Below are 144,179 nucleotides of genomic sequence, written 5' to 3' on the forward strand. Positions count from 1 at the left end.
TACTTGTCTGCATGATTTTAAATATATTTGAATAGTATAATATAATTTTATATGCGATGGAGTCAATCTCTTGGTAGTTTCGTTAACAAACTTCCATTCAAACTGTATGCCGATGCCTACGCACAGTATATGCAAGGACATAGTTACGTGACCGACGCTGTTTACATGTACATGCAGCATTATATCGTGTTACATAGTATTCTTACAAATTAAACACGATCGAGATTAGTTCATCTAAAGAAAAATGATTAAATCATGGTATTTTTATCAACTATAACGAACGTTTGAGCAGAAAAAGTGGTGTTTAATATTCAGCGATAAGAGAAATTATTGATTCACTCTCTTTTAAAATATGCTAGTCAGCTTTTGTTTGTACCTACCGCGCGTGTTCAAATATCGGAAAAACCCAGACTGGAGAGTTCCGTATAACAACTATTAACAGACAAATGTTATTTTGTGAAAAAACATTCATAGAAAATAGTTCTTTTAAATCAATATCGATGTTTACGAAGTGACTGGCACTTAAGCGATAACTAAATCTTCATACATTTACTCTTTTATTAAATATTTCGGCCAAAGGCCTTCTTCAGTAAACGATTATTAAGACAACTTTACATAGCGTTTTCTTCTGTCGATCATAACGGAAGTAAATACAAAAATATAAATAAATGACGTAACGTTACCCGACGTGAACGTGACGTTACGCGCCAATACTCGGAAGTCGCTACATATTATGAATTGTATGCTGTGTATATATTATTATATAGATATTATACGAATATACCCACATATACATACATATATACACATACACATACATACATATACACATACATAGATATATATATATATACACATATACATATATACACATATGTACATAAACACATACATACATATACACACATACATATACACATACACACATATATACATATACACATACACATGTTCATAATATACATATACAAAATATATATAATGTTTATAAAATAAACATAAATATTATTATTTATTATAAGCCTTATATGCTGTCTATTAATGTTGCCGACTGGAACACACTGTCTTTTACATTACATCCGAACGGTTTCATAGTTTTTAGTCTCTTTATCCACAACGCTTCTCTAATTACACGTTCTTGGCGTCCTGCGATATTTAGCGTCTCCAGGACCGAGAAGTACATATTGTCATCGCAGTGGCTCGAATCGAAGTGGGTAGTGATGGGCTTTTCTTTATGTAGTGTGTTGTTTATGTTGGGGAGACGGAGAGGCAAATCCGAGAACGGATGAGTGAACACTTGCGAGACGTTCGCCTACATAAAGAAAAGCCCATCACTACCCACTTCGATTCGAGCCACTGCGATGACAATATGTACTTCTCGGTCCTGGAGACGCTAAATATCGCAGGACGCCAAGAACGTGTAATTAGAGAAGCGTTGTGGATAAAGAGACTAAAAACTATGAAACCGTTCGGATGTAATGTAAAAGACAGTGTGTTCCAGTCGGCAACATTAATAGACAGCATATAAGGCTTATAATAAATAATAATATTTATGTTTATTTTATAAACATTATATATATTTTGTATATGTATATTATGAACATGTATATGTGTATGTGTATATGTATATATGTGTGTATGTGTATATGTATGTGTGTATATGTATGTATGTGTTTATGTACATATGTGTATATATGTATATGTGTATATATATATCTATGTGTGTGTATATGTATGTATGTGTATGTGTATATATGTATGTATATGTGGGTATATATGTATAATATCTATATAATAATATATACACAGCATACAATTCATAATATGTAGCGACTTCCGAGTATTGGCGCGTAACGTCACGTTCACGTCGGGTAACGTTACGTCATTTATTTATATTTTTGTATTTACTTCCGTTATGATCGACAGAAGAAAACGCTATGTAAAGTTGTCTTAATAATCGTTTACTGAAGAAGGCCTTTGGCCGAAATATTTAATAAAAGAGTAAATGTATGAAGTTTTAATAATTTCCTCCCTCTGGAGATCCAATACATAGAGTATTGATAACTAAATCATTTTTTAATCTGTATTGGTCAGTTTTGCTTCTTCTGATTTGTATACGAAGATGATCACCTAAAAGTTGTATGTAAATGCATTTTAAATGAATTAACTTATCAAAATTTAACAATCCAGCAAAAGCCATAGTAATCATACACACATCTCTATGAATATACACATCTTAACTTCCTACGTATCTTTCACTAAACTTGATTAACGAATCAGTAGAAAAAGGCTCTTTTGTCTGTACTGGTTCTGACAATATTCTATTAGAAGACTCTAATATATTACTTAAATAAGCATTAATAGCAGGACCACACATGATGTGAAGAGAATAAGTCCATTTAATACTATACACAGTTGCGCTAATAAAAGAATGGGAAGTGTGTCTGTCCATTAAATCTGCAAGATACAAAGCAGCGTGAATCGGCGAAGCCGGTAACGCAGACCCACCATGAGCGTGATACAATGAGTCCACTTATTAAAATAGTTAAACTAGTTCATGTTTGTGTTATCAATGTTTGGCTGTACGATGAATCCCGCCATCTTTGACTTTAGATGTCCAAAGCTGACTTCACCCAAGCCGCTTTCGCATGTTTTGTCGTGGACGCCTCTCTCCAAATCTAATCCTGAACAAACAAACATACCACCTAAAACACGAATCGCACTGCAATTAAACCGAAAGATAATGTCCTGCCATCAAAAATACCATTCTATCTTTGACCAGGTTTATTAAGAATATCTGGATTAATAATAACGTACTCTTTAATGTACTCTGCTTGTGTTTATGTTGAAATAACAATGGCCACAAGGAGCCGACTTCCACAGTGGTATTACACAGAGGTAGCTTGACATTTTAAAAATGTAATTGTCCTTATACATTTTCAAACAAGCCGCGGTGGCGGAACTACCCAATAGTGTTTATCTGACTACTTAACGCTAAATGAATCAATACCCGACGTACGAGGGTACCAATATTTAGAATACATTACGTCACATTTCGTATTATAGTCACAGGCAAATCTGTCACATGTTTACGGGCCGAAAAATTCTTCTAGCCGATTATCTATGTCTACAAAAACAGTCGTCACCTTTAGAAGATCCACTTAGAAAATCAGCTTGAACATAGTTTTCTGTAGGTATCCATTTCGGTTCTAAGTGTAAACTATGTTATATACAAACACTGTTTGCCCTAAAAGCAACTTTGTGCAAATAAGACTTTCTGCTACCAACAGCTAGTATGCTTACTACATTCCTGTTATCTGTATTAACTGTAATCTCTAGCCTTTCCAGGCTTTTCATTGAACTTTGTAAAATTCTATCAAAAGCCTCAATTTCTCTCCACGTGAAACTCATCCCACCATCTGATTCTGACCAGCAACCCACTATGTCAGTGCCATCGACGTTAGCGATATAATCCCCAAAGCCAGCTCCACTTGCGACACAGTACACAACAATGGGCTCGTTATCACTAGAGCTAGTTTTTTCTAATTGTGTATATAAATTCCCTTTATTAAACATTGTTTTTTAAATACACCATTTCTTCCAAAGCACCAGAAGTTATTAAAACAGGCAAATTTTACCTTGTTAACAACACTATTTACACGTTTACTGCTATAAATAAATTTATATTCTGAAAGATAAATGTCTTGGCTGTTGTTATACAGTATATTTGGTGCAATTATTGCTTTTGGAAGAGAATATTTTGCTTGTGTTCAGACCATGGTGTTGGGCAGGAAATTTTATAATATTTACATACATATATATTCTTCATTTCCTCCGATATCGAAGATTCGAACAACATAGTTATACAATAATCACAAAGCATGTTTAACATAGAAAGAGTGGCATGATTTACAAAATATGTAATAATGAATAAATATACAAACACAATTTCTTAAAGCCATCATTTCAGCTGTTGTTAAATTTACAATATCACATACCAAAGTCCGAAGCGAAAGTTGGTGTATTATGTGTTAACTTATGAAGCTGTTCTCATTTGAAGTTTGTTATCTAAATAGTAGGTTAATATACAACACGTATTCGATTACAACACTATTTCACTATTATCTATAACTAAATATACTTTACCTTATACGAAAACGAAAATTTGAGCTTAAGTTATGCTATCTATAATATATTGACAATATCATCCTGTAAGTTTCATACCATTAAAAATAAATATTATAGTCGATTTTAAGCGAATGTATCATAATCAAGTTAAAACAAATCACATATGAGTTTGAGTAAAACGAAATTGCTTAAAAGGTCATCTTCAGTTACTGGTAATGCAAAATGTCTACTCATTGGCATTACTGGAAGAATCATAAATTGCATAAATTTGCAGTGCCCAGTCGCTATGTACAATTCCAAAATAAGCTTATTCATTTTGGATTCTGTTTTTTTTACACAAAACCAGATAGTATGGATCGCAATACTGTCGGTGAACTTGTTACAGATTGCACATTTACTTGCAAATTGCCTCGCGATCGCCATACTTAGGATCTTCGTTGACTTATTGTTTATCACAGAGAGTGACGATGGCGGTAAGCGGTCTATCAGCTTCAAATAGCTATGAGTCCTCGAGACATGTAATTTCATTTGCATTTTCTGAGCGTCTTTGTCTGTCTGTCATTCTAACACTGTTTTCGATTGTCCGTTTCCATGCCATCTTTCCGGGGAATACACCACTTTCCAGATACGTTTCAAGGGTAGGCATCAAACTCTACTTATGTAAAAGTCTGTAGATGTCAGGAATCAGCCCTTGCATATTCACGGACTCTAAGCAATATCGTACTAGTCTATGGATGAACACTTTCTTGGCCAAAAATCTAACTGGAAGCCGGCACAGTTGCCACAAAAAATCTCAAGTTTCTCAAAGTCTATCAGTTTTTTCGCGGATTCAATGTTTAAACATGACAATGGAACATCGGTGTTTGTGTTCCTACCGACGTTAAGAATTTGATGAACACATCTTCAAGGGATACTTCAAGTTGATTTATGTCACCATTTAGAATAGTTGCACCATAGCGGCGAGCCGTATTAAGCTTTGGGCAAGACCACATGATCATAAATGTTTCGAAATGTTATAGGATTAATTTCAGCAGGATTTAATCCGCAATGAAGAATAGAATTGAGAGTACCACTCATCTTCGACGAAGCTTCACACATAAGTGCACCGCTCGACATGCTACGGTCACATTTCAGTCCAAGATGTGTGTACGATTCTGCATCCTGTATAGTTTCACGTCCGAGTGTCCAAATACGTTCAGGACGACTGCATCGCTGAATACTATAACTGCACATTTTGATGGATTATATTCAAAGCGCCATTTACACGAATAGTCATAAAATATTTTCACCATGCCATCAAGTACGTGCTTTAAAAATGCAACACGAATCGTCTGCTACTGTAGGACTATTCATATGCATTCCGTACATACAGAAACCTAGACCAGAATGTTCAAGAGCATTGATTAACCCATTTATATACACTAGATAGCAGTTCGTTGAACTTTTCCCGCCTTGATGGGTTCCCTGACGAACAGGGAACCATTTCGATGTATGGCCACGCTTTTTCTCATAACTAGTCATGTTCGAGTATAATTCCATGAATGCGAGCAGTGAAGTGTCGTTTATATTTGTTTGGAGCTTGTAGAAGAAGCCGTCATGCCACACTTTATCGAACGCTTGTCTCCCATCCAAGTAGCACACGTATAGCTTTGATCCACGTTCACGTGCAAAATAAACACTTTCACGTCACGTGAATGACGCTCTCAGACAGCCAAGGCCCTCCTGGAAACCACACTGTTGAATGTTAAGGTCGGCCATCATATTTGTACTACATCGTTTTAACAGCACAGATTCAAAGAGCTTTAATACAATGGAGGTAAGATTTGTAGCTCTGTAGCTATTCGTATTGTCCTTTGGTTTCGATCCTCCTTAGTGTAGGGTTATTATTACACCACGCTTGAGAACGTCAGGAATGTACACTGTACGAAGAATTGCAGTGAAGAGATAAGCTAATGATGGCGAAACACTGGCTTGAGAAGCTCGTTTATCATACCATCATATCCAGGAGCCTTTCCCTTCGGACAAGAACGTATACACCTCTCAATGTCTTCGGGCGTTACAGTGGCGTTGCTGTCGGGTATCAATGTCTCACGCAATTACCCGACGTTCTGTGACACATGATCACGCCATTTGCCATCAAAATATTCAGAGTTAGATGGCGAATAAAGTCTTTCTGCGTCTAGTTCTATTTTATTATACATACTTTGCCCATCCTCCTTTTACATCGTGGACAATAAACAGTTACGTTGTAACATACTGGTGATTCGCAAAAAAACAATCCACCACACGGTTTACCATCGTTCTGCAGCGTGTTCAAACACACAGCCCTCCGTATTCTTTCATTGCACATGATGCACGTAGCGTTTTCAGGTATCTGTGCATTTTCTTCTTGCAAATCTGCAATGATTTTTAATCGAGCATAACGATCAGTAAACAGTCATAACAGAAACAACTACTGATAATCTATACTTGAAGCAGTAAGAGGTTGGTTATATCATCCTGTTCTGTGTATGAAGGAACATAAGTAGATAAGAGCAGTACTATTTCAGTTTAATTGTTTCTTAGTCAAGCTCACCAATATTGAAATTAGTACTGACCTTAATGCATAAATATAATAAAATTAAGTTACAGTCCAACCAAATTGATAATTGACCTCAATGAGCATAAATTATACGCTTGGATTGTTTCCCATATTGCATTCGGTTTTGTTCGTGCACGTTTCGCACGTGTTAAGAGTATAATTAGTAAGGAACGGTTCGATCGATTTAAATCGCATCTTGGACCCGTATTCATCAACCCATTCTTTATTTCAAGAATAAAGAATATAATGAGAACCAAGGAACCTATGTCCAGCGTTTTAATATATACAGGCCAACACTAGTGATTATTTATAAAATGTTCTAAATGAAGAATGATGAAGGTAGAGGAGGTTAATGCCAAGAGTGACTTACTTCATCAATTGTGCAGCGATCTCCACGAACTCGGTCGTATTAAACGCAAAAATGAATTTGCTTTCTGGAAATGTACATATCTTGCAATTTTGTAACAATTGTTGGATCAATGTTAAGAAATAACACGATACACAACTCGCGTGACCTACTCGTCGACGATCTGACCCGAACAAAGACTGAAATCTTCACGGAGTAAATGGTATTTTACCTGCAAAATTCACGGACCTTGGTACCATAATTCATGAAAAAACATTCTGACCGTTCTTGCCGATAAATTATGCATCAAAACTGTCCAGCACCTTTTGAAACCTTTGTTTACATACATTTCAATTGGCCGACATTTTAAACACACGAGCGATTTGATTGGTCCAACGCGAAGGTGTGTCTTTACTCTTTAATATTATTAGTTGGATCGGATCAGATCGTCGACGACTAGGTCACGCGTTTTGTGTATCGTGTATCGTGTTATTTCTTAAAATTGGACCCAGCAATTGTCAATTGTCAAAATATGACAAGATATGTACATTTCCAGAACGGAAATTCATTTCTGAGTCTAATAAGACCAAGTTCATGGAAATCGCTGCACAAGTGATGAAGTAATGGCTGTTCAAAGCGATGCATAATATTTTCGGTATATTTTGATTTGAATACCTTGTATATAGGTCAGGATGCCGAGGGGTGGATGTGGGATCACTAGCGGCGTTGGTAAGCTCGTGGACGGTGTCTGGTGAGCGGGCCGGTCGGTGTTGGCTTGGCCGGTGAAGGTTGCGCTTGTGGGGGCACAGCGGGTACTAGGCGCTGCAGACTGAAACAAGACGGAATTGACTTACACGACGGCCTACTCACTCCATTTCCGCTCCAGACAAACACACAAAGACATATACAATACATAAAAAATAACCCATACAGCACACCCTCATAGCAATCCCACGTTTAGCTTCTAAATTACCACACATCATCCAACAGGCTTTATATATATATATATATATATATATATATATATATATATACCAATACATAGTGCCAGTTACGCGGTCTCTGTAGTTTTCAGACTGTACTTACGAGGTCAATATAAAAAACGGGGTCTATATACAACCCCGCAATCTAGGCTCCTTTAATTACTATGAGGGGGGTGTAGGGGAGGTAATGCAATCAAATCTCACAATAAGGTCTTAAATCGAAAACCACAATCAGGTCTGAAATTGAAATTGTATATACCTCGCAAATAAGTTCGCTATATATTTCCTTGTATAAGACGTTAAATAAATGACGTATTTATATACAATAATAATAGTAGGTACCCCTATATACCTTAATTCGTGTTTATATCGGATAAAAAAGGGTATGGAGATACATGTATTTAAAGTGGGAACCCCATAACCTATTTCTAAATCAGAGACCCCGTAACTGGCCATATGTGTGAATATATATATATATATATATATATATATATATATATATATATATATATATATATATATATAATATTATAGTTCATGGCTCCTTTATCTTTCGGCATCAAAATTACTCATCTGAGGAGCCACAGATGTACATGCATGGCTACCAGTGCACATTAAGGGTTCAGTGGCAATCGCGCTCTGGTCTTCTACTCAAAATTAATTCTTTGGCAAATACTCGGGCTGCCGGGTGTTAAAATTGACCTACTTTGGCTCAAAATTTAAACTTCTGCTGCCCTGAAAGATCCCCAGGGTAAGTCAGTACATTAAGTAGTCGCAAAGACTCGACGATGATATGTAAATAAACTCTGACTTACACACACATCGAGAAGGACATCTGCCTCTGTTTCTAGTTCCGGGAAGGAGTATGTGTTTTTTTTATATCATCAATGAATACCGAAATCAACCGAAAACATATCAAAATGTGACATTTGTGCATTGTGTGTTTTATAAGTGTATTTGTTATTGTACGCTTCCTTCAAAAAGTACAACATTTTACCATATTATATGACTTGTAAGTGCACACTTTAATTAAATCAAATATATTTGAAGATATACAGCATTTTTTTACGGTAATTTTACTATTTATATTTAAAGCTTTCAATATTGACAGCATAATTCTTTTAAACAAAACAAACGCGATAAAAGTAATTATTAAAACATACGGCTTTGGGATTTGGTTGATCACAGGACGAGTACAGCGGGAGACCAAACACAGTTGAAGTTGTCTGATATACATGTATTTCTTCGCCTTCGTCAGACGAATCCAAATCGTTAATCTGGAGATCCTGCGCAGTTGAACTTGTCTGAGTTGTCGGGTCGCCTAGATTATCGTCGTCGCACGAATCCAAATCATTCAGCAAATTCTCTAAAACCAATCAGCGTCCTCAATTACAACAAATGTGATATAGCGTTTAAAATTCGCATGTGTTCGTGTTGTTGTTATGGTGGTTTCGTTTTACCGTTTAGTGTTTAAGTTTTAAACTAAAGCTAGAAAAATGATTTTCTTTCCGTATCATTTTATGAATTGAATCATATACATTGTTTACTTCATGTTTACTACATATATTAAACAATATATATCATATTACAACATGGCCGAATAAATTATTTAATAAGTTTTCATCTATATCATGGAAAATACCATTGTTAGCCATGCTGCTTGCTTTTTCTCAAAATCAGAGTGAAGAGCTGTCTTGGCAGATCAATCTATTTCCGGATTTTTTGCCTGCAATACAAATAATTCTATATCATCACTTGTTTTATCGAATAAGAGTTTGAAACATACCGGTACATAACATACAACATGCAAATATAAACATCATATATGGCTATACATCGTTATTCTTTCTAAAATGACTATCAATATTTCTAATCCAACTTGCAAAAATAACCGTTGTAGTACAGTATATTTAAAAAATATTCAGCACTTCTCACCTGGTCTTAAAGGGAAATGTGTAGAGATTAAATCCTCAATCGTGTTGACAATAATTTGGCAATGGCGCATTAGAAGTGTACAATACATTTAAATGACATGCGGAATGAAAATATTAGATTTTACAATTCCTCAGTCAATTCAAGAAATACTGCATCTCTTCATTCGAGAGACCCATGCTCAATACTAGAAACCAAAAATGTATATGACGTGTGGGTAGCTATCTTACTTCTTATATCTGTTCATGCAAGGAGAGAACATTCATAGTTGAGGCCCTCGCTGATTGCAGTAACAACGATGTCATATTAAATACACAGGACTCAACACAGTGCGTATTTTTCAAATAATACTACTGATTGTATGCTTTTCTGTGCAAACAACTCATCTTACTTGTTGGATAAACCATCTTCATAAACAAAACAAAAATAAAATTCATTAAACTTAATGGTAAATTATGTTTTTTTTATTTTTGTTTTAGTAATTTAAGCTTAAATGGCAACTTTATATGAAAGAATTTTCGTAGTGGCCATCCTTATTGTCTTTAACCATTACTTGTACACAGTAAGAATGTGTTAAAGCACTTGAACACTTTATGTGAGTTGTAAATAACTATAACGTCTGCCATAATTTATTGTTTATGAAATAAGATCCGAGTGCATTTTTACATTGCTAACCGAATTCGCACACTTACCACACAAGTAATGTTGACAAACAAATCGCAATACAAGTATAACGTTAAGCCTTAATTTCTTGCGTGAAACGGTTCACGATGTGCAAACACGTGAACTATTAACCATGAATGTACAATCAGCAAGGAACAAACAAAAAATAATGAATAGAACCACAGGTGGTTAGCGTGTTGCTATGATATTAATTACTGAAAACATCATTTTGAATGATAAATAATCATATTATAACGAAAAATTAACTTTTCTGAAAAAAATCACTATCAAATATATATATATCAAGGTATGCAACTCAAAATCACCCCAAAACGGGGTGCATCGCTTTGAACAGCCATTTCTTCATCAATTGTGCAGCGATTTTCACGATCTCGGTCTTATTCAACGCAGAAATAAATTTCCTTTCTGGAAATGTATATGTCTTGCAATATTTTTATAAATGCTGGGTCAACTTTTAAGAAATAACACGATACACAACTCACATGTCCCAGTTGACAATGATCATGCAGTCTTTATGAATGAAATCTCCAGTTGTAAAGACACGCCTCCGCATTGGACCAATGAAATCACTCGTGTGTTTAAAATATCAGTTAGTTGAAATGTATGTAAACAAAGGTTTCAAACGGCGCTGGACAGTTAGTCTTGATGCATAATGTAACGACAAGAACGGTAATAATGTTTTTTCATACGTTTTATTGAATTATGGTATCGAGGTTCATCAACTTTGTAGGGAAGATGCCCTTTACTCCGTGAAGATTTCAGTCGTAAAGACTGCATGATCATTGTCAACATATCAAAACAACTTTTAAAAAGATTTGCCTCAGAAGCTATAGCATTGTATTTGGTATAAAATTGCAAATCTATCATCTAAAAGGGTGTTTTAATAACATGCCGCTGCGTTCAAAACTTAAGTAATTTATAATTCAACTTGCTTTATATTTCGACAAGCGGCTTTTGGGGTATTCTTTTTTAATAATATGACAAACTCTACTTATAAATAGTAATAACTAGGGTCCGCGAAAGTTCCATACCGATCAATGTGGTTCATTTCTTATGTATTATTAAGACTACCATATGAATATTAATTTATAACCCTATTAAAATATTTCTTGTTTGTCCTTATTTTGTTTATTGAAATGAACATATTTATAATTCATAATAACATTGTATAGGATCCGTGTGAATGGGGGTTGGGGTGTAGTTACCACGAAAACAATATGTTTTTAGTACGCGCCACATTTGAAATGCTGTCATCACACACGGAATGTATTATCGTTTTTCACTACACCCTGTAGACAGAGTGCTCTACTCATAGGCAAAGTATGAGCCATTACTGCATAATTGAACGGATTTAACCACTTATCAATACGTAGGAGGTAATACATTTTATTACCATATGTGCATGTTTACATTGTATATGATTTAACTCAATATTCATTCATACCATTAATTTCAGTGCTGTTTTAATCATGGTCATTCTTTTAACCTACCGAAATCAAAGAAAATTCGATCAAATGTAGTGATACATTAAATAATTTAATGTATACTACTTTAAAATTCTGTCAATGTATTACTGAATTATATATGTAACGTTTTGCGTGAATTGGCGTTAATAGTATTACAACCTATCCGTTTTTATATACCGACAAGAACATGTCTGGTTCAAACATCTTGGATATTACACTTTTTAACGCATACATACTTCAACGGTTCAAGTCGCATTACGTAATAATCGGCGCGATCTTGAGGCAGTGGTATCGATGTATTTTTGCTTTATTATTATATCATTTGTGAAATATTGTGACGTGTGGCATATTTCCTTCACTGCCGCTGATATATACAAAAAATGTTGTTTTGTTTTGCTTTGTTTGTCTTAAACCCTACAATAACGCTTGACGTGTTTTAATTTGTGATACAATTAAACAGTTAAGTACATCATGACCGTCCACATACTGAATATGGCTACTGGGGCATGGTTTTGGAAACAATATGAAGTGTAACTTAAGTTATTTGCACTCATTTGTCATACAATTATTGCAACGTCTGGGTTTTTGGGTTCAACATACTTATTCTGTCTTTTCGTAATTAAGAAGTTGTCTCCCATTCGGGAAGGTATCACGAGTATCCCGGGTAAAAAGCGGTCCGTCTAAAATGCGTATATGACACATATCCACGGATATGACCGAAAAGTGTGTATATGGACGAATATAAGCAATATCGACACGTTTTCTGCAATGTTCATTTCAATTCTGGATTTTCGTAATTCCGTGTAAACAGAGTTGTCGTTCGTGCGGGAAGGTATACCCACTTCCGGTGTCAATATAAACAATGGGGAAAGACTAGATCTCTATCTTTGCGTGCCATAATTTCAGCGGCAGAGTGGGTACATTTTCAAAGAAAGTGGTTTTACATAAAATGCCGAAGGACCCATGTACAAGAAAAGCTTGGGTAATGGCAATAAGCCGGAAGAATTGGTTCCCAACGTTGTACACACGGGTATGTTCAGACCACTTTGCAGACGGCATCGGACCTAACTCTGTCAATCGTAAAAAAGTTCCGCCTGAGAATTTACCTCAGCGCAGAGTTCTTCCAAAACATGAGAGAAAGGAGCCTACATGTACCATATTACATCCCATTCCAGAAAATATTTCATTACCTCTGCCCTACATTTGCATTCGCTTATGGAATTTATCATGATTTTGTGGATAAATCCTTCTTTATAAAAATTGAGACCCCTGATGTATTGTCTGTAGCACTGCATTTTTTCGGCATCTTCTGTGCGGTGGCTACTGTGCAGTAAGTAGCTCTCGATGTCGCTAATCTTCACTGTAGGGAAATGACATGAAGTCCTAGTCCATCCTGCTCGGAGCTCAGCTATTCCGGGAGTTTCAACACCAGAAGATGACGACTGTGGTGCACAATCCGACACAATGTCACACCGCGATCCGATCGTATCTACTACCCGTTGGGCAAGTGTCAACTTTCTTCCACTAATTTTAACATTATTTGCGCGTAAAAACGCTTGAATTTCTACTTTGGACTAGTTCAACACATCCTCGACAGTTGTTTTATTATTTATTGGAATTAAATTCGCCGATGTTATTATAGAATCCATTCTAACTTTGTTGAAATTTACGCGCTTATAACTTTTGCCAACCGGAAGTAAACAATACCTTCCCGCACGAACGACAACGTTTGCTCGACGTTAATTACGAAAAGACCGAATGTTCAATGAAAAATACACAATATGTATTAAATATGCATAGTAAAATATCTTATATTTGATTGTTACTATATAATATACTATATTTTATTGGTACGTAAAAATATGCACGTTATTTTATTTATTCAAATCAACAAAGGATATCGTAGTGCTACATTTAAATGTTTCAAGAATGATTATAACCATTATAGTTGCGCTGTTATTGAAAAGCAATGCATGTACCGCAAAAGTTTTAGATTTTTCGTTAATATTTCAACAGTTCATATTCAATATCCCGAAAAGTTAAAATACGAAGCCTATATTTTAAAGATCAATATTACAGCTGTTACATTTACTTATTAAACATAATATTAACGAAAAATCTAAAATTTTAGCGGTTGTTACATTAACTGATAGAGTAATCATTTAAATATGTTTTGTCTAATGATTATAAACAGAACTTGAATTCCAAAACTTACTGTCAATGTCCGAACTTCAAGGAGGCAAGTCCAACCGTCATCTTGCAATGATTCTTTTGATTATATCCATTTCCAAGTGACTTAACATTGTATAATTATAATAATACAACTACAAGTTACTTTAAGATACTATTCCATTGTCGTTAAATGTTCAATCGTGTTGTTTATTGTGTAAAATTCGCCATTCCTAAAAAGCACTTTTCAGCAGTTTCAATATTTCGGATATATTGTACCGTAATATTTCTTTTCTGTCATAACTGCATTTTTGTTTAGGTCAGAGAGAAGTATATTTGTTTATTGTTAGATGTAGAATCTTTTGCTTATCTATATTTGCTCCTAAAATGTTCTTTTGTTAGTTAAAATATATATTATTGTTGAATGTTTTGCCGCTAGAGAACTTTGTTTAGGATTTAGGATTCCTAAATGCATTTGATTGGTTGTCGCAATCCTAAGTTGTTTTGATTGGCTTAGCCAAATTCCTAAGACATAAGTGCGAAGAATCACGCAGAATCCAAAATCCTAAGTTGCTGAGCGGCAGGTATAAATAGCGCAGATAAACAATATTTGGTATCTTTCATGATTCCAAAAACTTCCGTTCATTACGGCATAAAAATCAGATCTTTAGTAATTATTTAGATCTTATTGTCAGATCTTCTCCATTCTGAGAATGGTAAGCTATTTTACAAGTTAAAACTAACTTTACATCTTTGGTTACAGTATTTAGTACATTAAAATGATTCATTCTATGTCTTATGAACTCCAGAGAGCTCAAGAATTTATCTGCGCTATACGAAAATACTTGTTATAAGATCTGTGTTTAAAGTCTACATTAAAGTGCCCTTTTGAAACATGTCGACTTTATAATGCGATAATATTAGTAACTTTTAGTATCAGCAAATAAAAGATGTTGACAACATGAACCGCAGTTGTTTTGAAGCCATCCTGACAAGAGCGGCTAAATTATAGGCTGGGTACAACTAAATGGTAGCGGTACATTACAATACTAACATATTTAACACATATTGTGTTTTTTTATTATTAAACATTGCAGAAGAATTGTCGATATTGCCTGTATTCGTCCATATCCGCACTTTTCGGTCAATCCGCGGATAGGAGTCATATTCTCATTTTAGACGGATCGCTTTTTACCCGGGATACTCGTGATACCTTCCCGAAATGGAGACAACTTCTTAATTACGAAAAGACAGAATAGTTGGCGAAACAGATATGGATTTGTTTATCAAATAACAACACATATTTTTCAGTATACATGTACATGTATAAAGGAATGTGTTTTAGTGTGAAATTATATATTCAAAAGAACAAAGATACACTATACATGTGAATACCATATTAAGGTTCGTACACAAACGTTTCTGTCAGTAATTATTTTAAATAGATTTTGATAGATTTAAGTAAATTTGTGAAGTTTGGGTAAATGTAGTAATTTCTGCTACCCTATAATGGTTTTATTTGTGATCCATGGTGATAGCATGGCTGTCCTGGTCAACAACAAATGAATCATGTATCAACATAACTTATATCACGTCAACCATTGTAGTGAACTAATTACTTACGCATGCATATAGTGTGTTAGTTTTTACAGAATTTATACAGAATTTATGATGAACACTTTTATAAAAAAAGGTTCTTGTGTACTTGAATTTATTTGTTACCTGCTTTTTTAGTTGACTGATAATGTATCATTTCTAAGTCATATTTTTAATGAGATGCATAATGATCCCACTTTATTTTATGATCCCATTTTATTTAATGATCCCGCTTTATCTATTGTTAATGTGAGAAAATAAATGTATTTGTTAATATTCAAACCAAAGCTTTGTCATCAACATTTATTTTGTACCTACTGCTACGCTTGCATATTCCAGTTGATAATCGCGTATTATCAGTAAAATTTACCAAGTAAAGAAATTGGAAAAACCCATACATAGCACTTTCTTTTACAGCATTTTACATTTTTGAATTAATAAACTCATTATATGTTAAGATACTGCTTTAAAAATATGTATTATAATTAAAATAATGTTATATAAACAATTACGTAATGTACCTGCCTGATTGCATCACACACTGTAATCCTCAGAGGCCTGTTACGTGTTTCGTCAGTTTTAAAATAAGCCTCACGGGTGTATGACGCATCAGATACACCTAGGTACTTTTCTTTTTACAGATTCTTTGATTATTGAATTTATTAACTCATTATATGTAAAATACTTATTTAATGTATATTTGTTATAATTAAAATAATATTATATAAACAATTGCGTAGTGTTTCTGCCTGATTGCATCACGCACTGTGATCCTCATTGGCCTGTTACGTGTTTCGTCAGTTTTAAAAATAAGCCTCACGAGTGTATCACGCATCAGACATGACCTTGGTACTGTACTGTTGTGTACTTAAAAGATATAAATAGATTCGGTCACAAACAAAACACAGCATATCCTACCAATTACCAAGACGGTCCTAGAGCATCTTCTAAATTCAGTTCGAGACTAAATAATGTTCTGAATGACGTCTAGTTGAACCATTAGGTGTGGCCAGTTCAGACGAGATGTTGCATTACTGGAACAAACCTTTTAGAGATCAGGACCATATAGTCAGGTTACATAGTAATGGTGGTCCTAATGACATTGTTATTTAACCGACAAAACATTTGTAGAATTATTTTGCTGAATACGTTTTGAAAGGGACACCTAAACACGAAAGGTAGCTGTTACTTGTTACTTTCAAATACTTCTTACTGTCAAAATCAGGACGTTTCATTACGATCGCCTCGATATTTAACCTTTACTTTTTACTTCGCTTCACGCACAATAAATACAACTAACTTACGTTTAACATACCAAATGTGGCAAATATTAACGAATAATGCGTTTAATAAGTTTATTGACACAAACATTCGCCGTTTTTCAGAACTAAATTTGCTCGTGACGCCATGAAGTGAAATGTGTTGTTTCATTTAGTTTCCAGCTTTTGATATCTGCACTCACTGTGTATATGAGGTAGAATAATTAACCAGCATTAGAGAATTTAATCCAATTGAAACACACAATAAACTGAATCGGACACTGCTCTTAAAAGTCTTTTAATTAAAATGACTGATCGAGGTAAATTTAAGTTTAATAGACTATCTAAATTTAGACTATTTTCTGAAAATCAGTGAAAGCGAAAGTGGTTTTCGAAGAAAGCCATTTTGCTATTGAGTGCATTTACATGATTTATTTGTTTACTGCGATAGGTTATCGTTGTTTTGACAGATGATACGTGACTAGCTCAACCTCAGACGGTATACAACAAAGGTTAATAATACCTTTGGGTTTAATTGAGCCATAAAACACAAAACGTAGTTTGCTTTTATTCACAGATTTGGTCTGCAAAGTTTTCAAATTTTGATCCCATTTATATAGAGACGATGCTCCGAATACCGAACACCTAAGCCGATTTTCATGTTGTTCGGTATTATGATCACTTATAGTCAAAGAGAGATAACTCTCCACTAAATGTATACTACTGCGAACATTTTCTCCGATATTAAACAATTTCGTTGTATTCTGAAAGAAGTTATGGGTTGAACAAATATGCCACCAACTACCCCTAATTCCGAACAATGCTCCTAATGCCGAACATGACTGATCCCAATTCCGAACGTTTTTTTTTAAAACAACGTCAACACAAACAAATGCATGTAATCAGTACTCATATTCAATCATAGACTATTGTAAGGTACTATTTTACAAGGGCAATATGGTCATGAACACAACACATAAAAACACAAGTTCTAAAGAACACACATGATAAACATCTTCTAAGAGCAGTCATTATGCCTACTGTACTTAAAGACGTATATGCACCACCGTGTCTACTCGTAATGGACACACTTATTAAGATGTTTTCAAAAAGTAAATTGTTGTTATTCGACACTGGTTTAGCAGTATTTACATTCGAATGGGAGTTCATCTGAGCTTTCAATGAGCTCATCTGCAACACAGGCAAAATGAAAGCGCCTGGAGCAATAAGTGCACTCAACAAATTCATTATATGGTTTCTCACACCGGAAACAATCAGTTAATTTGATGGCTATTGTCATCTGAGTCCGAGGCTGCTATATCTCGCTCTTGTCCTTGTACTTTTCGTTTTTTCTGCGCAATCCTCTTTTTATTTGCATCTTCTCTGTCCTTTCGTTTCTGTTCAAGTCTGGTCTTTTTTCTCTCATGTCTTCGTCTTTCTTAAGTTTCTTCTGCAATCTTTCTGCCTGACGTTGCTGTTTTTCTTTTAGTTCTGCTTCTTTCTTTGCTTCTTTTTCTTTCACCTATTCTATGTAACGATCACCAGCTATGCATTTGGGCATTATTGCCTTATGTGTCTTTGCTTTCGTTTGATCAGTTCTTGGCAGTACCAAATATTTGTTGAAAGGTGAAATGGCATCAACACAAGCAGTTGGAAGGCTTTTCGAGATTCAGTGGATGAGGCTAAACCTGTTACGACAGGGGCTGCAACTGAAGGGGCTGCCACAGACACCGCAACTGTAGTGGCTACCACAGGGGTTGCAACTGCAAGGGCTGCCACATGGGTTGTAACTTCAGGGGCTGCCACATGGGTTGCAAGTGCAGGGGCTGTCCCAGGGGCTGCAACTGCAGGGGCTGCCACATGGGTTGAAACTTCAGGTGCGTCCACAGGAGCTGCAAGTGCCGGGGCAGCCCAAGGTGCTGCAACTGCAGGGGCAACCACATGGGTTGTAACTGCAGGGGCGTCCAAAGGGGCTGCAATTGCAGGTGCTACCACAGGGGTTACGACTACAGGGGCTGTCACAGGGGTTGCGACAGCAACTGCTGTATCAGTAGCTGATGTCATAACAGATGATGATTGCGTAGCCATTACAGCAGTAACGTCTTTGAAAACGGTGCTTGGTATAAGCTTTACGGATGACATCACTTTTTGCGGGTTCCATGGACAAATCCCAGCTTCTTGAAAGCCTTTGACGGCTACATCCACCGTTGCAGATTTATCCCATGCCAGTTAAAATACTCTCGCAAATGTCTGCTTCGTCACAAATTCTCCTATGTGCATTGATTAAAAGCTACGCACAGCTTCACGCCACGCAACTTTTAAGACTCCAAATAGACGCAAGTCTAAGGGTTGAATTAAGTGCGATGCGTGCTCTAACAAGCAGTATAGTTCAATCCCGTTTTCTTTACATGTTTTGGATGCGTCCATTGTGACGTGAGTGGAATGTCCATCTATGAGTAATAGCACAGGTTTTCTAATGTGCCTTGCTTCCACACCTGGGATGAAAACTTCCTTCAACCACGACGAGAACATTTGAGAATCCATCCAACCATTGTCGGATCTACCCATGGCAGCTTCCTCAAATCCCTCTAAAGGATTGTATGAAAAGCATATGGCTGCCAGGGGGGGGGGGGGGGCGCATTTTCCTTATATTTATATAGTAAACAAAGCTAGCTAGTGAACACTCTAGAAGTCACATTTTTTGCTTAATCATCATGAAACTTGGTGAAAACATTCGTTTCATTTATATCTAAGACGAGTTTGAAAATGGTCCCGATCGGTCCAAAAACATGGCCGACAGGGGGGGGGGCAGTTTCCTTATATGACTATAAAGAAACCTTGTGAGCACTCAAGAAGTCACATTTTTGCCTAATCATCGTGAAACTTAGTCAAAACATTGGTTTTATTGATATCTCATACAAGTTGGAAAATGACTCAGATCAGTGAAAAAACACACACTTTTTAGCTCACCTGATTGCTCAGGTGAGGTTTCAGGATCTGTCTTTGTCCATCGTCCGTCCGTCCACAATTGGTTTGTAAACACTCTAGCATTCACATTTCACAAGCATTCTTTATCAAAGTTGCTGAGAAGCTATATGGCCCCTAGATCTCAGTCAAGTTTGATAATGAGCAAAATTGCATAATAAATGCTAGAATTATTGCCCTTAGATTGTCAAAATTTTCATGATATTATACGAAATCCTTGTAAACACTCTAGAGGTCACAATTTTGTTTTAGATTTTATGAACCTTGGTCATAATATTTATTTTTGTGAGCAAAGTTTGATGTTTGGTCACGAGGGGTCAACACTCCATACGCCAGAGTTTTGGTTCAATAATGATGAAACTGGACCAGGATGTTTGTCTGGACAATATCTAGGTCAAGTTTGACTTTTGGCAATGTGGAATCAAACTCTAGGTCATGGAATCTAATCTTACAAAAACCTTGTAAAGACACTAGAGGCCATAGTTTTGGTCCAATAATGATGATACTTGACCAGGGTGTTTTTCTTGATGATATCTAGGCAAAGTTTGACATTGGGTCATGTGTGGTCAAAATCTTGGTCAGGAGGTCCAAATCTTACAAAAACTTTAGAAACACTTGTAGAATTAGCATTACTTGCAAATGTTTGCATTTCAAATAACCCATGCAAATGGACAGTACTCAATTAGAATTAATCATATGCTCACACTGCAAAAGTAAACAGAAGAGAACTAATCTAATATGCTATAGAGTACTGAATTTTTAACTAAGCACTGAGTGTTAACAAGGTTTTACTATAGCCATATATAGCCATATAAGGAAAAATGCCCCGCCCCTGGTGGCCATGTTTTTAAAGGAACCAAAACCATTTTCAAACTCATCCAAGATATCATTGGGACTAATCTTCTGAGCAAGTTTCATGATGATCGGAAAATAAATAAGACCTCTTGAGTGTTAACAAGGTTTTACTATAGCCATATAAGGAAAATAGCCCCGCCCCCGTGGTTGCCATGTTTTTCAACCCACCGGCATCATTTTTGAACTCGTCCAAGATATTACTGGGATGAATCTTCTGACCGAGTTTCATGAAGATCGGACTATAAATGTGGCCTCTAGAGTGCTAACAAGATTTTACTATTATAGCCATATAAGGAAAAATGCAACGCCCCTTGGCGGCCATGTTTTTCAAGCAAACGTAACCATTTTCGAACTCATCCAAAATATAATTAAGACAAATTTTCTGACCATATTTCATCAAGATTGGACAATAAATGTGGCCTCTACAGTGTTTACAAGGTTTTACTATAGCCATATAAGGAAAAATGCCCCGCCCCCTGGCGGCCATGTTTTTCAACCAACCGGCATCATTTTCGAACTCGTCCAAGATATTATTGGGGTGAATCTTGTGACCAAGTTTCATGGAGATTAGACAATAAATGTGGCCTCTAGTGTGTTAACAAGATTTTACTATAGCCATATATAGCCATATAAGGAAAAATTGAACCGCCCCTTGGCAGCCATGTTTTTCAAGCAAAGGTTACCATTTTTGAACTCATCCAAGATATCAGTGGGACAAATCTTCTGAGCAAGTTTCATGAAGATCGGAAAATAAATGTGACCTCTACAGTGTTATTAAGGTTTTACTATAGCCATTTAAGGAAAAATGACCCGCCCCCTGGCGGCCATGTTTTTCCACCAACCGGCATCATTTTCGAACTCGTCCAAGATATTATTGGGATAAATCTTTTGACCAAGTTTTATGAAGATCAGACAATATATGTGGCCACTAGCGTGTTAACAAGATTTTACTATAGCCATATATAACCATATAAGGAAAAATGCCCCGCCCCTTGGCAGCCATGTTTTTCAACTAAACGTAACCATTTTCGAACTCATCCAAGATATCATTGAGACCAATCTTCTGATCAAATTTCATGAACATTGGACAATATATGTGGCCTCTAGAGAGTTAACAAGTCAAATGTTGACGCCGCACGACGCACAACGCACGACGGACGACGGACAAAAGGCGCTCATAAAAGCTCACCATGAGCACGTTGTGCTCAGGTGAGCTAAAAATATCTGTATACGCTTTATCGAAGAATTAACGTAAAATAAAATAACAGTGACAATGACTTGCGTCGTACCATTCAAGAGTCGCTCAACTCCAATCCAAGTAAAAAAATATACTTAAGTTTCCTATCATGATATTATAACAAAAAGTTCACATTTACTTTCAAAATTAAAAGGTTGTATGCTTCTGCTAGACAACTATGAACGCGTATATACACAATACAGTTAATTTGTTAAAACATTATAATAATATTAAAGCATCCAATGTTGAAACTGTAGGATTAAATTGAATTACCCAATTTAATTGTATCTTTGCTTAAACCAATATTGGTCACCGGCAATGTTCCCGAAATGTTGGGCTTTAATATAATTAATGTAGTATATAAGACAAGGCGCAAACATCAGACAAGTTAGGAGATCGTCTCATTTCAAAGATTTCGATTGGAAATGTGTAAGCGCGATTTAATGATAACACGCACTTTTTTGACATTTGCTATTTAACAATTCTAACGGGCATTCATGTTTGTATATTATGCAGTGTTAACTCATGCTTAAGATCAAACAGAAAAATGTTCGAGTCCAAGTTCAGAAAGTAAAGAGATCCATCGGCCCGCTGATATCATGGTGGGCGAGGCCTTGCATGATACTTATTTGTAATTTCTTAATAAAAACACAAAATGATCGAACCTCGAATGCATATATATATAAATTTGCGTGTGGACAAACTTTCTTTAAAGAAGAGGAGTGCCTTTAAGCGATAAAGCCGAATATTGAAGAACAATTCAATGTGTTTTATTAAACAGTCACATACCTCATTTATTCAACGTTTTTTTCACCGAATGCCCATTTGGCGATCACGGCATATGCGCCGTTGTTTCTAGTTGTTTCTACAATGTATATCAAAGCGCTGAAGGCACTGAAGATGTTCGCTATTGCATAATTTAACACGCAATTCATTTTTGAAAATCAATCGCAAGTTTGAAATGAACACACGCCATTCAACTTTATAAAGTGTGTGTCATAGCGCACGGGTCGAGTTTTGTGTGCACTTTTTATCATCCTTATTATTCCATAGAAATAACGAAGACAAAATAAAAACAACATGCTTTTTGGAAGTTCTGAAAGCATAGAAAGTATGATGAAAATGGTAATGATAACTTAATATAAAGAAAATTTGCAGTCACCATCATATTAAAGGAATATTTTTTTCTGATATCAAATGACTATCTCACCAAGAATATAAATTCATAATGAAAGTTCCGTGTACAAAACTTTTGATTTTTGACACCATATACAAATTCAAAATATACAATAATCTTCGTATCTTGTATATGGAGGAATAAAAGTATATAAACATTGCTGTTTATGCTTTACTTGTTACCCGAGCATTTCACACGGTGTCAACAACGCTAACATAAACATAGGTATAGAGCACTAATGCGCTTTTAGGCGTAGCTGTTTCAGTTTTCATCTTAGTGACTTTTACATAACGCCAACAGACACGCATGAATATTTTCGAATATTGAATAAGCTGATTCGAGATACAACCTCTGAATTTTTGCTACATCACTGCGTATGTGCTCAATTCAAAGGATGTAGCACTGTTCAGTGTAAGAAATTCCGGACTACTCTCTGTATGCTCAAACGACACAAATTGTGGCCCTGTTACAATTACGCGTTACAATCCATCTCGCAGAATTATACTTTCGCCTCCAAGATGAGAAAACAATCATTAGCGAAATAGTATAGTGTCACGATAAAAGAAAATCGTTTAATTATCATACCACAATGTTTGCCGTACTTGGTCAGCACGTCTGGAAATCATTCCTTAATGTGTGGATAGGCTGCCATTATTAACAAGTTTGCTATTTTCAATTCAATTTTGTATCAAAAAGCATTGTTCTTAAATGTGGCATTTTCAATTCGCAATGAGATTTGTAATGACCCTCGTCATGCGAAAATGGGTCTTATTCCATATGCGCCCATCATATAAATAGCCCACTCAGCTCTCCCTCCTTCTGGTAAGGAGAAACATAACATATTGAGTGATTTTAAAGCGAACAGCATCGCATATGGCCTGACTGCGCAAAAGCACATGTTGGGTTTAACAATCGCTTGCCGAAACGCATAAGACCCATTTTCGCATGACGGCGCTATTGACGTGTGATTTAAATGTGTCGAAAGAAAACTGCGTTTAAATCAAATATAAACATGCGATATATTTCGATAGTGAAGAAAGATACTCATAACAAGGCATATGAGGACACATGAAGTGCTCTCCCGTAGTATATTTTTTATTTACTCGCACTAATGTGTGGTTTGAAAATGCTAACACACATTTCATGCGGTGAATATGCAGCTTACAAGTGAAAAACACAACACAATAGTTTTACTTTTGTTTAATTGTATTTAATTATTTAGAAAAGTAAATTGCTAACTTTATTTTTAAGTCAGCGTATACGCCGACTACATTTTTAAAAGACATTTATTGTTATAAATATATTTAATATAATATATTAAGTTGTTTTAGGTTTTAGCGATTAAAAAGCATTTTCGAGGTTGCCTATAGTATGCCTGTAGTAAAAAACACTATAATTAAACTTATACTTTTGTTTTGAATTAAGAAAACAAAATTTCAAATCTTATTTCAAAACAGCAAGACTACATTTTTTAGCGAATATTATTGTTATATTTAAATGTTTTTTAACAGTTTCAGCGATAATGAAACATTTTTTTTATGTTGTCTATCGTATCCCTGTAATAATTGTTGAACTCGTGGTCAACGTATTATTATTTGAGACCTGTGAATATAAACAAGCGTCACCTTATACTATTGCGTTATTCTCACACGAACGCCCCTTTGTTTATCGCCAGCCTCAGATTTATGAATGAGCTGAGCGAAAATACTACGTCACGCACACGCAGCAGAAAGTGGACTATTTTAATCATTCATAAACAATCTCCTCCGCGACATGTACAATACGATCATTGTTTATTGATTCTTTTCTATAAAACACCGTTCGAAAATATTGAATGTAACACGATATTAATATAATGTTTCCATTTGTGAATACACATAATTGGAGAACTCAAACCTCTTGCATAAATTATACAACTCTTTCTTGCGCGGATACGCAAGCGGGTATTGGGTTAATCATACCTAGGCCGTATCGACCTGAATTTCACATCAAGCACTTTAGACGGTCGCTAAAGCGACCATCTAATAAAAACGCCATGACCGAAAAGTCCTTCAACACAATTGACACAATTATACCCTTACTTGTTTAATGACAAATAACTGAAATAGATGAGGCAAATTATTGTTTTCCATATAATCTTATATAAATGGATACCGTCAATAAATGTAAACGGTTGTATAATAAGCAATATGAAATAATTATGTTTACCGTAATATTAATAAAATTGACAAAGTCTGAGGTCAGTGCATCAATATAGTTTCCCATGCAGCTAAAATTTAACACTAGCAGCAGATAACGCTATTATTCGTATGCCATAATCACATCAAATAAGATTGAGTTTGATTTAGAACAATCTAAAAACTATATAGAAACAGATGAACAAAAAACGTAATTTGTCAATACAGACTTGTCGAGATGTATTAAAACTATTTTTTGAAAATAAATAACTTTTCCATAGGAGATTACGATGATGCTAGACCGTCAATTTCTACTTAGACAAGTAAAGCTCGGGTACCAGAATAACGAATACTTTACCAACGGGCAAACTTAACTTAAATTTAAAGGATAAATTAAAGATTAAAATATCACCACAGTGGGTTATTGTAATCACATTACCGCACAACATAAAATGAAAACATTTTAGCGCTGTACAAATATCAATGTATGGATAATCTATTGGAAATAACGATGAAAAAGAAATCATGCACTTGTGGGATGGAGTTTCCAATTTCCAATTTTAATTATATTTTGCAGGTCTTGTCTTATGTCCACAATATACAAATATCGTCAACATAATAGACAATACGACAATACAGGCATAAATATCGGTAAACTTATCTTTCCTCGGTAAACACACACACACGCACGCACGCACGCACACAGGCACGCACACACACGCACACACACGCACGCACGCACGCACGCACGCACGCACGCACGCACGCACGCACGCACGCACGCACGCACGCACACACACACACACACGCACACACACACACACACACACACACACACACACACACACACACACACACACACACACACACACACACACACACACACACACACACACACACACACACACACACACACACACACACACACACACACACACACACACACACACACACACAAACACACACACACACATCCTTTGGACAAATAATCAGACCAAGTGTCATGATGATTGAGCAATAAATAATTTGTTTTGTGAAAATATCTAAGTTTGATAACTGTCAATATAGCTTATACGTAAAATTTCAAGGCGTAAACAGCCTTTAATTATGACAAATTTCAAAGTAGAGTTAATATGGGGAATAAATGCTATACGCTTAAATGATATCATAAAGGCCATTCCTTACAAACTAGCATACCGAAAAACCTAAACCTGTCTTTTTAAATACAAATGTATATACAAATTTTAAGTATAACAAGGCCATTAATTTTGACAAATTTCAAACAAGAGTTTCAGAACTTGGCACATGTTGTCATTTCAATTTAGGACATAAATGTGTGAAAATGTAATTAAAACATAAAAGCCGATACTGGAACACTAGCTAACCGAACAGATAAACATGCTCATATAGTGTATATGAAAATGCCCATGTTTCAAATGGTCCATTTTTTGACAAAACTTCAAAGAAAAGTTAACAAGCTTGTTAATATGGAGATAACATATTTAAAGTGTGTGTTAAACTCCTCAGACCATATATGCGAAACTAGCTTACCGAAAACTATAACCTGAATATGAAGAGCATATGTTAATTCATACGTTTAAGAAGGCCCCTAATTTTGGAAAATTCAATACTCGAGTCAGCCACCTTGGCTAATGGTGTGCTTTTTAATTTTGGAAAACTATATTTCTTAATGAAAATGAAATCCATGAGGCCATTGCTGAAAAACTAGATTACTCATTAAACGTTAACCTACATCGGACGGCAACGCAATAGCTTGTCCTTTCTTTGTAAAGTCGAGCTTAGAAAATGATGCGTGTTGGTTTTTTGATGTCATGCAATCTTAAACATAATTGTCACTGTGTCTTAAACAATAAAACGAGTATATCTAGCAATTGCATTCTAAGGCGTTCAAGTATCCTAAACAAGTTTTGTCGATTGTTGTTTTAAATGTTTAAAAAACTTCACAAAACTCTAGGACTCGTTACCAAAACTGCTATTGTTAGTTTGTTTTGTACTTACTATCAAAACTACGCTGTAAACAAAATTTAAATACAAATGTATTTAACTGCTGATTTTTGAACATTTACAACGCATATTGTGTAAATGATACGACACAATTTGTCATAGCATGCTTTATAAAACGAGCTCATGAATGTTGTTAGTATGCGAGCTTTTGGCCAGCGTACTTAAGACCCTTGTCTTGTTATAAGATATTATTCTTAATCATTCCTTTCACGATACAAACATGTTATTTGTCCATGATTTAAGTTCCATGCAAAACGTTGGAATAACAAACGGGCAAGAAGTGTTTATCACTGTGTGACTTAATTACCTGTTCTTGAAGATAACCTTATGTGGGGTCCCAAAATAAAGTTATACCCAAGAATAACTATACCAGTATCCCATCACATTTCCAACTTGGATTGAAAAGTATCGCAGATTAGAGCTCGAAAAGTACAAATATGCAATTTTATGTAAAAAATATAAACTGCATATATATGGTAAAGCAAACGTATACTTGCAAATGAAAATAGTTCTTGAACAAATAGATGCTTGTGTTGGACTTATTTCTTTATGGATATTAAGGGATTCCAAAATGTCGCTTGCACCGACTATGGAGCTCGCTTAAATATCAAGGTCACAATTAGGAAATTAGTCATATTTTAAGTGTTGAGATACGATAAGTATTCTAACATGATATTCGATGATTTATGTTTAAGGCAAGAATTTTATAATCGTGAATAAACTCCCAACTAAGCAAGGTAAAAAGAAGTCGAAGTTTCGGGACAAAAAAGATCATGATCGGAAAAGTTTTCATATTAAAGTTGTTTATCAGCAAATCAACATTTTATGCTTCTGATTTTTGGGTATGCAAATAACAACCTGATTACCAATCAAACTCATACTATAAATCAGTCTTTTTACTTAACGACGAAGATCTAACATTATTACATCCAATTTAAACAAATTTCTTTCAAACATAGAAAAGTATATCTAAAATAATACAAATGACCTGGACAAACATGTGCGCTATCATTTATTTTTTCCCCATAATTTTACATTCATAAATAAAACGAAACTTCATTCAAATATCGAAAATAGTTTTTAACCAATCAAACAGGTTGAATTGAGTTACACATCACGCACACCTTATACTATACCAATTTTAAGCATAAATATATGTAGCGTGTTTTTCAGCAATTACAACCCGTCACACAACTCCTTTATTTGCTGTGATGCTCTGATGTGTTTATGTTCAATGAAGACCTGGCTATTAGTTACAGTGTCCCCCAGAAAGTATCTATAGTTAACCAGAAGTCCACATGAGCTACCCAAGCCTCGAGCACTATTATCCACAGCCCGGTTAAGACTCCATAGAACCGCCCCGTTTTCTAAATAATAGTTTGCTGCAAACAACAAGACAAGTTATATAAAAAGTACACTCACCTCTGAAGGCCTTATTTTGGCCTCGCTGCGCACTTTGACAAACTCTTTCTGTGCGGTATTAAACGTCGCTCGTTAAATTACTAGGTATGTCCATTCACAGATACATTAATTAACAGTTCAGTGGCTAAAATTGTACAAAGAATTTTCAATTTTTTCGATTTTTTTCCACTTGTCTTGCGGACGAGTCTGGTTTAAAATGAAAAGCGGCGTATAGCAATATTTAGTATATTGCATGTTGCTATATAAAACGCATCTTGGGTTCCCGTGATTTAAACTCCTGATTTTCAATCAAATTGACAATGTATATGTTGTTATCTGTAGCTATAAAAACGCCCCAGTGGATTCCCATGATATAACTAAAGATTTTCAATCGAAAAGACTCACCAATTACAACGAGCGGGTTATTTTTTTATATTATTTTACTGCAAGGTAAGAACGACTTTGTTGTTGTTTCTGTTCGTGTGTATACTAGGTACGCCAAAGTTTCGACGAAACATGGTGTATTCGAAAATCTATACACAGGAATACACTGGAAATAAGCAATATGGCAAGATCAAACACGATTGATAGTCTTTTCTCATGATTTGCAAACAAACTATTTTATTGTGTTCCTTACAAAAGATCACATGTATACCTTACAAAAGATTACATGTATATCCACAAAATGAATCAAACGGGTTAAGCATATTAACCCACTGAATTCAAAGCAAAACCTCTGCTCTTTCCATTGTACAAGTATCAGGCACGCAATACAGATACAGTGTTTTGGTCACGTGTGACATTTATCACGTAATCTTTCAAGTATTGCACTGCCGTTAAGGCTTCTTGCTCGTCCATATAAACATACTCCAAGAGCCTTTAAAGGGGCCTTTTCACAGATTTTGGCATATATTGAAGTGTGTAATTAAATGCTTTATATTGAAAAATGTAAACATTGGATCTAAAAAACTCAAGTAAAAACAAGAATACAATTTAAAAAAGAACAAAAAGTAACCCTCAACTGGGCTCGAACAACTGGCCCATGGAGTCCTGGAGTAAAAGTCTACCGCTTAGACCACTCGGCCATCCTAGCTCATACAATGAAAAATGTATTTTATACTTTATATAAGCAATCCTCGTAGTTTCACAAAATATAACGACAACAACGGAAATCTCCAAATTATTCAATCGTTTCGCGCTGAAATACTATTTAATTTTCAGGTTTTTAAATCGTCAAAACATGCATATAATGGATATCTTAGAGCATAGTAAATGTGCAGTCTTACTGTTTCCTCACAAATATAATAACTAAAATGAAATTTTGCGAATCAGAAACAATTTATTTTTATTTTGTCAATTTACCAAACGTAAAAAGGACCCTTTAATAATTTGTGCTATAGTGACTCAGGGAGTCTATATGCACCCCTTCATAAACAAGGCGAGTAAGTGCGCATCACTTAATAGACGTCGTTCGTTACTAATTAAGGAAAGCGCTGAATATACTTCAAAAACACATTAAATTTACCTTAATGGCAGGCTACGGATGTTATCATATGCATGCAACCTAAAAACACGACGATGTTTCAACACACTATTCTTGTTGACATTTTTATGTTGAATTTTGGAACATGTAAAAATTCGACATCTGTTCGACATCGCTATCGACCTCGGCTGCATAAAATATCACAATGTGCAAAAGATTGGTGTACTGCAACCTAACCGATATTAAGTATGCAACATTACGACCGTTTTCCAATATCATGGTGGATAGAGCGTACGAAAAAAAATAACACAGTAAATAAAAAGCAGTTATGTGTTGCTTTAATGGTACCATTTGCATGAGTTTGTGCTTTAGACAGGTAAACGTTGATAGTTTTTGCAGTATCAGTTTTCCTTAACCTTTGCAGTAGTGATCAAATTTTGCACCGTTGGCCAATAGACGTCGCATTGCAACTCTCAGCAACCCTTTAGGTTATAAAGAGCGTTGAATTAGTGCAACTCGTTTCTGGCTTGATACTATTTGTGGTGCATAAAGAGCTTTTTTTTAATGATCAGACACTGCTCCTCCTTCAAAGTGCCATCTTCTATAATTGAACAGATATGTTCAATATTTACAATTACATTAATCGTAGAATTTATTACAAAAAAATCATAGATATGAGCATGGAATTTTTACAAAACGTTCAGATCATGGATTGAGAGGCTATAAGGTTTAAAATAGTCATTTAGCACACGTAGTGTGATAACAATCTTAGATGTGAGTATGACATTTGTGTATAATGTTCGCTAAATGGAAAGAGAGTCTACGCTGTTTCAAATAGTCATTTAGCACTAATGTCTTCATAAACAACAAAAGCATGGAACTGAGTGTTCCACACTGTCTGTTGTTCTCGCCCGTCAACCAATCCCGGACGCCTGGGTTGGGCGAGAGGCTGTAGAACTGGGTTATCTGGGGCCACTCTCTCTTGAGCTCCAGCGTGTGCACATCCGCAATTGTTGCACGATTTGGTGCTCCGATTTGAAATGCCACGGTTAATTTTAGGTAACGCTTGTCTTGCCATCCCGTTATGCTTGACCTTCAATACAGCGGTAGCCCCATTCTTGAAGTGCCTTCTTCGCCCTGGTTTTTTGACTGGCGCGACGTACTTTAATGCTTTGACTTAGCATCGACTTTAATTGGTTCCGACTGTGCTCGTAGGACTGAGCATTAACAACCCTTTATTTTATGTAAGCTTTTCACCTTCGTTTATAAGCTTATCTCCGATTTTCGAATTGTTCGCAATGAATACAGTACGGTATCTGAGCATCTCGTCAGAATCCTTAAAATCACATTCCTTTTCGATTAGACGAAACATAGTGAAGAACTGATCGTTGGTGCCTAAGTATTGTGATTGACTGTAGAACTTGAAACGGCTGAATATTGGATTGATTTTCGTTTGTATATGTGAGGCGAACCTTGCCTAACGTCAAATTTCTTACTGTCTAATTCCTCGATTGCCAAGTGCTTTGTATGTCTCTGCCTTTGCACAACAATATAAGGCTTACTTTCTCTTCTTCCTTCTTGTTCTAATAACAGACCGGAAAAAAGATATTGGCTTGATGATCGAGTTTCCGGAAGGCTTCTGATGGATTTGTATCATCCCAACGGACAACATGTGTGGAATTCCAGCATGTCAGAATAAATGCCCAGCAATAAATAATACAAGATCAATAATAGTCAATAAATCAAGTCAGTCACTTTTATTCTGTCATGCTCTATTGTTGTATTGTCGTAGTGTAGATGATTGTAATACAACTGTATAAAGGCAACTGATTAAAAACAGCTTAAGTGTGAGGTTATATATTTAATAGCATTCCAATGAAGCTTAACTAGCTACTTACACTTATGTTACTACTGTCTGCATCTATTTTACGACTTATCATTGGTTATGTTAATTAGCTATAGTCTGTATCTATGTTTCTGCAACATGGAATAACAAATAGTCTAATAAAGCGTTCTTCAACAATCTAAGCCAGCTTATAAGTGTCTAAAGTGTGCAAAGTAGAGGTTTTGTTTGCGCTGTAGACTCGTACGTATTTGTTGAGTGCACAAACATGTACCGCGCTGGTACCGTCTAAATGCACCACGTGCACGTGGCGAATGGTCACACATGCAGATACCAGATTATGAAGTCAGATTTTGTTGACATTCTTCTTAAATCTGTATTCTTGTCTAATTCCATGCGATGGCAAAATCATTACTATAATTGACTAAAATAAAGAGAAACAACGTGAATATTGATGTCAGATAGTCAATGAAGAGTTGCGCAGCGTCTTCAACTAGAAGTGTTCTTTTCCGTGAACGGACAAAATATTTGCAAAACACTCTAATGTAAAATGATTTGAACAATAAACTAGTTAACTCGGTACAAGCAACACAGTATTTACATTTTAATTTTGTTCCTTTCCAAGGCTACCATCGCCATGAAAGAATTCTTGACCACCGGAAACTTGCTTCGTGATAGCTTGACGAAGTGTGATAGTTTTGTCTATGTTTATATCCAAACGGTAAGAAGGTGTTGTGAGCAGAGGTCATTGGTTCATGGAATTTTTTTACTATGACTTCACAGAGATTATGTACATTACAATTTCATGCCCGCCACAAAATAACACCAATTATGATTCTAGCATCACCTCTGCCTCTATAAACTATATCGGAATCGGAACGTAAATTGCGCATGCCTTTAGTTCTCCACTGTATCGTTTGACCATTGGCTTATGGCTCTTGCTTTTTTACGTTGTTCTGGGATGTCCTGATGTCGTTGTTTTGTTGTATTGTTCCCTTCTTCTGCAAACATTATAAACGTGTTCTCTACTTCTTCACACATTGAAGTTTCCTCACCTTCTGCACACACACGGCGAGGTCTTGTTCATTACTCAGTGTATATTCTGATAGCGTTAGCTATGTGTTTGTCGCACTTAGGACACCGGACAAGGTTATGGGAACATCGGACGCACAAACGTGCATGGCAACAAGGTAGAAACATAACCTCTTTCCGTCTGGTCTTACAGGACACGCACAAAACTATAGTTTTCAGTCGGATGTTCTCAGCAACTTTATCTGAATGGTACGTTCAATAATTGCTTATAATTCAATATCAATATTGTATATGCGAATGTGTGCCTATTGGTATTTATCGTATTTATGGATATTTTATAAAGACTTCCATATATGTTGAATTCATTTAAATCCTACGTATTATTTGTCAAAATTTTCAATTTCAAAAATGTTTGTGTTTGCGTACATATTATTCACACACTTATGGTAAAAACGTTTTAAAAAGACAAATACTGTAAAGTTCAGAGGAATAGACGTTTGCGAATACTTGATCAAGGCGCGCATAGTATTTATAATTATGAAAGGTTTTGTGTTTATTACTGAAAGAACGCAAACTATGAACATGCTCAAACATACCTTCAGTCGATGTGTCTGTTGCTTCGTGCTCGACTGTGGTGTCCAAATTCGTTTCAATTCTCTCGACAATATTGTCTATCTTCACATCAGCATGGCCTTAATTGAATATAAACAATTTAAATGAAAAAACATGCGTTAATGAGATGTATTAAGACGTGTTATAGTTTTATGTAACACGAATACTATTCAAAGAAATACCTTGCTCAACCAAATCACGAACTGCACATCTAACTTGCTCTTCGGAAAATCCCATGTCCAATATAAGAATCTGTCTGTTTTCGATCACAAGTTGTTCGATCAATTGTACGACTGTAGACTCAAATGTGTCGTGTGATGTTTCATCCTGTAAAATATTGTAGACTTTTAAAATTGTTCAAGCTCGCGTATCACTGCATGTATATCTTAATAGATTCAATTTTATGTGTTATAAGCAAACATTTTTTTTCTCCCTAAATATGTTGAACTATTCTCTCCTTGAGAGAGAGAAAGGAGAAGGGAGGGAGGGAGGGAGGGGAGGGAGGGAGGAGGGAGAGAGAGAGAGAGAGAGAGAGAGAGAGAGAGAGGAGCGAGCCAGCTCGATATAGCGCGAGGACGCACGGAGAGAAGCGCGCTCTGCGCTCTCGCTCGAGCCGGCTCGCTCTACGCGGCCTCCTCCTCCATCGAACTCTCAGACACGCCGTACGCCGACGCACGCGATCATAGTTGTAGTGCGCTAAAAACAACATTTCATACACTGACAAAATGTCTTACATCGCTTTCTTGTCCTGATGAATTCTGAATGATGAGCTTGATAAAGTATTCACCTTTCTCTTGCTTGAGAAACGGACAATTAGGATATCTCTGACTATGTCTGATCCATGGATCGTCACTAGGTTTCCAGTTTTTGATTATCCCACCGCAAGCGAAACACACGCATTCATCTCTTTTACCTGATATATAGAGCATCTTATGAAATTGGGTTTCGTATTGGAATTTCAACTGACATCTTGCTATTACAGGGACTTTTACAAACCAAGGGATAAGCAACTGTCATGTAAAAATTGGCCGAAAGCGATATATTGTGATGATTTTAAACTGTTGGCGTGAATATGGATGGGTCAATTGTGTTGATTAATCTCAAAATTACCCTGCATGCATTCTGCCTCACCTGTGTAATAAAATCCGGCATTGCCTAACTGCTCTGCCATGTCCCGCAGTGGACTGCTCTGGAACGATTCAATGCGAGCTAGCAATATTCGATTTTGTTCAGACATTGCGTCAAATCTTGAGTCATCGGCATCTACAAAGTAAAGTGTCTTTGTTCTTATTAAGCATTTAATAATTAACCGAAAACAGATCCAATATTTCATTTCGGCGTTTATATTTTTTATTACCTGAATACGTATTTTCTGCGCCTTGCTGACTTCTTTTATTTGTGTCTCGTAAGGGCTACAATATAAACAATCACGATTAATGCAATTTAACAAACGAAGAAGGACATAGCAGTTTATCTAGTCGACTTAAAAGATAGTCAGATGTATTCAACTTTAAAACACTTAATTCATATACAAAACTTAGACCTAAACGTGAAAACGATAAGATATAAAATCAATCATGCCTCTTTATTACTCGTCTGATTGGGCATATCCTCATACAGCGGCCTATCGTGCATTGCACTACCTTCATGATACACTTGGACGTCAGGAGGCTGCGTCGATCCCGATCTTTGTACGTTGTTCCCCTCAGCAGCAAGCTGCTCCTCCGTGACATATTCATCGTTTATATGAGTAGCTGCAGCAATGTGCTCGTTGTTCTCATCAGCAGCAAGCTGTTCCTCGGTGTCGCTTTCATCAAAATCATTGCAAAGAGTTTCTGCAGCAATGTTCATGTTGGTAGCAGGGTTAGAATCCGTCCACTTGCCAGCCATCCCTGTCTGAAGTTTAATGGTTGGGTATAAGTTGGAGATACGATTAATTTCAATAAATTTAGCCAATTATACTGTGTGAATATGATTTTAGAATATTCATGCCTAAAATATGCATTTCATTTTAACTGATGACTTGATGTTGCTTATGACAACGGACATCAGTGAGTGATTTTAAAATTGATTTTTATCACATGAACTAAGTTAAAAATTGAGGTTTATGTATTGTCCTACGTGGTAAGCATGTAAAAATATATCAGTTATTTCCTGGATGACATAATGGGCGGTAAAAACACGCACGAAACATTGATTTGAAGTATTTAGTATGGCATAGTGCGCGGTAAAAACACGCCGAAAAGAGGTATACACAAACAGGTGTATAGAAACACGTATTACAAAAGTACAACATAAAAACACACTAAAATCCGTTATAACAATGAACAACATGAGCATCATATTGGGTAACACATACAAATAGAGAAAGTACATGAATCAATCCTATGACGAAGACGGAGTTGAGGTGGGTGTTGATACAGACCACACTAGATTATAACGTCACAATAATTTTAAATGTGGGCAACAATTGCCAAGATCAAATTTGATTAGACAAAAGAGCTAATATGACACTATACTTAGATTACACACAAGTAAATAAATTCAGGGTTTAAAACAAGTATTATCGTAACAAAAAATAATAATTTAGATAGTGTAAAATGACAATAAAAATTATGTAAGGATAAAATATTACATAAACATCGTACATGCTAAAAGAAATGTTATGTTTAATTTGAAATACTTGTGTTTACATATACTGAAAAACAAAGGTAAGCAAACTAAATCATTCAAAGATTTATGTAAACATATTCTAGTGTAGTATTTATGCATAAAACGTGCATTTTATGTTTAAAACAATACCCTTAGGAATTGACTGACTTGTAAACGTAACCCAAGTTTAAGCTTTTGTACCCGCCACACGGATTGAATGAATCCGTTATCCACAACACATTGCGTGAGATATTGAGATGTGTTTGCCTTCTTGGAATTCAGTACATGCTTATACCGAAAGAGAAAGTGTATATTGTCATAAAAAATTGATAATTTATAAATACGTTTTATTAAATAAATAACATAGCTGTAAACGTATTTGTTTTTTCTATTCTTATAATGCCGTAAAACACATAAGCATTGTTCTCTAAAATCTGTATGTGTATGAAAACATTCCCTTTAAAAGGTTCTTTTCACATATTTTGGCATGTATTGAAGTGTCATTAAATGCTTTATATTGATAAATCTAAACATTGGATCTAAAATACTCCAGTAAAAAAAGAATACAATTTAAGAAAGAAAAAAGCAACCCTCAACTGGGCTCGAACCACTGCACCCCTGGAGTAAAAGCCTATCGCTTAGACCACTCGGCCATCCGCGCTCATACAATGAGTGATGAATTATATACTATATATAAGCAATTTTCGTAGTATCACAAAATATAACGACAACAATAAAACTCTGCAAATTATTCATTCGTTTCACGTTGCAACGCTTTATAATTTTCAGGTTTTTTAAATCGTCAAAAGATGCATATAATGGATATTTTAGAGCGTGGTAAATGTTCAGTATTACTGTTACCTCACAAATAACATATCTACAACGAAAATTTGCGAATCTGAATCATTTTTTTAAATTTTGTCAATTTACCGAAACGTGAAAAGGCCCCTTTAAACTTTTCGTTTGTTTACTCTCAACAAAATTATTACGCAGCATGTACTGAAAAGTCACGTACTTTAAGGCGTGACATAATATTTAGATAATAAAATATTTAAATTTCCGCATTGTACTAGGAAAGTCATTAACATTCACAACTATGAACCTTTCATAATAAATTACAGTTGTGATTTGTTGTTGTCAAAGAGAATAAACATCAATAATAAATATCGCAAAAATCGCAAAAATCAAAAGTTAGTCATTCCATCTGTTTTCCCCAAAACTTAACGATGTTAATTTAAGAACGCTAAGCAATAACAAACACAATAATATATAGAAAGAAACATTTCATTGGAAATGTTCTGTCTTACTTGAGTTGTGCTCATATTTCTGTTACATATCAAGTCCGCCCTTATGACCGACTACACACACGGTAATCGTGATGTAATTTAAAACAAGCGATGTGTTTGTGAAACACTATGTCCCCATATATTTGACTTTGACCTTGAATGATGACCTTGACCTATCACCACTCACAATGTGCAGCTCCATGAGATACACATGCATGCCAAATATCAAGCTGCTATCTTCAATACTGCAAAAGTGTACGTTAAATTAGCGATGTTGACCCACATATTTGACCTTTGACCTTGAATGATTACCTTGACCTTTCACCACCCAAAATGTGCAGCTCTATGAGATACACATACATGCAAAATATGAAGATGCTATCTTCAATATTGCAAAAGTTATTGCAAATGTTAAAGTTTGCACAAACAAACACACAAACCAACCAACCAACAGACAGGGCAAAAACAATATGTCCCCCACTATAGTGGTAGGGGACATAAAAATGGCAATTATATATTAATTGTTTTTTGTATTCCATACTATAATATTTATACCGTTTTAAGATAAGAAAACACATAAATTTATAAATAAACATATCTTTATTTAAAGCGATTTGGGAGAAAGATGAATTTAAAGGTTATCAACCTTAAACAACAAAACATCAACGTAATGGTCGGAAATATATCATGAAAAGTACATTGTGAGAATAAAACTATATACTTACACTTAGCGAATATTGTAACACCTTACGGAATAAAAATACCGTTTATGAAATAATAACTTGAAATATTGCATTTTTATAGAAAATCACTCGCCTTCACAACCATGCACGTTAAATTATATATCACCGACTAATTATTTTAAAATTAACTCGGTCAGTTTATTTGTGTTAAATCATTCTCATTTACATCGATGTCGATTACTATAACAAATTGAAATATGTTTTTCTTTGTATGTAATAAAATATACCACTATTGCACAGATTAAAATTTTATTATAATATAGATGATTTAATTTCTACAAATATTGCTCTACATATTAAAACATTTATCAAACATACCGGAAATGGTTAATCCCCAATTTAGATCGTAATAGTTTATCTGAGTATGTTTTACTTGGCACACTTAAACGTTTACAAAGAAACTTGAGTATGTTAAACAACAACCATGGCTACTCAAAACAAAGCTTACACAGCACAGTTGACAGTGTTATCAATGTCGGGTAATCACGCGAACTATTATATATTTAGATTTTCTATTATTACATTTATCTTCCTTGTTCCTTCAATTCTTTTCACATTACCAACTTCACGATATAGTTTCGGTTTCACACGTCGGATCAAATTTATATTTAATGCTCAGGGAAGTTTCAATAATGTTTTTGTTTTTAGATACCACGTCATATTTTGTATACTTTATATCGGATATATCGGTGTGTGAGTAAAGTTGTTCATACAAGAATCCTCGCAAGCAATCTGAAATATCGTTACAAGTGTTTAAAATTAAGAAAATAATTATACAAATAAAATAATGCGGAAACAATACACAATAACCTGAATTACCCCTTCTTTGAGATAAGCTTATTTGGGGTCCCACGTACGAATGACTACTAATAACCGATCACCTTTCAAACTTCGATCGAAAAGTACCGCATATAACAGCTCCAACAAAGTATAAACATTGAATTTTAAATAAAATTTAACTACATGTGTTGAAGCAAACGAGAGTTATATATATGCGAATAGATTTTATACAAATAGATAATCTTGTAAGGCTGATTTATGTATGGACATTATGGAATTCCAAAATAAATTGGCCCAGTTACGATGTCATGACGTGTCGTTTGCCCTGACTATTGCGTGTTTTGAAGTATCATAATTAGCAAATTAGTCATATTTAAAGTGATTACATACTATTCCAACATGATATTAAATGACTTATATACAGGCGAGACTAGTAGTATCGGTGTTGAACTTCTCAATCAACTAGAAAAGTCTTGATTCGGCTCCAAAATAAATGTATGATAAGGATCGAAATAGTTTTCAAATTAAAATTGTTCATCGGCCAATCAACATTTTATGTCGTTCTGATAGTTATTTACTTTGAATAACTACCTGACTATACAATACAACTCATCCTTTTCTCAACAAAAAAACGAACATTATTCCATCCAGTTTAGACAATTTTCTTTCAGAACATTGACGAGTATATCAAAATTAAAACAAATGCCGGTCACAAACATTCTTGACATCATTTCAACACATTTTCATAATTTTACTTTCAAACATATAAATAAAACTTTATTCATATATCTAAAATGGTTTTCAAACCGATTAAAATGTTGGAGTGAGATATATAACACACAGATTATTAACTAATCGTTATATTTTCAGTAAATACATATTGTCCACGCTTTTCAGCAATGTAAACCTTAACACAACTCTTTTATTTGCTGAGATGCTCTGATTTGTTTATGCTCGATGTATTCCTGGCTATAAGTTACAGTGTCCTGCAGAAAGTACCTATAGTTAACCATAAGTCCACAGGAGCTACTCAAGCCTCGAGAACTGTTATCCGCAGCCCAGTTTAGACGCCATAGAACCGCCCCGTTTTGTAAATGGAAGTTTGCTACAAACAACAAGAAATGTAAAATATAAAATAAACTCACCTCTTATGATCTAAGTTTGTCCTCACTGTGCAGTTTGACAAACTTTTACAGTACGGTATTTAAACGTTCCTCATAAATTCACTACATATGTCCATTCACAGACACATCAATGATCAGTTCAGTAGCTAACATGTGATAATAAATTACCCTATGTTTGTGTATTGTTTTAATTTTTCATATTTACTACACTGGTTTTTAAGTGTAAAGATGTACCCGGCAAAAAATACGTATTGCCTGTAACTATAAAACCCACCTTTGGGTTCCCATAATAAAAACTCCACCATGTTCCTATAAAAACAACAAAAAAAACACCTTTGGGTTTTCACAATGTTCGTATAGAAACGAAACTACATATTGAATTGCCTGAAGTTATAAAAACGTGCCCATAATATAAACTGCAGATCTGTAATATCAATCAAAACGACCCACAAATTGCATAGCGCGGGTTTTAAAATAATTTAATTAGTTTAAACCTATTTAACGCTCTCGAGACCGTTTCCTGGGCCTAGAACCAGTAGTTGATGTATTTTGTGGGGATCTTAAGAACGCTCCGAAAGTGGGGATCGAACCCGTGACCTCCAGGTCGCTAGGCGGACACCATAATCATTACACCACGGCGACCTTTATAAAATAAAATTAAAATAATTTACTGCAGGGTACGAAAAACTCGTGTGGTTTATTTTTGTTTGTACCAGGTATGTCAAGATTTCGATAAAACATGGTGTATTCGAAAATGTAAACAAACGAATACACTGGAACTAAGCAAAACGTCAGCATGAAACAAGATTGAGAATTGCAAACAAAATATGTTATATTGTTCCTTACAAAAGATCACATGTATTTCCACTACATGTATATGAATCAAACGGGTTTAGTATACTTACCCACTGTATTCAATGCATAACCTCTGCGTTTCTCCCTGTACAAGTATCGGGCACACAACCTCATCAGTATTGGTTTCACCGCCGTAACGATGTCTTGGTCACGTGTCCATGTGACATTAATCACGTGATCTTTGAGGCGTTCAAGTGCCATTAAGGCTTCTGGCTTGATACTATCGGTGGTACATAAAGAGCTGATTTCGTTTTGAGTGATAAGATACTGCTCTTCTTTTAAACTGCAATCTTCTGCAATTGGAGAAATATTATTGTGTTTTATATGCTTTTCAATTAAATGTAGAATTTATATGGTGCATAACATTTCCAACAAATTCTAACGTAATACTTACACATATACCGAGAGAGACATGTGCATGTAGACTATGTTAAATTACAAGAATCACGACATGCATTGCCATTAAAATCATGGATGCGAGTATGATATAATAATCACTTTATGGATAGAGAGGCTATAAGGTTTCAAATAGTAATTTAGCACATATAGTGCGAGAAAAATCATAGTCTGTGAGAAGGACATTATAACATAGCGTTCTCTTTATAAACAAGAGCTTCGCAGTCGGAGACAGATGCCTCTCTCCAAACAGGGCCTTGAAACTCAGCACTCAATCCTTTGATGTACGGAAACCAATCTTACACTTAATGTGACAGTTATCTTGACCCAATTTCAACAGGGATCATCTACTGTCCAATGCTAATGCACATGCGAAGTATCACGCAAATCGGTCAATGCGTTGACGAGTTATTGATCAGAAACGATTTTCACACTTATTGTGACAATGACCTTGACCATGACCTTGAAACCCCAATTTAAATAGGGGTCATCTACTGTCCAAGACAAATGCACATGTGAAGTATCAAGACAATCGGTATATTCGTTGACGAGTTATTGATCGGAAATGATTTTCAAACTTATTGTGACAGTGACCTTGACCTCTGACCTAGTGATCGCATTTTCAATAGGGATCATCTACTCTCCAAGGCGAATGCACATGTGAAGTATCAAGCCAACTGATAAATTCGTTGACGAGTTATTGATCGGAAATGATAATCACACTTATTGTGACAGTGACCTTGACCTTTGACTAGTGACCGTATTTTCAATAGGGGCCATCTACTCTCCAAGGCAAATGCATATGGGAAGTATCAAGCCAATCGGTCTATTTGTTGACCAGTTATTTATCGGAAACGAACTGGTCTACCGACAGACAGACAAACCGACCGACATCCAGCAAAACTATAAACCCCCTCTTCTTTGAGAGGGACGGAGGCGGGCATAATAATGAGGCTGTACGGTTTCCATTCCAATAATAACACAAGCATCCTACTGAGTGCTCCACACTGCCTGTTGATCTCACCCGTCAACCAGTCCCGGAAGCCCGGGATGGGCGAGATGCTGGAGAACTGGGTTATCTGAGGCCACTCCTTCTGGAGCTCCACGGCAGCCCGCTTGATCAAATAATTCCCTAAGTCCACGCCTTGAAGACCTAGAACAGCAGCTATGCAACTACAGAATTTGTGTATATTGTAAACAATAACTGATGAGATGACTTTGTTTGCAATACAATCGCGTGTGCATAATTGTACAGAATTTTTACAGTTTATATGAACATGGACATAATGAGGCCTCTTTGATTGACGATGTTATGGTGTATTTTCGAAAAACACAATCATGAATGACTTTACTCAACGGTTAACAAGTTTGTGTTTGTGTCTGAAATACGTTAACAATACTTTAAGTCATTTTAGCAATATATCTAAAGATTATATAACATATAAGAAAGCATTTCTTAAACAAAATGAACTGATGAGTGTTATGAAAGGTCGCCTCTGTTGAAATAATCTTTAACAATTCGCAGTAATGTATTGGCAATACACCAAATGAAACGTTTCAAATACGCTTCAAATAACTCCGAAACACGTACACATGGTTATCAAAAACATATATTACGACTTGTGTGAAGGCCCTTTTCAATTTTATTTAACATAGAGGGTGACGCTGACTCGAAAATACGATATAAACAATGCATTAGAGTACATATATAAATTCTCTTTGATAAATGTATACTAGTCATGCAGCATAATAAACTTAGATGCAATTCGTTGGATGCGGTACGGTGAAAAAAACACAGGTGGTTAGCGTGTGGCTATGATATTAATTAGTGAAAACATCATTTTGATCGATTTATCATTCAAAATGGTGTTTTCACTAATTGATTGCATAGCCACACGCTCACTACCTATGGAAAAAACATGTATAAAAAGCAACATATTCGAGCACACTAGTTTACTCGCCTTACCATTCACTATGTATGCATAGAAACACGTATGTGTTTATCATGCATCTGAAGTCGATAACATATTTGACTTAATTTTTTAATGATGTGCGTTAATTTGTTTAATTCAAATATAAAACGTTTAACTTTTGGCAGTATTTATTCCTTATCAAATTTACATGTTCAACATAATCAATATTGGTCTTGTCGTGTACATAATTTAAATATTGTTTTGTCCAATAAATATAATGATGTAGGGCAATTAAATTTTGTCTTTTAAAGAACACTACTGTAACCTGTTCTGTGTACATGAAGCTCGCCAAATAAAACATCACTGTAGTTTCTACAGACGTGCCCACCACACGTAATTTCATTGGTATTGTTTCATTTAAAGTGCGTTAGAAAACATGCATGTTGTACATAAGCACCTAATCGCTAAACGAACACTTACCTTTCTGTGTGGAGGTCACCGAGTAGAACATGGCTGTGGTGATGTGTTCTGCCTTTTCTACTTCTTCCATAGGCGGAGTCAGATCCATTTCGGTCTTCTCAGAATACCCACGCATGTCAAGAATTGACTTCAAAAAACAACATCACATTTTGAGCCTAAACTAGCAAATATCAGCAAATGTTTGCACCTTGTGGATATATCAGACGCACAATCGGTTACAATGCTGAATACAAATAAATAAAAATTAAATGTCTATGAAATGTTAAATTGTTACTCATTGTTCATTAAACTAAATAAAGCAAAGTTCAAACATAGATAACATGTGTCATTGGTGCTTATTTGTGTTTCCAGTCATTTAGCGGTTTCGTTTTAATACAATTTTTCAAAACAGTTATAATTGTTCAAACCATTCAAACTATGAAGTCTTGTTTATCTCATGGAATGAATATTGTCAATGATAAGTTCAAGCTACGCCATTTTAACCATATAGAATTTCATTATGTTGTCATGAAAATATATCACCACGTTTTAGAAAGATTAACATTAAACTACACACATTAGTTGTTACAAAAAAAACTTCAATGACGTAATCAAATTCCATAAAAAAACATACCTCATTTGCATGAAATTTTATCCTAACACACTTAACTTTTCTCATAACAATAATTTTCTTTCAAATTGAAAAGCCTTCTTAATGATGGACATGTAGAAATTATTAACTGATTTTGAGTTATTGTGTTTGTGTTTACAGATTGTAGCTTTCGGCATCAAGTTAGAGTGCTAAAAAGTTTAGTTTTGCTTCCATGGGCAAATTTAAAACAAATTAATTTCAATATGATTGGTTTAAACAAGTGATGTTAGAGGGAAGATCATGATAGACATATACGTTCAAAAGGTTAATTTACCATTTAAGGTCACACATACACATTTCGAGTCTTATATCACAGACGTTGATGGACTGTGTGATTCAAAATGACTCATCATGCAAAAGATTATCGGAATAAATATGTGTACATGACATATATAACGGAAATAAGAAACTGCATAAACAAATACTCCCCAAAGTCAAAATAAACGATTCATTCTAGAATTTCAAGTAAAATAGCTTTATTTATTGAAAATAATACATATTAAGTGTGATGTAAAGGATATATATTATGTGAAACTTAAAATAATTCCATACATAATGTATATGCTAAGTCCATCGGTACGGGGGTCAAGCTGCATAAACAAGATTTATTCAGTAATAAGATCTTCCTGCGTTGATCCGCAGGACCATGACTTATACCAACATGCCATCGTCTGATAAACATACACATGAAGTATTAAATATGTATTTGCCCAATGTTGGAAGCAGATGAACATGCATGGCATTGAATGCTTTACTTTAAAGCGGACTATGCACTAACTGCTCTCCCGCAGCATGCTGCTCAACATGATTTACTATGGTGCGATTTAGCAAATCCCCTATATAAATGATTTAGACTAATACGTTATTCTGAGTCACGGGTACTCATGATGTTAACAACGAATGATTTAAAATGATGCGGTTTGCAAAGCCTCATGTATTCATAATGAATGCTCTATGTGGTGATCTTACTAACGGATATACGTACGTGTATGGACGATGCAATGTCCTTGGTGAGGGCACAGTGCAGCACCACTATGGGCTCCCGAGGCATGCTGTTGTGAGTGAACACGTAGCAGCGGCGGTACGGCCCCACGCGGCGCTTCATGTCCGCCCAGTGGCGAACCGGATGTACGACCTCGTACTCGGATATCTGCAGTTAAGTAGTGGTCGTTGTTAAGTGTTTCAATCTTGATATGATTCCATGACGGATCTTCAATACATTCGGTATAAAATAATGCAGCTTTACAAGTGCTATTAAATCTACTGCCTTCCAATGTACAACGATTCAGCATCCGGATTCTTTAATTAGATATTTATCAATAAAAAACAAATCAACATCATGCTCACTACTCGCAATTACATTATAGTGCATGCTTAAGTTCGTTTTCAAGATGGTTCAGGGTATAACAATTGAAAAACACTGCTGACATCTTGACATCATTTAGCGTTTTGAAGTAACATTGTTACCAAAGCAGCTCGAATTGTTGGTAAAATAAATCATTAATAAACGGAAATACGAGTTTTTCAGAAAATCATAAGGCCCGACACATTTTAGTGGTTAAGGCCCGCCCTACATTTTAGTGGTAATGATTTTCATCAACTCCAGGTAATTAATATTAGCGTTTTCTCAATCCACACACCACCCTACCTTCTGCAGCATGTCACATGACGAGTGCCACGTGGCCCTCTCGAGCTGTAGGAAACCCATGGTGAACCAGAGCGACAGGAGCTCCCTCAGGCACGACTGCAGTGCCTCCAGGTGCGCCCGGTCAAGGTCGCTGGAGGTCGTGCTTAACATATTCTGGAATGAACGTTGTGGTCAAATATGGACGTATTGATCGTCAGGTTCTCGTCAGGTTTGGTTTAGAACTTCTAGACGGACGTCGTGGTCAAATGTACTACTTGATAAGAATTACAAAGACATAAGTTTATTTAGCAAGCCTTGTCGATTTGTTATGGTCTTCGTGTCGAGGAAATGAACTTACCAGTTCTTTATTTTACACAAACCTGGTATTATATTAATCCTAACTACTTAATAAAATCATTTTCTTCTTTTTTCGAAAATTAAAAAAGAATTTTTGTGAAAAACATTGAAAGACATTTGATATTTTATGAATGTATTTTGTAAAATGGTGTATAAATATTCGGCTCGTTTATGTGATTTTGTAGGAGGAATCAATAGTATGAATTCTCCGTTGAGTTCGGAGGACAACCGGTTAGCTTCGTGAAAAGCGAAGGAAGGTTGGTCACTTCTCCTGTGGATGCGAGCTTGACAACATCTGAAGAAAGGGTACATACTCTAAAGGACATTTTACTGGAGCATTTGGGTAATTACGTTGCCTTCAAACGGTACTGCCCGGGCTGCAGAAGTCCTGTTGCAAGTTTAGAGGGTCTTCAGACGGTTGGTGTCTACGGAAGTCGTACTAGGTGGTGGACGTTTCACCTAGGGCCTTGGGTGACGAATAGCTAAAGCTTCATTGAAGGCAACGGTCCCCTGTTTGTTGCGCAGTTAATATTCGTGGCGACATGATTACATGTACTTTTTAATTTTCTAATCAAAAGGCAGGTGGCCCGAGGAAAATTATTTTATTATATTGTTATTTTGTTATTGGCCTTTCGAGGGTTTTGGAAGACACATCGGCATTGTTGGGCCGCGCACATAGCGCTCGGTGGCGGCCTCAGGAAGTCGGCCGGCTTGCGCTACAAAACAAACTCTTAAATAGACCTAGTGGTAAAGATTTTCTACACGCAAGTCGTTGTGAGCAGGTTCTGTACAGGTTTTTGTTGTTGTTAATACACACTAAATTCAAGGAGACGGAAAAGTGTATTGCAATTGATACAATCGGATACGAGCCAACTTGTATCCGACAATCGAAAATCAACATCAATTTAACAGATTTCTCATATCGATTTGCAGCCTCTTAATTGTAGAAAACACTCATACAAGTCTTAAATGACAAGGAACGCAAGACCTGTATTTAGTTTCCTTTTATATTAATCGTTCAGCAATCAAAACATTGACGCTGACAATTGTCCAAAAATATGTATGCGACATAACAGTTAAACGTACAGCATTTTATTGTGATAATTGAACGGGTATATTAACACATGAAATGGCTTTGCTTAAATATAATACCAATATATCCGCGCGCATGTCGGCAAGAAACTTTACGCCGCCCTCTAGACGTCCGATGTCTCCGAGTAGAAGCTGGTAGCGAGGTGTCAGGGCCCGCCTCAGTCGCTCTAATGTACGCAACATAAGAACCTCGCCACGGGCCTGCGATAAACAGGAATATATTATCAATTATCTAAGTAATTTATACATGTATACATTGTTCGTTTCAAAAGTATATTAGACAAAATGATAAAATCTTAAATGGTAAATGAAGTAACGAATCACCAGAGTCTCAGTCCATTTTTATGAAAATATCTGGTGTTGTCGTTGTATTATAAAAAATAATTTCCTGACTACATAAGATAATCAATACGTTTGGTATACCTGGCTGTCTATAACCTTCTGCGCCACGTCCACGATGGCTCTCTGATCCACTCCGTAGCTCTCTCCGATGTGACACAGCAGGGAAAGCCTGCTAGACGTGTCCATGGATCGGTACAAGTCACAGAACCGCCTACAACCCTTCTGCAGTGAGGATAGAATTCTTGCAATACAAAACAAAAAATTGTCTCGCATTTTGGGATGATTGGTATTTACAGTACACCAATGGATGTGATAAACATAACGACTAAGGGAGCTGGGGTAGATCCTAAACGTGTGGTTATTGGTTTAACAGTTTTTTTCTCACAACACTTTTACTTGTATAATATTATTAACCAATTTATTTGAAGTTGACGCATGTGATTATTTTAAGACAATCATGATAAGAAAGCTTCGTCAAAAAATATTCTTGACAAAATGTCACACTTTTGACAGATAAACTAATTTGACTTGCACTGTCTTAGCAGCAGCGAATAATTGATAGGCGTCGATCAATTCACTTCAAACGACCTCTTCAGGCTGCAAATAGTTGGTTAGATAATATATACATGTACGGTAGGTATTTTTGCTACCCATGAAATAGTGTCACCCTACCACATACTATCGTGGTAAACGACAGCTGGAGTGTGTGGATTAAAGTTTTAAAATTGGCATAACAAATAAATTTTCTTTTTTTAAATTACATGTTTTACAATTTCATTTTAGAAGGTGCACGTCCCTTTTCTAATCTTCGTTCTATTACAAACGTTTGCAATTGATATATAGTTCTTGACATTCTGACGTATTTTTATAAGACATTGGGTTCGTACAATGAAATCATAACATATAGCCCCCTTGGTGCGAAAAGATACCAGGTGACATTGAAATTAGAAGGCACATGGTACCTTTTTTGCACCAATAGGGCGATATAATTAACATGACAGCTTTCACTTAAAACTTGACATGTTAACAAAACGTAACTTTCATTTCAACCAATGGAACTTACATCTAAAGTACAACACAAATATTTCTGACCTCAATGGATAATACCCCGTGAACATCGGATGTGTAGAAAGTCTGTAGAAACTGGAGTTCATCGGCCAACATCGCGGCGTTGCCGGCCCCGTTGTCAGACGAGTAGAACCTCTGACAGGCCAGAACTTGAGGCAGAGTATGCCAGGTCTTTAACCATGTGAATGCATGGTTTGTTATCTGAATTGAGAAATCCACCCTAGCACTGATAATCATTACTTTCATACTGACAAAATGCAAGAGAAAACATGAGGTTTTTTGACGCCATTTCGCGAATGTGCATCTTTAAGTTTTAAGCACGTAAGTCACAAGCTAAAATAATGTATAAGACTAATTAATTTGAAAAATATATACTAAAGTCATAAACCAACAAATTATTTCTACCTTTTTAATTAAGCTTTGTACGACTTTACCAATAAAACTTATCTAAATTTTCAATGCTTTAAGAAGTCTCTAGGCTCTATACATAAAGATGGTGTTAGGCTTATAATAAGTGTAACTCATATACATTGATATTTCGTTCAGTTTAAGTTAGAATCTTAATTGTGTTATATATCGGTGACAAGAATTTGTAATTGACGAAGTAATACAATCAATACTGTTAAAAGCTGCACTCAAAGTACCTTCAAACTGTCATATCATTCCTTTAACAAAGTTTTGTATACCTGACACCTGACAACATTTCCCATATATACATTCAATATAATATATTCTTAAATTATATTTTTATGGTTCCTTTTTTCCATTCTTAAGATTTATCAACCCTTTATAATTTTGGAAGTTATGCCATATTTCTAATATAACTTGAGTGTTTTTTTTGTTTATTTAGAAAATTGTATCAAATAGAAGATGTTTTATGGTTCAAAATATGTGAATTTTAGATTTTGTGAGATCAAATTTTAATTTATACAAAATTTTAAAAATATGTTTTGTGTAGACTAAATGCCAATAATTTAGAAAACATTCACTCTAAACAATATGCTGGTATTTCTTAGTCTATTAGAATATTTATTTAATGATTTATATTAAACTATATTACAACACTTTAGTGTTTTCCTTTACACATGATTACTTAACAAATTGATAGCACAGATATGTAGAAATCGGGGTTACCAGGCTGTGGAAATACCGGTAACAGATATATGTAAATTAATTTGCCTTTAGTGTGTTGAAAATACATACACAATATAATTAAATGTCTCACCTGTGTTTTAAATGTTTGCATCCAGTATAAAAAGTCAATGTTACTCTTAAGTGGCCGAATATACAGGAACAGAGGCATCATTAGAGCATTTTTGTAAAAAATTCCTTTGACCTGCAGGGACCTATCGTCCTATGTATGCTTGTATAGGTCCCTGCTTTGTAGTTCTGGCTACCATAACTTTAAATGTCGCGTTTTATGGCTTTTGACTGGCGCGACTTTATGTCAATACTCTATAGAATACAGAAGTTTCCAATCAAAATCAAAATCAATGTATTAATTATTAACTTTAAACCCGCTAAACCCGTTATGAGTAATAAGAGGGTCGATACAACGGATGAACATGCAATACTTTATAAACTGTACGCTGAAGTTTCTTAAGCTACCTGCTTTGATATTAAACGAATTGTCACACAGTGAGATATGCCACATACAAAGAAAATATGGTACATTATAGTCTACCTGTGTGTGCCTGTTCTTCCATAATGAATAGCAAATATGTATTCTAAAGATACTCAAGGTTTTCGAAGTCATATTGAATGTTCTGTGGCTGTGTAAATAATAATGTCCTACTTTTTAACCTTTGTATTTAACACAACGTGTAACTTTTTTTGATGTTGAAACTCAAGCGTCTGATTGAGTCAGATTATACAAAATAAACATGAAAAATGCAAGTTAGAAATACTTTTATCGGTATTTCTAGGCTGTTGAGCTATATCAGAGTAGCACACACGCAGAACGCTAGATGTTTCGTATCATGGAATCAACCGAAAACCAGCGATTGGAAGAAAGCGGTTTCAGAAGCAGAGAAAATCGTTGGGTACCCAACGTCCTTCATGAGTCTTCGATGTTTACTGAGTGACGAACTCGCAAATGTGGCCTTACAAGTCAGGAAACTGGTGGGAACTAAACACCCTTTATTGAAAACTGCCAGGTACATAAATTTATGTAACAGGAAATATTGTTCTAACATCTTTATGGTAAACAGAACAGGTTGCAGAATAAAAATCAATTACATAATAAATAAATATTGTTAGGACACTCACGGACTCTAGATTACACGGATATGAAACGGGACCGTTACGCCAAATATCTTGTTGTGTCTAAGTCACGTGACCGTGTCGTAACTATCGATCTTCTATCGAAGCGCCGAGGTTATAAATTTGATGTACCCACTCACGTATTTTGTTAAATTATAGTTTCATTTCTAGGTCGATTTTGACAAATTATATATCATTACAAAGCTTACGTAACGTAGTTTTCAGATATATAAATATATATTACGTTTTTCTTCTGATTTCTGCAGCCCGGCGAGTTATAACTTTAACTTTTGCAAATAACATACCGTTTTGGAGTTTTAGAATCTAGATTTACGGTTGACATGTTCGTACTTAATACCAATTTGTAGCGTTTATATTTGGAGTTCAGTTTTAAAAATTACATCTTGCTTACATCAAAAAATTACATCAGGAAACTGGTGGGAACTAAACACCCTTTATTGAAAACTGCAAGGTACATATATTTATTTAACAGGAAATATTGTTCTAACATCTTTATGGTAAACAGAACAGGTTGCAGAATAAAAATCAATTATGTAAAATAAATATTGTTAGGACACTGTAATTGTTTTTTCTTAGGCTATGAAAATTGACCATTATAATCAATATGTTTCACACTTTTGAGACATGTTTAGCGAACAAAGAACATTCAATTGTGCTATATGTTTCTTGGCTGATACTAATTTCCAAGTACCTAAGCACCATTTCCGGTTATCTTAGCACCTATTAAAATGAGGCAATCATATCATACTTTGTGCATGTCACTTAAGGTCGAGATGACAAATATGATATAGTGACTGAGAATCCAGCTATGTGGACGTCTCAGGTTCAATCCCCACTTATAATTCTGGAAGGGTTTTCAAGAACTTTGAAAGACACATGTGTACTGGTTAATACTGAAAATCAACTTAAATAAATATTTCTTGGGCTTTTTATCCAATTTTATTAAAAGGTTTAATTTACAAGTTGTATGATTGCTTCAATGTAAAAGTTCAATCACAATATGGACAGTACAAAGAATGATTTTTTGGCTCACACACATTTTTGGTTGATGAAATTTGAAAATACCACTGATTCGAGTGTACCTCTGAAAATATTTTGTTCAAAAATATTCATAATGAATAATGTTTAAAATATACATTTATTATGCTTATATTTATAATTTCAGAGGCTTTCTTGATAATGGAAAACACAGCTTACAAACCAGAGGTTTAATGATCTTGCTTATTTCAAAAGCGGCTGGAGCAAAAAGTGAAAACATGGAAAATGTTGACCATGCAGCAGATGAAATGGTTAGTGGCATATACCCAAGGTCAGTATAAACCATTTACTTGTTGTTTTTTGGTCTTTCTCTCAGTTTTCAAAATGATAATAAGTTTAACCAAGCAATCCAAAACTCTTATTAACCCATGCCAAAGACATCAGACATTTCCGATAAAAATGCTGAGGTTTGTTTTAATGTAAAAAAATGACACTTCTTGTGTCCGGTAAAAATTGATGTGCACAAATATATGTTTTGTTACATTATGAAAACAAAACTAGGTCTCTGTCAGAAAAACCGACTGATTTAATTTTACTTTGCTCAAATAAGGCAAATTTGAATAAAATACATGTAGAATGATTTGTAACCTACCAGTCGAGCGTAATTGCGATCTAATTGGGACATAAGATAGACTGAGTTTTTTATATTGGTTAGTTAAAATGATCACAATACAGAAACTATTTCCAGCATTTTAACAAATGTACATGATCGAAAGTGGGAAATATATGCAACCTTCTCTCTTTCCTGAACTTGTCAACATTTAAAGCAAAAGTTTTGATTTCAAAGGCATAAGGCGTGGGCCAATGTTGCCTATTCTTATTATTATGCCCCCCTTCGAAGAAGAGGGGGTATAGTGTTTTGCACATGTCGGTCGGTCCGTCCGTCCGTCGGTCCGTCCACCAGATGGTTTCCGGATGATAACTCAAGAACACTTACGCCTAGGATCATGAAACTTCATAGGTACATTGATCATGACTGGCAGATGACCCCTATTGATTTTGAGGTCACTAGGTCAAAGGTCAAGGTCACAGTGACTCGTTCTTGGATGCAGTTTAGGACCACATTTGCAGATTATATTATGTACTGGTGTCGTGGAGTCTCCGTCCGTCCACCAGATGGTTTCCGGATGATAACTCAAGAACGCTTAGGCGTGGGATCATGAAACTTCATAGGTACATTGATCATGACTGGCAGATGACCCCTATTGATTTTGAGGTCACCAGGTCACAGGTCAAGGTCACAGTGACTCGTTCTTGGATGCAGTTTAGGACCACATTTGCAGATTATATTATGTACTGGTGTCGTGGGGTCTATCTACCAGGGCTAGCGCCGTCCCAAAATTTCTTTGAGCCAACCAATTTTTTGTTTTTTGGTGCGCGAAAACTGGTTTGGAAATAATTATATATAAGTGTACTATCAATTTGTTATGCCCCCCTTCGAAGAAGAGGGGGTATATTGTTTTGCACATGTTGGTTCGTCGGTCTGTCGGTTGGTCCGTCCACCAGATGGTTTCCGGATGATAACTCAAGAATGACTAGGCCTAGGATAATGAAACTTCATAGGTGCATTGATAATGAATGGCAGGTGACCCCTATTGATTTTCAGGTCACTAGGTCAAAGGTCAAGGTCACAGTGACTCGAATCAGTAAACGGTTTCCGGATGATAACTCTAGAATGCTTACACCTAGGTTCATGAAACTTCATAGGTACATTGATCATTATTGGCAGATGACCCCTATTGATTTTCAGGTCACTAGGTCAAAGGTCAAGGTCACAGTGACTCAAAATAGTAAAATGGTTTCTGGATGATAACTCAACAAAAAAATACTTACGCCTAGGATCATGAAACTTCATAGGTACATTGATCATGACTGGCAGATGACCCCTATTGATTTCCAGGTCACTAGGTCAAAGGTCAAGGTCACAGTGACTTGAAACAGTAAAATGGTTTCAGGATGATAACTCAAGAATGCTTACGCCTAGGATCATGAAACTTCATAGGGACATTGATCATGACAGGCAGATGACCCCTATTGATTTTCAGATCACTAGTTTGTAATCTACTCAGTGGATGTATGTCACGGACACGAGTCTTTGCATATTGTTAGCGATCAGTTAACTCGCAGTGCTAAATAATCAGACAAGATTATCGTTAGAAAATGGGATAAGACAAACATGGTTTCATTTATATGTTAGTGCATCTGTGTATAATCAGATTCATATGCATATATTGCTTTATCATGTTTGTCGTGCTGTACAGTGTATTGTAACAGTATGGAACTTAAATGTTCATTGCAAGGTAAATATACAAAAAAAATTTATTAATATAAATCAAAGTAAGTTAAATACATCAATTACCATTAAATGTGCTTGTTTATTTTTTTTATCCATAACTGCCTCTGATGCGATTACATGTTTCTCCCTAATTCAGGTATTCACGGAACGTTTTTGCCTGAACTGCGCGCTAAAATGCCCTTTTTGAAAGTAATGCGCCATGACCCTTTGCCCTCCTGGGAAAAACCCTATTGATTTTCAGGTCACTAGGTCAAAGTCACAGTGACTCGAAATAGTAAAATGGTTACAGGATGATAACTCAAGAATGCTTACGCCTAGGATCATGAAACTTTATAGGTACATTGATCATGACTGGCAGATGACCCCTATTGATTTTCAGGTCACTAGGTCAAAGGTCAAGGTAACAGTGACAAAAAACGTATTCACACAATGGCTGCCACTACAAGTGACAGCCCATATGGGGGGCATGCATGTTTTACAAACAGCCCTTGTTTTTATGATGTTCAGCAAAAACATTTTCCAAATACTATTGTCAAACAAACTTACATATTCTTATCAAATATTATAAAACCAATCTTCATTTTGTTGTTATAAGTATTGCTTAACTATTTGCATTGAGAAAATGAGATTTGTATTTATGCTTTTTCATTTTATTTCATTTCAAAATGGTCTGATAAAATCTGATGAGGTCCAGTAACATTCAAAAGCTTCAAGACCTCATGCCCTGTGGATTTGTGTTTTCTGCTTAGCTCAGCTTAGATTGTTCATTTATTATTATTACTTGAGATCTAGGAAATGTTTAAGTTACAAGAATATGAAATAGAGATTTGGAAGAATTTTGCATGTTATTGCATGTGCTATTAAATGGAAATCAGCTAAAACAAATATAGCCAACCTACTAGCAACCCTTAGTTAGTTTGGCATAAATTAAAAAAAATAATATTATTGTGTAAGAAAACTTTTAATTCACCCCACCCCTGTTCCACAAAGTGGTGTACAGGATTACTTTCATCTGTCCATCCATCTATCTGTAACATTATCCTGTTCACTCTTTATCATGTTTACACCTTGAAAGATTTCCATGAAACTTGGTTGAAATATTAAAGTGATTTGAGACGACGTGGAGATTGAAAATAGTCAATATGTAAATCACTCATGAACATAGTTTATCTTTTCAGTTATGCTATATCCAGTAACCCATGACATTTATTATTTGCAAATTTACAGTCAGAGACAGTTGGCAGAGATCACAGAAATGATCAACACAGCTAACCTGGTACACAGAGGGGTTGTTAATCTAGACACACTGAAAGAGACTGATGGGTCTTTGAAGGACATGGAGTTTGGAAACAAGATAGCTGTACTCAGTGGGGATTTCCTCCTAACAAGTGCAAGTACAGGGCTTGCAGAACTCAGGAATACCAAGGTTAACATGATGCCTGAAAAGAAACTTGTAGCAGGAAAAATGGTGTCTTTAAAGTTATGCTTTTTTTTAAATTCTCATTCCTGTTTCATCATTCAATATTTAAAAACTGCCCTCTAATTGGAATGTGTTTGTTTTTTCAAATACCATTCAAAGGAAAAAAATGTAACACATGTACAAATCAAAAAAAATCACAGCCTTTACGTTAATACCATTAATAGTTGTACATGTTCCATTACTGGGTCTGGCAGAAAACAATAGTTGTCATATGTGTTACTACATGTATAGCTTTTATTTTATAATTGTGCACATATAGCCTATGTTTTGTATATGAAAAGTGTGTTTATTTCATATTGTATACTGTTTGTGATTTATTTAATAATTTTTAAATTTTGTAAATATGTTAAGACCCAAGCATTAGAGGAATAAATGTTATCTGTCTATGTTTACTGTAAAAGACCTAGACTTACACTTGCAATAAGAATTTTCACAAAACTATTTGTACACAGGTTGTAGAGCTGGTCTCTATGGCCATAGGCGACATGATGTCGGCCGAGTTCACCAGCCTTCGAGATCGTAACGGCCAAGGCGTGTTACCCGAGGATGTTACATTCTCGTGCTGGGAACGCCAGACATTCCTGCAGTCAGGAAGTCTCCTGTCCAGGGGTTGCCGGTCTGCCTTGGAACTCGCAGGTCATAATGAGCAGGTGCAGATGGCAGCGGAAGAGTTCGGGAAAAACATCGCATATGCTCGACAGGTATTGTTTTTTAAGAGCATGTTTTTTGTGTGAACTTAGATTAAAAGAAAAAGTGTATGGTTTTGTTTGTTTTGTCAGGAATTGATACTGGATGTGTTTGATCAAGGTCAAGGTTATCAAGTATATAAAAATGATTTGGGCTAAATGTCTGCAGAACAAATTGAGCATATGTGATGTAAGCACATAAACATTGTACAACAATTTCATTACTGTTTGCATCTGGGGAACATTGAGTCAAGGTCAACAGTCAATGTCACTGTATGTGAATTTATATAACAAGAGTGCCAAACTGTCACAAGATACACCCGTTTGAAGGTTTTGGACAACTTGATAACAATACCTTGACCCATATTTGAACTTGTCAGACCTACAAATCATCTAGACACAACTTCTGACCAAATTTGGTGACGATTGGATGAAAGCTACTTCAGTTAGAGAGCAGACACCATGCTAAATGCTTGAAATGCGCTAAGTGACCCCGTGAGCTAGTTTTTGACCCGGCATGACCCATATTTATTTTGAACTTGAACTAGATATCATTTAGACACAACTTCTGACCAAATTTGGTGAAGATCAGATAAAAACTTTCAATAAGAGAGTGGACAACATGCTAAATCCTTGAAATGCACTTAGTGACCCCATGACCTAGTTAGCTCAGCTGTTTTCGGAGAAAACCCGAGGTATTGTCATAGCCAGCTCGTCGTCCGCCATCCGATGTCAGCCGCCCGCCGTAGGCGTCGTGCTAAAACCTTAACATTGGCTCTAAATTCAAGGTGCTTCCACCTACAACTTTGAAACTTCATATGTAGATGCACCTTGATGAGTTCTACACGCCACACCCATTTTTGGGTCACTAGGTCAAAGGTCAAGGTCACTGTGACCTCTAATATAAAACTTTAACATAGGCTCTAAAATCAAAGTGCTTCCACCAACAACTTTGAAACTTCATATGTAGATGCACCTTGATGAGTTCTTCACGCCACACCCATTTTTGGGTCACTAGGTCAAAGGTCAAGGTCACTGTGACCTCTAATATTAAACTTTAACAGAGTTCGCACAGACCTTGAAAAGTGCTTGAATTTCAAGGTTCTTCTTGAATAGTGCTTATAAAGGCTGTGGAGTGCTTAAATAGTGCTTATTTGCATATAAAAACTTAAAAATGTTTAAAAAGTGCTTATTTTGGGCTTCAAAAGTGCTTGAAAAACGTACTAAGGGTAAAAATATATAATTTAATATCTTTTCCATTAGTCAGAAGTCGTAGTTTAAAAAAAATGATTTATGACAGTTTCGATCTTTTCATACTGGCAGTTACTGGATCAGTATGGGTTGGTACAGGTTTAAGAACATAAGGGAGGCAACTTGTACTTATCTTCCGCCAATTGGTCTACTTCGTTTTTTTTATACGCAATATGCTATTAAGGTGCTGACAAGTTAAAATATGCCAGCAAATAAGTGCATTTTTCTGAAAGGGTGGCTTTTGAATTACCCTTGGGTTTTTGACAATGCCCATTCTTAAGTCAAAGCAACTGGTAAAGTATGCAGAGCAGAAATAGAGATCGCTAGTATGGGAGAATCGGCGTTGAAAAGCCACCAAAAATGCAGTTGGGCTGTGAAGCAAATTCATTCAGACGTACTTCAAAAGACAAAAAAGTTGCACTTGACTCATTTTCAAATAAATTAAATGATACTGTGAAGAAATTGCAATCTGTTTAAATGAGTGCAGACTCTCTGTCTGAACATATACACTATTGAATCTATAACAGATTTTACATTTACAATGTACATGTGTACCTGCGTCTGCGGTAGAAAATTACTAAATAAGTATACTTTTTACAAGCTTCAATTTTATATTATGGTTGAACTTAACTTAATTTAAGGCAGTTGCGAGATTCTGCACAGGTGTAGTTTTCTATTTTTTCTTCAGAATTAATTTGTAGCAGATGTATACTTGTCTTTAACACTTTGTAGCAGCTATATTATACCACTGGATTATCTGTTATGAACATTTATAATAAATATTCAATAAAAATAACAGGTTTAGTTTTTTGGTATGTTTAATTCCTTTGGTCAATCACTATATCAAAATTAAATATCATACTTTTGATTAAACAGTTGTTACTGTAGCAGGGTAGTGCAGACTGTTGTAAGTCACATAGAATGTTAAGCAAGAAGAGACCAATTACGCGGAAATGTTGCCAGTATTGGACACAGAATAATACACAGTTTTCAGTAGTGCAGACTAAAAAAGTGCTTAAATTTGGATTTTTTCCCTTGAAAAGTGCTTTAAAAGTGCTTGAATTTCATTAGAGACAATCTGTATGAACCCTGTTTAACATAAACCACTACATTCGCTCTAAAATCAAAGTGCTTCCACCTACAACTTTGAAACTTCATATGTAGATGCACCTTGATGAGTTCTACACGCCACACCCATTTTGGGTCACTAAGTCAAAGGTCAAGGTCACTGTGACCTCTGAAAAAATAAATTCTGACAAGCTTTCGCAGCCGAGCGTGGCACCCGTTATGCGGTGCTCTTGTTTTTGATCCGGCATGACCCATATTCAAACTTGACCTAGATATTGTCTAGATACAACTTCTGACAAAGTTTGGTAAAGATAGGATAAAAACTACTTTAATTAGAGAGCGGACAACCCTGCTTAATCCTTGTAATGCACTATGCGACCCCGTGACCTAGTTTTTGTCCCGGCATAAACCAATTTCTAAACTGACCTAGATATCATTAAGACACAACTTCTGACCAAATTTGTTCAAGATCATATTAAAACTACTTCAGTTAGAGTGCCATCATTGAAATGCACTCAGTGACCCTGTGACCAAGTTTTTGACCCGGCATGACCCATATTGGAACTTGACCTAGATATTTTCTATATAAAACTTCTTCAATTCGAGAGCGGACACCATGCTAGATCTTTGAAATGTTCGAAGTGAACCCGTGACCTAGTTTTTGACCCGGCACAACCCATATTCAAACTTGACCTAGATACAACTTCTGACCAAGTTTGGTGAAGATTGGATGAAAACAATTTGACTTAGAGAGTGAACACTTCTGTGGATGCCGCCTGCCCGCCGCCCACAGACCGCCGCCCGTCAAGGGTAACACTATAATAGGTCCCGTTTTGAACAATCGGGGGTATAAAAAGGTGGATGTGTCTCGTAGGATATTTTATTCAAAAAAAATACTTGATAGCTTTAACAAGCTCTGTACTAAACACACAGTTTGGTTTAAAAAAAGCAGTCAAAACTCTGACAAGAACAAGTTAAGTGGTGCTTGCTGTCCTCCTAAAGCTCTTGTTTTGAAAATTATGATTTCCCTTATAATATTTCAATCCATATTGGCTTTTAAAATTGCCAAGGATAAAATTTAATTGTAAAAGCAAAACTGAAATGTATTTTTCTAAAGGAACTTGTTCACGTTTGGGCATCTTCACTCGTCAATTATGTACGACTTGCTAGAAAGTTCTTGTTTTACTGCTAGATTTCCTGTTTGTGTGGCTTTTATTCCTTGCAAGGATTTTCTAGACTGATAAAGATGTCTTTATTTGAAGGCATTTGAATAGATGATCTTAAGTGCTCTGTAATAAATCCTAAGTTCATGACCGTATAATGGTATAAATTATATAAGTTAAATGTTACTGTGTATACATTAAAGATTAAAAAATGCATAGGTATTCTGACTTACTCATTTTAGATGTTTCAAGAAAATACTGAGAAAATTAAAAGCTACTATTAACCCTTAAAGCGCTGGAGCTGAATTTTAAAGGCCTTTGCAAACAGTTTGGATCCAGATGAGACGCCACAGAACGTGGCGTCTCATCTGGATCCAAACTGTTTGCTATTGTGATAGTATTCTTTGAAAAAAAATGAAGAAAATGCTTATTTTACAAATTCAGCAGACGACATTTTATCAGACGACAAATTTCCCAGCATGCAAAGGGTTAAACATCCAGAATCAGCTTCTGTCTCTTTAGTGTACAATTTCCGGGGATACTTTTTTTTCTTAAGACATTTGTTTTAATTATGACATATTTTCAGTTCCTGTATATAACTTTACATTACTCTGTCCTTTTTCAGATGAATGAAGACCTGTTACCCTTTGCTAATCTTGGTGTTGATCCGAATGGCATTCTATCCTCCGCACCAGTGATACGATATGCAGAAGTACATGGGCCACAATCTATCGACACTTTTAGTGGTCATGAAAAGGTAACAAATAGACCACATTGTTCCAGAATTGTACAATAAGTACATGTTTGTGTGCCAGTATTGTCTATAGGAATGTTTTGTTAAATCATTAATAGAAAAATGGATTTGCTACTTTTTAGCTGATTAAATTACAAAATAAGTTATTTAAATGATTTCATTACAGTTTATATTGTGTTGTGTATTCTTAAAGTGTTGTCATTGATTTATTATACAAATTTAACTCACAAATTTATTCCAAAACCTACCTTCCAAGTTTTTTGCACCTGGAGAACTTTATAGGATTGCAGCACTGATGTCGAATTGTAAGCATCAAAGGTTCACTCTGAAATACATGTATACAAGTATTAAACTTCCTTGATTAACATATTATTTGTTCCTTTTGCAGATAATAACAACAATTATCAGAGACAATGAGACTATAGAATGGTGCAAAGAAAAGTGCAGAGACTATGGAAGAAAAGCCATCACAGCTTTGGACTGCTTTGAACCCTCAGAAGCTAAATCTGCGTTAGTTAATATAGTGCAGGCTACAACGACATTTAAACCGGTTAAATCCTGATGCTGTGTATTTGAGAAGTTATTTTATTTCAATAGTTTTTTAAAAACCAAAACGAGTTTTAGTTATCATATATACCCATGTTTACTTGAAAAGGTTTCCAGTGGTTCTGGTTTTGCTTGAACTGCTTCTGTAGACATCTTTACACTGTGTGTTGTGGGTGCCCAGCTATTACAGTCGTTAACAATCAAGCTATCTTCTCATCAGTGTGTTTAACTTTCAAACCATATAGATTTGCATTTGGTTGATGATCACCAGTCCATACCAGACATGTATGGTTTCCTGGAAGGTCTCTTGGTTTTCCCCACAGCTCACAAGATGAACCCTTAATACTGTTACTGCGATGGCAATAAGCCAATGGGCCCTTAAATGTGTAGTGGACCTGTAGATTTTCTGAGAAAACACATATTTCCTCCATATAGAAAGTATTGTATAAACAATTGTGGTTTAACCATGGCCAAAATGGCAGTTTTTAACCATGCTGAGCAATATTCAGTATAGTGCACACTTGTATGCTGGAAACTAGAGCTACGATTCAAATTTCATTAACAAATTATTCTGCGAGTCTCAAGTGTTGGGACAAATTGGCTATGATTGTATAATGAAGCTTCAATGAAGATGGGTCATATTTGATATACAACCAAACCCAGTATTTTTTGTTAAACAGATTTATAAATTGCATGCATTATACAATGTAAATATTTTGACAAATTAAATTGACATGCAAAGGGAGTTTGAAATAAATTGTACGTTTTTTTTGGTAACTGCTCTAAATGTTTATAAAGTTACACATTTAATAAAAGCTGGGAATGAGTATTAAGTTATACACTTGTTTCGTGTTTTTTTTTTACATTTTGAAATACTTATACACAACTAGTGTTTTTTTCTTAAGTAATGTAGGTTATTTAACCTGTATTGTTCTGATTATTGATACTTTCCCATGTTGGAATTTGTTAGAAGCAACTTTAAATGCCTTCCTTTGATTTGTTTTATGGAAATTGTCATAGGGCCAATAGTCAACCTACTATTTTAGTGTTGCTTCTGCAATATATTTCAGTTTGAATAGCACATGAACCAAATGGAGTTTCTGACCACAATAATTATTATTTTCAAGAGAAACTTACATTTTATACAGGGCAACCAGCTGCTCATACCAAACATGTACAGCCTACTATAAACTCTTTGGGACTTTTTTCAGGTATACACATTTAGGGGGAGGGGGATTTAAATTTTGCTTCCTTAATAAGTCCTCTCTGCTCATGTGTATTTTTCCTGGAGAACACTCTATTGTATGCCAGTAATTTGGTAGTGCCATTGTATAAACTGGACATGAGAAACTGATACACCATATATTGAAGTCCAATAAAAACTTGAATATTTAGATTGTTACAGTCGCCTTAAGTCATTTTTGTTAGAGGACCAATCTTATGAACAAGTTTTATGTTTTGATTTTCTAACAGATCCCAAAATAAGAATGTAAAATATTTGATCTCAGTCCTATATAGCTTCAAATTATACTGCATTTTTGGGGCAATTTATTTGAGAAAAAGCTAGGTCAAAAGTTATCCGAAGTCAGCTACGACCTACAACTGTCCCTGTTTCAGTGTTAGGAGTTCAGACAGATGAACACACAGCTGAAGTGTTTAAATATCTGCAAGTCAAAATTGCAGTATAAATATTCAACTCAATATAAAACATGGAAGGTAAAAAAAAACTCAATTATAATCATTGATTTATAAGGTGTACATAAATAATTTCACTAATTCACCAACCATAAAGCTAGTGTACATAGCTACGGTATTAGATGTACCCGGTTCTGGTATATCCAAGATTGTTTGAATCTCATGTTTATCAGGCTTTACATGCAAGGTGCTTGCTCTCTACTTAAATATTTAGTATAAATGCATATGTTAGGCATTGAATCTTCACTTATCAATTTCCAGCACAATTAGAGGATTATATCTCCACTTACCAGTTCGCTGTAAATGTAAAGAATTGAATGTCGAACTATCAAATTGATGTACAAATTAGCAAACTGAAACTTGATTTATTGATTTAACATTTCCTGCACATAAGAGATTGAAACTTGTCCCATCACTTTGCTCCAAAGAAAAGGTATATATTACGCCTCTCTCAAGAATGGTTTTAATTATAGTCTGTCCGATTTTATACAAAGCTACCCATGCTAAGAACTAAGAAAAGAGTTGAAAGCTTTCCGTTTATTTGAATCTTCATGTTGAATTGTACCAGTCCTTTTTGTATTCTTAAGCACAATGTTTTGAGATATCAACATAATTAAAAACAAGGGCTGTTTGTAAAACATGCATGCCCCCCATATGGGCTGTCAGTTGTAGTGGCAGCCATTGTGTAAATACGTTTTTTGTCACTGTGACCTTGACCTTTGACCTAATGTAAGTTATCCGGAAACCATTGTACTATTTCGAGTCACTGTGACCTTGACCTTTGACCTAGTGACCTGAAAATCAATAGGGGTCATCTTCTAGTCATGATCAAGGGGGGAGTGAGAGGGGGGTATAATGTGGGGTGTGGTTATTTATTAGATGTTTAAAAAAAAAATTTTTTTTGGGGGGGGGGGGGGGGTAGGGGGGAGTGAGAGGGGGGTATAATGTCGTGTGTGGTAATTTATTAGATGTTTAAAAAAAATTGGGGGGGGGGGGGGGGGCGGGGGGTGAGAGGGGGTGTAATGTGGGGTGTGGTAATTTATAAGATGTTTAAAAAAAAAAAAATTGGGGGTGGGTGGGGGGTAGGGGGGGGGGGGGGGGTGGGGGTGAGAGGGAGGTATAACATGGGGTGTGGTAATGTATAAGTTGTTCAAAAAAAAATAATTTTTTTTTGGGGGGGTAGGGAGGGGATGAGAGGGTGTAATAATGTGGGGTGTGGTAATTTATAAGATGTTTAAAAAAAAAATGGGGGGGGAGGTGGGTGGGGGGGGGGTAGGGGGGAGGTGGGTGGGGGGGGTGGGGGGGTGAGAGGGGGGGGTATAATGTGGGGTGTCGTAATTTATTAGTGTTTTAAAAAAAAAATTGGGGGGGTAGGGGGTGAGAGGGGGGTATCCTGTGGGGTGTGGTAATTTATTAGATGTTTAAAAAAATTGGGGGGGGGGGGGTGGGGTGAGAGGGGGTAATAATGTGGGGTGGGGTAACTTATGAGATGTTTAAAAAAAATGGGGGGGGGGGGGGGGGGGTGAGAGGGGGGTATAATGTGGGGTGTGGTAATTTATTACATGTTTACAAAAAAAATTGGGGGGGGGGGCAGGGGGGAGTGAGAGGGGGGTATAATGTGGGGTGGGGTTATTTATTAGATGTTTAAAAAAAAATTGGGGGGGGGGGGTGGGGGGGTAGGGGTGGGGAGTTTAGAGGGGGGGTTATATGTGGGGTGGGGTTATTTATTAGAAGATGTTTAAAAAAAATGGGGGGGGGAGGTTGGGGGGTAAGGGATTCTGGTAGGGGCGTGGGGTATTGTTTGGGTGGAATTCATTGTGGTATTCAGGTAAGTGTTGTTTTGTCAAAGTAATAATAAAATGTGATCATAAAAAATAACAAATGATCTCACACTGACATGATAAATATCCTCTATTCATTAAACTTGAAATTTAAACTTATTGCATTTGTTTCCCCTGTATACAAGAAAGATATAATAGTGTATTACCTCCCCTGTCCTGCTTATATTTATATTAATCAACAAAATTAAACATTAACACAATATTTAATATAAAAAAAATCTCATATTCTGATAATATTTTTACTGATCCACTTTATTTTACTCAAAGGATAATGTTTCATTGGACTGATAATTATAAATTTAGGATTACAGACCAGTTATTTCAGTTATATTGTTCAGAGTTCGCCCTGTTGGCCGCGTATGCATTCTTGAGTTATCATCCAAAAACCATTTTACTATTTCGGGTCACCGTGACTATGACCTTTGACCTAGTGACCTCAAAATCAATAGGGGTCATCTGCGAGTATGATCAATGTACCTATGAAGTTTCATGATCCTAGGCCCAAGCGTTCTTGAGTTATCCGACAACCACCTGGTGGACGGACCGACCGACATGAGCAAAGCAATATACCCCCTCTTCTTCGAAGGGGGGCATAATAACCCAGAAATAAAGCACATTGAAAACCAAGAATATTTAATCTTAACTACTTCTTTATTTGGAAGTATGAAACAAATGATTACTGGCTCCTTATCAAGATTTGACCATGGCTTTAAAGGGACCGTCGACCGCGATTGTTTAAAAAAGAAAAGTTCTTAAATACCGTATTTTTTACAGTTATTAGTATATATTGATTAAAATATCACGAGTGGTATATTTTCAGTATATTTGGTAATAAAATTTTAAGATGTGGAATCGAAAGTACATCGCGAAAATAGGTGACATAACGATATACACACTATAGATAACGCAAGTAGATTTATCATTTTATATATACAATTCACTACGCATGCACAATTTGCATTCCTGGGTTTACCACGTGATGATGATGATCTACTTGCGTTATTTATAGTTAACTGGTAGTTACCTGGTACCTGTACCCAGTAAAATTTATCACCAAATATACTGAAATTATGAAAACTTCACAACTTTGTTCAAGTACATTGTAATGTAATATACCAGTCGTGATATTTTAATCAATATAAACTAATAATTGTAAAAAATACGGTATTTTAGAACTTTTCTTTTTTCGTAAATCGCGGTTGATGGTCCCTTTAACAGTCAGAAAGCTGCTAAATTTTTACGGGGAAAAGTCACCGCTTTTACAGTCTAGTGTCAGATAGTGCTCAATTAATGTAATAGTAAAGGAGTAGAATAACAAAAAACATGTTTTGAAAATGGTTTATTTGAATATTTTTTAATGAATTTTTTAATTATTAATAAGAAAAAAATTGTGTGTGAATTGCCAAAAAAAACATGTTTTATTTGCAAATAAGAAACACCATAATTTACCTTTTAAATATTTGTAAATTTATTGTTAACTTTTGAGACCATACATTTGCATATTTAATAGTAGAATAGAACCGAATAATTAAATAATGTTCTACTTTTAAAGGGACTTGTTCACATTATTAAAAACTGAAAATTGTTATTTTTGACACAGATGGTTGCATAAAAGAATTGTGTATGAAGAGAAATAAAAAAAAAAACACAGATTTTGAAACATACAATAGTTACGCATTTTTAGAGCCATTATCCTTTAAAATAAAGAAACTATCTGTAACGGTAATTAATAGCACTCTTTGGAATGTTTTCTTTTAAATAATTTCTTTTAAAATAATAAAACAAAACTGATCTGTAAAGTTAAATGAAAAAAACGAATTTTTCTCTTATAAGTGCATACATTTAAGTGCTTAATTCACAAAAAAGTGAACAAGTCCCTCTAATATTTATTTAACATGATACAATTGAACTCAATCCCAAAAGCCATGATAATTTAATTTGTGTTAATTGTAGAATTGCATAAAGAGTAACACTCTTGAGAAAATTCATATAAATATTGTAATAAGTCTTATTATTTAAATATAGGGAAAAAACAATTTGGAAAATCTACAACATTAAGTGAAGCTACAGATGCATTTACATGAAATTCAACTCTGTGTAATTATTGTAATTACTCAAAATGGGAAATTTTCATGAAATTTATAAAAACTATGATAATCAATAGGGTGCAATATTGATGAAAATTATTAAATTCATATAAGAAAAAAAATCAATAAATTCACTGTTACCAAGATAGAGAAAAAATAATAAAACATGCATAAGGCTTTCCCTATGTTCATTTTCAAGCACAACTTGCACGTTTTTTTCAAAGTTTGAATGTTCTTGTATATTGTGATAAATGACACCAATCTTCAATCTTGAATTTAAAACACGTTTCTTTTTCAATCATTTGCTATCATGAATGGAATCACACAGCATTATCCCGTTTCAGGTTGTTTTTTTCACGTATAAGCTATCATATTATGAAATCCTATTGCTGTCTGCAGTATAAAGATTTGTACTCCATTTGTCAACCCAATAATTAACTTGTGCATGAATTAATTGAAAAGTCTCTACAAAAACACAAGACACTGCATGACTCATATCTGAAAGAGAAAAAAACAAACCGTTAAATACTTCCTATAGTTTCAGGTAAATGCAAAATTAAATACCAGCCCTTGTACATACATCCAAATAAATCTAAAGAGTTTTTTAATAAATAACTGTATCTTCAGTGCTTCTTAGAATAATAGTACATAGCATAGAAAAAACAACAGCCGAACACTTCCTACAGTTCCAGGCAAATGCATATTTAAATACCAGTACATATATAAATAAATCCAAGGTTTTTTTTAATAAATAACTTTATCTTAAGTGCTCTTACAATGATACTTTACAAATGTCCAGACAAAATGAATACACTACAGTCTCCAAAAACACATCATAAATGTTGAGGATTTCACAAATGTATGTGTCGGATGTACACATTTTTGTATAACAAAGGAAAATGATTATTATGTTAATGTTGTTATACTAAAATGACGCAAAACAATTAAGACAGTTTTATTTTTACTTACATTATTTTATATTAAACTTGTATGGCAGCTACCAAAGTAGTTTTTATATGTTTTCATACTCCAGGATACCCAAATATCTGAGTTTAAAAGTTGTTAATTTAAAGGTTTAACCTGTCTGCATTTTGTTGCGTTAACTTCAAACTGTACGGCTTTTGTCTTATTGACCCCATTCTTTCTAAAATCCGCTGGAAGTTAATATTAATTCCGTTTTATTAAGCAAAATTTTAACTCATACATACGTCATCAATGTCATCGTCTGATCCATCATAATCATCGAATGTGATCATGTCGCCATCCATATCTCCCTCCTCCACATTCTCATTAATTCTCGCTGAAAGACAATAAATATGTGTAAAAAACAAAATGAACAGTGTCTAGTAGATTTGAACCAGTTGCCAGCCAAATTACCCAGCAAACTCTTATTGTTTGAAATGTGCTAAATTGCTGAATTGGTCTTATTTCTTTAAATTAATGTTTTGGCAAATAGGATAGTAATTTTAATTTTGACCCTCCCTGAATTATTGAGAACCTAGTAGAAGTATGTATCTTATTACTTAAATTGGATATTCATGGATCTGAAAGTGCTCTGTAATACATGTATTTACATTACGTTACGTGTAAAGTTTAAAACACTTTACTAACTTGTTTATTAAAGAAACATAATGCATGTACATGTACAAGGTATGCTTTGAATATTACATCCAAATTATCAGTTTTGCAAACTATATATGCTTACGTTCAGTGATTCTATTGCAGTTGAATTTATTGTTAGGAGGAGAAAAAAACATTTTCAAACCATAAATTATCTTCAGTGAGGCTATTTAAGTTGAATACCATTCTTTAGCCAAATTTGAGCAAAATGGAGTTTTTGTAGCCAAATTTAAGAGTCTTTGCATAGAAAGATTCATACCTGATTCTGGCAGTTCACCATATGTTTTCAGATTTCGAGCCTCATCTGGTGTATATTTCAATATCACATCGGCTTTTGTGTCCTGGTAATCTCTCAGTCCAAGAAGGATTATGTCTCCAGAATTAATCCATACCTGTAACAAACACATTAATTGCTGCACAAAAAATAATATAGATCAATTATATTTAATTTTTAAAAACAAGTTCTAAAATCGCAAGTACCAGATTAGAAGTGTTTAGTTTTTCTATTGTGCTATTTAAATTTACAAGATTTGACTTTGTTTTCAAAATTTTAATCATTCGATGAAAAAGCTAAGTTCAGTATAAAATTTTTGATGTAATATTGAGTGCATCAAATGTATTTGGCTAATCCTGACACTCACAAGTATGTTTCACAGGAAAAAACATTACTTGTTGTCAATTTATACATCTAAGGAATACTAACATACCAAGGAAACACCCAGTCCCAAAGCAGACATAATGTCATATCTGCTCCCACATATTTACTCTGGAAATAACCATTATGTTTAGAACAACTTAAGTAACAAATGTGCAAGTACCCACCTTTTTCCTCAATTTTCCTCGTATGTGACACAGCCTCTTTTGTCCATCAAAGCACATTGCTTCCAACCTTCCATTTCCAAGCATTTTGGTGACCTGGGCGTACTCTGAAAAGGTTAGTTAATATGAATAAAATTGATATTATATCACTTATTGATATAAGCTATATTTTAAAGACCTGAACAAACAATGCTTTGTTTCTGGTAACCTGACGAATTTAATACTGCCCAGTCAAATGTTTTTGTTTTTTTTTACATTTATTGTCATAGTCATTCATTGTAATTTAAACAAAGCATTTTCCTTTTCATCTGACAAATTGTGTGTATATCATTGTCCCAATCATAAGCCCTCCATCATTATACCGCATGAAAGTCATGTCATGCGGGTGGAAATGGGGGATTTAGTTGCTAAATAAAAATGTCATAAACCAGAGAACATTTACCCATTTAAATTTTTGCATTAAATTTACGTAGACCATGTTAACAAAATTATATAATAAACAATTTGAATTTACATTTTGTAGGATTTGAATATTATTCTGAAACTGTATATTTAGCACTATGATTGTTAAAATAAATCAGTATTGATCAATGACTTGTTGAGAGTGTATACACCTTCACCTCGTCATAATGTGATTCAGTTCCAAGACAATATTGGACAAGATTGGGTAATTGTTTATTGCTTTAAGCAAACGTGAATAATTGTGATGAAACAAAAATCATGCGAAACTCCTGACAAAACTTCAACATTTTACTTAAGTCGGATATTGGTAGTAGAAAAAATTGAAGTGTGAAAAAACGCAGGATCTATAGCAGATTAGCAGTATATGGCTCATTTATTGGTATAATCTTGCAAATTTAAGATTGCTATACAGCAGATATGTATTGTAGATGTATTGGTTGTATTAAATTTCACAATAATGTTACCCAACTGAACAAATAGGAACATACAAATTATTTTATTACTATGGTGAATTTAAGTCTTGTCTAAACAAGGGTTGTTTGTAAAACATGCATGCCCCCCCTATATGGGCTATAAGTTGTAGTAGCAGCCATTGTGTGAATACGTTTTTTGTCACTGTGAACAACGGTGGTGGTGGTGGTGGGGCTGTTTGTAAAACATGCATGCCCCCCTATATGGGCTATAAGTTGTAGTAGCAGCCATTGTGTGAATACGTTTTTTGTCACTGTGAACAACGGTGGTGGTGGTGGTGGGGCTGTTTGTAAAACATGCATGCCCCCCTATATGGGCTATAAGTTGTAGTAGCAGCCATTGTGTGAATACGTTTTTTGTCACTGTGAACAACGGTGGTGGTGGTGGTGGGGCTGTTTGTAAAACATGCATGCCCCCCTATATGGGCTATAAGTTGTAGTAGCAGCCATTGTGTGAATACGTTTTTTGTCACTGTGAACAACGGTGGTGGTGGTGGTGGTGGTGGCGGTGGCAATGAACCATGCTAAATCCTTAAAATGCCTATTTCCAGTAACTGTGACCTTCACCTGTGACCTTGACCTTTGACCTTGTGACCTGAAAATCAATAGGGGTCATCTGCGAGTCATGATCAATGTACCTATGAAGTTTCATGATCCTAGGCCCAAGCGTTCTTGAGTTATCATATGACAACCACCTGGTGGACGGACCGACCGACCGACAGACCGACCGACATGAGCAAAGCAATATACCCCCTCTTCTTCGAAGGGTTGTTACAATGCATTACAAAAATGCAGTTAGCCTTACATTTGGTAAAATTTAAATATATAACAAGGGAGGCAAATGCTGTAACAAAAAGTACATGCATAAACGGTAGTTGTTTCCCTTGTTTGAACCATGCTAAATCCTTAAAATGCCTATTTCCAGTAACTGTGACCTTCACCTGTGACCTTGACCTAGTGACCTCAAAATCAATAGGGGTCATCTGCGAGTCATGATCAATGTACCTATGAAGTTTCATGATCCTAGGCCCAAGCGTTCTTGAGTTATCATCTGACAACCACCTGGTGGACGGACCGACAAACCGACCGACCAACAAGAGCAAAGCAATATACCCCCTCTTCTTCGAAAGGGGGCATAAAAAAAATAAACTCAAATTTACCCAGGATTTGAATTTTCAGTTGATTTCGAACAAATGACTTATCAGCTTGAAATTGTCTGGGGTCAAATAAATGGTAAACAAGAGGCTCATGACGGCCTGAATCGCTCTACTGGCTGGAATCAATAGGGCTCAAACCCTTGATAGTATGAACAATCTGAGCAAGTTTTAAATAAACAGACCCAAAATGGGAAATTTATCGCATAAACAAGAAGAAACGTTAAATTTAAACTTCAAATGGCTCCTTTTCAACAATAAGTTGGAAAAATTTTCTTCAATCTCAATGGGGTTCTGGCCCTTGATGGTATAAAACATCCGTTGAAGTTTCAAAAGGATAAACAAACAAGAAATGTGTTTGTAGGAAACACTATGTCCCCTTCTGCACCGCTTTGAATTTTGTTTTTTTTAACCTTTGACCTTGAAGGATGACCTTGACCTTTCACCACTCAAAAAGTGCAGCTCCATGAGATACACATGCATGCCAAATATGAAGTTGCTATCTTAAATTTTGCAAAAGTTATGGCAAAGTGTTAAAGATGTTCATTTTTTTCTCAAATTCAAGGGGAGATAATTCTGGATTTATAACTCCGATATTGCTCATTTTCAATAGGGTTTGACTCATCATTCAGATAAAGACACTGTGCAAGTTGGGAAATGATTGGATGAAAACTGTGGACTTTATTGCGTAAACAAGCCTTATTTCACAATTTTCTCAAATTCAAGGGGAGATAATTCTGGACTTTTTACTCTGATGTAACCCATTTTCAATAGGTTTCGAGTCCTCATTAATATAAAGACACTGAACAAGTTTGAAAAGAATCGGATGAAAACTGTGGACTTTATCGCGTAAACAAGCAAAAGTCTAAGGCACGCACCGACGACGGAAACCACGCCATGACATAAGCTCTTCAGGCCTTCGGCCAGTAGAGCTAAAAACTGAATTTAATGTTTATTTCATTCGTGCATATTTATTCAATGCTGCACAATGTTGCCTTTTACATCAGTATGATATAAAATACACGTTTGAAGTAAGCTCCAGTTCTTTGTATCATTTGCATCCCAGGCAGATAAATTTCTGGCATCAAAAAGACAAAATTGTAGAATAATTGCATCAAAAAGCAGGGTTTTGAAATATGGGATTTAGGTTGTAATTAAGCTGTTTTTCTGGGAATATAAACATCCATAGCTGAAATAAACTTAGTGATTTTAACTTAAGTATTTCCATCAATGTTCCCTACATTGCCAAAACTGATTTCTTTCTTTATTTTCTTTCTAAATAAAGTTTATATTTTGATATAAAAATGTAAACCATAAAATATCATAGTGATTTTACATTCACTAATTCTGGATATTCAAATACGTCAAGATAATTGAATAAACATGGCATAGACTGATAGAGGCAAGAACTTCATGGAAGATGATTTCCCCAGTGTGCATAATTATGGCTACGACACACTTGACTTCACATGTGTTGTCTTGATAAGATTATCAGGCTAACATGACACCTTTTGGCTTTTCATAAAATATAAGAAGGAAAAAAAAGGAATAATTCATGCCGAGTTTTATTTTAAAAACAATACAATCAAGATTTGCTTCTATCAATTACTTAATAACTGATACACAAATATTCTTAAAAAACAAACCAACATGAAATGTTATCTGATGCTTTAAAGTTTATTTTGTGTCTCTTTACATTTGTTTACAATTATATAAATTATTACAGGGCTTTTCACCATTAAATTCCCAATTGAAAATAAGTTAATTTTTTCCAAAATTGATAGAGAAATTTCCCAAATTGTATTTTTTTTTTTTTTACTAAAAACTTATTTGGCATCTCCCAAATTGAAAGCAATGAGCTCTAATATGATAAGAATGCACCACAATGTGTCTTTTAATACTTCTGCGCAATGAAAAAGACCCTGTCTCAAAAACTTTCTAAAAACACGGTCTTCCCAAAATGAGCAGTTATGGCGCATGAAATTCCCAATTTGAAAGGCTAGGGCCTCTTCCCAATTTCCTGATGAAAAGCCCCGTATTAATGTAAATAAATGTATTGTATAAGTGATTTACTGACTGCCATTATTTATGAACTGACAACCTGGTTTATAACATGACTTAGTTAGACATGCTTTTACTTTTTAAAGGGGCCTTTTCACGTTTGGTTAAATTGACAAAATTGAAAAATGTTGTTTCAGATTTGCAAATTTTGTTATACATGTAGTTATGATAGTTGTGAGGAAACAGTAATACTGAACATTTATCATGCTCTAAACTAGCCATTACATGTATATGCATCTTTTGACTATTTAAAAACCCGAAAATTATAAAGCACTGCAACGCGAAACAAATTAATAATTTGAAGAGTTCTGTTGTTGTCGCTATATTTTGTGAAACTACAAGGATTGCTAATATAAAGTATAAAATACATCTAGCATTGTATCCGGAAGGATGACCGATAGGTCTAAGTCACAGTCTTTTTACTCCAGGAGTCCACGGGTTAGTGGTTCGAGCCCTGCTGAGGGTTACTTTTTTTTTCTTTTTTAAAATTGTATTCTTGATTTTTTACTGGAGCATTTTATATCCAATGTTAACATTTATCAATATAAAGCATTTAATGAAAAACTACAAAACATGTCAAAATCTGTGAAAAGGCCCCTTTAATAAACAATATCTGCAAAATTATTTAAATATTTTTGGATGAAGACTTTTATAAATTTGCTTTAAATAAAAATAATTTACATGCACACAACTACACATGATTTCTCTGCAAAATAAATCATTAACATAACATAAACATTTTTCATTGTTTTTAATCAACCAAAGTTCACTTAAGACGAGTACAATTATACCTTGACCATCTTCTTTGAAGACCAACTCTCGTTTTTCCTTTTCGTTTTCATTCTTACCCCTACGCCTGTTTTTACCTCCCTTACCTACAAGAAAAAAAAAGTCAGGCTAGTACAAATTATGAAGCATATTGTCATTGATATGTCAGGATCGCTCATCAACCTTTGAAAAATGCAAGTTATTTTCTTTGCGGCTAAGCTTGGGCCCCCGCTGCCATTTGCAATTGTCGCCAAACTTGAAAGTGAAAGAAGAGTGGCGATAATATTTGTCAATTTGCGAAAACTAGTGGCGAAAACACATTTTCAATTATTTTCTCGCAAAATAAACGGATAAGCAACTCGACCGGAAACAAGTGCCCGCGTGTGCGCATCTCAAACCTGTAAATTCGACAAAATATTCCAAAAATCAAGCCAATCTACCCATAGCCCCTCCCCTTGGTGGAGTCTATCTGGCAGAAATGAATGTTCTCAAATCAGAACGCAGTATTCGCCACGCATGAAAAGCGTGCATGATTTGCCCATGTGCTAAAATTAGAAGTGTCGTCATATTGGAATCATTTAACAAAGCTTATAAGTTTTAGTTGTTCTGATGTTTTGTATCAACACTTTGTCTTACTCGATAATTAATTAGCGATTGACAAGTATGGTGTCAATTGATAATCTCTCAGTTTGACAGCAATATAACAAACGTTGGTGATGATTAGCGTTATGTTATGAAGCAAAATGTTAAATATTGTGCTGATCAATGAAATTAAATGTTATTAGTTTATTTTAGTTGCAATTTAATTACCCAAAAATATTGCCAAATAAAACACGTAGTAAAATATTAAAAATATATTTATATTTCAATAAATGTATAAAACATTTTAAATTCAATTTATTTGCTGGTGTACATGTAACCGTAAACAACTAGTCATTCTGACGGTTATTCATTCATTTGACGCAACATGCACTTCACAAAACAATCAAACGTGGGGAACTTTCCTTTAAATGGCGCCAACAAATTCGGTAGTATTACAAGTTGTTAAAACGTCATCAATGACATCATAAAATTTGAACTATGATGACGTAGAATTTGAGACCCTCTGACGAAATATGAAATGTAAAAGTGATGTAAGCAAAAATTATACGTCACCATAGTTTAAATTTTATGATGTCATTGATGTTGTTTTTACAACGGACAGCTACTCGCACCGATAATACCCAACTTTGCTCTCCTTAAGAGTATAATTGTAAACATTGCATCAAAACGACCATTGGAATTGGGGTCTCCAGATACTGAAAAGAAAATGTGTCTTAATACTCCTGCTAGAAATTTTAAAGACTCGTGGAAAATTGGGAATAATTGGCTTCGCTATGATGCAAAAACAACAAGGGACAAAGTTGTCACAAAACCAGGTTTTCATTGTGAAAAAAAAATCTGATAAAGGGAGAAAACTCAAACTGAACTTTTGAAATGAACAAACAAAATTAACCCCCTTTGTAAGTTTGTTTTTAAAAAAAATCTATTTTTAGTCGTGGCGACCTTGACATTGGAGATATTGACGTGATTCTTTCGTGCGACACACCGTCCCATGATGGTGAACAAATGTGCCAAATGATTTTAAAATCTCACAATGAATAGGGCTGCAACAATATACCGGTATATCGGTATATATCGCAATACGCAATCCGCATATTGTATTGCGATATGATTTTCATCATACCGGTACGAAAATTTTACAAAAATTCATTCACATTTCGTCCAGAAAAGCCATCCGAAATAATGATAAAAAGGTAAACAAAACAAAGCAGTGTAAATTATTTTTTACGTAAAAATGGCATTCTAAAAAGTGTATTATACGGAGTAGCGTTGTTACATGGGAGCATTCATTCGATGCTTTTGAACAGATTATCGTTGAATTAATTGCGCACAGCTGTAAATGTTTCGTTTGATTCTGATTTGAGCATTATTTGTAATCCGAATTTCGGAAACACGCTTCCAAATTTGAATGCTAACGCGACAATAAAAAATTATAGCGTCAAATAAACAGTGCTTTATCCTTTCTCAATAAAAAGCGCGCGAAAATTATACAGACATGTAGAACGTCGCATGGAAAGTATGGGTGTATTTTGTGTTGTATAAAAACGGGAACATCATGCAGCTGAATTACGAGTGTTCAGTGGGAAAAACGCCCCGGTTGGACGTTATTTCATCACATCTTTAAATAGTAACAATTGCAAAATGTATTTGATACTTAAGAAAATTTGCGAATGTTTGTGTTTCTTATTATTCTTGAGCACATTTATAGTAAATATTTACCTGAATTTGCTTTAAAATTGGAATTTATGGGATTATCGGGTAATTGGCAAGTTATAATTTTGGTACAAGTTAGCAATATATTGCGATATATTGCAATACAGGTTTTTGAACTGACAAAATATTGCAATACGGTTTTTGGCGTATTGTTGCAGCACTAACAATGAATGACATAGTTATGGCCAGGACAAGCTCATTTATGGCCATTTTTGACCTTTGAACTCAAAGTGTGACCTTGACCTTGGAGATATCGACATAATTATTTTGCGCGACACACCGTCCAATAATGGTGAACAATTGTGCCAAATGATTTTAAAATCTGACAATGAACGACATAGTTATGGCCCGGACAAGCTTGTTCCGCCCGCCAGCCAGCCAGCCAGCCAGCCCGCATTCGCCAATCTAATAACCAGTTTTTTCCTTCGGAAAACCTGGTTAAAAATGATGTTCTGTCACTTATGTGACATTTGCATAAAGTCACAGAAAAGCAATAAGCACTTTTTCTTCATGGTGAATATAAATATTAATAAATATGAAATTGAATGACATAAATGTCCCTTTTGTTGGTAAATAGGCACACACTACGGAAATGAATTGTATACACATTGAATAAAAGAATTTAAGAATTGCTCAAAATGGCTCATATTTTTTTAAAGTGGCGAAAAACAAATATGGCGAAAATGGGTGGCGAAAGACAATTTTAACCCAGCAAGAGCCCTGTAATTATATGTTATACACGTGTATTCAGATTATCGTTTTTTCATTTGTAAATGTGTATTAACACCTTCAAATACCAATAATCAAGAAAGTAAACAAGCAATATGTTGACGAATATACATGTATATATAAAAAATCCGAAATTTAACTTTGGCCATGCATTACGACGTATGGAATTGTCATTGAAAACATTGGTTAAACAACTCACCCTTATTTTTCGGCATAATTCAAACCTTTAAACTGATCTGAAATTAACAGCTTATGTGTTTTCTTCCCACAATAAGTCTTGAACAAATTACGCGTCAATCACGTTGAAAATATTGTGAAAGTTTTTAACGACAGGCAACCGGAAATGGAAAGACTAATGTCGAGTAATATGCGGATTCCCTCTTTTAGTCACAGTACATTGTCGGAATTTTGAGTCAGGTTCCCGGCATCATGTACACCAACAACTAAAACAAGTTAATGACTGTTGTTCATTCGCTATATTTATAGGCCCATGGGCATCTGAGCTGGGGCGGCAGCGGCGGCGGCCGCCGCTCCAATATTTTCGGCAAAAATAAAATTTTGACAAAGACCTTTTTCATTTTTTTTTATTTCAATACCCGTATATTTGAAAATATCTTTACCACGAAGCAATTTTAATCACGCTTTCGCGGTTATGACACGTGTATTGTTGATTGTCATCAGTCGCCCGCGGTAATGCACGTGTCAATTATGTTTGTTTATTGATCGGTCTCTTCTATAACGATAATCCCTTTATTCTTGAATAATAAAACCTGGGAATCTTTAATTGTCGGTTTGATCTAAGCCTTTTATTCTTTTTATTAATATAAAGGAAAGTATGACATGAAACAAATGTGCTGATATCCAATAGTCCTTAATTATCACAAAATTAAAGATACCTCAAGATACCTGAATTAATTGTAATAAGTTAATAACTCAAAGTATTTAATCTTTTTACCACTTTTTGTGTCATTTCAATATGTCTACTCCAAACCAACCAACGAATTTCAAATTTCCAAAACGGAATTTCTGGGGAAAAAATCCCGAAGAACGTTCTTTCAGCCCACATGATCCCTATTGTTGTGTCGCCTGCTACAAAGTACAAACTGCGACATATAGAAATCACTTCATAATCGTCTGTCTGTCACAACTTTTGTCATTCAGAATATGCCTCCAATAGACGTGTATAAGGTCAGGTATCAGGCATAAAACGCACCAGAATGCGCCAGTTGATGATACAATTAGATAAATTTTACGGAGGAGGCCCCCGGGCCCCCACCAACAGGAGGGGGATACCCCCGCCAATACCCATCCCCTCCGCCGCCCCAATGTCACTTTGCTTCCGACGCCCCTGAGGCCTATCTTGGTCTTTTGAGTGGATCTGACCCTGTTTACCAGCAGGGGAAAAAGGTTAAAGTCCCCGTTCGCGGAATAGATCGTTGTTTTGCATATAAATCGTATAGCGAGAAAAAACTTTATAAGTAAATTCATTGAAGTATATTTTTTTATCGAGGTTGACATCGAAAACCTGGTCAAAATTGGTTTTGAATAGATAAAATAATATATAAATGATCATAAATACATGCAATAGGCGAAAATCATTGCAGCATCGCGAGTTATGCAAATTATATCTATATTTAGCTTTCGCTAAACATTATAAGCATATGGAAGATAACCTACATAGATTTAGGAAAAACGTAGCGTTGCCACTCAGTTTCCGTCTGTAACAGATGTATTTGCATTTGTGTTTACCTTCTCTCTGCTAAATTCGCCCGTATCCGCAATTTTGTTTGTTTAGGTTTGATTTAACGTGTCGAATCATGAATATTAATTAGGTCGTTTTCGTACTTTACCGTACTCGACCCCAAAATAAAAATCGCTTTATTGATTGTTTTTAACCGAGTTCAAACGGATTTTCAGTGATATCCTCAATAAAAACACGTTTTCTTACGATTCTGCCCATATATATATCCGCGAACGGGGACTTTAATGTTTAATCAAAGTAGTTTTCTTACGGTTGACAAAACACTCGCAAAAAAAATATCTTAAGATTCATGTGCACGTTAGAGAACTTAATATGCAATGGCTAGATAAATTACAAAGCATATATGACTGGTTGCGATTATTATTCAGGATTATTATTGAACGGGGGCGCCGACGGCGTTGAAAGTGGTGGTGTAATGGATGAGGTGTCCGCCTAGCGATCGGGAGTTCGTGGGTTTGCTCTCTAGTCGAGGAGCGTTCTCATTATCTCCTCCATAGACACCAAGTATTGGTTCTTCCCAGGAAACGGACTCGACAGTGTCCATATCTGCCTATAAAAGGCCTTCCTGTAATAGTCAGCAATTGACTGTAGGAAGTTCGAAGTAGAAGAAAGTCTATTGGCAAAATACAGGGAAGTTTCTGCTGACGTAAATGTAAAAAGGAACAGTTGACTGAATGAAAATCTAAAAGGCTATCAAAAATAAAAGTTTTTTAGGATAAGTTCGAATAAATGAAACAAAGACGTGGTGCAATATTGCAAACCATCCTATATCGGATAGTCATAAATATGACTCAAGGCGGCTTGGTATTTTGCGAGCAAGTCAATCCCCGGATGTAAATGTTATTTCTGATTGGCTTGACGTTTATTTGAGCTCTTGTGAACTCAGTCGGTCGTGAATACTCAGTTAGTAATAGGGAAGCAACAGGTTACTTAAACAATAATATGTTAATATATAATTGTAACTGTTAAGTTAATCGTCCAAATATGAAACTAAAACGTGTTTAGGTATGCGTTCAAACATGTCATAATGCACATACATGTCCTATCTTTAAAAACGAAAGTAATTCACGATCGCTTACGTTTTTTTACATAAGCGGCTGTATCATGCTCGTGATATAAATTTAATATTAATTATGCATTTAAGTACAAAAATTCGCTAATGTTTGCTATACTTTGTATGGAATTATCACGTCCATGAGCATAAGGATAAGAAATAAACAAATACACAATGGTCTTTACTCGCAGATTGTGCGAAAACCGAAAAATTGGCTTCATTCCAGATATTGTGAAAATTCTGCAGAAATATCACCTTGAAGACTATCTAATGAGCTTCAAAACCAACAGTGTATTCCTGTCAAAGAAATGGGTATCTTTCTTTTTAAAAGTCGTTGCATCAACACGAAACCAGACACTGGCGAATGAAGCTTAAAACATAACTATTTTTTGTTATTTAAAAAAGTTCACAATAACCTGGAACCGGTTACCATATGGAAAGTCGCGAAAATCCGCCCAGACAGCCTTACGCTCATGAAGTTCCTGTCTCGTTTGTGCTGCAAAATAAACAAACACCGGAACAACCCAACTTATGTTCAAATTGCACACACCAGCTCATGCGCAGCGAAGTGGTACACACACTTTCGAGTGTCCCCTTATCGACTCGCCGACTCGTCTACAAGCGTTCATAGAAACTGTACGGCCCTTAAGCGAACCACTGCAGGAGCACTTAAAAAACGCAGAACCCGCAACACTGGTAATGTACCTCATGGAAATGTTTGATGCCTATAAAACTCTACCATGAGTTCCTGATTAACCGTGCCAATTTTTTAATATCGGTACTCGCGGTCTAGTTATCAAAAGAAATTCACTGCTGATTATAAACTCCATGAATGTCGACGAACCCTAAACCATGCACTTCCGTATTTCGCTTTTTTCCATCGTGAAGTGCACAGGACGCTGATTAGGGTATCACCGCTGCGAAGTGACAGGGGGTTACAGCAATGACCTGAGTTAAATCTGTGAGTGTCAAGTAACTTGTCGTACTTATGGCGTTGTCAGATGCACAACAATTAAGCCGAGGTGGCCTGGGGGTATACCTCGTCAATCCTTACTGTGTTTTGCATTCTTACGGCGTCGTGACGCGATAGTATTCGCATACGTACCGTTTGTCATGAGGAAAACGCACAAAGACGCTACGGGAACCCCCAAAACGCAACAGGTTGTTTAATATACATGAACCCAGAGGTTCATCCTAATGAATTTGTCATGTAAAGTAAAACATAGTTTAATGAGGTCATGTTTTCATGTTTGCAGAAGCTGCTCGGTGAGAATGCCGGAAGGACAAAGACGCTCTGTGGAACTGTTTAGAAATCGTTTATGACTAATTGGCTATCCAGGTGAAATCATCCTTTGACGTCGATCGGGTTATTGTCGCAAAAACGATCACACTTTGGCGGTTTAGCTACGATGTAAGCGCGTTTGCTTCTGAAAGTCTAACTTTTGTGGTCGATCATACGACGTTCGTTGTGTTTCTTAGGTGTTCCATCCACGATATGTTTGCCCCGCGCTCAATACGCAATAAAACTTCGAACTTATGATGGGAATATTAGAACTACGCCATTCTGAGACGTGAAGTGATGAACATGTCAGTTAATATTTATGTTTGCATTTATCAGCTTAGTAAACGTTGATTTCTTCCTTTGACCAAAAGAATACTTGCACATAAACCTATATATACGAAATCATACAAGAGAATGCTATCAGGAAACCATTCAATTAAATTTAATGCAAGCATTACTTAATAGTTAATCTCAAAATTCTTTGTTGTGTTCATGTAAGATTGTCACTGGAATAATTATATATGCATTATGTTTAATGTACAAAGGAAGATGCCCAATCAAGAATACGATTTGACAAGTTCCGTTAAGCGATACAATATCAATAGACATCAAAGTGATCGATTAAAAGATTCTTTACAGTACTTGCATAATAGTTCGGTTATTTCCGAATCACACACAACAATGACTGATAACAGTACATACAATCAGTTGTTTAAATAACTAAGAAACAAACAAATACCTTATATTTCAAGATATAATTAGAATTCTTTTGCGACGGTGTTTTTGCGTCATATGGTATTATTGTTAGCAATTTCTTTTTAGGCGTGGCGTAGGAAAACAGAGCTGTCGTAACGAATCAGATTTCCGTGCTCTCACGAAACGTCCCATGTACTGTATTATTTAACTCTTCCATATGCTGTGTATCCGCTAATGTTAATAAACGTAATCGGATTATAAATCTAATATAATATACAAATTTGTATGTTTTTTTTTTTAAATATTATAATTAATATTCGTAATCATACTCACTTAAACGTGTGTATTGCAAAAGTATTCGGCCAATTCTATTATTCAATTTCAATATTTAACGATATTTTTTATCTTTTTTTTAAGATTACGTAGCAATTTATAAAACTACTAAGCAACGTCAATTGTGTAATGTTGCTTTGTTTATGATTATTAATGTCTAGACCTTTAGAGGGATGGTTAATACACAAGACCCAAGAGGGATTGATTTTTCATACGTTTATTCACTACCGCCATCAAAGAGCAAATAACTTACAGCAATACATGCATACAAAATACCGCCAGCATCTAATCGCTGAGCGGAGCAATAGGCGGGGCTCCTCCATCGCTCCTTTCTTTTAAGATTGAAGTTTAACAAAATGAACAAATATAGTGATGCATGATTTAAATGATTAGGTTGCTTTCTCGTTAAACAATTTTTAAATTTTAGATGGTTACACTATTTATCAACACATGGTGTTACAATATATATGAGATACGACCATGAATTGCTTTATTTGTATTTCATTGAATTGGAATTCAACGATCTTCAAATAACAATATTAAACATAAAACTATCATACAAACATGACAACAATAACTGACAAACAAACGGTTGAAGCAAGCTGTTGTTTAAAATGTCATTTCCTCACTAACTTCTGGGAGAATGTTCATCTACCAGGTACTTGGTGCTAATTCACAAATGTTTGTAAACGTGAAAAAATTCTTGATTGGAAATGCCATGTCATTTCTCATCTAAGGTAGAGATTGTATTAACTATTTCGAGTTCAAATGCTAACTCAGGGCCTGCGGCAGCGTCGGTACAACTTCCGGTTTCGTTTTCGTGAATTTCGTGTACTCTGGATGTAGAGCTTTTTAGTTTTTTGCACACAGCTTTGAAGTGATTAAATTTATGGCAATATCTATATTCTTTTCCTTGAGCAGGGCTAGTGATTCATGACGATATTTACCTGCGCAGTTTCTGCAAACACTGTTGAATTTAGGTCTTCGGTCCTGGGGTCCTGATTGTGACTTTGCTCTTGACATATACCTGCTTTGAGTACTACGATTCCGCGGCGTAAATCTTAGTTTGTTGACGTTGTCGTGATTCTGCAATTCATTGTTCCCCGTTGCCTTTGACTGTCTCTCTGCAATTTCCATGGTTCGAGCCATTGTTAGGACATCACTCAACATCATAGATGTGAACTTGTTGACAGTATAAAACGACTGGTTAACATTATACTTAATTCTTAGATCTTGATAAATCGTACATATACATAAGAAGTGATATTCTGTTTCAACCATGTTACTGTTACACAGTTTGCATGTCATGTTTTCTCTAGGAATGTAATTGTATCTACCAGTTTCAATTTCTAAAGAATGAGCGCTTAGTCTGAATCTTGTTAGAGCTTTTCTGTGACAATCATCAACACAATCTATATATTTTTCAAATGTATAATCCTTTTAAAATTTAACATAATAATATAATTTACTTTGCGAATTTATAATATCATACCATGACTGGACGTATTGATCTCAAAGACGTTGTTTAAGTTTTGGATAATGTTCTGTTATGTTAACATGTTCACGCAATAAATAACTAAAGCCTAAATTGCCAATAAGGTCTTTGATAGCTTTTGTCCAGCATAGTGTTACATTAGTGTTTATAAACGTGTTATCTGTGATATTCTTATCATACATAGATCGTATAAGTGAGTTTGGTGAATAAATTATTTTGCACCAGAATTTGAGGGACCTCTCTTTACATATAATAGATAATGGAAAACGTCCAAGGTCGCCTAAGACGGCTGCATTTGATGTCTGTTGACGTACACCTAATATGTATTTACAAAATTTGAGATGTATTTTATCAACCTCATTGTTTTTATAGACCCCCCAAACTTCACAACCGTATGTAATTATGGGTACAACTAGACTGTCAAAAAGTAACAGTTTTGTTTTTACATCAAGTTTTACTCTACTAAATATAGACAAAAGGTGATTATATGCCTTTAAGGCTTGCTCATTGAGGGTTTTGACAGCGTCATTGAGTTAACCATTATAATTGAATTTGATACCAAGGTAAGTAAATTTGTCAACAATTTCAATTATTTCATTATTCAATGACCATAGATAATTATTTTTTGTTTTCTTCTTTTCGAATATACATTCTCTTTTTAACATTTATTTTTAGACCCCATTTTCGAGAGTAAGTATATATACAATTCAACTGCGCTTGTAAGCTATAAGGATCTGTTGTAAATAACGCAATATCATCAGCAAATAATAACACATGCAAAGATAGTCTGTCTATATCCTGACAAGTGAGTTTCTCAAAATCTAAACTATCAGTTATATCATTTATAAAAAGAATAAATAGGAGAGGAGAAAGAGGCTCCCCTTGTTTGACCCCTAATGAAATATAAAAAAATGCGAAAAGGAATTGTTGTCAGTATCTTTAACACAGGATTTGACATTTTGATAGATTGACTTAATCATATTTAGCATTTTACAACTTACACCCGACTGAACTAATTTTACCCACAATGCGTCATGGATGACCGTGTCGAATGCTTTTTCATAATCTATAAATGCGCAATAGAGTTTCATATTATTTGCTAAGTCGTTTTGGATAATACAATGAAGTGTGAAAATGCAGTCAACCGTATTACGGTTATCTCTAAATCCAAATTGAGCATCATTAAATATGTTTTCACTTTCACACCACTTATTAATGCGATTACGGAGGATTAATGAAAATATTTTTGACATTATGTTTACCAAAGTGATGTCTCTATAGTTAGAGGGATTATACTTTTCCCCTTTTTTATATATTGGAACAATGGCGCCTTTTGTCCATGACTCTGGATAAATTCCTGTGTTAAAAATATAATTGAAAACATGTACAAGATGTGGTATATAAAATACTTGCAGTCAATGAAAAAGTCTGCAACATTTCCTGTAATATCACTGCTTTTATGTATTGACATAGAAGAAATCCCTTTAATTACTTCATCAGTTGACGAAGGACAATCTAAACACTCAATATATACTCCATCAGCTGAGTGCTGAAATCTATCATCGCGAAAGCAATTGTCGTTGGGCATTGCAGACATGTTTTATTATTAATGTCTAGACCCTTAGAGGGATAGTTAATACACAAGACCCACGAAGGATTGATTTTCATACGTGTATTCACTAGAGCAACTAACTAACAGCAAAATACCATTTCAAAATGTATAATTAGACCGCCGCCATATTGTCAGTCACGTGACTGTCCGCCATTACACTTCTGCCAACTTCTGCGAGTCTGCGATTCCAAAAGCCAAAGACGTAGAGAATAACCGCTTCGCCGATGTCGGATAAATAAATCACTTAATTATTTTCAGGCGAGTATCACATTTTTGTTGTTAAAATGATTGTTTGAAGTTGAGATTGATTGTTACAAATAAAATGTTTAAAATGCTTTCGTGTATTTTGTGTGTGTATGTGTGTGTGTGTGTGTGTGCGTGCGTGCGTGCGTGCGTGCGTGCTTGCGTGCGTGCTTGCGTGCGTGCGTGCGTGCGTGCGTGCGTGCGCGTGCGTGCGTGCGTGTGTGTGTGTGTGTGTGTGTGTAAACAAGTGGTAATCATCGGCGAAAATTTGCTGGTTCAGTCGCTCATATTATGTCTTTGATTAGACTTTTAACCTTAAACTTTTTACAAAAATTTCACGCATGTATTGTTGTGTTGATTGTAATGTAATGTTCTGTATGCTGACACTAGCATACCATGCCTTGACTGTTGTCATGAGCATAATACAACAGACAGAACATGTTCTATATGCTGACAATAAATAATATCATGCCTCTCCTGTTGTCATGAACGTATAACAACAGGCGGAGCATGTTTTATATGTTGACAATAGAATACTATGCATTGGCTGTGGTCATGAACATATAACGTCAGGCGGAGTATGTTTGTTATGTTGATAAAAGAATACCATGCCTTGGTTGGTTTTATGTGCATATGCCATCAGGAGGAGCATGTTCTTTATGTTGATAATAGAACACCATGCCTTGGCTTGTGAGATGTACATATTACAACAGGCGGAGCATGTTGTATTTGTTGACAATAGAATGCCATGCATTGGCTGTTGTCTTGAACAGCAACAAGCAGAGCCTGGGCTGTATGATGGCAATATAGTACTATGCTTGTATTGTTGTAATGAACGTATAACATTAGAAAGAACATTATGTATATGTTTACACTGGAATACAATGCTTGAACTGTTGTCATAAGCGAACAACAACAAGCAGAGCACTGGCCTCATATTCTTTTTTTTCTTTTTTTAAAATAACGTCTGTTTAATGATAACTTCACTATATGTTGTCACTCACTACAGGTTCTCATCGTATGCGCTTCAAGGATGACACACATGTCAGAAAAGGAACTAAAAAACCATGTACTGGTGCACCATTTGTTATCGTCGGCTCTCGGTTGCTTGAATTCCACCAAGGTCCTGACCATAGGAAAAAGGCCAACGAGGTTACAAATGAGCCGGTAAATATCAATTTTCTAAATATTAATGGTTTGCTTTCTATTCTTTAGGGGCGTGAGAGATGTTGAATTTTTCATTATCTCTCATGAACCGACTCAATAAAACCGAGTTGGCAATGTTTTACTTTTAATTTTTGGTTCGGTTGCTCTCGACGGATCGACAACTTCGGGATTTTTTTAACTGTATACGTTCTTTGGTAAGTTATAACTCTCGCACAATTTTACTTTCATTTTCATAATGCAGGTCTTTAGATCTCATTGTATTGAAGTACATGCAAAGTAACTTTCTATACAAATTGTTCCACTTTCCTGTCCAAATTAATTTATTTCGTCAATATATAGGGGAGAGTGCGTTTAGGGGACCGGGTAGCTAAGTCGGTAGAGCATTGGCCCTGTAAGCAAAGGTTCCCGGGTTCGAGACCCGGTCAAGCTGCCTAATTTTCTTCTCCCTGTGGCATACTATAAGATATATAATACTTATCGATTTCAAGATAACAAGGATCATACTAACAGTTTAACCTTAGGTGTTTTTCGTAGGAGCTGTTTTTCGAAGGAAAATATGTGACATTTAAATTTATACTTTACATCAAAATTCAAGCAACTAGTACACAATATAAACAACTGTCTGAAAATAATAACCGGCCTTTCGCTTAAATGTGTTCCCATTATTGAAACACGTACTAAATTCAGTTCACAGAAAGCCATATTTTGGGGTTGCCATGTATATTTGAAACGAAGGACGTGCTCACCAAAAGAAAAGAGATTGCAGCCACTCTTCTTTTATATGAAGGTATCGATACATTTGAATGTTACAAGTGAATTTTGAGTGGAAAGTTCAACACTTCAGACTATCGTATGAATGCTTCTGTATTAATATCAAACAAATTCCACTTAATTATTCTAAGGCAAGTGTCGGTATAACTACAAGCCATCATGTATTAATGCACCTATTTTGGTTTATGTTTTAATAAATTTTGTAAGCGCTTAATTTGTCTATCAAAAATGTATTTCATAATCGAATTTTCGGGATAATATGTTAAGTTGTTTGTATAATAATGTTTCACATGACCTACATTTACCATGTTTTCTATTCAGTGAATGTTTAAGAGTGCTGTCCTGCATTTGGTATGAAACCAGAAGGGGAGGAAGAGTTGGTAAGGATTGTAAAATTTTAAAATCATTTCACTACTTAGATTGTAAAGTAAAACAACAAATATTTTCACCGTGTGGAGGAATTCTATCTATCTGTAATAGATATTTGAGTTACGAATCAATCGCTGTGTGTATTTAAAGAGGAAACTTGGTAATCCAGTATAACAATAGAAAATTGTAGTATAGTTTATCGTTATACGCATTGAAATACATACAGGCCAATATAAAGGACAAGTTACAGCTTAAACAAATTCACCTGTTCGAAAATACTCAAATGGGTATCAATGACTTTATATGCAGATCAATGTCATATCTTATGACGAAATCATTATCTAAGGAAAACTGAACATAAAGTGCATGATTTATTGATATGTTTTAAATAAAACCGTTCAATAATTTTATGATAATGACGTAATTTAGAAAAAAAGAACGAATAAGGTTATTTGATACCATTAATGGATGTATTTTGTCCATTGTACCGTACATATAATTATTATGATATATTTCAGATGCGTGTGGGATGTGCGAGTGCTACTTCCACAAGAAGCCGCACTGTGTAGGGGAAGCTCTACACAGTGCAGGCTCGGACACTTTCATTTGCAAACGATGCAAGTATAATGTGGAATAATGCCTACGCTATGGACGTTACAATGTGCTGGATATGTTAGTCTAAGACAGAGGGCATTGGATGTATTACTTCCATTTCTTTGTCTAAATGAGACACTTCTAGTCAAAACATCTAGTCGAGTTATTTAATATTGAAAAATTGTCATATTGTTACTTACTTTGAATAGTTGCATGAGTCAATGTGAGCGAGCAATTTGTTGTCTTTCATAAGTTTTGAATGTCATACGGGGTTAAAATAAGGTTAACCACTCCCACCTTCGGCATATTTTATTGGTCGATGCTAAGTATGAACAATTAAAATAGTCCATGTCGACATATCCATATAAGTTGAAACGCAAATATATGTAGTATTGTTTGCAGATGTTATATAATTTCTGACTTTAGTGGAAATAACGTCATTTTCCACAATAAATATCAAAGACTAGTTTTCAAATACAATGTTCTGTGTTTCCGCTTGAACCGATCACTCAATCCCAATTTCGTTTTCGGTCCTTCCGGAGGGCAACATATAATATCGTTTTCAAAAAGAAGGTCACTAGGTCTTATAATTGGAAAATATTATTAACACTCTAAAGGACACATTTTCTGTCTGACATTCATTAAACTTGGTCAGAATGTACATTTCTTGTAAATGTAGATCAGGTTTGAAATTGGGTCATGTGAGGTCAAAAACTAGGTCACCAGGTCAAATCATAGAAAGAGTATGTTAACACTCTAGATGTCACATTTTCTTCCTGATCTTTATGAAAATTGGTCAGAAAGTTCATCTCAATAAAATCAAGGTAAAGATGGAAAGTGGGTCATATTCGGATAAAAATGGGTCACCAGGTCAAATCATAGAAAAAATGATATGCTAGAGGTGATATTTTCTTCCTGATTTTCATGACAATTGGTCAGAATGTTTTTCTCAATGAATTCTTGGTAAAGATCCAAAGTGGGACATGTGCATTCAAAAACGAGGTCACCAGGTCAAATTACAGAAAAGTTTGTTTACACTAGTACACTAGGGATCACATTTTCTTCCTGGTCTTCATGAAAATTGGTCATAAATTGAAATATATGTCGAGTTTGAAAGAAGGTCATAGGTTGTTAAAAACTAGGTCACTAGGTAAAATCATACAAGAAGTCTGTTAAAAGTCTAGATGTAACATTGAATCAGGTGAGCGATACAGAGCTCTTAGGGCCCTCTTGTTTTACTACACGATTTGAATATGTGTCCTTACAATTAATTTATAATTCAGTGCCACTCGTAAATGTAAGTATTTCCAAATTTATGTTTACCTTCAGTGCCTGCCTATATTGTTATACTCGGAGCTCGGAATGACAGTTGTTATTATGTCTTCTTTAGAACAGTTCAAGTATGATGATATATATAAAACGATATTCCGCCTGTTTTTATTTGTTTGTGTCACAGTCCTTTAAAATGGTTCCCCATTAACAACATACGCACCATTATGTCAAAAGTTCAAGCATGGTAAAATGTTGTCAACATACAGATTATGCCGACAATCAACATATAGAACATGCTTCGCCTGTTGTCATGCGTTCATGACAACAGTAAAGGCATGGTATCCTATTGTCAACATATAGAACATGCTCAGCCTGTTGTTATTCGTTTATGACAACAGTCAAGGCATGGTATTCTGTTTTCAACATATAGAACATGCTCTGTCTGGTGTTATATGTTCATTACAATAGCGAAGGCGTGGTTTTTTATTGTCACCATATAGAACATGCTCCACCTTTTGCTATACGTTCATGAAAACAGCCAAGGCATGGTATTCTATTGTCAACATAGAGAACATGCTCCGCCTGTTGTTATATGATTATGACAACAGACAAGGCATGGTATTCTATTGTCAACATATAGAACATGCTCCGTCTATAGATATATGTACATGACAAAATCAAATGCATAGTAGTCTATTTTCAACATAAACCATGCACCGTCTGTTGTTATATGTTCATTACAACAGCCAAGACGTGGTATTCTATTGTCAATATATAGAACATGCTTCGCCTGTTGTTATGCGTCCATGACAACAGAAAAGGCATGGTTTTCTGTTCTCAACATACAGAACGTGTTACACCTGATATTATATGTTTATGACAGCAGTCAAGGCATGGTATTCTATTGTCAACATATAGATCATGCCCCGCCTGTTGTTATGCGTTCATGCGCCTGTTGTTATACGTTTATGACAACAGCCAAGGCATGGTAATCTATTGTCAACATATAGAACATGCTCCGCCTATTGTTATACGTTCATTACAACAGCAAAGACGTGGCATTCTATTGTCAACATATAGAACATGCTCCGCCTGTTGTTATATGTTCGTGACAACAGCCAAGGCATGGTATTCTATTATCAACATATAGAACATGCCCCGCCTGTTGTTATACGTTCTTGACAACAGCCAAGGCATGTTATTCTATTGCCAACATAGGAAACATGCTCCGCCTGTTGTTATATGCTCATGGCAATAGCCAAGACATAATATTCTATTGTCAACATATACACTGTGCTCCGTCTGCTGTTATATGTTCATTACAAAAGCCAAGACGTAGTATTGTATTGTCAACATACAGAACATGCTCCGCCTGTTGTTATACGTTCATGACAATAGTCAATCCATGGTATTCTATTGTCAACATATAGAACATGCCCCGCCTGTTGTTATACGTCCAAGACAACAGCCGAGGCATGGTAGTGTATTGTCTACATATATACCCGGCACCGTCTTTTGTTATATGTTCATTACAACAGCCAAGGCGTTGTATTCTATTGTCAACATACAGAACATGCTCCGCCTGTTGTTATACGTTCATGACAACAGTCAATCCATGGTATTCTGTTGTCAACATACAGAACATGCCCCGCCTGTTGCTATACGTTCATGATAAGAGCCAAGGCATGGTATTCTATTGTCAACATATAGAACATGCTCCGCCTATTGTTTTACGTTCATGACAACAGCCAAGGCATGTTATTCTATTGTCAAGATATAGAACATGCTCCGCCTGTTGTTATATGTTCATGACAACAGCAAAGGCATGGTATTCCACTGACAACATATAGAACATTCTCCGCCTGTTGTTATATGGACATGGCTACAGCCAAGACATGACATCCTATTGTCAACATATAAACTGTGCTCAGTCGGTTGTTATATGGTCATTACAACAGCCAAGACGTGGTATTCTATTGTCAACATACAGAACATGCTCCGCCTGTTGTTTTACGTTCATGACAACCGCAAGGGCATGGTATTCGATTGTATACATATAGAACTTGCTCCGCTTATTGTTATATGTTTATGACAACAGCCAAGGCATGGTATTCTATTGACAACATATAGAACATGCTCCGCCTGTTGTTATACGTTCATGACAACAGCCAAGGCATGGTATTCTATTGTCAACATATAGAACATGCTCCGCCTGTTGTTATACGTTTGTGACAACAGCCAAGGCATGGTATTCTATTGCCAACATATAGAACATGCTCCACTTGTTGTTATACGTTCGTGACAACAGCCAAGGCATGGTATTCTATTTCCAACACATAGAATACGCTTCGCCTTTCCATACATGTTATGACAACAGCCAAGACATGTTTTCTAATGTCAACACGGAAAAAGACCGATCACAATATCTCACATTGTAACTTCTTGACAGCTGAGCTGAAAATTCGCAGCCATTTGTCAAGGTATGTACAATGCTATCATGACCTCCATTTAAGAATGCTGAAACGGCGCATGAATTTCAAATTTCAAAAGGCCTTCATTGCAGTGTAAATTTTATGATCCTTAAATCAAATTACTTTAAATTATAAATATTGGAATTATAGTGCATTAAGCTAACGTGCTGAGCTATAATCATGCTAAAGTCATGCTGTTACCAAGTTAGAGTATGCGTGGTTCGGAAACCACGATTTATACATTTTACCCACATTCTTTTTAAAGGGCGTATGTATACACCATTTGTTTAATGTTTGTTCTTCGTTGGAAGAGGTACATGGAATAATTTACAAACTTAAATGATTTTCACACCCTCATATTGTCTTCCTATATACGACATTTTTATTATTCCCAGTATTTTGTATTTAGTACCGTCATATTTTATGTCTCTCGACATTTTCATTTTTTCCAGTAGTATGTTTTTAATAAAGGCTCTTATATGAATATAAGATGTTTCTGTTAATATTTGCATTGTTTTCATAACATGTATTTCAAAAAATCAGATGCATTTTTTTCATTCCTTTAAATAGCAATGTTAAAATAAAATTCCTTCACCTTGTAGTTGATGAAACTCGGCCAAACTATTAATAGCGGCCTTTTAATCTGTCAATTGAACTTTTATACAACGATTTGAGACAAAAATGTAGTGGACGAATCAGCAAATGGTGACCGAATATAGTGCATATTATTAGAAATCTGGTTATTAATAAAAGATAAACTAAATTGCATGCATGCAAAAACAGTCATTAAACAGCTTGCGTATGGACCGGTTATAAATAATATTAAATAGGATAATTATATATAATGCAGTATAAATCATTATTTACGGTATAATCTTGGTTAGTTCCCCGTGTGTACAAATAAAGTTCCTTTGTACAAAACATATATCGATCGATACTAGTAAATAAGGCTTCCATATGGTACGAGTTAGTTTAAATGAACATTATTAATTTTCGGACCCATGCATAGAGAATGACTTAATGAGTATACCGTATGGAAATGTAAACATGAAGTTGTGTTATTTATAACTTGTTGGGTTTCCAGAAGCTATTTAAATACCTTAAGTTGACGCATGCGCAGTACAGTTCCAGGCCTCGCTCGTTGTCATTGTCCGCTTCCCAGCACAGTGTTGTCAGTAAAAACTTCCTTTTGCTATAAATAGTTTGTCAGCAGGCTTTTTTTCACATTGAATATGAAAATATCAAGGGCATCGCATATGACGACCAATTCGACGTTTTATTTGCAGGAGTTACAGATGACGCTCTTGGATTGTAGCAGTTCCTTCATGTTAATATAATGCTGTTCAACGGTAAGGTTCTTATTTTAATTTTTTATTGCGAATACAAATTCAAACAAACTAATGGAATAAGATTGATAGGTTTGTGTTCCGCTTTTTGTTTGTGTGTATGTGTTTGTGTAATCTTTTCAGCAAATAAGATCTATCGAATTACATGTTTTTATTGTATAAAGTAACTTTTTGTAATGTATGTAGCAACGATAAGTTATTGGCTTGATTATGATTTAATGTATTTTACGCACTATGTACATTATTTTTCGCGAATACAAAACAAGAAATATCTTTAAATATAAAACTAAGTTATTAAATTAAAATCAAGGGTTTAAGTATAATATTGTTGTGTTCTTTTTTCACATATCCGCCGCATAAAATTGTGTCATGAAGTGCACGTATATTAAACCACAAAAAAGTGCTTGCGGATTAAAATTTGACTACGTGTGTTTACATCATATATGTGTCCTAACGTGGTTTATTATGAATTTATTTCTTCGTGAACGAAACATTTGATATTTGATTCATACGCAATAGTTTTCTTTCCACACATTAAAATAACAATGTAAAAACGCGGCATGCGAACATTGATCCTATGTCATATGCGGCCAGCGTATCGCAAGCCAAGCCTGCGCTTTTGCGCAACCTGGTCAGAGGCAACGCTCTCCGCTATAAAAAGCACGCAAGGTTACGTAGTATCGTCTGAGTATCTTCTTCAGTATGCATATCCTGACAAGACTGCACTGATGAAGATTGAACTGAAGCAACTTTGGCAGTATATTGCATAAGTCCTATTTTCGCATGACGCGGGTCTTCAAAACGCTCACTGCGTCTTGTAAATGGAACATAACTCCAGGATACTTTCCGATTGAAAATTGAAGTCGCATTGTGTTATTTAATAATAGCAAACTGGCAAATGCCGGTACCTATTCACGGTCGTTAATCACGCGCGTCACCTCTTTTGAGATACATTAATAAATGAGCCAATGCAGCTTCCGAGGTAGCGCTCAGGCCCGGATGTTTGGAAATTGCATTGTTTTACAGGGTGATTAGGTTTTATATGGGTTTTTTTCAACATATTTCGCAATTTTTTTTAAATCGGAAAATGTAGTGCGATTCAGCGATTATAAATTCATCCAAAAATGTACAGATACATACATTCTCAACCCATTTAAAAACGTGAGAACCTTAATAAGTTGTTGCATGGTGGAGTTTAAAAAAGCATTTCGACGAGTTTTTCCTGTGTTACCAGAAAATTTCAACCCAATTAAATCGCTAACGACATCAAACGATTGCGTACAACATACATTAGAGTCTGCATGCACTACAATAATGCCGACGTAGTAGATAATTTTGCATTTTCTCAAAGGAGATGGAACCAATGATAAGAAGATGGTGCTAATAATAGGAGTTGGCGCCAATGCAGGATATATCTCACGAGAACCTAAGTTCTATGTGTATATGTGCGTCGTCTCGCCGAGAACTAAGGTTTTCAAATGAGAACCTATGTTCTCATGAAAAACCTAGTTTCTCATGAGAACCTAGGTTATCGAGCGTAAACAAAGGTTTTCAAATGAGAACCTAGGATCTCATGAAAAACCTAATTTCTCATGAGAACCTAGGTCCTCATAAAAAACCTGGTTTCTTGGGATTTCATAAACCTAGTTTCGCACGAGAACCTAGGTTCTCATGAAAAACCTAGTATCTCATGAGAACTAGGATCTCATGAAAACCTAGTTTCTCATGAGAACCTAGGTAAAAACCTGGTTTCTTGAGATTTCATGAGCCTAGTTTCTTATGAGAACCTAGGTTCTCATGAAAAACCTAGTTTCTCATGAGAACCTAGGATCTCATGAAAAACCTGGTTTCTTGGGATTATTCAACAGGCATAAGCCGTCGGTGACCGCCTCTTGTTCATATGTACGACGTTTTCCTTTCATGGGTGTTTCTTGAGGAATGAAATTAGTAAAGTAATCTGTCTACATTGGTCTGAACACATGAATAAAAAATGAAACTGTTTATGAAATACATCTTTAATTGTAAATATTATTTTGAGACTAAAAATTGAAACAAAGTCAGATCAATCGTTACATAATTCATTTTCATTTAAAGTAGCTTAAGATATTAAGTTCCCTTGTTCGGGCCTCAAACGACAGTTTTCTGTTTTAAGTATGTCTGTGATATATTTAAGCAATCATTATGGTATAAATACAAGTTAAATCTCTATTGATAATGTGTAATAATGTATTACTAGTATTCAATCGTAAGATATGGGCCCACACTGCAAGAAAAACGTATGCACTAAAGACTTTGCAATTATATTTCAACCCCTGCAACCACTTTTTCTTTCATTGTGCTAAGTTCAGTGTAGAACGAGCTCAGCTCATACATAGTGTATCGCAGATATGTTCTCCATCACTATATGTTTTTCTGTTTGGTGATCCTTCGCTTTCTGTCGATGAAAATTGTATCATATTTGACCATGTTCAGCGCTTCATAAAATCAACCAAGAGATTCTAGCCGCCATCCATTTTCTTCTCTATGCCACTCTTCTCCATTAATTTCTACATGACCGTTTACAACCTCGAAATCAATATTATTTTCTGTTTATGTTTCCTTCCCCCCTCAATTTCTATTTCTTTTCCCCTGTAAAATTGCTTGTGTTTCTTTCCATCAATGTTAGTGAACTTGTATATACGTTGCATTCTGTATTATGTTTTTTGGACTTGTAAGTTGCATTTTGAATCTTGTATTGTCAATCTACTACGACGTCATGACATCATGTCATGCGTAAATATATTATTTATCGGGAGAGGGCTCCAATAAGGTTCGCCTCTCAGCCCAATCATATGCCAATGTCATTTAACTTGTGAATATGTTACTATGTCGTAATAAATAAGTTTCAACCAACTTGAGATATCTGCAAAAAGACAGTTCTTTACGGCGTGTTTTCATTCTGTCCAGCTCGTGTGTAAACATGTGTAAACCCCATTGATCCTGCACCCTGAATAATATGTGTCCCGTATTTCAAACGAGCAAGTTTACGCCGTCCGATACGTAATTATGGGATCCTATGTTCTCATGAGAACCTATGGTTCCCAAATGAAAACCACGGATTTAGTATTAAAGATGAGAACTTAATTTCTCGTCATGAGAACTATGGTTTTCACAGTGTAATTCTGGGAACCTAGGTTCTCATGAGAACTATGGTTCCCAAATGACACGGATTATGGCAAGCGGTTCGACGCATAATCCCAAAGACCTAGGTTTTTCATAAGAACCTATGTTCTCATTCTGAGAACCTAGGTTCTTACCAGAACATTGGTTTTCAAATGAGAACCTAGGATATCGAATACAAACTTGGGTTCTGGAAGCCATGTGCAATATTCAAGCGAGAACCTAGGTTCTCATGAAAAACCTAGTTTCTTGGGATTATGCGTCGAGCCGCTTGCCATATCTATGTACACACAACTATTTACTGTTATAGGCAATCGCGTAATATGCATATAAACAAATTGAAAGCGTGTTTGAAGTCTGGAATCGGGTTAATTTGCATCAAAATTCATTATCACGTGGATTGATGTTATTTTTGTGCATAGCGCATTGACATTAATGGAAAACAAGTTTTCGCTGATTTCCAAATAACATCTGTTGGCGTTAAATTTTCCTCGCTGCAAAAATTACTGCAAGAAATATATATCAAAAGTTTTTTGTTTGCATTTGTAATTAAACAGTTTATAAATAATAAACTGTAACTCTTAAAGTGATATTATGGGCATTTTTTCACAGTTGAATTGAGCTGAAAAGAATTAACAGGTCAAACGAGAAAGTTAAAATGTGGTTACTGCCCAATTATCTGCAACTCATCTTGCTACCAGTAGTTTATAAAATATATTTTATATTATATATTTTACGTGACCCACCCAGTCCTGTAAGCCGAAATGATCCGTAAAATAAAATGGTGTCTTTGTGTCGTTCAAACCAATCTGCACTAAAACTAAATTTAGGTTCACATTGTACATGCGTGATCAGTTGTCACACGAAAGTACGGTTGATATTCAAATGCATTTTTTTTCTCTTTCCGGGATATTGTTTTAGTATGTTGATGCTGCATTAACAAATATTAAAGGTTGCGATAGACACCTATATATTGTTAGATGCCCTTAATATCACTTTAAATTAAACGTACTGGTATTTTTGGAACGGGATTCCATATTAAATATTAATAACGTTTACGTAATTAGGTACTTTCCATTTAATTCTATTTTTGTCATCCAATCGGACAAGCCACATTGCAATACTCTTTCTACAACAACAACAACAACAACTGCTCCTGCTACTACTACTACTTCTACTACGACTACGACTACGACGACGACTACGACTACTTCTACTACTACTACTACCACTACTACTACTACTACTACTACTACTACTACTACTACGACTACGACTACGACTACGACTACGACTTCCACTACTACTACTACTACTACTACTACTACTTCTACTACTACTACTACTACTACTACTACTACTACTACTACTAGTACTACTTCTACTACTACTATTTTTTTTTCAAAAATTGTTTCACTTCCGGTTTTATTTTACCCATTTTCTCACTCGAACACTTTTTAGCATTTGCCATCTGTTGACTTTTCTTTGTAGTAAACATGTATACAGTAAAGGATAGCATTTCTAAGTATTCAGTTTTATGCCATAATTGTTGTATAAAATTAAATATAAATTGTGTCAGGGTGCTAAATATGCCATTCAAACTTTTTTTTAAAAATATAATTATATTCGAAGGAAAGTGGACTTTCAGGCTTCCAATATTATTCCTCTCTATTGACGGGTACTGGTTTAACGGTTTATATACGTGAGTTCACATTTAAATAATACATTAGTATGCATGGTACATGCTTGTGTTTTTTTTATTGTTATAAAATACCCAAAGTATAACACAATTTGTCAATTAGATTTGCATATGAATGTATGTTTAATGTACGTCAATTATATGTAGGTATCCATCAAATAGCTGTGCATGAACTACTTTGTTTATGAAATTCTTTATACTATTTGAATAGCTCTGTATACTTTTATGTATGAAATTTCCTACGTATGTATGTAATATTCTACGGGAAAATACAATTTTACACTGGCAAAAACAACAACATGTAAAAGGTATAATAGAATACTGGCAAGATTGATTCGTTGAAAAACACCCATGTTTAAACCGTTATCAAGATTTAAAAGCTGTCAATCACTCTTTTGTGTTGTTAATGATATTATGGTAAACGTTGGCTTATAGGCTTTATAGAATTCAAATCATTTCTAAATAAATTTCAGTGTTCTATCTTGTAATCTACTCAGTTTACTCCAACAGCTACTTTTGCAACAAATATTAGTGTAATTAGTTTTTTTTGCATGCCATGTACATTGCTAAATTGGACATGAACAGCAATCAAAGAGCCTTCTAATGAGAAATGAACACATATGCTTGCAACTCAAGTGATGTTAAAAGTATTGATAGAACCCATTGGGAGTTTCAATTTGTTTTCAGAATATAATCTGCTAAAATACATGTCACGTAATTATGTATCGTTCGTGGATATCACACAGTAATAACCAACAAAGTTCATTTCTGATTTCTTTGCGTTTTATTTCTGCTTATTAACACAACACAACGTTTCCAAAATGTTTGTCAAATACAAGATACATGCGAAGCCCGCAATGGGCCCATCCCGCGAAAGCCAGCAATAATGCGACTTGTATATTCGGCCGTTCAAGTAAGACTGTTCATAAATATAGATATAAACAACGAAAGCTTTGATAATTGTTATGTGTACAATTCTGATTGGCTGTGTAACGTCACGTGTCTACATGTACAATTCTGATTGGCCGTTTGTTAAGTCACGTGTCTGCAACCTAAATATGACGTATGCAACGGACACTTAACGAATACATACGGGAATTACCGAATATTGACACATACGGTAAGCAAATATTCGTGCCCGGTAATTATAACCCGAGACTATTGATTTGTTGATCCAGATGGCTGCCTATTTAAGATTGTATGAAATGTGGTACACATTTCGATCATTATATAAATCCAACAATGCCCCAAATGTGCGTTTTGTGTGCATTATGTTACACAACTTTCCCCCTTAATTTGATTTTTTTATATTTTATGATTTAAAAAAATCTTTTAAAATTTTACTATTGAATTACTAATAAAATTAAAAAACTAGATTCATATAAACACACTCAAATGATGGAAAATATGAAGATAACAATATGATTTCCTTGACAAGCATCTCTGCTGGAATAAATAACATTAGTAATTGTTATACAATTTAAATTTCAATCAAAATGTTGTGTAGAACATCATCTGTTGATCGTTGGCCATCTGTACATCTGGTGTCGTCCATGTTGTCTTGAAGTTGTAGCTCGCGGCGAATAAGATGTTTCATTGAAGTCATTGCCACCGTCATGAAGATAAGTCGATTGTAGGTTCGTCCGTGGCGATTGGAATGCGTTTATTGATTCAGCTCTGCTTTCCGATGTTTAACTTGCGTCGTCGATTGTCGTTTCCGTTGTATTCATCGTTGTTGTTGTTTTCGTTGTCGTTTGTACTTTTGTTGATGGCCCCAGCGTCTTCATTTCTCTCGGGACATTAAGATCTTCTATTGGCCATAATGCTCACGAGGTATTAACTATAGCAGTGTTCTCCTTGATGTCTTAGGCCTCGGAAGTATCATTCCAAATGCGTTATCTACGCACGTCAAACAGTTGAACGGCTGCATCTACTCTATAGTGTTTAACGTCACAAGTATTGTGTCCAGTGTTGCGTCACTTGTTGTCCTTCGAAATCTTCTGGCGTTGGTCTTCTTTTAGCGATAGAACCAGGTATTCACTTTGAGAGTAAACGCCGTGATGTTCCATTCTAATTATGTTGTTTGTTTCTTCTATTCGTTGTGGAAGGCGTTGTCTCGCGAAGTCGCTCTTCTTTGGCGTTGTCTTCAAATCTCGATATTTTTATCTGCGTCGTGGTGATACAAGTATCAGTTGTTCAAAATCATGGCAAACATTTATAAATATCCCCTTAGTTATTGTTAAATATCGTCATGACAACTTACTGTGATATCTTATTCAAAAAAATAAATTCTTTACAACGAAAAAATATTAGTCAATTCCTCGAAACACACTTCGGATAAGTACATGACAGTTTGACATCTGACAAGCCATTTACTTAATATGACTTGTGTACCGCCTTAGGCATAATCATTTTACACACGTGCAGCCAGTAAATTTTTGACAGGCGCGCGCCACTTTATTGACCTAGAGTAATGGGTTATGATAGACGTACCTGTTCAAATCATGGTTTCATAAACCTCGTCTGTATCACTATAGTTTTGCCGTTGGGCATAAATTTATTGACATGTTTGGCCTGTGCACTTGTAAAAATGCGCAAATATGACAAGGCAGACTTTTATATATATGCATTCATAATATAAGAACACGTATCGGTATACTTCAAAATTCAGGTCTTTGCTCCTAATCGAACTACTCAAATAATTCTTATGCGACATCGCATCTTCTGTCCATAGCGTAATTTGCTTCGATGGCACAGGGATAAATTCTCTTACTCATGAGGACGCTAAGGTTATCAGAACCTCGGGCTCGGTATGTCCGAACGCTGATCAGTCAGCCGTGCTCATAAAATATAATTGTAACCCTTAAACAATTATACTAGAAATTTAATGCGTACATATCGTTATATTTTCACTGCGCTATACGCGTCAGATCGCATTAAATTCTTACTTAAAATTACTCAAGACCTTCAATATTACCGATATCCTATATATATTTGCATCAACACAATGACGTATATACATATTTACATAATTTTTTTTTTTGTGTGTCTGCCCTATTCATATTCGCAATCAACATTATTTTTCTTATTTCCTATTTTCTTTCTTTTACAATTCGGAAAACTATTTTTAAATTTTCCAATAATTTTATCTATTCGTCCTCTACAATTTTCTTTATCATTCTAATAAACAAAACCCGCCTTATTTTCTTTATTAAAATAATAAACAAAACTGTCTTAAATAATCTTAATTCCTAAATTCTTAATTCTGCCAATGTAAAATACTAGGTAAATTCTTTGAATATTTTTTATATTTGTTCCTTCTTCGAGTTTTTCTATTATATTAATAAATAAAATCATCCACAAATTTTCTTAATTAAAATAATAAACAAAACTGTTTTGAATACTCTTATTTTTCTCGTACATTTTAATTTAATGAAAATTTACAAACATTCTAACAATTTAAAATATATTGGTATGCAAAAAAACATAATTCCGTACATAATCCTATATTCTAACAATACCAAAAATATATAAAAATTCTTTAAATACTCTTTGTGTGTACACCTTTAATTTAATGATTTCCATAACTCATAAAAATGATGTAAAACTCAAATATCTCTTTTTATTCTCAATTCACCGCTATTTATAAAAATGTGCCGATAAATGCAAAATTGGCATGATTTTGATATTTGTAAAATTTGTTCGTACATAATTTATTATCAACACTATAATTTTTAACATCTAACTACATTAAATTCTTTAAACAATTCTTAAAAATTTCGTTGTCATGACGCCTTTTACTTTAATTTTCTACTTTATAAATTTTGAAATTCCCTCTCCAAGTTTGCCATAATTGTTTTAAACAACTGACCTGAATTCATGTCGCGTTGTGGTTGTGATGTTTTCATTTTTTCGGCACGTGATCGCACTTGTGATCGTACTTCGGTCGTATCCATGGTACACGGCTCCATAAAATGTTCTGTGTCACGTAATTACGTATTGTTCGTGGAAAAGACACAGTAACCAACAAAGTTCATTTCTGATTTCTTTGCGTTTTATTTCTGCTTATTAACACAACACAACGTTTCCAAAATGTTTGTCAAATACAAGATACATGCGAAGCCCGCAATGGGCCCATCCCGCGAAAGCCAGCAATAATGCGACTTGTATATTCGGCCGTTCAAGTAAGACTGTTCATAAATATAGATATAAACAACGAAAGCTTTGATAATTGTTATGTGTACAATTCTGATTGGCTGTGTAACGTCACGTGTCTACATGTACAATTCTGATTGGCCGTTTGTTAAGTCACGTGTCTGCAACCTAAATATGACGTATGCAACGGACACTTAACGAATACATACGGGAATTACCGAATATTGACACATACGGTAAGCAAATATTCGTGCCCGGTAATTATAACCCGAGACTATTGATTTGTTGATCCAGATGGCTGCCTATTTAAGATTGTATGAAATGTGGTACAAATTTCGATCATTATATAAATCCAACAATGCCCCAAATGTGCGTTTTGTGTGCATTATGTTACATACAGAAATTAAATACAATTTAACCAAGTAAAGTGTTATTAAGGAATCGTTTTGTATTGAACCAATTCGTTTAAACAACATCGGCATATGGCTTTCAGAATCTTACAAAGGCAATATGTTTTCATCAAGTCATTAAATATGGAATACAAATTCTGTGATAACTAGATACGTCTTGCATTAACTCAGAAGTAAATGGTTGAACGTAACTGCTTTACCAAATCAGTGACAACACCAGCTATTCTGAGTAAGGAGTCCTCTGGACTTCCAACTTATGAAATTTAGGAGTCCGACCATACTTCAGGTAGGCCAAAAATTATGACACTTCTTTATATATCGTATTTTTCGGATTATAACATAAAACATGTAAAACATAAACCCTAATGACGAATGCTAGCTTAAGAAACTTCAGCGTACAGTTTATCGAGTACATGTATTGACATACCTGTACGCTGAAGCGAACCCCGTGTCGAAAGTCAACCAGAGTCGTAACATATTTATGTCACGCTATAAATCAAAGAAAGCTCATTTTCTTGGATACATTTCTACATATATTGGTGAATGAATATAAATTACTGCATCGGGGAATATTTTAAGGTTCAAATGTTTCAAATGCATCTTACAATAGATGGAAAATAATTCTCATCAGTCTGAAATTCACAATTTTGTCGCCATTGTCGCTTTGTCACGTGACGAGTTTTCATTTAGATACTTTCAGATCGACATTGACATTTTTTGCAGAAATTGTAAACATTACTTTCGTTTTCTGAAAACTATTATTTGTGATTAACAACTTACGTCTGGTGGATTATAAGACTGATTTCAGTGTGAACCAGGTAGTTTTAAATAATACTAGTATTAACTTTGAGTTTGTATTTTCACTACAATTTGTTTACAAAACAAGCCAGAATAATTTAAAATATTGGGATATGTCATTCTGATTTTGAAAACACTTGAGCACATGGTATGCTACTAAAATAGAAATAACGTCATATGAACGTGAACTCTCGGGAGATTTTCATATCAATAATGTCTGTCGCATCGCTGTTTTTCTCGATATGTTAGAACAGAAAAGAGAAATTTCAAATGTTTAAGATAGTATTTTGTGAAAGAATATATCAGCCAAATGTGAAAGATGTCAATCTTCCGATCAAGTGGTTGATTTGGGTCAATACCTGCATTTACAAGCTGTTTTTGACCGGTCTATGTTAACTGTCAACTTTTCGGGAATTTCTGGTTGACTTACTTAATGGGGTTGGTCCATAACTTTAAAGTCGTGCCAGTCAAAAATCATAAAAAGATACATTTAAAGTTATGGTAGCCAGAACTAGACGAATGCCTGTGGTTGATAATCGGGATTCGGTGTAACATCTCATTGCTTTATATATTTTCTAAGAACGTATTAATCTAAACATATATCGGTAAAATGTTGCATTCGCACATTTGCACATTTTAATCACTTTTGTCAAAAAATCGCAGTCTACACGCCTTTCAAGCGCGTATTCACACCGCCCACAACTAAATCCAGTTTTGTCCGGATTTTCTGCTTAATCAGTATACATCTCAATAAGTTTTTCAGTAATAACTAATTTTAAAGACCCTTACGATGTGGACAAAGCGTGTTTAAATTGAAATTAAGATGAAATGTCAATTGAAAATTATTCGCGATATAAGTTTGCTATTCTGAACGACGATCCTTTTAAAATTAAAATATCTCTATGTTTTCTGCACTACAATATGTTTAGTGAAAAATCAATACACCAACGCTTTCCATCTGGATTACGGAAAAAGATCGGGTTGATTCAGATATCGAGAGTTTCTCATATTACTACTCGCAAGCAGTGCGACAAGGTACCAAAATACATAATTTCAGATTGTTTTGTTTTGTTTTGTCGATGTGTTAAAGCAGAATGATGAGTGTCATTCATGTTTCGGATGTAAAAAAGTGTGGACAGTCTGATCTCAAGTAACGGGATTTTTATAATTCAAAGATGATTTTGAAGGAGTCCAACGGACTTCCATGTGGTTAGTTTTGACCCCAGACACATGATTTGAGGAAACACTTTTTTTCAGTTACACACCAAATGTCAAACCCCTGCGGCTTTAAAGAAGATTTTTAAAGTTATCGATATTTACTATACACGTCTTTATATATAACTTGAGTCCCGGGCTGTGGAAAGTTTTGACCCAAGGGTGCGTGATTTGAACAACTGTAGCAGAGGACTACTATAAGACGTTATATGCCAAATAGCAAGCCTCTGCGCAATGCTGTTTCAGCAAATTAGATTTCAAAGTTTTCAATAAAAAAATACATATATTTAAACAAGTACCCATAGGGCGGGGTACATTTTTTATCCGAGAGAGATGATTTTGAAAAAGTTATTACAGGACCAGTATACGATGTTAAACGATAAATAAATCTCTGCCTTAACGTTTTGAGAGAAAAAGATTTTAAAGCTTTTTTTAAATATGTAAGTCTAAATAAATTTCGTCATCTTTGGGCATGACAACTTTTTACCCAAGAGAGGATATTTGAAAAAAAAAACTTGGTAGAAGACTTCAATAAAATGATACATGCCAAAGACAAAACGTCTTAGCCTTGCGGTTTCATAGAAGTCATTTTGAAAGTGTTTGCTTCATACATATAAAGTATGTAACCCTCAGGGGGGGGGGGGGCAATTTTCACCCTAGGGGATTATAAAAAAAAACTGTTAAAATTTCGGACGAAGAGTGACTTCTATATAATCGCTCCCTAAACTACTTTCACCTTAAGTCGTATTTTGGAACGGACATTAGTAATTTCGAAATCAGTTGAAATATCATGAGTGCAATTTTTTTGATAGAGTTTCATGATGATTTGGCAAATCATTTGACTAATAGATTGTTTACAAAGTTTCATAATACCCACATACGGAAAATTTCTTAGCACCCTGGTACTCATATTTTTTAGTAGAAATGAACCGTTTTCAAACTCAGCAGATATACCATTAGAAAAAGCGTTCTGAGCAAGTTTCATCAAGAACATGTAACTTCTAGAATGTTCAGAAGTTTTCTATTTATTTTGAAATAGCAACCTACTTTTTTGAAGGCAGATTTGAAATTTACCCAATCGTCATTTAGAACAATCTTTTTACACAGTTTGGTGAATATTGGAAATAATCATAATCTCTAGAGTGTTTGTAATGTATATTTTGACAACGGACAATGCAGGAACGATAATATAAAATGGGCAAAAAGGCATCACAAAAGCTCACTTTAAGCAAGTTGTGCTCATTTATCTTAAACGGACTCTTGCTAGGTACATCTGTGTGAGCTATGACAGAGCATTGTAAACAGGGGTTTTATTCAACGATTTTGTCAATAGACTTGGGTCCTTTGCGCTCCAAGCCGTTTGACTAAAACTTTGCTTACATACATTAAAACATTGACAATACAAGTATTGTCATCATAATAATACAACCATACGTATACACAATGTATCTTCTAAAAATAAACTGGTTGATTAGTTAGGGGTTTTTATAGTATAACAGAAAAATACTTATTCAAGTGCTTAGTCACAATGACTGTATTGTTCTAGTTTTGTATATGCTTCCGACATCACTTAGTTTTGATTGAACACTCCTCACTATCAATTGCCAAGCTTTCTATAATCTTCCTTGTTAAGAAGAAGTCTTACAGTTCTCAAGCAGTGGTTGAAGTGTGCGTTCATGACTTGAAATGAACATGGCTTTATCGTCGTCCAATGATTGACGGATAAATACTTGCTTTCAAAGGTACTGTCTATTCCTCTTAATTCCCCGTAATCATATAAACCCAAGCAGGTCCTTACTGTATAAGCATTTGTAAAGAAAGCGTATTGTTTTCTCACCTGGGCCATATGCCAAATCTTGCAAAATAGTACGAACACGATTTTGAACTTGCACAGTTCTGACCCTTATAAATATCTACAAAAGGCTATTTTACACTGGTTGTTTGCAATTATAGTAAAAATAATCAAAAATATGTCCAATAAACCAAATAGCTGTAATTCAGTGATTTGCATTTGTATGTTTAGCAACCGGACTGAGCAATTTCATCATAATTATATAAAAATGTATATTTTATGTATATATCTATCGCTTACTTGAAGTTTACTTTTGTAAGATGGACCATTTTTCTGTGTATACTGATCCTTAATCGTATGAATAGACTCTCAATACTTAAGACGCCTTAATGGGCTATATTCGATTCTAGCGTCACCTGTTGGCATACATGTTTCTGTCTGCATAAGTACATTTGATTGAAATGGTTTTAGACGCTTATGTTGCTTTTGATTTATTGTTCGGTTAGCTTCGGCAAACCTTTAAACTGGTTTGAACCCCGATTACATTGACCTTTCTAAATCGATGATACCAGTTTTAGTCATGGTATGTTAATAATTTGTGTTTTTGTCGTTTCTTTATTAAACGTAGTAGTTGATGTTTCTTTAATAAACGTAGTAAATGGTGTTTCTTTAACAAACGTTATATAGTTTCTGGAGAGCCATTGTTTGCTATATTGAAACAGCTATACTGAATTTCTTTTCAGCTATTCTACCAGCGAACACATCGGAGTGGACAAATATCCAAGATGCAGCGTAAAAACTATTAAACGTGACTCAAAAGAACTCGCACTTGCGTTGGAAGAGTCTGTAATGCAAATAGCATTTTTTAATGACTAGTTAATTGTGTTGATGTTTGATCATACAAGTGAAACTTTAGATGGTATACCAAGTATAAGTCTTGGTAAAAGATCCGACGATATCTTGTACCGAACACGAACAAGAGTAAACGTTCATTATGGATGGTTAGACTATTATTAAAAGTGGAAGTTAATAAAGATCGTGGCTTCACAACCATTACTGTGCATCAGCAGTGGTGATTGCACTTGCCCATAAATTCCAAAGCGAATAACGCAACAGAGTTACAATCCACTAACATGTTCACAAGCATGGATTCACTCAGAAAGCTAAGTGCAGCGGCTTTAACGGCTTTGCGCCTGTTGCTTATATTATCTGGAATAGAACCAAATCCTGGACCTTTCAACAAAACTAATGGAGGTTAGTCTACATTTGTGAAGAGGTCTCTAATTAATTATAAAAGCAACGGAAATGTTGTTGCGTTGTTGACCAATAATAATTATAATTAATACATGTTGTGGGTTTTTATTTATATTTCAGCCGGTTACCCTGCTTTCCACGACTGGGCGCTAAAGTCAGTCTTTGTTCTCAATGTAGACCGAGAAATGGAGGCAACAATTTGGAACAAGAACTCATCAGAAGCTAGATACACCAGTTTCAGAAGGATATTGGTGACCATTGGAAGAAATTGTGGAAGTAACACTGCATGCATATACATCCGAGACAAAAAGATATTTCTTCTTTTAACATCAAAACTACTTTCGAAAATAGACTTTATAAAGGCAAACAAACCATTTCCACAATCATTTTTCGTATATCTTAATGACAATGGGGCAATTCAAATTTGTCGCATATCTTCAGATCTCAGTTCTTTTCTCGCACCTGTCAATGAATACATTACAAGTGGGAAAGTTACTTGCCTAGATTATAATGATTTTCAACCCTCAGTATCTTTGGTTCAAAGCAAACAATCTAAAGTATCAAGCATTACAGAGGACAAAACCCATTTGGCAGGTTTCAGTAATTCAGTGTATAATTTGAAAATTTACATCCATGAAAAAGAAGAAAGCCCAACTCCCGCGTATCCAGTTGAAAACGAGGAACAAAATACCATAGCCGTTCAAGCTGTTGGCGATGTGGATGGGTTTCGTTCATTTGTTGCTACGTCGTCAGGCTTGAGTGAACTTCCTATTCCATGGAGCTACCAATCCCAGACACAGAGTACTTCACAGGTGCAACAGCATGGAAACAACATCACTCCTCTACAAATACACGAGCCAGTTACTGTTGCAAGGATAGAACTAGACACATCGGAACGATATGATCCGACGGAAATCCGGTGCAATAGTTCAAATCCTGTAGTATCGAATACACAAAGGTGGCGGGGCGAAGCAACGGATTATCCGGTAAAAAAAATATACACGAATTTCTAGTTCAACGTCTGCAGTTTAAATTATGAATTTAATATCTTGGTAACTCTTTGTGAGTTCAAATTTGAACAGTACCTAAGCGTGTGATCTATTAAGTTCTGTTTAGCTCAATCGGAAGGAGAAAAATATTTTATGTCAAGTTTGCATTTCATTCTGAACTTTTTTCAAACGATACAATACAGGAGGATTGTAAAGCCTTTTGTTTGAAGCATGCATCACATTTTGTTGAATAATTTTGAAACATTTGGAACATTTTTAGAAGAAAAGTTCTTATCAACCCCAGCTGGTCATTTATTTGAGGAAAATGACCAACTGCCAATCAAGTACAGGCATAACAATACAATACGGCATTACAAACACAATTCTTTTCTTTAAGATCGTCCATCAACTCAATAATATTGCGGATGTAGATTGAAACGTTGTACGAATACTGTAATTTCATTTCGTAGCTATTAAACAGAAATACTGTCATAAATCTGTAATTGAAGATCATTATAAATGTGAAGGTCACATATCTAGTACACTTTGTGTTCACTACATTAGTGCTAAAGACTTGCCAGTTGTAGTTTTAATATTGATCTGACTTCAGCTATTGGTATACTAATATTCAAATGGTATTTTATGATATGTGATTGTTTTTAAATAATAACTTTAGTAATTTATATCACTTTATTAGCGTATGTGAGCACATTGTCGCCGTGGAGTTTTGGATATGGTGTCCACCTAGCGACCGGGAGGTCATGATTTCGATCCCTTCTGTAGGAGCGTTCACTCGATCATCTCAAAAGACACCAAGTACTGGTTCTACCCAGGTAACGGACTCGATAGCGTTTTAATAAGCCCGATGCTTTTAATGCAATCAAGCTAAAATTTAATAGGTTTAAGTTTAAGTTTGTTGTAAGTATGTGCATATATGCATAATTCAAGCAAATGTGTAATAATACTTGTTGACGTGTCTTTAACCTGTTTATAGGTAATGCCGTTATAGATTAATGGTTATGTAGTATGAGTGGAATGAATAAAATATTTATTTATGAACACACAAAAAGCAAATAAAACAAACACTATTCACATGAATACAAACACAAACAAGGACGAAAAATATAACAGTTTCCACTTCGGGCAAATATAATATTCAATTTATTGTGAAAGACACAAAAAGTGGTATTCGGTTAGTGTAAAAATATAAGTAACTAGAAATGGATCACAGACGCTGACGGTCCTTTCAACACATGTTTGGACACAGACAAGTACATTATATTGTGTACAGTAAACAAAATGACAAAGGACCGTTCCTCAGCTCAAGCTGGTCGCAGGCACTATTTCTTATATTACGATCTTATACACATTGTACTTTGAAATTTAAAGCGAGATTCACCCAGTAGTCAAAGAGGAGTTAAATCAACAACAAGTTGGGACTATATATTCTTAAGTTGAAAAACAGAAAAAAAAATCCTATATTTCTTCCAAACCTCGTCTCATTCAAAATACCATTCGTAAAAACAGTTTACACTTAACATTTCAGGTAATTAAACCGTGAACGTGTGTAATTGTGTTGGATGACTCATGATAAACGTAACCTTTAACGTATTCCTATGGGAGTAAATGAAACCCATTTTCTCTAAAGTATCTATATTGTTGTTCATTTCTGAGATTTAACTATGTGCATGTATTGCACTTATTTCCTTTTATATGTACTTACAAAAAACATAGTTTGGTAACACATTTCAGAATATATGAGTACACAATGTGCCATTTTATAGTTTGGCTACTGTACTAGAGAAGCTAATGTCTTGACATGACATTGTCAATACGTTGCAATATGTTCTGTGCAATATCATAGCCATCTTCGAATTTGTACCAGGTGGTAAAAAACTAGGTCTTTAGGTCACGTTTTCCAAAATTGTTATACCTTGAACTCAAAAGAGCGCGTTGGGCCATCATGGCCAACATTGTTTTATTTATTGTAAAGCCATCAAAATAATTGTTATGATAAATATATGTTTTGCAATTGATAACATTGTGTAACTAATATTCATAAAATATTAAAAACATAGTTGCATATCATAAAATGTAAATATTACTGTTTGTCTCAATGTCTAATTTATTGATTCCCAATTAATGGAGAACTGATAAATATCTTACTTGAGATTAGATGGATTTGTTCTTTCTATTGATCAACTCATAACTTAATAGATCACTTGTTACTGACACTGTGTAAATGTTGATGTAAATGTTGATCTGATTATGTTTTATGAAACTTGCTTTATTCAGACGGCAAAATATCCTCGCTATGCAGCGGTCGAAGATAGGACCGCATCCTTTAGAAACTGGCCAAGGACACGACCAACAATACCAGCTTTGTGTCAGAGTGGGTTTTTCTATACAGGTATATAAAACACAACTTTATTTTGGTAAAATTTACCTTTAAAGCAAACGGTGTTTAATAATTGTATGCATGTTTGGTTATTTTTCGATGAATATTTGTTTTCTAAAGATTTTTTCACTTTAAGACAATTGGTACGTTATAATGTATTATCTATAAAATTGATTACAAACAATACCATAAGATCATTCCTATTGCATGTTAATAATTGACAACACGGCGTATTTTGTGTTTCTTGTTAATGAACAGCACTGATACATTTATTTTTTCCTTAGACTGAGTACATATATGCGTGTTTACTAACGACTGATTAAGTGTGTTTGCGCTGTATGTGTTTGAACTTTGAAGCTATGGTTTAAAGATCGCATTTTTGTAACGTATACATATATCGAACATATCAAAATGAAGTATAATATAAAGTTTATTAACAGATCCAGCTCCTTTGCTGACTGATAATACAGTGTACGTGATGTAATAACTGTTAACTGAGACGTACTTACCTATTATAACTGTGTATTTAAACATGGTTTTAATTGTCTTAATTTGACCAACATAAGTTTCTAAACGTAAAAGCTCAAGTTTGATCGCATTAAAAGAGTACAAATATTAAACATTTTTGCTCCCTTTCCCATGAGATCTAATTGCTCAGTCAAAATCCAATACTAAGCCGTTTGACCGTTCTTATTGAAATATAATTGACTGCGCAATTTTGCATAATGTAAGTCGTGCCTACAACTGTTTACACAATACAAACGCTAAAAATTATTCTAAATTAGTATTTCACTGTGTTTGTATGGCATTTACTCGATATCACATAACATTATATAGAATCTTCTTAAAAGATAGTCTTTTAGCAAGCACACCTTTCAATATCGCAAACGATAAAATATTTGTGACATGTTTTTGGTAATTTTAGATGCAAACACAATATCTGAAAAGTAATGATGAGTCGTATGTATTTGAATACAATGTTTACCATTTGTAGGTAACGATGACTTGGTTAGATGTTTCTGCTGTGGTATTGGTCTAAAAGACTTTTCCGACACTGACGATCCTCTACAAGAACATGTCCGTCACTCTAGGAACTGTGCTTACCTTTTAGTTTTGTTGGGAGGCCAAGACGGAATGGAACGATACCACGTGCGTTTAAACACTATAGCCGCTTTTAAGTTTTTATTATTTAATATACTTATTTCGGAGTTTGCTTGATTTTGTAAAAAGTAAAAACCCCACTAAATTGGTGGTTACACTTATCTGAACGATTTAAACTTATTTCAAAATCACATACTAGATCAAATTTATTTAATGATTTTAATAAAACTATGTTTGGTACAGAAAAAGGTCAGCGATTATGTACGAATTATATGTTGATGTTGTTTTCCTCTTAAAGTTGGCAGATCGTGACTTTAACTTTGTGCACATGTTCAGTTGTAAAGCCAGACATTTGTTTTTTTTTAATTCTAACACGGCACGCGACTTGTTTTCTATAGACAAAGAAGGAAATCAAGTGTGGGTTATTCTGCAATAACTTATGGGCGGAGCTTAATGTTTCGAAAATAGTTCCGAAAAACGTGCTAAAACCCGCTCTAAAAGAAATGTAATAAATGTAGCATGTATATAAATGTAATGAAACAACAAATTGTTTATTTGGTGATAAGTGGCATAACCACACCTACAAAGAATGTTATTGGCTAGGAAGCGTAATTCAGAAAACATTTATAGCATGTCAGCTTTTCAGTAGCATCTATAAACGTGACGTCATTAAGTTTCTACTATTGTTGTTTTCATTGAAAAACTACAGTAAAGAAAACTTTAAACAATGTCTTTTATCTACAGACTGGAGTAGTGTCTTACTATGTGACAATGTCTCTGTAGCTTGGTATAATTTTAAAAGTACATTTTTATCTGTTCTTGATGGCATTGCACCTGTAAAAAAAGTTAGATTTAAACAACGCACTCAGCCTTGGATTACTCCTGATCTTTTGAATAGTATCCAGGCAAGAGACAAAGCTTTTCATGTATATAAGATAAATAGAATGGAAGAAAGTTTTAATACTTTAAGGAGTTGAGAAATAAAGCTCAGTCAATTATCTGTAAGGCCAAGAAACATTATTTTTCAGATAAACTAGAACAGTATAAAAACAATTCTAAATCTCTCTGAGACACACTTAAGAAGTTAGGTCTTCCCACTAAAAAAGGGAACTCTTCATCGAGTAGCATAGGGCTTCAGATTGATGGGCAAATTTCCTTTGACAAATTTACAGTAGCTGAGAAATTTAACACATTTTATACATCAGTTGCTTCTTTACTTGTTGAGAAACTACCAAAAAGTTTTAATAAATATGACAAGTAATTACTACGCTACTGAAGGTGTTGTGCAAAACAGTTTTTCATTTTCCATTGTGTCTGAAAATAAGGATAGTGCTTCTTTCATATCTTGTCCCCTTGCTCATATTGTTAACTTGTCAATCATACAGGGTTCTGTTCCTGATGACCTCAAGTCAGCGAGAGTTATTCCCCTCTATAAGAAAAGTGTTAAGACTGAGGTTGAAAACTACAGACCGGTTTCGATCTTAAGTATCATCTCAAAGATCCTTGAAAGAGTAATTTATGACCAAGTTGAAGGTTCCTTAAATGACAAAAAGCTTCTGTATAGCTATCAATCAGTATTTAGGCGTGGCTACTCTACAGACACCTGCCTTACCCATTTATCTGATTATATTCGTTTTAAGATGGATGAAGGTAAGATGGTTGGTATGATATTGTTAGACCTACAGAAGGCCTTCGATACCGTCAATCATAGTATTTTAATCACGAAACTTGAGGCTATTGGCCTCCATAGTGACGCAGTCAGGTGGTTTACCTCCTATCTCTCCGATCGCCATCAGGTTGTTGACGTATCGGGTACTATGTCCTCCGAGGCCTCCATCTCATGTGGTGTTCCTCAGGGCTCCATTTTAGGTCCCCTTTTATTTTTAATTTATGTGAATGATATGGCCGCTGTGGTAAGAAATAAACAATTACCTTATGCTGATGATACTGGCATCCTGGTAGCTGGTAAACACATTTCAGAAATTGAATCCATTCTTTCTAGCGATCTCGAACTTATAAGTGTGTGGTTAGTGGACAATAAACTTTCCCTACATCTTGGTAAAACAGAATCTATATTGTTTGGCTCAAAGCCCAAACTAAGGTCAAATCCTCAGTCTCTTGCAATGATGTGTCAATTACTCCATCAAGTTCTGTTAAGTACCTAGGTGCTATATTGGACCAGTTCCTGTCTGGTAAAACCATTGCTAGGTCAGTTATTACAAAGGCAAACTCAAGATTAAAGTTCATATACAGAAATAGTAAGTTCTTAACATTGCACACCAGAAAACTCCTTTTCATGTCTCTTATACAGTGCCACTTTGACTATGCCTGCTCTTTTTGGTACCCTGGTCCTATTCAGTCACTTAAAAATAGGCGTCAAACTACACAAAACAAGATGATTAGGTTTGTTCTGAATATGGATAACAGATCACATGTTGGTCAAGAACAGTTTTCACATTTAGGTTGGCTGCCTGTTTCAAAACGAGTAGAACAGATCATACTTTGTCATGTACATAAGATTAAAATGGCCTTGCACCAGAGTATATGGGTGAGAATTTTAAGCCAGTGTCTGGCGTACATAATCGTTGTACTAGGTCTAATATGGTAGCTCTGATCATTTTGCTGAAAATTTTACATTTGAAGACTCTGGTCGTTTTTCCAAACCAAGAGTAGGAAGATTTGGTTCTAAAACATTTACATATAATTGTATCTGTTTATGGAACAATCTTCCTCAAAACATCAGGGATGTACCTAAACCTAACAAATTCAAGGGTGCCATCAAGAAACAGTTTTTAGAGTCTTTATAGCTTATTATAGTATAATTTGTATTATGAATTTTATGTTCTGTTAAAATACTGTGATACATTTTTAAGTCTTATGATCAATAAGATGCAAGGATCTCATAATTATTCTTAAACTTATAGTATGCTACAAAGTGTGTTTATTAACTACATATGCAGTGTGTAACTTTCTTATGCAACTTCTGTGATAATAATGAACATGTGATTATATTTGTTCATTCTTAATCAGTTATATACTTTATTAAACAGTACATATTGTGATACATATACATTATTAAATATCTAATACATGACTGTTTCATGGTAACTGCCACCAATATCAAGGACCACAATGGAAATAAGTGAAAATCATTTGTCTCTTTTTTTGTGTTATCCTTGGTATTGTGTGTGTATTCCATGGTTTGCTATGTATATTGCTGTGATAATATATTTTATATTGTCTGCATTATGTAGTAACTATGTAATGTTCATATGTTAACCAAATAAAATCAAATCAAATGAAAGTGACGTCATTTGCAAAATATTTATGAATAAAAACGACCTCATATGTTTGTACAATTCAATGACGTCACTAAATAGTGAACTTTGTACTAAGAAGGGTGGCGTATTGAAAAATATAGTTCACGTCCTAAAGCTTGAAACAAATCAATCAGAATCGTGTTAGAATCGAAATTATATTTTTCTATGATGGTTTGTTGTCGAATAACCCACAGTAAGTTGTATAGATGCGTGTTATCAAATCACTCGTGCTTTGCACTCGTGATTTAATTTCAACGCATCTATACTCCTTACTGTGGGTTATTCGACAACAAACCATGATAGAAACATATTATTTCTTTAATAAAATGTACATAACAATTTTAATCATTCTGTGCATATATTGTATCGGATGTTGGATCGCACAGCAGAGTTTTAACTAATTTTGCTACTATTTAATTGGTTAAAAAATCTCTGCGATTTTTAAATTTTCAGCGAAGTTTGCCAACACATGACCCCGAAGAGATCAGACGCCAGCAGCGTCTTCGATATATCAGCCAACAAAGTATGTATACGAAACTTAATTAGATCTGGATAATACACAAATCTGTTCTTTTGATATACACGATGTTGTTTTAGATACCTGTGTCAACGACGACGCGACGACGACGACAATGTTATTTATGATAAAAAATAACGAAATATATGAGCGAATTTTAAAATATAAAACGAATGCAATCATTATAGTACAATCACTAAAGAGGTGATACAATATTGCTATCAATGTATTATTATAGCTTATAAATGAAGAAAAAAATATTTAAATTATAATTTTTGTTATCCGTACCCAGTCTACATTTTAACAAAATATTTGAAGGGGTTAAATGGCTAAATGGAGGGTGATCACATTTAAATAAGGTGTTCCTGCGACTGGGTATAGGGCTAGACACGAACGGCTTCGGTCACTGCAGTCTCGATTGGATACTTTCACTAACTGGCCGTCACATGTGACCCAAAGACCTCAAGAGCTCGCTGAAGCTGGCCTGTATTACACAGGTATGTACCCACGTGAGCCCTTCGTTATGTCTTACTGTATCAAATGGTTATTTGCTTTGCTTACAATGCAATGCAATGGTTGAATTTTGCCCAAAATATTTTCAGTTAACGACGATGCTCCTCAGGTATAATGTTTCTGTGAGATGTAGAATATTGAATGCCTACAAGTAAAATTCATGTATTTAGTCCGTTTAAAATCACCTTCAAAACATTTTCACAAAATATTTCGTCTTTTCATTGTGGGTTATTTTATATCTCCTAGCATCCACCAGATCCCTTTCGTTATCTTACAATGTTATGACCAGGTAACGACGACCATTGCCGATGCTTTGCGTGTGACGGTGGATTGAGGAAATGGGAACACGGAGACGATCCCTGGATAGAACACTGTCGATGGTTTCCTGCTTGTCCTTATGCACGCGAAGTAAAAGGGCGCGATTTCATCGACCTTATTTAGCTTTCAGCTGATCAAGCTGCCGAAGTAATTACGTTATGTACTGTCTGTCAAGACATACCGATAGTTAAATCTGTATTTATTTGACCCCATCCTGGATCTGGGGTATTGTACTTCTGTGTACTGGCACCATGCTAAGGACAAAGTGCATATATGCACTTCTATTATTGAAAAAGCGCACTCAACCAACGTTAAGTAAGCTCTAAGAAGAGATCACATATAAGGGTAAGTGCTGGACCAAAACATAAAAAGAAATGCACCTTTGAGAACCACACATCACTTAATCTTGGCATTTAAGCATAAGGCTTCGCCCACAGAAGTATTGAGACTCGTAAGGTGTAAACGTTTTCGGTCTTAAGAATGCAAAGCATAAGCACGAACTTGATAGCATATTAAAGTTTATACAATAAGTATTTTGCTAGATAATCATTACTTGAATATCGCATTTTAATTTGTTTATATAATACAAATTCGTGATTCAAGTGAACAAACGAATATTTGTTCAAATAAAAGTGAACTGTTCTCGACTATACATTGTTTGATTACAAACAACAGGCGAATACAAATAAATGTATGGATGCAGATTTTACTTAAAGTATTTTAGTTTAAAAGTTCGTTATCCATTGCTTTCCTATAGACCTTTGCATGAAACGCATAGATCTAACTATATGTATTTTTCTGTTTCAAAGGAAAACGCATCGGCGCCGCAACAAGATATGACTAACTCATTGGCTGCCATGTCAATGGAGGATCCTCTAGTTCAGAGAATTGTTGATCGACATGACAGTATGCTAAAAGAGAGCATGGGATTTTCTGAGGAAGAAATCAAACAGGCAGTTCTCGAACTCGTTCAGCAAGGTGTGTCGATTATATATTTTTGTAACACAATATGACATTTTGTATGAACTGTGTATAACCAAGGTATCATGACAAATTGCTGTTTTACTTCAGATGTAAGACTTGAAACATGGTTTGCAAATTTTCAATAAATGTTCAAAATTAATATGATATCGAAAGCAAATACGTACAGAAATACGTTAACAAATAAGAACGAATATCATATTGATTACCATTTAGCGATTAAAGGCAAATATGACTTGGCCTGTTTGACTAGTCGAATATCTATTTAGATTGTAACAGATTGCTCCCCCTGCTCTACGTTGGAGCCAACGTCAACGAACACTATGAAAATGCAGTATATATTTTGATATTTGGCTTGCGACTATTTAATCGCAAATGATTAGAGCACAGTGTAATACAACATTTACGACCAAGCTTAACAGTAAATATTACATTTAATTATCAAATTTATTTGTAAATTACCTGAGCTAGTCTGAAATTACACATGTCCCTGTTTAGAGTCACCATATACTTGGTGCGATTTTATATAGTTATTTCCTATATTTTTCATTTTAAATCTCATTTCAACTTCCATATATTTTTATATAAAAGTAGTTTAGCAAAAATAAGATAAAATGTGTCTTACATTAATACACGGGTTTTGAAATTATACATGTTGCGCGACAATCAGTATTCATATTTTTTTCTAATCGATCGGCTATAATATTGCTTTATTTGATTTCCAATAAAGCACGTACATTTTTTAATGATCAAGCAAATGCATTTATGTAATTCAGGCAATAAAACACCCAGCATTGAAGATATCGTCACCCAAATTGAAGTTATTGCAGAGAGAAACGCAGTATCTCGGGACTTTCAGATTATCCAGAATGTTCAACAGACAGAAGGTATGGACCGAGTGTTCGTTTCGTTGATGAGTACATTATCGTACCATAATGTTTTATGATTAACAAAATTGTTGTATAACTATGTAAACATAAGTAAAATATTATGTAAAAAGCAAACATTGTAAAACTATTATCTTTACACATGTTCACAAACTATCAAATGTAGTTTAAGACTATTGGTAAAAGTCAGTGAGATGTCTAAATCCTTTGTAGTGGAAAACGCGTTTGCCATGAAGCTATTAAGGCAATCTAAACAAAACGAAACGCTATTTTATAAAAGCCAAATTTCACCCAGGTGTAATTAATGATACTTTTTACAAAGCTATGACAAAGCGATGACCACATAATACTGTCTATATCTACTGCTATTTGTAACCACCTTAAAAGGTCTAAGAAAATAACGATGTTTTGTAATAATTATCTTTGAAATACAAGTATTATCGAAGTTGATCCTAACGCACGCTTTATTATTTTATTGATTTTATTGATAAACAACACAATATCGTTTGATCTTTTTTTATTAAGGTGTGGCGTTTTACATATAGTCGCCTGTCAAACGTTTCGAGTCTTCGATAAAGAAGCTAAGCATATTGTTGCGAGTTGGCCTTGACCTTCGCCTTTAGGGGTGACTGGTCTTTGTCAGGCTTGGCCTTCGCCTTCAGGGGTGACTGGCCTTCGTCATCCGTTAGTACTTTTTGGTGATTGTGAATTGTTTTCTGTGTAATTATGAGTGAGTGAGTGATTGCTGTTGTTAGCGACTCGAACTTAAAGGATTAAATACGACAAATAGTTTGAAAACAGTTGAGATTTTTAATGAAGAAAACTCGTTAAGATATGGCGATAATAGTATAATAAAACGTTTACACAGTTTAGTGAAGTGTAGCCTATCAAAACGTACTATTATCGAAAAGAGACTAACTGGCTCAAAGTGCGTTACAGAAATTATGATCAAATATATTCAATTCATTAAAGTATATTATAATAATATATATTTACTTAATATTGTTTATATTACTATCTATAAGTTACTAATTAAATAATAAGTTTGAAATACGCGCACCTTTTTGCTAAGTTTTAATTTAGAAGTTCTAGTTTTAAAGAAAACCGAGATGGAGTTCAGGCTCTTTTAGAAACGTTGGAGTCCCGAATGAACGCGCTCGGGCTATTTATACTCGTCACGGTGCCACATTGTGGCATGCCACATGCCACACACCCCAATGTGGCACCACATTGTGTCGTGCCACAATTTTTGTGGGACGCCACAGCTCTTGTGGCATGACTAAGCAAATCGATACTAATGTGGCAGCTAGGTGCGCGTCGTTTACAATAGCATTTCAAAGGCCAATGTATTATTTTCTCGTAAAAACAACATGTTTACAAATAAATGGGTTCAAATTACACATGATAAGTTAATTTAGCGTTTTGAAGACGAACCTCAACTCGTTTGCTGGAGAAAAAACATACTTTCGCTACTTAGCCGATATTGACAGTTAAAACAAGATGGCTGCCACGAAAATGTTGGAAAGAACGCTAAAACAATATTAACAAATTACATCATCACAAAGTATTTAAAATGAACCCTACTGCGCTGTTATGTAGATAAGTATACATTGTGTTGAAAAACACTAAAATTTTACAACAAAATCGTCCATGAGTTTGGAATCGAGCGTAACATAGTTCAAGAAAAAATGCATGGATACGAAGATCCATTACATAGCTTAAAGTTATGATAGTGGAAATACAACAGGCAAACCTAAATATAACTGGCAAACATATGCATTAAGTATGTTGTTCAGTGATTATTAGAAACGACTACATAATTCTTGTGGTTCAGCCAGTGCAAACCAACGGAAGTAAGTATAAAAGACTCAACAACAGAGTGTCAACTCAAGTCAATACAAGGTAAGTGATTTTGATCATGTTAAAACCAATAATGCTTGTTTGAGTTTTCACTGTCGTCATATTTGAGTTTCCAATCTCAACATTACCCCCACGTTGTTTATGGCTAAACTCCGATAGCCATAACTCTTAACAACTTTGTGAATGATAAATATTTGAAAAACAAACAATTTAATAACAATAAAGTCGTTAAATAATCTTATTAACAAATAACAATTTTACAGTTCCCTCATCTAAACACTGCAATATTACAGTAAGCACTACACTTAACACCAACGCATTCAGAATGCAATCCTGGAACTGACATTTAAATAAATAAGGCTTATACATTTTAAACATTGCAACTATCACAATTCAATTTTGAAATTATGACAATCTGACATACAATATTTCAAAACAATAAGAATTGTTAACATCATTATCCCATAGATATCAAACAATATACGTGTACTAATACACATGACTAGATATCAACAAACATTTAAACTTTAAAATAATACCAGATTTGATACATATTTGACAATTTCTAACCAATTGGAGTTCTTCAATTGGTAAATGTTAAGAATACTTAAGATCTTTAAGCATAGCTGACTATAAGGTAATAATGACTAATAAGCCCATGCATGCGGCAAGGTGTGAAAAATGAATAATATTTATTAAAGTTAATGGAAATGACTATTCTTAATGGTTACTTATTATTTATAATACTGATGATGATAGTATAAGGCAAAATTTATCTCCTACAATTATAATCTATCTTCTAAAATTATTGTTTTCTTTTTCTTCGAGAAGGCGCTGCCTCTTCGGTGCGGTCTCCTCCGGCCTGCCCCGCGGTCGTGAGTCGGCGGCGATGCGCCCTACTGCCCTTTCGATCCTGTCCATGGTCGAGGTCATCCTGGTCAAGCCACGATCGACATCCCTCATGCCTCTGGTGTTCCGGTCGATCGCCTCAGCCACTTTCGCGAACCCAGCCTCAAGGATGGATGCGATGGCGTTGAACAACAGGGTCTGGTTTGCCTCTGATGGCCTCACATCGTCAGTCTGCACGCCAACTTCTGTGATATTTCTGGTTTCAGGCAGTGATAAAGGAAAAGCCGTATCATCATCAAGGAAGAGGGTGTCAGCAAAGTGGAATCCTGGCAAAACCTGTCTAAGTGTCGGCCCAGCAACAGGTGTGCGCAACACCTTTACAGGTGTGTGCAACACCTCAGCCATGGATGTGGCTCGATACGCGTCTGTGGAGCTGTTCGACTTTGGTGCACGGGCGTTGAGAGTCATAGAGCTGGTGGTGCTGGCTGGAGTGTTTATTATGACGGGTGGTCTCGACAGTTGTGGTAGTTGTTCTACAGCTGGAGAGTTGAAGGCAATCGCAGATGGTCTTTGTGGTTGTGCTACAGCTGCGCTCGACGTCTCGCGGTGTGTTCCGCTGGAAAGCAGATCGCCCATCCCGGGGTTACAGGGGTCGTATTCCTGCACCTTTTTATAAAAAGATAACTGGGCCAGGACTTCCGGCGTGACTTTTACTGTGACTAGACCATCGTTGTTTTCTTCTTCTTCGTGGTCACTCATCAAAGAGTCGTAGATCATGATCACTCGATGGTCCGTCTCATATTGGGTCGCCTCCCTGAAGTCCGTTCCTTCTGAAACAGGCTTTGGATTGGCGTTATTTCGGAGAAACCGCGTCTGGTCGTTGTTGTTGCCAGCTAGCGCCGTGTGTTTTGTGTAGTTTGTCACGTGTTTTTGTAGGGCTTCCTTTGTGGTGCACCTAAACATGCACAACGTGCAATAGAATGGGCAATCGTCGAGGGCCACGTGGTGCTTGTAAATGTGATCAACCATTCTATACTTCTCTGTGTTCCCCTTCTTTGCGCAGTGCATGCAGGTGAACTGGCGTCTTTTGGTCCTACGAGCCTCCATTGTTCCCTGGAAATACACAAGAAGTAACCAGTTTTGAGGACTGGCTCCACAAGCAATACGCCACTACCATCAACGTGACCATATCGTTATTAATGCAAAAAGAGGGAGGGTTTGGAAATTAAAGGTGAGCGAGTAGTTGAAGAAATGTTATCTTTTGTTGGAGCCTTGTGCGTGAGGAATTGGTGATGTGATGAGGTCTGGTGCGCGCTCAGAATTAATAATCTCGTCATGACTATGTACTTGATTATGTGTGCGTAAACAAATAGCTACATGTTTAATTATGCTTGCGAATGAGTGTTGCTTTGCGAAACCAAATGGTTCGCCGCTTTAATCAACCAGGTGGGCCTCTTATTTCCTTCATATTTCTTTAACTTGTCATGGTGAGCCATCTGTGACCCACCTTTCCCATTCAGCAGTATTTTGTAGGTGACAGGGGACCTCTTTTCCACCACTAAATATGGCCTATTGAATGAGCTTCTGCATCACACCCACCGTTCGTGATTCATGCAGAAGCCATACGGCATCACCCACATTGTATGTATGAAATACTGTTTTGACATCATATGCGTCTTTGCTTCGTTTTGCATTTGCCTTCATGTGCTTACGGGCAATTTCATGTGCCTTTTGCAGGTGTGCTCGGATTGAACTGACATATTTCGCGTCTGATGTTAGCTCTTTGCCCTTTGCATATCCATAAACCAGATCAGCAGGTACCCTCACCTCTCTCCCAAGACACATCAGATTTGGCGAAAGACCGGTGGCTTCGTGTGGCGTTGACCTGTAGGCCCCTGCCAGACATCCCAGGTATAAATCGCATTCGTCTTGGTTAACCAGGTAAGCCTTAATCATTTTGACCAGTGTTCTATTGAAACGCTCAGTTTGACCATTCCCTTTTGGATTTCTTGGAGTAGTGCGCGTTTTCCTTATTTCGAAGAGCTTGCACAAGGCTTGAAAAATGGAACTCTCGAAGGTTGACCCCATGTCTGTGTGAATTGACAACGGTGCACCCCATCTGGCTATAAACTCGTTTGCAATTTTTAAAGCGCAGTCATTGGCGCTCAGTGTCGGTACAGCAATTACTATTACATATTTGGTGAAATGGTCTGTAGCCACCATAATGTATCGGTTACCCCGTTCTGTTACTGGCAATGGTCCCAAAAAATCAATTGCTAAGGTGTCCCATGGTGTGCCACTTGGTAAATGGCCCATCGGAGCTTTTGCTTTCTTCTGTGGTTTCTTGTCGCATGCACAGGTATCACAAGCTTTGATGTATAATTTCAGGTCTTCATTCAGATTAAACCAGAAGAACTGGTGCAATATTTTTTGGAGGGTTTTCTTGATTCCGAGGTGCCCAGATATTACATTGTCATGTGCCAACCGCATCGACTCTTGCTTCAACTCAACTGGGACTATAATTTGAGTATATTGTCCTGTCCCGTTCTCTTTCTTGAAACGCTTACATAGCACCCCATCTTCAAGATACAGTTGTTCCCAGAGGGTCCAGTAGAATCTGGCAGCAGCACTTTCCCTTGCCATGTCACCAGCTGTTGGTCTCTCCCCTTTGATTTGTGCTTGTTTAATGATTTGGATGTCAGGATCCCTGTCTTGTATTTTGGACATTTCTTCTGGGGTAAATTGTTGGAACCTGGGTTTAACTGTACTTCTAGTGTCAACGGTCCTTAATTTTCCGATTTCCTTTTCAGCAAGCTGGGCCACCAAATCTTCAGACTTCATCATTTCTGCTCTTCGTCGACACTTCGAGCATGGACCACAGGGTAGAGGTTCACTGGTATCATTCTTGTCACATTCACAGTCTCTTGGTACTTCACACCTTGACAAGGCGTCGCAGTGTGGCTAATGTTTACCAGGTCTGTATTCAATCGAAAAATGGAATGCTGCTAATATTTCAATCCATCTGGCTATCTTTCCATTCGGCTCTTTCATACTAAACAACCACACTAGAGCCTGGTGATCTGATCTTACTATGAATTGTCTGCCCATCAAATACTGCCGGAATACTGAACAAAGTACACAACGGCGAGAAGCTCTCTCTCGGTTACACAGTAGTTTCTTTCAGCCTTGTTCAAACCACGACTGGCATATGCTATCACCCGTTCCTTATTGTCTTGCGTCTGAGACAGGACCGCGCCAATTCCAACGCCTGACGCGTCAACGTCAAGATAGAAGGTACCTCCATCGTTAAGAGGGTAGCTCATTACATTGGGACTTGTAAGTTGCCCTTTCAGTGCCTCAAATGCTTCTTGACAAGCCTCTGTCCATTCAAATAGGGCATCTTTACGTGTCAGGTCTGTCAATGGTTTGGCAATTTTGCGAAGTTTTTCACAAAACGACGGTAATATGATGCTGTTGCGACAAATTGCTTCACCTGCTTTTGGTTAACAGGTTGTGGCCAGGATAGTATTTTGGATACATTCACTGGGTTTGGCCGAACACCGTCCTTGGAGACCACGTGCCCCAAGAAAACGACATCAGTCTTTAGAAGGTGACATTTGTCAGGACTTAGTTTCAAGCCAGCCTCTACTATCCTTTCCAAGACCTCATAAACCCTCTCAATGTTTTGCTGAAATGTCATTGCATAGACAATAATGTCATCCACATATATAAGACATGTTTGCCATTGCAGACCCTGAAGTACGAGCTCCATTGTTCGCTGAAAAGTGCTGCCACTGTTGTTCAGTCCGAACGGCATACGCGTCATTTCATAGAGTCCGTACTTGCAGGTAAATGCTGTCTTCGGGATATCCTCACTTTTCACAGGTATTTGAAAATACCCGCTTGTTAGGTCGAAACTGCTAAGGTAAGCAGAGCCTGCAATTGCATCAAGACAATCTTGAGTCCTTGGCAAAGGGAACCCATCAGGTTTGACCACCGCATTGAGCTTTCTGAAGTCTACACAGGGTCTGACAGCTCCAGACTTTTTCCTCACAAAGACAATTGGGCTGGCCCATGGAGACGTGCTTTTCTGTATAACCCCCTTTTTCAGAAGATCATCTATTGCAGATTTCTCCTCTTCTGCGAATGCGAGTGGCACGCGTCGTGGCCTCTGCTTGATCGGCTTAGCATCTCCAGTGTCAATTGAGTGTTCCGCAACATTGGTAAGGCATACATCCCATTCGTTCTTCGAAAATGCCTCACCAAATTTGCATAGAAGAGCTGCGACAGTACGCTGTTGTTCTTGGCTCTTTCCATCAACAGATTTTTCATAAAGGTCTTTTAGTTGAGCCGGTATTGGTTGATCCATATAATGATGCAGTTTTGTTTGCGTGCTGTTTACTTCAGAAACTTTTCTCAATTTGCCATGTTTTTGCTTTACTTTTTCAGGTTCTTCTTCAGCGATGACGCTAACAATTCTTTCAATCAGCTCCGCTCTACCGACATCAGCATTCTGCCTCAAGGTAACTTCAACATCCATCGGGTTCAAGACCCTGACCTTGCATGTCGACAGTTTATTGATATCAACAAGGGTGGAAGCCATGACCAACTGATATTTGTCCTTAAAGTTATTGCTAGGTTCCACTATGTATTCCGCAGCCATTAAGCAATCGTCTGATTCTTCTCTCTCTATGTAAACGTCCACCAGTGCTTCCGTTAATCCAGGGATTTTCACATCATCCGCCACTGTCACTCTTCTGGAGCATTTTCCTCTACCCACTTGAAAAACCGGGATCTCCTTACCATCTAACATGATCTTATTTTGGCTTAAAATGATGTCAGCCGGTCCCTGACCGCTACCCATCAGTATATCATATCCAAGTAGGGCTTCATCCTCGATGTCTGCCACAATCACTTCTTTAATAAGTTTGTGTGGCCCAAGTGATATTTCAAAACTCCCCTTTCCCACCTCAGGCACAGGAACACCCCCTGCACCTACTAAACATGCAGACCGCACCAACTTTGACTGCATGGTACTAGGTAGTTTGTCTTACTGGATATTACAGTTCGAGATGCCCCAGTATCCGCTGTAAAGATCAACTCCATCCCGTTAACCGTTCCATGAACGTATACTCCATCTGCTAGTGACCGCCTTAAATCTCTCAATGCTTCCCTTGGAGCTCCTTGCTCCTTTGTTATCTCCTTTGTTCGGCCTTCTTCTACTTGTATTTGGACCTCCCCTTGGCCGACAGGGCTGGTCCCTTGAAGTTTAAAGGTTTCTGCCTGTGTGTTTCTTGAGTACTTGCCTTTTGTTCTATTTTGTTGTCATCCTTCTCCGGACATTCACGCGCAAAATGTCCAAACTTGTGACAGCTAAAACATTCAACACCAGCCTTCTTCAGCTGATGCCCCTTATTATAAGCAGGTTGTTTATGCTCCAAATTATCGAGGCGCTTTAGTATTTCGTTCAAGAGCTCAGTTTGGTTAACATGTTTATTTGTATTTTGCGCAACTCTGTTGAAGTGCCTTTTGTCCTTCATGACTGTTTTGGTATGTGTTTCAGATGAGCCCCGTTGAGAAAACTAATCTTCTCGCACTACCCGAGCAAACTTCCTGCGGCGTTCTGAGTCTTGAGACTTTCTCACTTCGCTAAATGTAACGGCATAGTACACCGCCTTGTCAAGAGTCGATGGATCCTTGTGAAATTTAATTTCAAACCGTGCCTCCTCGTCACGTAACCCATCTAAAAATCTTCGCGCAAGATCTTCATCCCTAGTCTTTTTATCCCGACGTGCATGTGCCCTGTCATACAATTCTCGCAGATTGGCAGCATATTCTTCAACTGACTCCCCTTGCCGTTGATACCTGTGTGCAAACTTTGAAGCAAATGACTTCGCTGTTTCGATGACTCTGAAGCGGCTATTAAGCTCACCAATCAGCAGATTATAATTGTGCATCACATCTTGAGGGAGTTGAGTGAAGACAAATTGTGCTGCTTGACCTTCCAACCGAGGTAATAGCTGGTCTATTCTTGTGTCATCATCCCATCCGTAACGCATACCTATTGCCTCAAACCTCGAAATCCAAACCTGCCAATCTTTCTTCCCTGTGAATGGGGATATCTTCACATGATCTGGGTTCACTGTTCTGTATCCGTGCCGTTGATACTGACCTATACCACATGGCATTTGGCGATTCCAGCGACCTTGTACTTGACCTTGGTTGCACCGTTGGTCATATGGAACCCATCTATTCTGATTTCTGTCTCCATATGACCCATCAGCCCTCCCATAGAAAGGTGGAGCCATTGCTGGTAGGTTGGAGTCGCGCCCCATACCAGCATCGACAGGTACAGTGTTGGAGCGACCTTCCATAAGAGAGTGTTGTCCAGGGGGCTGTAAGTTATTCTCACCATATTCTTGTGATTGGATTTTTGTCTGCTTATTTTCTTTCAAGCACTGAAGCTCTTTGACCAAGTCCTTGATAATTAGCGTCAAGCTGTCTATTTTCTCTTTGCTACATTGACTTGGACAGTTGGTTTCTCCTGATGAAGGATAATCACTATCGCCAGACGCTTGCGACACAATGTCCAATTCGGAACAATCATTTCCAAACGATACATTTTCACTACAAAGTTGTGTCTCCGCTTCACAATACCTTCTGTCCCCAGCAGTCCTGAAAACAATTTCACGATCACAATCGTCATCCATGGTTGTTGTACCAGACTAGGTCCGGATCACTGGATCTGTTGTAGTTTTAAAGACAGATCCCACTTCTGACACCAAAAGATGTTGCGAGTCGGCCTTGACCTTCGCCTTCAGGGGTGACTGGTCTTTGTCAGGCTTGGCCTTCGCCTTCAGGGGTGACTGGCCTTCGTCATCCGTTAGTACTTTTTGGTGATTGTGAATTGTTTTCTGTGTAATTATGAGTGAGTGAGTGATTGCTGTTGTTAGCGACTCCAACTTAAAGGATTAAAGACGACAAATAGTTTGAAAACAGTTGAGATTTTTAATGAAGAAAACTCGTTAAGATATGGCGATAATAGTATAATAAAACGTTTACACAGTTTAGTGAAGTGTAGCCTATCAAAACGTACTATTATCGAAAAGAGACTAATTGGCTCAAAGTGCGTTACAGAAATTATGATCAAATATATTCAATTCATTAAAGTATATTATAATAATATATATTTATTTAATATTGTTTATATTACTATCTATAAGTTACTAATTAAATAATAAGTTTGAAATACGCGCACCATTTTGCTAAGTTTTAATTTAGAAGTTCTAGTTTTAAAGAAAACCGAGATGGAGTTCAGGCTCTTTTAGAAATGTTGGAGTCCAGAATGAACGCGCTCGGGCTATTTATACTCGTCACGGTGCCACATTGTGGCATGCCACATGCCACACACCCCAATGTGGCACCACATTGTGTCGTGCCACAATTTTTGTGGGACGCCACAGCTCTTGTGGCATGACTAAGCAAATCGATACTAATGTGGCAGCTAGGTGCGCGTCGTTTACAATAGCATTTCAAAGGCCAATGTATTATTTTCTCGTAAAAACAACATGTTTACAAATAAATGGGTTCAAATTACACATGATAAGTTATTTAGCGTTTTGAAGACGAACCTCAACTCGTTTGCTGGAGAAAAACATACTTTCGCTACTTAGCCGATATTGACAGTTAAAACAAGATGGCTGCCACGAAAATGTTGGAAAGAACGCTAAAACAATATTAACAAATTACATCATCACAAAGTATTTAAAATGAACCCTACTGCGCTGTTATGTAGATAAGTATACATTGTGTTGAAAAACACTAAAATTTTACAACAAAATCGTCCATGAGTTTGGAATCGAGCGTAACATAGTTCAAGAAAAAATGCATGGATACGAAGATCCATTACATAGCTTAAAGTTATGATAGTGGAAATACAACAGGCAAACCTAAATATAACTGGCAAACATATGCATTAAGTATGTTGTTCAGTGATTATTAGAAACGACTACATAATTCTTGTGGTTCAGCCAGTGCAAACCAACGGAAGTAAGTATAAAAGACTCAACAACAGAGTGTCAACTCAAGTCAATACAAGGTAAGTGATTTTGATCATGTTAAAACCAATAATGCTTGTTTGAGTTTTCACTGTCGTCATATTTGAGTTTCCAATCTCAACATTACCCCCACGTTGTTTATGGCTAAACTCCGATAGCCATAACTCTTAACAACTTTGTGAATGATAAATATTTGAAAAACAAACAATTTAATAACAATAAAGTCGTTAAATAATCTTATTAACAAATAACAATTTTACAGTTCCCTCATCTAAACACTGCAATATTACAGTAAGCACTACACTTAACACCAACGCATTCAGAATGCAATCCTGGAACTGACATTTAAATAAATAAGGCTTATACATTTTAAACATTGCAACAATCACAATTCAATTTTGAAATTATGACAATCTGACATACAATATTTCAAAACAATAAGAATTGTTAACATCATTATCCCATAGATATCAAACAATATACGTGTACTAATACACATGACTAGATATCAACAAACATTTAAACTTTAAAATAATACCAGATTTGATACATATTTGACAATTTCTAACCAATTGGAGTTCTTCAATTGGTAAATGTTAAGAATACTTAAGATCTTTAAGCATAGCTGACTATAAGGTAATAATGACTAATAAGCCCATGCATGCGGCAAGGTGTGAAAAATGAATAATATTTATTAAAGTTAATGGAAATGACTATTCTTAATGGTTACTTATTATTTATAATACTGATGATGATAGTATAAGGCAAAATTTATCTCCTACAATTATAATCTATCTTCTAAAATTATTGTTTTCTTTTTCTTCGAGAAGGCGCTGCCTCTTCGGTGCGGTCTCCTCCGGCTTGCCCCGCGGTCGTGAGTCGGCGGCGATGCGCCCTACTGCCCTTTCGATCCTGTCCATGGTCGAGGTCATCCTGGTCAAGCCACGATCGACATCCCTCATGCCTCTGGTGTTCCGGTCGATCGCCTCAGCCACTTTCGCGAACCCAGCCTCAAGGATGGATGCGATGGCGTTGAACAACAGGGTCTGGTTTGCCTCTGATGGCCTCACATCGTCAGTCTGCACGCCAACTTCTGTGATGTTTCTGGTTTCAGGCAGTGATAAAGGAAAAGCCGTATCATCATCAAGGAAGAGGGTGTCAGCAAAGTGGAATCCTGGCAAAACCTGTCTAAGTGTCGGCCCAGCAACAGGTGTGCGCAACACCTTAACAGGTGTGTGCAACACCTCAGCCATGGATGTGGCTCGATACGCGTCTGTGGAGCTGTTCGACTTTGGTGCACGGGCGTTGAGAGTCATAGAGCTGGTGGTGCTGGCTGGAGTGTTTATTATGACGGGTGGTCTCGACAGTTGTGGTAGTTGTTCTACAGCTGGAGAGTTGAAGGCAATCGCAGATGGTCTTTGTGGTTGTGCTACAGCTGCGCTCGACGTCTCGCGGTGTGTTCCGCTGGAAAGCAGATCGCCCATCCCGGGGTTACAGGGGTCGTATTCCTGCACCTTTTTATAAAAAGATAACTGGGCCAGGACTTCCGGCGTGACTTTTACTGTGACTAGACCATCGTTGTTTTCTTCTTCTTCGTGGTCACTCATCAAAGAGTCGTAGATCATGATCACTCGATGGTCCGTCTCATATTGGGTCGCCTCCCTGAAGTCCGTTCCTTCTGAAACAGGCTTTGGATTGGCGTTATTTCGGAGAAACCGCGTCTGGTCGTTGTTGTTGCCAGCTAGCGCCGTGTGTTTTGTGTAGTTTGTCACGTGTTTTTGTAGGGCTTCCTTTGTGGTGCACCTAAACATGCACAACGTGCAATAGAATGGGCAATCGTCGAGGGCCACGTGGTGCTTGTAAATGTGATCAACCATTCTATACTTCTCTGTGTTCCCCTTCTTTGCGCAGTGCATGCAGGTGAACTGGCGTCTTTTGGTCCTACGAGCCTCCATTGTTCCCTGGAAATACACAAGAAGTAACCAGTTTTGAGGACTGGCTCCACAAGCAATACGCCACTACCATCAACGTGACCATATCGTTATTAATGCAAAAAGAGGGAGGGTTTGGAAATTAAAGGTGAGCGAGTAGTTGAAGAAATGTTATCTTTTGTTGGAGCCTTGTGCGTGAGGAATTGGTGATGTGATGAGGTCTGGTGCGCGCTCAGAATTAATAATCTCGTCATGACTATGTACTTGATTATGTGTGCGTAAACAAATAGCTACATGTTTAATTATACTTGCGAATGAGTGTTGCTTTGCGAAACCAAATGGTTCGCCGCTTTAATCAACCAGGTGGGCCTCTTATTTCCTTCATATTTCTTTAACTTGTCATGGTGAGCCATCTGTGACCCACCTTTCCCATTCAGCAGTATTTTGTAGGTCACAGGGGACCTCTTTTCCACCACTAAATATGGCCTATTGAATGAGCTTCTGCATCACACCCACCGTTCGTGATTCATGCAGAAGCCATACGGCATCACCCACATTGTATGTATGAAATACTGTTTTGACATCATATGCGTCTTTGCTTCGTTTTGCATTTGCCTTCATGTGCTTACGGGCAATTTCATGTGCCTTTTGCAGGTGTGCTCGGATTGAACTGACATATTTCGCGTCTGATGTTAGCTCTTTGCCCTTTGCATATCCATAAACCAGATCAGCAGGTACCCTCACCTCTCTCCCAAGACACATCAGATTTGGCGAAAGACCGGTGGCTTCGTGTGGCGTTGACCTGTAGGCCCCTGCCAGACATCCCAGGTATAAATCGCATTCGTCTTGGTTAACCAGGTAAGCCTTAATCATTTTGACCAGTGTTCTATTGAAACGCTCAGTTTGACCATTCCCTTTTGGATTTCTTGGAGTAGTGCGCGTTTTCCTTATTTCGAAGAGCTTGCACAAGGCTTGAAAAATGGAACTCTCGAAGGTTGACCCCATGTCTGTGTGAATTGACAACGGTGCACCCCATCTGGCTATAAACTCGTTTGCAATTTTTAAAGCGCAGTCATTGGCGCTCAGTGTCGGTACAGCAATTACTATTACATATTTGGTGAAATGGTCTGTAGCCACCATAATGTATCGGTTACCCCGTTCTGTTACTGGCAATGGTCCCAAAAAATCAATTGCTAAGGTGTCCCATGGTGTGCCACTTGGTAAATGGCCCATCGGAGCTTTTGCTTTCTTCTGTGGTTTCTTGTCGCATGCACAGGTATCACAAGCTTTGATGTATAATTTCAGGTCTTCATTCAGATTAAACCAGAAGAACTGGTGCAATATTTTTTGGAGGGTTTTCTTGATTCCGAGGTGCCCAGATATTACATTGTCATGTGCCAACCGCATCGACTCTTGCTTCAACTCAACTGGGACTATAATTTGAGTATATTGTCCTGTCCCGTTCTCTTTCTTGAAACGCTTACATAGCACCCCATCTTCAAGATACAGTTGTTCCCAGAGGGTCCAGTAGAATCTGGCAGCAGCACTTTCCCTTGCCATGTCACCAGCTGTTGGTCTCTCCCCTTTGATTTGTGCTTGTTTAATGATTTGGATGTCAGGATCCCTGTCTTGTATTTTGGACATTTCTTCTGGGGTAAATTGTTGGAACCTGGGTTTAACTGTACTTCTAGTGTCAACGGTCCTTAATTTTCCGATTTCCTTTTCAGCAAGCTGGGCCACCAAATCTTCAGACTTCATCATTTCTGCTCTTCGTCGACACTTCGAGCATGGACCACAGGGTAGAGGTTCACTGGTATCATTCTTGTCACATTCACAGTCTCTTGGTACTTCACACCTTGACAAGGCGTCGCAGTGTGGCTAATGTTTACCAGGTCTGTATTCAATCGAAAAATGGAATGCTGCTAATATTTCAATCCATCTGGCTATCTTTCCATTCGGCTCTTTCATACTAAACAACCACACTAGAGCCTGGTGATCTGATCTTACTATGAATTGTCTGCCCATCAAATACTGCCGGAATACTGAACAAAGTACACAACGGCGAGAAGCTCTCTCTCGGTTACACAGTAGTTTCTTTCAGCCTTGTTCAAACCACGACTGGCATATGCTATCACCCGTTCCTTATTGTCTTGCGTCTGAGACAGGACCGCGCCAATTCCAACGCCTGACGCGTCAACGTCAAGATAGAAGGTACCTCCATCGTTAAGAGGGTAGCTCATTACATTGGGACTTGTAAGTTGCCCTTTCAGTGCCTCAAATGCTTCTTGACAAGCCTCTGTCCTTTCAAATAGGGCATCTTTACGTGTCAGGTCTGTCAATGGTTTGGCAATTTTGCGAAGTTTTTCACAAAACGACGGTAATATGATGCTGTTGCGACAAATTGCTTCACCTGCTTTTGGTTAACAGGTTGTGGCCAGGATAGTATTTTGGATACATTCACTGGGTTTGGCCGAACACCGTCCTTGGAGACCACGTGCCCCAAGAAAACGACATCAGTCTTTAGAAGGTGACATTTGTCAGGACTTAGTTTCAAGCCAGCCTCTACTATCCTTTCCAAGACCTCATAAACCCTCTCAATGTTTTGCTGAAATGTCATTGCATAGACAATAATGTCATCCACATATATAAGACATGTTTGCCATTGCAGACCCTGAAGTACGAGCTCCATTGTTCGCTGAAAAGTGCTGCCACTGTTGTTCAGTCCGAACGGCATACGCGTCATTTCATAGAGTCCGTACTTGCAGGTAAATGCTGTCTTCGGGATATCCTCACTTTTCACAGGTATTTGAAAATACCCGCTTGTTAGGTCGAAACTGCTAAGGTAAGCAGAGCCTGCAATTGCATCAAGACAATCTTGAGTCCTTGGCAAAGGGAACCCATCAGGTTTGACCACCGCATTGAGCTTTCTGAAGTCTACACAGGGTCTGACAGCTCCAGACTTTTTCCTCACAAAGACAATTGGGCTGGCCCATGGAGACGTGCTTTTCTGTATAACCCCCTTTTTCAGAAGATCATCTATTGCAGATTTCTCCTCTTCTGCGAATGCGAGTGGCACGCGTCGTGGCCTCTGCTTGATCGGCTTAGCATCTCCAGTGTCAATTGAGTGTTCCGCAACATTGGTAAGGCATACATCCCATTCGTTCTTCGAAAATGCCTCACCAAATTTGCATAGAAGAGCTGCGACAGTACGCTGTTGTTCTTGGCTCTTTCCATCAACAGATTTTTCATAAAGGTCTTTTAGTTGAGCCGGTATTGGTTGATCCATATAATGATGCAGTTTTGTTTGCGTGCTGTTTACTTCAGAAACTTTTCTCAATTTGCCATGTTTTTGCTTTACTTTTTCAGGTTCTTCTTCAGCGATGACGCTAACAATTCTTTCAATCAGCTCCGCTCTACCGACATCAGCATTCTGCCTCAAGGTAACTTCAACATCCATCGGGTTCAAGACCCTGACCTTGCATGTCGACAGTTTATTGATATCAACAAGGGTGGAAGCCATGACCAACTGATATTTGTCCTTAAAGTTATTGCTAGGTTCCACTATGTATTCCGCAGCCATTAAGCAATCGTCTGATTCTTCTCTCTCTATGTAAACGTCCACCAGTGCTTCCGTTAATCCAGGGATTTTCACATCATCCGCCACTGTCACTCTTCTGGAGCATTTTCCTCTACCCACTTGAAAAACCGGGATCTCCTTACCATCTAACATGATCTTATTTTGGCTTAAAATGATGTCAGCCGGTCCCTGACCGCTACTAATCAGTATATCATATCCAAGTAGGGCTTCATCCTCGATGTCTGCCACAATCACTTCTTTAATAAGTTTGTGTGGCCCAAGTGATATTTCAAAACTCCCCTTTCCCACCTCAGGCACAGGAACACCCCCTGCACCTACTAAACATGCAGACCGCACCAACTTTGACTGCATGGTACTAGGTAGTTTGTCTTACTGGATATTACAGTTCGAGATGCCCCAGTATCCGCTGTAAAGATCAACTCCATCCCGTTAACCGTTCCATGAACGTATACTCCATCTGCTAGTGACCGCCTTAAATCTCTCAATGCTTCCCTTGGAGCTCCTTGCTCCTTTGTTATCTCCTTTGTTCGGCCTTCTTCTACTTGTATTTGGACCTCCCCTTGGCCGACAGGGCTGGTCCCTTGAAGTTTAAAGGTTTCTGCCTGTGTGTTTCTTGAGTACTTGCCTTTTGTTCTATTTTGTTGTCATCCTTCTCCGGACATTCACGCGCAAAATGTCCAAACTTGTGACAGCTAAAACATTCAACACCAGCCTTCTTCAGCTGATGCCCCTTATTATAAGCAGGTTGTTTATGCTCCAAATTATCGAGGCGCTTTAGTATTTCGTTCAAGAGCTCAGTTTGGTTAACATGTTTATTTGTATTTTGCGCAACTCTGTTGAAGTGCCTTTTGTCCTTCATGACTGTTTTGGTATGTGTTTCAGATGAGCCCCGTTGAGAAAACTAATCTTCTCGCACTACCCGAGCAAACTTCCTGCGGCGTTCTGAGTCTTGAGACTTTCTCACTTCGCTAAATGTAACGGCATAGTACACCGCCTTGTCAAGAGTCGATGGATCCTTGTGAAATTTAATTTCAAACCGTGCCTCCTCGTCACGTAACCCATCTAAAAATCTTCGCGCAAGATCTTCATCCCTAGTCTTTTTATCCCGACGTGCATGTGCCCTGTCATACAATTCTCGCAGATTGGCAGCATATTCTTCAACTGACTCCCCTTGCCGTTGATACCTGTGTGCAAACTTTGAAGCAAATGACTTCGCTGTTTCGATGACTCTGAAGCGGCTATTAAGCTCACCAATCAGCAGATTATAATTGTGCATCACATCTTGAGGGAGTTGAGTGAAGACAAATTGTGCTGCTTGACCTTCCAACCGAGGTAATAGCTGGTCTATTCTTGTGTCATCATCCCATCCGTAACGCATACCTATTGCCTCAAACCTCGAAATCCAAACCTGCCAATCTTTCTTCCCTGTGAATGGGGATATCTTCACATGATCTGGGTTCACTGTTCTGTATCCGTGCCGTTGATACTGACCTATACCACATGGCATTTGGCGATTCCAGCGACCTTGTACTTGACCTTGGTTGCACCGTTGGTCATATGGAACCCATCTATTCTGATTTCTGTCTCCATATGACCCATCAGCCCTCCCATAGAAAGGTGGAGCCATTGCTGGTAGGTTGGAGTCGCGCCCCATACCAGCATCGACAGGTACAGTGTTGGAGCGACCTTCCATAAGAGAGTGTTGTCCAGGGGGCTGTAAGTTATTCTCACCATATTCTTGTGATTGGATTTTTGTCTGCTTATTTTCTTTCAAGCACTGAAGCTCTTTGACCAAGTCCTTGATAATTAGCGTCAAGCTGTCTATTTTCTCTTTGCTACATTGACTTGGACAGTTGGTTTCTCCTGATGAAGGATAATCACTATCGCCAGACGCTTGCGACACAATGTCCAATTCGGAACAATCATTTCCAAACGATACATTTTCACTACAAAGTTGTGTCTCCGCTTCACAATACCTTCTGTCCCCAGCAGTCCTGAAAACAATTTCACGATCACAATCGTCATCCATGGTTGTTGTACCAGACTAGGTCCGGATCACTGGATCTGTTGTAGTTTTAAAGACAGATCCCACTTCTGACACCAAAAGATGTTGCGAGTCGGCCTTGACCTTCGCCTTCAGGGGTGACTGGTCTTTGTCAGGCTTGGCCTTCGCCTTCAGGGGTGACTGGCCTTCGTCATCCGTTAGTACTTTTTGGTGATTGTGAATTGTTTTCTGTGTAATTATGAGTGAGTGAGTGATTACTGTTGTTAGCGACTCCAACTTAAAGGATTAAAGACGACAAATAGTTTGAAAACAGTTGAGATTTTTAATGAAGAAAACTCGTTAAGATATGGCGATAATAGTATAATAAAACGTTTACACAGTTTAGTGAAGTGTAGCCTATCAAAACGTACTATTATCGAAAAGAGACTAATTGGCTCAAAGTGCGTTACAGAAATTATGATCAAATATATTCAATTCATTAAAGTATATTATAATAATATATATTTATTTAATATTGTTTATATTACTATCTATAAGTTACTAATTAAATAATAAGTTTGAAATACGCGCACCATTTTGCTAAGTTTTAATTTAGAAGTTCTAGTTTTAAAGAAAACCGAGATGGAGTTCAGGCTCTTTTAGAAATGTTGGAGTCCAGAATGAACGCGCTCGGGCTATTTATACTCGTCACGGTGCCACATTGTGGCATGCCACATGCCACACACCCCAATGTGGCACCACATTGTGTCGTGCCACAATTTTTGTGGGACGCCACAGCTCTTGTGGCATGACTAAGCAAATCGATACTAATGTGGCAGCTAGGTGCGCGTCGTTTACAATAGCATTTCAAAGGCCAATGTATTATTTTCTCGTAAAAACAACATGTTTACAAATAAATGGGTTCAAATTACACATGATAAGTTAATTTAGCGTTTTGAAGACGAACCTCAACTCGTTTGCTGGAGAAAAACATACTTTCGCTACTTAGCCGATATTGACAGTTAAAACAAGATGGCTGCCACGAAAATGTTGGAAAGAACGCTAAAACAATATTAACAAATTACATCATCACAAAGTATTTAAAATGAACCCTACTGCGCTGTTATGTAGATAAGTATACATTGTGTTGAAAAACACTAAAATTTTACAACAAAATCGTCCATGAGTTTGGAATCGAGCGTAACATAGTTCAAGAAAAAATGCATGGATACGAAGATCCATTACATAGCTTAAAGTTATGATAGTGGAAATACAACAGGCAAACCTAAATATAACTTGCAAACATATGCATTAAGTATGTTGTTCAGTGATTATTAGAAACGACTACATAATTCTTGTGGTTCAGCCAGTGCAAACCAACGGAAGTAAGTTCAACTCAAGTCAATACAAGGTAAGTGATTTTGATCATGTTAAAACCAATAATGCTTGTTTGAGTTTTCACTGTCGTCATATTTGAGTTTCCACTCTCAACAATATTTACAAAATGATACATAAAACATCGTTCATCTTATCTCAGTTATTCATCGAATGATATTTTATTTTCTCGCCATCAGTGTTTCTGTGACGCGCGCGTTGTTTTGTTTTTCAGATGGAATGATAGAGGAAAATATCCGGCTGAAAGGAATACTTTTGTGCTGCATTTGCAGGACCAATCACGTGAACATTCTCTTCTTGCCATGTACACACCTCAAAGTGTGTCTTGAGTGTTCGAGAAATCTTCGTAGTTGTCCTCTTTGTAAGAGGGGAATTAAAGACAAAATCCGCACATACATGCTTTAATTTTGAAATATGGGACTTTACTAAAATCCGTTTGCCGTTGATATGTGTTTATAAGACTCAATTTAGCGATCTTCAGAGATCGTAGAAAATTTTAATAAAGGTAAAATGTAAAACGTGCCATGAACCAGCTTTGAAACACGGCTGATTTGGGTGGAGAAACAAGTCAATGTTTATTTGTTAGCTCTCAGGAAACAGATATGTACATCCTTAAGGCGACACTAGGTCAGTGGTGTCTTGGGTTTACAAAATGCAGTGACACCCTCAAGGAAGTAAATATTTACATAATATTGCCTTATGATTTGTGTGCATTTTATTTTAAACATTGATTATTCTGTGTTTTTATTGGTGGGATTTTAATGTTACGATTCTTTGTTATAACGTCATTTGTATCTTAGCATGTAGATTATTGAAACACATGGTATGGTATTCAAGCTGCAACCATAGCAAACGCTTTGATTTGTAAAAAGGAGTATAATATATTTTGAGATACATTAGTTTTTGTTAGGGGAATTGTTTACAAACCGCCGAATCTAATCCACATACATGCCATATTTGCATACCAATGTTATGCTCTTGGTAGATCATCTTTGTATGACAATTTATGCATCAAAGCAGTTTGTCTTTGATGTAAAAACAATATCTTTAAAGCAACAATATAATTTAGAATACCGACATTAATCGTAGACGAGCACGCGATATATTGTATAGATGTTGTGGACTTGACTCGTTTGCATATTGTAGTACGATGTAGACGGAGATTGTATTGTTTTTACATGTAAACACTGTACTGTGCTAATGCAACTGAACCAAATAATATGTATTGCACAAGTTTACAGCCGTAAATATATAAATGTATTTTCGTGATTTAAGAAATTCATTTGCATATTCGCGATTGGTTTTTTCTGTTGATAGTTCTGATTTACAGGTTATAAAAATGCATTTAAATATTCACATTGAACGCTAGTTCGTGATTGTGTTGACATCGCCCTGGCTTGTTTAGGTATATGGTGAACTCGGACAAGTAAACTATCAAAACAGGATATATATTAATATAATAACATACTGGATAAAACTTTTAAGAACACAAGATAATACATTTAACAAAAAGGTTTATTTGACTATGCTTAATTTTAGTATTGAGTATGCACCCAAGAAAAATTGATGCATATTATTAAAAGATCTACAAAGTAATTTGGGATTTTATTCTGCTTGGCTTTTCCAAGATGTTGAAAATGAAAATGCAATCATAGCGGTCGTAATGCAAAGATTGAGCTACATGTTTGTAAAGAATTGGAAAGAGAGACTTCAAATTTCTTCTAGTGCACATTTTTATCAATATATCGCTTATTTTTAATTTCAACCGTACCTTAATAACTTAATGTATGTTATGTTAAACAATTTTGTATTAGTTTATCAAAACTAGTATATCATCACATTAATTAAATATTGAGACAGGTAAATAGACCTACGTCAATGCCATTAGATCAAATAAATAGTAATATTTGTAATAAACTCGAAGACGGGTTTCTATTTATTCTTGAATGTAAATTATAGACGGAACTAAAAACAAAATAATCCAATGTATTACAGACAGAGACCAAATATGTACACTATATATACAGCTTATAACATCAACTAATGAAATATTAATGTATTACTCATTTAAGTTCGATCGCATACCTGTGTAGCATCTATTTAATGTATTTAAATGTGTTTTGTACCGCGATCGGGTTGTAATTTTAAATGTATTTATTAGGTACTGCACTTTCAAACGCTATGTTTATATCTCACTACGAAAGAAATAACAACTGAACAAAAGTTGTCTTTATCTTTTCAATAAAGTTTTCGTGCCATTTCTAAATGTCTTTTACGACAATATGGCTGTATTTTACGCATTGAAATGCATATAATTTAAGCTAGTATGTCAGTTTTAACCATGACTATAACTGCTGTACTTTTATATAGCATGTTACATGACGTTTGGATCAACTATTTTTTTTATTTCGTAGGTGGTCTGAACAAGGCTTATGAAATACTTATTAATTAAAATCCAACGTCGTCATTTCAATGTTGTTTTGCGTATTTGTTTAGCTACAAACACCGTTTCATAGTATCAGTTTAATCAAATATTTTAATGTGACCAGAGCCTATATATTTTCGTTTCTTATAAGGCCAGCAAAGGCTAATTCATATGCTATTGTTACATGCATGAGTAAAAATTGACATGTTTTTTATTACAGCTGACTGTACAATAGTTTCATATACGAAAACAATTTTATTATGTTCACGTATTGTTATATTACTCTCAAATATGTAAAATCTGCTCTATTTATATATTAGTATCATACGCATGTGTCTTGTGAATCGCATTTTGTTACTTCGTGTAAGTACAAAGTATTATTGTTTTTACAATTGAAGACCGAATAAATGTAAAATACAGTTGATTTGATATATTGCGGTAACTAGTTAATTTGATTACAATTCAACGTAATTAGACATATTCTATTTCATATTTACTATCGACAGTTATTCATTTAATAGTCTATTTAATAATACACGTATGTATTGTTTCAATGAAACTTATAATTACTTTGAATATAATCATTAATTATACACTGTGCATAACCACATTTAGAACACAAGACGGGAGGTCGATGTGTATTTAATCGCGGGTTATTTACTGAGTGGTGTATAACACGTGGTTTTTGATATTCCATTGGTAATATATTTCTGAAATTTTGATAACGTCGAGGTTGATTTGCATTTAGGTACGGTCATATGGAACGATCGTATATTGATCTTGTAATAGATATTTCTGATCATTATTATTTCCGCGGGGGCGTATTTGTTACTGGATTTAATTGTAGAGCATTACTTTCCTTGGTTTTTATATCAGATTTAAATTCTTTAATTTCTTCTTTAAGAGTTTGAAATTTGGTGTCAATTGAATTTACCGAAAATGAAGTTGTCATGTCACAAAGTTTACAGCATTTTGAAAATTCCGATAGGGAATTCGGTTGTCTTAATATGACATATTTTTTTATATTGTCTCTTAATCCATTGATTAATAGACTTACTAGTACCTTTTCATCTAGTCCTTGAATATCAGTGGAAATTTGTAATGCTCTTGCAATGTAATTATCACATGATTCCGTATCTTTTTGTTTAATAGCAATTAAATTGAAATCTATTTCTTTGGTTTGAAAACGTTGTACGAGAGCTTGCTTAAGTTCCTTATAATTTGATTTTATTTGTTTTGATAAATTATTATAGAAAGATTCCGCCCTATCGCACAAAATAAAATGGTAATACATATGCGAATTCATATCTGTCAATATCATTCATACAACAGAATTTCTCAAATTTTGTTAAGCTATCATATTCTTTACCCGTAAAGCATGTTAACCTAATAATATTAGATCTAAACATTCTACCTCCTAATGAGGTCTTCGCCGCTCGGACACCGGTGGCTGTTGGTAATTGTTGTGTGTACGTCACGGGCCTGGGTTCTTTTTTCGGGCGCCGTTGGCGTTTGGCTTTGTAACAAACTGGTGTTTGTAAATAAAGTTTTGACTCACTTTTTGTCCTGGAAGGTTGAATTTCTGGTTGACCCGTCGATTTCTGTGATGTTTGTGATATGGTTGCTTCAGTCTCTGGGGTGGCTGGTGGTGAGAGCTTGATTTGGCTGTCCTGATTAGAATGTAAATGTTTGTAAGACATTGTAAAACTTCATTGTAGATTATTGTTTGTATATAATGTTTTTTAGAATGTTTAATTCACCCAAAATCGTATTTTTCACCAGATTATTGTCCGTAGGTTTCTACGGATTCGGGATCATTGGATGAATATATATAATATTATGTATATAGGTATTGGCATGAAGTATCATTGTATTTTAACACGTATTTGCTAGGAATTACGCTGGACTAAATATACTTCAAGATACGAATTTCATACATATTCAATTTATTTCTAGGCAGCGTTTTCTGAGACAAGAATCCTATCATGACACAAATCTTCCAAAAGCAATGATTGCACCTTATGTACTTAAACATGTACTTTAACATGATAATACCTCCACTAACGCAGCTTTTCCAGCTTCCAAAAACATGGTGGACATCCCAGTTCCCTACTGAAAGGCAGTAACAGATAAAGAAGCATTTTTGAAGTATGTAAAACTATCAAACACTCAGGTAACTAGCTTTCGTATAATGGTATGATTG

At 35.9% G+C, this 144,179-nt stretch overlaps 7 protein-coding genes across 25 annotated transcripts; 2 read left to right on the plus strand and 5 right to left on the minus strand.

Annotated features, from left to right (window-relative positions):
* Positions 1-3,783: 3,783 nt before the first annotated feature.
* LOC127851111 (uncharacterized) lies at positions 3,784-29,246 on the minus strand. 12 transcript variants are annotated; one of them, XM_052384659.1, is made up of 6 exons: positions 29,023-29,246; positions 23,011-23,086; positions 9,681-9,764; positions 9,202-9,404; positions 7,731-7,884; positions 3,784-6,525 (listed from the first exon to the last, which is right to left on the minus strand). In XM_052384659.1, the coding sequence occupies exons 3-6, from the start codon at positions 9,691-9,693 to the stop codon at positions 6,314-6,316; spliced, it is 582 nt and encodes a 193-aa protein (XP_052240619.1). In that variant the 5' UTR covers positions 9,694-9,764; positions 23,011-23,086; positions 29,023-29,246; the 3' UTR covers positions 3,784-6,313. The 12 variants fall into 12 exon arrangements, with proteins under 12 accessions (XP_052240619.1, XP_052240621.1, XP_052240622.1 ...); XM_052384661.1 differs by lacking the exons at positions 23,011-23,086; positions 29,023-29,246 and adding exons at positions 16,811-16,919; positions 17,348-17,482; XM_052384662.1 differs by lacking the exons at positions 23,011-23,086; positions 29,023-29,246 and adding exons at positions 16,804-16,919; positions 17,348-17,482.
* Positions 18,460-19,232, minus strand: LOC127849731 (calphotin-like). The gene is made up of 2 exons (XM_052382480.1): positions 18,840-19,232; positions 18,460-18,666 (listed from the first exon to the last, which is right to left on the minus strand). Exons 1-2 carry the CDS (start codon positions 19,230-19,232, stop codon positions 18,460-18,462), a joined length of 600 nt encoding a protein of 199 aa, XP_052238440.1.
* Positions 29,247-31,118: 1,872 nt separating the features above from the next.
* LOC127851109 (baculoviral IAP repeat-containing protein 8-like) lies at positions 31,119-40,811 on the minus strand. Of its 7 annotated transcripts, none has more exons than XM_052384649.1 (8): positions 40,578-40,811; positions 35,553-35,867; positions 35,329-35,383; positions 35,103-35,234; positions 34,706-34,884; positions 34,154-34,298; positions 33,956-34,051; positions 31,119-33,601 (listed from the first exon to the last, which is right to left on the minus strand). In XM_052384649.1, exons 2-8 carry the CDS (start codon positions 35,859-35,861, stop codon positions 33,414-33,416), a joined length of 1,104 nt encoding a protein of 367 aa, XP_052240609.1. In that variant the 5' UTR covers positions 35,862-35,867; positions 40,578-40,811; the 3' UTR covers positions 31,119-33,413. The 7 variants fall into 7 exon arrangements, with proteins under 7 accessions (XP_052240609.1, XP_052240612.1, XP_052240608.1 ...); XM_052384652.1 differs by lacking the exon at positions 40,578-40,811 and adding an exon at positions 39,101-39,944; XM_052384648.1 differs by lacking the exon at positions 40,578-40,811 and adding an exon at positions 38,971-39,944.
* Positions 40,079-51,153, minus strand: LOC127851105 (malonyl-CoA decarboxylase, mitochondrial-like). Its single transcript, XM_052384637.1, has 10 exons — positions 51,002-51,153; positions 49,342-49,518; positions 48,331-48,471; positions 47,968-48,108; positions 46,480-46,632; positions 45,817-45,981; positions 44,201-44,327; positions 42,802-42,960; positions 41,462-41,704; positions 40,079-40,537 (listed from the first exon to the last, which is right to left on the minus strand). Exons 1-10 carry the CDS (start codon positions 51,071-51,073, stop codon positions 40,341-40,343), a joined length of 1,575 nt encoding a protein of 524 aa, XP_052240597.1. The 5' UTR covers positions 51,074-51,153; the 3' UTR covers positions 40,079-40,340.
* LOC127851108 (all trans-polyprenyl-diphosphate synthase PDSS2-like) lies at positions 51,151-63,276 on the plus strand. The gene is made up of 6 exons (XM_052384645.1): positions 51,151-51,473; positions 52,766-52,909; positions 56,162-56,360; positions 56,867-57,115; positions 61,208-61,339; positions 61,725-63,276. Exons 1-6 carry the CDS (start codon positions 51,208-51,210, stop codon positions 61,896-61,898), a joined length of 1,164 nt encoding a protein of 387 aa, XP_052240605.1. The 5' UTR covers positions 51,151-51,207; the 3' UTR covers positions 61,899-63,276.
* A 2,774-nt stretch (positions 63,277-66,050) lies between these two features.
* Positions 66,051-78,271, minus strand: LOC127850730 (eukaryotic translation initiation factor 1A, X-chromosomal-like). The gene is made up of 6 exons (XM_052384010.1): positions 78,104-78,271; positions 74,883-74,966; positions 69,948-70,051; positions 69,385-69,517; positions 68,714-68,805; positions 66,051-68,003 (listed from the first exon to the last, which is right to left on the minus strand). The coding sequence occupies exons 1-6, from the start codon at positions 78,117-78,119 to the stop codon at positions 67,998-68,000; spliced, it is 435 nt and encodes a 144-aa protein (XP_052239970.1). The 5' UTR covers positions 78,120-78,271; the 3' UTR covers positions 66,051-67,997.
* Positions 78,272-94,193: 15,922 nt separating this feature from the next.
* LOC127851097 (uncharacterized) lies at positions 94,194-142,338 on the plus strand. Of its 2 annotated transcripts, XM_052384619.1 has the most exons (11): positions 94,194-94,374; positions 108,343-108,853; positions 108,974-109,839; positions 112,138-112,252; positions 113,235-113,389; positions 117,115-117,184; positions 117,538-117,675; positions 117,981-118,156; positions 118,819-118,987; positions 119,767-119,877; positions 139,766-142,338. In XM_052384619.1, exons 2-8 carry the CDS (start codon positions 108,733-108,735, stop codon positions 118,130-118,132), a joined length of 1,617 nt encoding a protein of 538 aa, XP_052240579.1. In that variant the 5' UTR covers positions 94,194-94,374; positions 108,343-108,732; the 3' UTR covers positions 118,133-118,156; positions 118,819-118,987; positions 119,767-119,877; positions 139,766-142,338. The 2 variants fall into 2 exon arrangements, 1 of the variants encoding a protein (XP_052240579.1); XR_008035663.1 differs by lacking the exons at positions 108,343-108,853; positions 108,974-109,839 and having other exon boundaries at positions 94,211-94,374.
* Positions 142,339-144,179: the final 1,841 nt, after the last annotated feature.

Source organism: Dreissena polymorpha, chromosome 11 (genome assembly GCF_020536995.1).
Source record: "Dreissena polymorpha isolate Duluth1 chromosome 11, UMN_Dpol_1.0, whole genome shotgun sequence".
In the NCBI taxonomy this organism is placed as follows: Eukaryota; Metazoa; Mollusca; class Bivalvia; order Myida; family Dreissenidae; genus Dreissena; species Dreissena polymorpha.

Bases quoted from the DNA above. Each gene is read 5' to 3' on its own strand.
- LOC127851108 (XM_052384645.1), top strand. From the start codon at position 51,208: ATGCAAGTTAGAAATACTTTTATCGGTATTTCTAGGCTGTTGAGCTAT. The intron at 51,474-52,765 runs GTACATAAATTT...TTATAATTTCAG, and splicing joins CCTTTATTGAAAACTGCCAG to AGGCTTTCTTGATAATGGAA. The intron at 61,340-61,724 runs GTAACAAATAGA...TTCCTTTTGCAG, and splicing joins CTTTTAGTGGTCATGAAAAG to ATAATAACAACAATTATCAG.
- LOC127851097 (XM_052384619.1), top strand. From the start codon at position 108,733: ATGTTCACAAGCATGGATTCACTCAGAAAGCTAAGTGCAGCGGCTTTA. The intron at 109,840-112,137 runs GTAAAAAAAATA...TGCTTTATTCAG, and splicing joins GCGAAGCAACGGATTATCCG to ACGGCAAAATATCCTCGCTA. The intron at 113,390-117,114 runs GTGCGTTTAAAC...TTAAATTTTCAG, and splicing joins ACGGAATGGAACGATACCAC to CGAAGTTTGCCAACACATGA.
- LOC127851105 (XM_052384637.1), bottom strand. From the start codon at position 51,073: ATGACTTCGAAAACCTTGAGTATCTTTAGAATACATATTTGCTATTCA. The intron at 41,705-42,801 runs GTAGGATGCTTG...CTCCAATTGCAG, and splicing joins CAGGCAGTGTGGAGCACTCA to AAGATTGCAGTTTAAAAGAA. The intron at 40,538-41,461 runs GTAAGTATACTA...TGTTGTTTGTAG, and splicing joins TTATGCATTGAATACAGTGG to CAAACTTCCATTTACAAAAC.
- LOC127850730 (XM_052384010.1), bottom strand. The intron at 70,052-74,882 runs GTATAATTGTAC...TAACCTTTTCAG, and splicing joins CTTCAAAGAAGATGGTCAAG to AGTACGCCCAGGTCACCAAA. The intron at 68,806-69,384 runs GTATGAATCTTT...ATTGTCTTTCAG, and splicing joins TGGTGAACTGCCAGAATCAG to CGAGAATTAATGAGAATGTG.
- LOC127851109 (XM_052384646.1), bottom strand. The intron at 34,885-35,102 runs GTGAGGCAGAAT...TCTATATATCAG, and splicing joins TGCCGGATTTTATTACACAG to GTAAAAGAGATGAATGCGTG. The intron at 34,052-34,153 runs GTATTTCTTTGA...TATTCAATTAAG, and splicing joins TCGTGATTTGGTTGAGCAAG to GCCATGCTGATGTGAAGATA.
- LOC127851111 (XM_052384664.1), bottom strand. The intron at 7,885-9,201 runs GTATGTTTTAAT...GTCTTGTTTCAG, and splicing joins ATCAACCAAATCCCAAAGCC to TCTGCAGCGCCTAGTACCCG. The intron at 6,526-7,730 runs GTATTCAAATCA...AAATCATTGCAG, and splicing joins CATCCTGACCTATATACAAG to ATTTGCAAGAAGAAAATGCA.
- LOC127849731 (XM_052382480.1), bottom strand. From the start codon at position 19,232: ATGGCTACGCAATCATCATCTGTTATGACATCAGCTACTGATACAGCA. The intron at 18,667-18,839 runs GTAACAGGTTTA...TACATAGAATAG, and splicing joins CTTCAGTTGCAGCCCCTGTC to GTGAAAGAAAAAGAAGCAAA.